This window comes from Solanum lycopersicum, chromosome 8, assembly GCF_036512215.1.
Source record: "Solanum lycopersicum chromosome 8, SLM_r2.1".
NCBI classification, from domain to species: domain Eukaryota; kingdom Viridiplantae; phylum Streptophyta; class Magnoliopsida; order Solanales; family Solanaceae; genus Solanum; species Solanum lycopersicum.
Genome location: NC_090807.1, coordinates 58,250,895 through 58,381,005, shown reverse-complemented (window position 1 = coordinate 58,381,005; position 130,111 = coordinate 58,250,895). Strand labels below are relative to the sequence as shown.

At 34.7% G+C, this 130,111-nt stretch overlaps 9 protein-coding genes and 1 pseudogene across 19 annotated transcripts; 7 read left to right on the top strand and 3 right to left on the bottom strand.

Annotated features, from left to right (window-relative positions):
• Positions 1-8,566: 8,566 nt before the first annotated feature.
• On the top strand, positions 8,567-17,277 carry LOC101250531 (syntaxin-32). Its single transcript, XM_004245186.4, has 5 exons — positions 8,567-9,268; positions 12,130-12,374; positions 12,580-12,752; positions 15,538-15,738; positions 16,818-17,277. The coding sequence occupies exons 1-5, from the start codon at positions 9,022-9,024 to the stop codon at positions 16,975-16,977; spliced, it is 1,026 nt and encodes a 341-aa protein (XP_004245234.1). The 5' UTR covers positions 8,567-9,021; the 3' UTR covers positions 16,978-17,277.
• Positions 17,278-19,052: 1,775 nt separating this feature from the next.
• LOC101250239 (uncharacterized) lies at positions 19,053-31,791 on the top strand. The gene is made up of 3 exons (XM_004245185.5): positions 19,053-19,489; positions 30,548-30,791; positions 31,054-31,791. Exons 1-3 carry the CDS (start codon positions 19,211-19,213, stop codon positions 31,437-31,439), a joined length of 909 nt encoding a protein of 302 aa, XP_004245233.1. The 5' UTR covers positions 19,053-19,210; the 3' UTR covers positions 31,440-31,791.
• A 940-nt stretch (positions 31,792-32,731) lies between these two features.
• On the top strand, positions 32,732-36,198 carry LOC101251016 (uncharacterized). The gene is made up of 3 exons (XM_004245188.5): positions 32,732-33,731; positions 35,006-35,249; positions 35,482-36,198. The coding sequence occupies exons 1-3, from the start codon at positions 33,444-33,446 to the stop codon at positions 35,865-35,867; spliced, it is 918 nt and encodes a 305-aa protein (XP_004245236.1). The 5' UTR covers positions 32,732-33,443; the 3' UTR covers positions 35,868-36,198.
• A 3,493-nt stretch (positions 36,199-39,691) lies between these two features.
• LOC101257991 (protein TIC236, chloroplastic) lies at positions 39,692-84,573 on the top strand. Of its 2 annotated transcripts, none has more exons than XR_011211229.1 (25): positions 39,692-39,897; positions 40,152-40,232; positions 40,817-43,012; positions 43,415-43,613; positions 43,750-43,809; positions 44,529-44,633; positions 44,972-45,112; positions 45,817-45,879; positions 47,371-47,601; positions 47,678-47,761; positions 50,821-50,978; positions 52,215-52,743; positions 55,899-56,066; positions 56,148-56,207; positions 58,427-58,549; positions 67,127-67,402; positions 67,553-67,618; positions 67,745-67,876; positions 68,476-69,300; positions 69,582-69,862; positions 73,695-73,951; positions 76,405-76,643; positions 76,815-77,022; positions 78,142-78,414; positions 84,165-84,573. XR_011211229.1 is itself a non-coding variant. In XM_010326851.4 (25 exons), the coding sequence occupies exons 3-25, from the start codon at positions 40,920-40,922 to the stop codon at positions 84,309-84,311; spliced, it is 6,702 nt and encodes a 2,233-aa protein (XP_010325153.1). In that variant the 5' UTR covers positions 39,692-39,897; positions 40,152-40,232; positions 40,817-40,919; the 3' UTR covers positions 84,312-84,573. The 2 variants fall into 2 exon arrangements, 1 of the variants encoding a protein (XP_010325153.1); XM_010326851.4 differs by having other exon boundaries at positions 76,815-77,006.
• Positions 84,574-85,594: 1,021 nt separating this feature from the next.
• Positions 85,595-93,868, bottom strand: LOC101249944 (psbP domain-containing protein 5, chloroplastic). The gene is made up of 11 exons (XM_004245184.5): positions 93,680-93,868; positions 93,438-93,595; positions 92,476-92,584; positions 91,831-91,880; positions 91,483-91,550; positions 91,296-91,394; positions 90,547-90,606; positions 90,359-90,421; positions 90,224-90,278; positions 86,987-87,036; positions 85,595-86,115 (listed from the first exon to the last, which is right to left on the bottom strand). The coding sequence occupies exons 1-11, from the start codon at positions 93,754-93,756 to the stop codon at positions 86,017-86,019; spliced, it is 888 nt and encodes a 295-aa protein (XP_004245232.1). The 5' UTR covers positions 93,757-93,868; the 3' UTR covers positions 85,595-86,016.
• A 4,632-nt stretch (positions 93,869-98,500) lies between these two features.
• Positions 98,501-102,755, top strand: LOC101253109 (uncharacterized). Its single transcript, XM_004245195.5, has 4 exons — positions 98,501-98,754; positions 100,614-100,719; positions 101,977-102,125; positions 102,217-102,755. Exons 1-4 carry the CDS (start codon positions 98,614-98,616, stop codon positions 102,310-102,312), a joined length of 492 nt encoding a protein of 163 aa, XP_004245243.1. The 5' UTR covers positions 98,501-98,613; the 3' UTR covers positions 102,313-102,755.
• Positions 102,756-103,810: 1,055 nt separating this feature from the next.
• LOC101251605 (uncharacterized) lies at positions 103,811-108,237 on the bottom strand. Of its 6 annotated transcripts, none has more exons than XR_003247673.2 (8): positions 108,105-108,217; positions 107,925-108,032; positions 106,626-106,706; positions 106,194-106,333; positions 105,974-106,088; positions 105,823-105,894; positions 104,407-104,506; positions 103,811-104,318 (listed from the first exon to the last, which is right to left on the bottom strand). XR_003247673.2 is itself a non-coding variant. In XM_069288170.1 (8 exons), the coding sequence occupies exons 1-7, from the start codon at positions 108,164-108,166 to the stop codon at positions 104,432-104,434; spliced, it is 633 nt and encodes a 210-aa protein (XP_069144271.1). In that variant the 5' UTR covers positions 108,167-108,237; the 3' UTR covers positions 103,811-104,318; positions 104,407-104,431. The 6 variants fall into 6 exon arrangements, 4 of the variants coding, with proteins under 4 accessions (XP_069144271.1, XP_004245239.1, XP_025888122.1 ...); XR_003247672.2 differs by having other exon boundaries at positions 104,407-104,469; positions 108,105-108,216; XM_069288170.1 differs by having other exon boundaries at positions 105,823-105,898; positions 107,925-108,008; positions 108,105-108,237.
• A 3,308-nt stretch (positions 108,238-111,545) lies between these two features.
• On the top strand, positions 111,546-119,527 carry LOC101252511 (polyadenylate-binding protein-interacting protein 6). 2 transcript variants are annotated; one of them, XM_004245193.5, is made up of 3 exons: positions 111,546-111,715; positions 117,117-117,541; positions 118,988-119,527. In XM_004245193.5, the coding sequence occupies exons 2-3, from the start codon at positions 117,140-117,142 to the stop codon at positions 119,156-119,158; spliced, it is 573 nt and encodes a 190-aa protein (XP_004245241.1). In that variant the 5' UTR covers positions 111,546-111,715; positions 117,117-117,139; the 3' UTR covers positions 119,159-119,527. The 2 variants fall into 2 exon arrangements, with proteins under 2 accessions (XP_004245241.1, XP_010325150.1); XM_010326848.4 differs by having other exon boundaries at positions 111,588-112,165.
• A 736-nt stretch (positions 119,528-120,263) lies between these two features.
• On the top strand, positions 120,264-127,223 carry LOC101253708 (acetyltransferase At1g77540). 4 transcript variants are annotated; one of them, XM_026032335.2, is made up of 3 exons: positions 120,264-120,411; positions 120,907-121,270; positions 127,025-127,223. In XM_026032335.2, the coding sequence occupies exon 2, from the start codon at positions 120,926-120,928 to the stop codon at positions 121,238-121,240; it is 315 nt and encodes a 104-aa protein (XP_025888120.1). In that variant the 5' UTR covers positions 120,264-120,411; positions 120,907-120,925; the 3' UTR covers positions 121,241-121,270; positions 127,025-127,223. The 4 variants fall into 4 exon arrangements, with proteins under 4 accessions (XP_025888120.1, XP_069144269.1, XP_004245245.1 ...); XM_069288168.1 differs by having other exon boundaries at positions 120,267-120,411; positions 120,907-121,275; XM_004245197.5 differs by having other exon boundaries at positions 120,271-120,411; positions 120,902-121,270.
• Positions 123,621-125,911, bottom strand: LOC138337792 (receptor-like protein 9DC3; annotated as a pseudogene).
• Positions 127,224-130,111: the final 2,888 nt, after the last annotated feature.

The following is a 130,111-nucleotide window of genomic DNA, read 5'->3' as shown; positions in this document are numbered from 1 at the left end:
AAAGTGATATTAATGCAAGTACTATAACTCTTTGCATTGCTAGTATGTCAAATTAATCGTACATAGCATATTACGTGCATAATTAATATTTGTATTAGTTATATATACATAACTCAAAGAAGTGTATATGTCCAATAAAAGGTAATTATATTCCTGCATTATTTTTTCTATTGTGTCCTGCCATACAATTTAATATATTTCTCATGATATCTAACACATTAGAGATTTTTAATTAAGAAACTACTAGTTATAGTATCATTGACTAGTTGTTGCATAACAAAAGATGGTGGAGCAGCATTATTCTAACTTATATTAAATAGCCATAGATTATAATCAATTGTTGAGTTCCTTGGAGAAGAATCATAATTAATTTATGTAAATCAATAGGATAATAGCGTTAAATTGATTTCTTATAATCTAAGGTAGGTCAAAAAAATATCTTAAATAGATAAAGAAAAATAGCTCAGATAAGATTTTAATATTCCTTAATTCTTTGTTTAAATATAAAGTATGAGACGATTACTTATTTTGGGATTAATAATTATGTTAGGGATAAATTATTTCTACTTGTGAATGGAAAACTTATCTCTGTATAAAAATGTAAAATAACAAAAGTATCTTGTTAAACCCTTTTTGTAAACCAACAACTTATTCTTAGAGAGTATTTTTGTATACAAATAACTTATTCTTAGAAATTATGCCTTACATACTTGACTGAAATACAGACAAAACAACTAATAAAAAATTTTCAACATAGTTAATTTCATCATAACTTATCCCGATATAAATTATTATTATATTAATTATCCCAACATAACTTGTCTTCAAATCGAGCAATACCTTACAAAACTAGTAGGGTGGGTGGGGTGGGGTAGGGGAGATAGGGTTGGAGGTTAGACACTTACGTTTCTAGAATTGGCACTCTTCTGATTTACCATACTAGTATAAGTATTTAAGCTTAACACTTCAACATCTTGCATAATTGTTACTCGATATATTGTGTTGTTAATTTGAATATAATATTTGTAATTATTATTTAAATTTATATTTTATTGTCAAATATCATTATCATTGTCGGATGGCGAATGATGTTACGATATGAAAGGAGCTGAGATGAATTTACCTCTATCCCATGTTATGTACTAAAAAAAATATCATTTTTTATGTAACAATTGGTTTGGTGTACTTATATCGTTACATTGTTATTATTAATTCATTTGATTTCAACTTTATTTATCATCTACAAAAAAAATAACGTGATAATAAAAAAAGCAATAATAACACAATTATAAGGGCTCGGCTAGTCCTATGTCATGCCCTAAACCTTCACAAAACAAGTCAACAATTTACCCCTACTAGCCTTTTACTCTACTACGTGACCTCCACTACTTTCCATTTAAAGTCATGCACTTGGTAATATGAAGTTGCTTCATGTCCTCAATAATATGTATGTTGTGTCATGTCCTGTATAATCATCTCTTATCAGTACTTTTTTGGTCTACCCCTATCCTCTGCGTACCCCTTACCTCCACTGGTCATCGACTCACCTCCTTGCTAGGGCATAAACTCACCTCATTTACATATGTCGAAATCATCTCTTTCTCGCTTCTCTTATCTTGTCAGCTACAGAGGCCACTATCGCTTTCTCCTAAATAATGTCATTCTCAATTTTGTTACTTTTAGTATGCTCACATATTCATCTCAACATCCTTAACTCCATAACATATATCTACTGACTGACCGACACGTGCCTCATACAAGAAGGAGGGTTCAATCACCACTCTATAGAACTGAACTTTTAGTTTATGTGATTTTTTTTTTATCACAAATACTCTAAAGACAATCCTCCACCATTTCATGCATGTTGTTCCAATGTGACGTGTGACGTCATCAAATGTCCCCATTATTTGGATGTCAAATCAAGATTGTAATACTTTCTCTTTTGGGAATAGTTTGTGTGACAAACCTCACTTTCATGTCGGCTTCATCAAATACAATAATTAATTTACACTCCAAATATTTTATTTTTGTCCTACTCAATTTGAACCTTAGATCTCCAAACCTCAAACCTATAATTAACTATACCTCACATCTCACCAATTAGTATCATTATCCGCAAAAATCATGCACCATGGAACATCTTTCTGAATAGACCGTGTTCACTTCTTCATCACCAAGACAAATAGAAAAGGGCTCAACTCTGGTCTCTAATATAGCCCATATCTCATTAGGAAGGTGCTCTGAATTTCCTCTCATTATTCTAACCTAAATCTTGGCTTCATTATCCATGTTCTTTATTGGCCTAATATAAACCAACATGAGAACTCTAGCCTCTAAACACCTCCAAAGCATATTTCTATGAACTTTGTCATATACCTTCTGAAAATCAATGAACATTATATGTAAAAAAAAATAAAATCCTTTCCCTATATTTCTTCAACGATTTCCGCATAAGATAAATATAATACAATATAACATTATATAATACGATATATTATGAAATAATTAGTAATAACTATCAAAACAAGGTGTAAAGTAATCGTCTTTTGTCCACAAAATTGTTTTAATGAATTATAAATAAAATTATTACATATTAGTTAAACTGTCTAATTCAATATTTAGTGTGAAATATCCGCTTGATCAGTCGTATAAATAATCATTCAATACCTAATAATTTTAAATTAAATAAGGACATACATATATATATATATATATCAAATTTATTCCAAGATATAATAAGGATGGAAGTAAAATAAATGTGAACATAAAATAAGATAAGAAACTCTAGATAAAATAAAATCTTAGACATGTTCTAAAAATGAAATATACATCGATTCATTTCAAATCGAATTTAAAATAAAAATATTACTTATAACATATTTGGCGAAATTTGTATAGAAGAAAAAGTGTGGGGGTGGGGGTGGGGGAAGGTTAAACTCTTTTCATTTTTCATAGTTGATTGTTAAAGTATGTAGCTAGGTAAAAAAGAAAAAACTCAATTAATGCAAAAATTACGTTATTTTCAAAAAGTAAAATGACATCAGATATTTGTATATAGATTGAGATCTAATCTGAATTTTAGTTCACTCTCTTTAAGTTTGGAAATAGGTTTGTGTATCGATCGGTTTGGTTCGATTTTATGTATTATCGATTTAATTTATATTGGTTTTTGATTTTTAAATATGTTAAATTGATAATCAAATTAATAAGATGTTTGTTATCGATTTTCGATTTAATCAATAAAAAATACTTTCAAAATAAATATATGACTTGTCTAACAATTAAACGCGAAACAAAAAAAATAAAATTTAATTACTAACTAAATACGCAAAATTAGTAAAAGTATAGTTAATGCTCACAATTCACAACCCTAGTCATTGTCTAACCTAACCCTTGCCATCGTCGTTGCAAACTCTTGACGTCATCATTCTTTGCTTTTTAGGTTTTTAACGTTGTGAACCTAAAGATTAAAGTAATATTAAAACCTCAAGGGTAAATACAGAGAGCAAGTTAAATAAGTAATGTTAATTTTGTAGGGTTCTTGTAGTGATAGTCTAATATAGTGATTATATTAATATTTTTTGTTTGACATTTATGTATGACTAAAGATTAATTTAGTAAATTATTATATTCTTAATGGGTAATCGGTTAACCCAATAACTCAATATCAAACCAATAACCCAATTATATATTTTATAAAATTATTGAATAACCATTAACTCAATAACAATAAACCAATACACTTTTTTCAATTCAATTTATCGATTAATTTGATTTTTGTAAGCCCCTATTTGCAAAAAGGTGCCCTTTGTAAGATCGTTATAATTTATTTTTGTACAGTAATAATGGAGAATAACTATTTGTCTATATTTATATAATTTCTCACCAATAAATTGATCTTCTTTTCTCTCTTTGAATAGTAACAATGATTAAATATTAAGGGTGTGTTTGGTACGAAGGAAAATAAAAAATGTTTTTTAATTTTCTCATGTTTGGTTGGAACAAAAGTTTTGGAAAATGTTTTTCAAATTAACTCATTTTCCTCAAAATTAAGGAAAATGACTTCCCTTCAAAAATTAAGGAAAATATTTTTCAAAACTCTCATCCATCTTCAAATTGTATTTTTTTTGGGAAAAACATCAATTTTTAAAAAATAATTTCGATTTCAAAATTTTATTTTTTCATCCTATCCCCCCCCCCACACACCATCGGCCACCCCAACTGTCACGACCCAAAATCACGAATCGTGATAGCACCTGTGTTCCCAACCGATAGGTAAGCCAACCCAATAAATTCCACCAATTCAACTTAATGTGAAAATGTAAGTATCAAACTGATATCTAACATACTAAGTGAAACAGAGTATTATTAACAATACAACGAATAGGCATGGGAAGATTTAGATAAAAGTATATCTTGTTTTCTTTCTTCAACAGATTTTAAATAGGCTCATGAAATTTTTGTTGATATTCTTAAATATATCACATAAATTCAGGCAGAAGAATGTTTTAGTTTTGGTATTACTTTTTTTTGATAGTGTTGTACAATACTTCCTCGTAATTATTTGACTAATTTTTTTAACTTGTTCATATTGACAAATTAAGAAAAAATAAGTTTTTTTTAAATTTATTATACCCTACATTAATTACTTTAAAAAAGGTAAAACTTTTTGAAAATCTTAAAAATTTAAAAGTGAATTTAATAATATTTACCTATAAAACAATTGGGATGATTTTTACTTTGATTTGCTAGTATTTGTTGTTTCGACTCTTCTTAATTGTTGTTCTAACATCTTAATAATCTTCAATTAATATGATTATTTTGCTTGCATGTGAATCCTTAATTAGTCTTTCTCTCTTTTCTTACCTTAATGATGCTTATTGATTGTTTGTCTAAAACGAGTATTATAAGATATCCATTTATTTTCTTCTCCTTGAGTTTCTCATTTTTTTTGTATCAAATATTTATATTATTTTTCTCATCATTTTACTAGAACCCTAGAATTTAAAAATGTTTTCTTTTAAAAAAAATCATATAGTAACTCATTATATTTATAAACAATATATCTCTAAACATATTGCGCTATCTTGAATTATTGTTGGCATTATTCGATGAAAATAATTGAACTAACAATAGAAATATGATAAATTCTAAAGGCTACACAATATTGAATGTTTTTGGGATAATGCACAAGTATTAGGAGATGGAGCTACTATGGTAATAGTGGTTCAACAACGGTAATGGAGATTTATAGGAAGGGTGGGTGTTGATGAGACACAAAGGAAAATGATAAAGGAAACAGAAAAGAAAAAAAAGTAAAGAAAATAGTATTAAAGGCAAAAGTTGAAAAATGATACATTCTTCGTTTTCACAAAGAATTGTCTAATTTAACTTGACATGGAAGTTATGTCAAATGTACAAAATTGTCCTTTAATCTTGTGGTTTTAAACATGTCACGTGGAATGTTATTATAAAAAAAAAAGTCATTCTTTTTTAAACAGATCAAAAAGGAAAGGAGGTCCCTTTTTTTAAACGGAAGAAGTATTTAACAAACCGTTTAAAATACTTTTAAATACTTTGTAATTAGTTCTTTGTCTCTCACATGCCTTTGAGAGTGTGAGTACACTCTCTTGTCAGCACTTAAAGGTACATTTATTTTGCTTTAAAAAGTTTGAGGGGATAATAAGACACTCATAAAATATAAGAATATAAGGGAGCGTTTGGTAGGCTGTATTAAAAAAAATAATCCATGTATTAGATGTGGTATAATTTAATACTGTATTTGGTAGGCATGTGAGCCTATGTATAATTAATCCATGGATTAGTTAATACATCATACATGGTATTATGTGATGTATTACTAATACCTTCAATTTGGAGGTATTAGTAATACATATAATATAATACCATGGGATAAGCACATAAAGACAAAAATATCCCTAAAATCTTTTTAATTTTTATTTTAATTTCTTGATTTTATGTTTTATATTTGTACTAGTAAAATTATTTAAATAAATTAGTTTACAAATTATTTAGAGAGACTTATTTGTAACTAAATATATCTAATTCAAATCAATACAAATTTAAAATGTGAGTTATTTAACATTTACTAATTAAAAGACAAATATATCACTATTATTCGTATTTTGAACAATTTAAAAAAATTACATACACATTAAAATTATAACTTGCAATTTTTATGTGTGAATGTACATGGTTTATTCAATTTTCCAATTGTTGACCGTCTTTTATAATTTTAAAAGTAGTTGGTTTATCTTTTTAAATTTAAATTTGACATTTTATTAGTGATCAATTTATTAAGATGAAAATTATTTATCCTCAAATAATTCAAGTGGAAAATTGAAAACATGAGAACAAAATTATTCTTCTCATAGCTAGTTAGAATGTCATAAAAGAAATATTTTTCGATAATTATCTACCTTGACCCAATTACATAATAATATAAGAGTATAATTGTAAAAGGGATTTTTAAAGAATTTGATTTCAAATACAATCTGGAATTGGAAACAATGAACCAAACACTAGATAAAAATAAACCATGCACTACTAATTCCTGCATTACTAATTCCTGCATTACTAATCCATGTGTTATTCGTTTTTGTACCAAACGACCCCTAAGTGTATAGTTGACCATTTTCTCCAAAAGAAATCATAAATAGTTATGGTATTATAAATCATTTTATTAAAGAATTTTTTAAAAAGTTAAAATTGACAGAGCAATAAATATGAAAGGTGTTGATTTACAACTAGAAGAAAAATTTAAAAGGTCAGATTTGATCCTGATTGTATAGTTATTATATTTGAGCTGGTATTGTATTTTAAAATGCCACAGAATTTAGAAAGGCAGTTGCATAGTGTGCTGTGAAATATAAAGTCAAATTAAAATTGAAGCCTAATGAAAAACATAGAGTCAAAGTTAAATGTCAGCATAAGAAATGCAAATGATTGTTGTATGCTAGTCTAGACAAAGACTCTGGTGACTTTATTGTTAAGAATTACTGTCCTACCACAACTAAGAACAAGTTGTGTATACCTAACATTATTACAAGTATGTTAATGGACAAAATAGTTTCTCAACCTTATATAAACTTGTGGGAAATTCAAGAGTTGGCGAGGAAGAATCATGATTGTATGTTGGAAGAACCTTTGTTACAGGGCAAAATTGATGATCTACTTAAATTGATGATTCTCAAGTAGTTTATGAGTGATTGGAAGATGGAGTTTGCAAGGTTGTGTGATTATCCAGACATGAGATTACAAACTAATTCATGTTAGGTGAGTACAGACAGGAAATCTATTTCATAGAAAAATATTTTTGTTTACTTTTATGTTTATTTTGATGCACTAAAGAGAGGTAGGTTGGAAGGATATAAAAAAATCATTGGTTTTGATGGATACTTTCTGAAGGGTGCTTGAAAGGGCGAATTATAGTTACAATTGATAGGGAAATCAACAAGTTGTTTAACTAGATTAGAAAAATGATAAAAAGCTTGCTTTGTGTTTTTGTAGCAAATAAGTCATCCTGTATTAAGTTGTGTACATGAGGTTTTTAATTCAATAGTAACCCCACAACGACATAACATATTTGCATCTGAAGAAGTTGCAATCGACAAATTGGACATTTCTTTTGTTGTGAAGAAGACAAATGAATAATTTTTTTTTGATCTCCATTATAGCAACAACAATAGTGAAACGTGGAGAAGAAAGAGATGAAAAATAAAAAAAGGGAAAGAATCTAGGGTTGGATAAATAAAAAGGGAAGACTTAGAATGTTAAGTATGTTAAAGTGTGCCAATCACACACATTAATTTTTTTTTCTCACTTCACGCGCTTAAAAGGAGTGCCTCAAACGATAAGTGACAAGTCAGCCAGATGTGTTTGATAAATACACTTTTTGAGTGGTTTAAGTGTTCAATAGAAAGGAGTCCTTGTTAAGGTCTACATACGAAAAATCCTTACAAGTTCAAGATGCCGGTTATGCGTTCTGGCTAAATTATACCATACGAAATTATAGAGAATAAAATAAAACAATTGTATAGGATATTCTAATCCATAGAATATCTCTGTATTTTACTTCCACAATCAAATAATATCATTATCTAAGAAATTAATATAAATTCATTTTTCGGAAAATTGTATGAAATAACAAATTATTAATAATAAATTAAATGATATAGCCATAATTTATTTTAATAGTAATTCGCAGCAAATTACATTCCCTTTTTTTGCAATGTGATTCGGTATTCAATTAGATTTTGGTATACAATTAGCCGTTTTATATAGTTCGGTATAAAATGTATAAAATACGTTTGTGTTGTATAAAACAAGAGAAAAATGTATATATAAATACAAAATATATATTTTCGTCCTATAACTTATAATTATACATATATAGATCTTATTACATAAATTATAATGTATAAATGAATTTATGAAAAAATGAACAATTTATATACAATTGAATGTTTGTGGCGAATTTTTATGCATAAATAATTTTTTATATTTTCTTCATTTTTAACATAAATAATCAGAATGTGGTGCAATTAATGAGACTAATCTTTTCTTCATAAGCGATTTCGAATACGTGAGAAAAAAAAATTAAAAATCCAAAGTAGTCATTTCGAGTCTTTTTACATCACGTGGTATTGGATTAAACAATTTGGGTTCACAGCACCGTCAGCTTCTGAATCGTTTTTCGGATCAAATGGGCTCCTTCCTCCCCTCAACGTTCCTCATCTGATCTGCAAATCCTTCAATCCCCTACAGATCGAACAATTACTTAATCTCTCTACGCAAGATCTAGGGTTTTCATCATTCTCACCTTCGTCGGAGAAGATTTCTGGATCTCGCAGTTCTAGGGTTCTTCAGATCCAATCGGTTTTTTGAATGCGGATGTGAAATTCTCTATGTTTATGATAATCGTGGAGCATAGATCGACTTGATATCGGATCGATTTGTTAGTGTATTGAAAATTATAATTTGCGGAGATTATTATTGAAAATGCCTGTGAAAGTAGCAAGTGCGTCATTACGGGATCGGACTCAGGAGTTTCAGAGTATAGCGGAGAGGTTAAAGAAGTCATTTTCGTCGGTTCAGAATGGGTCGATTAGCACCAGCACCAGCAGTGGTTCTAGATCGGAGGAACAGAGGACCACTATTGCTATGCAATCGGAGTTCAATCGGCGAGCCTCCAAAATTGGTTTTGGAATACATCAAACTTCTCAGAAGCTTGCAAAGCTAGCAAAGTGTAAGCCAATATCAGGACATTTCTTAGTCTATCAGATACTTTATATTGTATTAAGAGTCCATTCTGTATCCTATTTGTTTGTGAGATTGTTCATATAGCGGGCACCAAGCCCGGGTAAAAAGAGGAAGGGTAGCTGTATGTCGGCAACCAAACTAAAACTAGCCAAATATATCATTAGCCCACTCCAACTAGCTTCATGTTGAGACATAGTTTTGGAGTTTCTAATTGTTCTATGTCCCATTAAGTTCTTGGCTATCTTAAATAGTAACAAACAATTTGGAATGGGGGAGTATTTTGTACTCCGTTTGTCCCATTATACAACTCTTTGGATAACCTTACAATTTCTTGAACATTTTATATTTTTCATTGTAGTTAGTATAGTAATTATGCTTAAATTCTGAATGTGTCAAATTGTATTTTAATAAACCTGAAATTACTTGTATTTGGGATCATTCCATAGATTAGAGATTTCACATGTGGTACTTCAACACCGTAGTTGGGACATTGAGATTTTTTTGACAAGTTAAATAGTATTATTAATAGCGGGAGGAAAAGTTCCAGATTACAAGAGGTATATCAGAAGTAGAGAACCTACGTCAAAACACGATTCTCTATAACAGCCTCTCAATCATCTATACAAGTAGGAATACCGTGCTTAGTGACTTTTTCATTCTAGCAATCATGTGAGTCATCCCACTATTGGGAGGAAATATGAAGTCACTAAACCACACTGCTGAGAAATGTATAATTAAGGAGGTTGTGGTTGCATTTGTCACTCTTGAAAGTTTCTCACGTTTTGAATTGTGATTTGAAGGAAATTTACAATTTTGTTGCTAAGCTTAATTTAGCTGATGTGAGCTGAGCTTTTAGCCTTTGTGTGTTAGTGTCATAATGTGCATCCAATGAACTTGATGACTTTTAGTTTTTTTTTGATAAGGTTGATGGCTTTTAGTTGTAGAACATATAAATACTTCTCCATTACAGAGCGCTTGATGCTCTTTAGAAAAGAGATTCTTAAACACTCACTTGGCGGGATATTCTAAGTGGGGTGGTTTTCTTTGAAAAGGTTTCATTATAATATAAGCTTAATTTAGCTGACGTGAGCTGGGCTTTAGCCTTTGACTGTATAGTGTCATAATGTGCATCCAATGAACTTGATGGCTTTTAGTTGTAGCACATATAAGTCTTCTCCATTACAGAGTGCTTGATGTTCTTTAGAGAAGAGATTCTGAAACACTCACTTGGTGGGATATTCTTGTGGGGTGATTTTCTTGAAAATGATTCATTCTTATAGCTTCAGTCCCAGGGTTTGAAGGTTCTTGAAGTTCTCAGTTCGGAGTTTCTTCATTGAAGTTTGGGTCTGATTTCTCTGATCAGAATTCTTCTGCTAAAATTGAGGTTTCTTCTCATTTTTCTGCAAAATTTGGATCAACAATGAACTTTAGCTGAACTATTGGAGTTCGGATCAAATTTTTCTGGTCTCTGTTCAAAGTTCTTTTTACATTGCAGTAACCCATGTATATGCCTGGTAAATTATTTTGCCATTTCAGAGGACCTATATCAGTCACAGTCTAGCTAATTTACTTCTTGTCTGGTTAGTTTTGGTAGATAGGTTATCTGGTACAATGATCCGTATGATGGTTGAAGGTAGCAGAACCCGTGGGGCGTGGAGTAATCGAGGTGCACATAAGCTTTCTAAGTTGTCCCGACGCCACCAGTATTATCAAAACAACATGTGTAAAGTAATAAGCTGTTAAATGACAGTGATCCACTTGGAATCTTCCATTTTTGTTGATTGCTAAGCATTAGAGTTGTGGAAAAAGCAGCAAAGAGCTTTCACAGAGGAAAAGTTCTCTTCCAAGTTCAGTTCTGTTACTTTCCGGATTGTGCAGTTTGTTGTTTCTTCTACTATGACCTTTTATTTTTCTTATCCAAATCCTATTAAATTGTATTCTGTAAAGAATGGAATACTTTATTCTATGGTGCTTTGAAGCTAATCTTTTTTCTTCTGTTTCTGGGGTTAACTTTACCTTAATGGTTCTCTCTTTACTATCTTTCTTTTACTCCTTGGGTTTTCTTTTCAGCCATTTCAATATGTTTTCATTATTTGGTGAAATCCCTCTTATTCAGAAACAACATTCACGCCTAGTTTTATTTGGAAAATCTATGCTTTAGGACATACCTTTTGCCTATTGAAGTGAAAAAGTCATCAATTTTGGGTTACTAGATTTCGAAGTTCCCTTACATGCCCTAGTTATGACCTCCCTTTATGTTTTCTCATCATGGGTTTCGTGGGGAAGCTCAGTTGGTTGTGTATAATGATTTAACCACGGTGTTACAAATTCATGTAAAAGGAAATATAGGTGCAAACTTGGGCACTGATCTTTCTTTTGGATGCTAAGGAGATTTGGGGAATGAGTTGCTAAATCTTATGTTGCTTGGACCCTTCAAAAAGGTCAATGGGTGTGTGTTGGCTTCTCCAAAAGTAATGTATTTTGGAATCTGACACAGGTGCGGAATCGTAAGTGAAATGTCCCCGCAACTTAGGATAGAATTTAACCTTCTTCTCAAGTCCTAGAAAGACCATGATGGATTTTCTTGTTCAAGTTTATCTTTAATACTGCTGTCCTTCCCTAGATTTCATGTGCCTACTAACTTGATCTTTATGCTTTGGTTTCTTCTCAAACTGTAAAAGAGAAGATGCAAAGTGTAGATGCTAGATGTTCACACTTCTTTTATTTTTTAAACATATTATTGGTTTATACCAGGCACCTTGGCTCTTTGACACTTATTTATGTTGTGATTATAATCAGGGTCAAGGTTTGTGATCTTTATCTAATAGTGGTTTATGTTCATTCCAGTGGCAAAAAGGACTTCCGTTTTTGATGATCCGACTACGGAAATCCAAGAGTTGACTGCAGTCATCAAGCAAGATATTACAGCACTTAACTCTGCTGTAGTAGATCTCCAGCTTCACTCTAATGCTCGTAATGAAAGTGGTAATAGTGATACCACTAGTCACTCGACGACTGTTGTAGATGACTTGAAGAACAGGCTGATGACTGCCACAAAGGAGTTCAAAGAAGTACTCACCATGCGGACAGAGGTGAGACTAGCCAGATGCTGGTTATATCTTCTTTGTTAGCCTGTTTTCTTACTCAAATAGATCTTTGTGAGTCTCAATTTAGCAAAGGCTTCTATTTACTATTTTTCGTGGCTCCATGTTGTATCCCGCCAACTTTTTGGTCGTTAACATAGAAAAAGTACACTTCATCTTGTTTATTTAAATTTTCTTGGATTTCTGTTACCAGAATATGAAGGTTCATGAGAACAGAAGACAGATGTTTTCTTCATCGACTAGCAAAGAAGCTTCAAATCCATTTATGCGCCAACGTCCACTAGCTTCAAGGAATACTGCTAGTACATCAGCCAGCCCTCCTCCTTGGGCTAATGATTCACCTTCTTCTTCTCAGTTATTTCCAAGGTGAGGAAATGCACGGTCTTAGCAGTTCATGCCTTACAGGCCTGCTATCACTGAATATATTAGTAGCCATGAGTTTCTTTTGTAATTATGGGAATGTCTTGCTTTCTATATTTTTATTACAATGATTTTAACTAATTCAAAAGAATAGATGAAACTTTAGGAGTTTGTTCTTCTTTCCAACCTTTGCTTTTGGTAATCTTGACATGATTACTGATATACCCATGTTGATGCCAAAAAGAAATTACAAATGATTCATTTGTTATAACTCTTCCTCTTGTGGGAATAACCTTTAAAGTCTATCGCCTAACCTGTCTCCCTGAGTTAACTACTGGACAGTCCGTATAATAGCTTCTCCAAACATGGTCTACGATAGTACTAAGTACCTTTATTTTATCCTATTTGTCTAATCTGAGCTAAATACAAATTTTTCTCAGCCCCCTTCTTCAATGAAACTTATATTCTTGAATTGGTGAAATTGAATTAAAAACACACCTTGTTTGGATGAATGTTGTTTGGTAACGGTTCTAGTGGTCGGAAGTTTTGATCTCTATCTGTTAAAATGATTTGGGGGCTAATCTCCTGGATGTTTGGTTTCACGTGATCTTTTGCTTTAAAAATCATGAGAAATTTAAATGGCACACTCCTACCCCTTACCCACACTTCCCCATGCCCCTTCCCTTTAACACTCACTATTCTTGCCTTGTCTTTTTCCTCCCATAAGCCTCCATTTATCATTTCATTATTTATCTTCTATCAGTAAATACTAAAAATTGTATTGTTTACACTCTTTTGACTTAATTACCTAGTTACTCTAACTGCCTGCGTTGGAACTTTGTGCATTCTTTTCACTTGCTATATTTGTTGGTTATCTATTTGATCTCATCTTAATATATCTCTCCCTCTTTTAATTCTAGCCAAATTTGTATTATTTTAATAACTATAGGGTTTTAGTCACAATTTTTGTCAAATGGCACAAATTGATCAGAAAGTATTATATATGAATACTGGAATGACAATACTCAGTGATGGTTATTAAGTCTACAGAGTACACATAGCAATGTAGTGTAAGTTAAGTAAAATAGAGGCAGTGTGGTGGTGTTTGTGCTATGGTCAATAAAGATGGCCCCCACCACGACAGATGGTGCCCTATAAGGTCCAAACGAAGTAGCTGAGGGACATGGGAGGGTAGATATGAGTTATCATCACTGGAGGTATCTTATTGTAGGCAATTGAAGTAGATGCATGTTACTGGTGGAGGTTTTTATTGCCTTGTTCTATTCTGGTCACTGCTTAGTCAAAGGGCCTAGGGAGCCTACAAAAGCTAGTTTTGGTGGTGTTGAAGATGTTACAAAACAAGTTAGACCTAAAATCGTAGAAAGGAAGTTATTTTGAGAGATCTACAATCTCTTGAATCCATGCAGACTTAGCAAAAACTAGAGTATAATAGAAGAAAAAGATCCTCAACTAGTTAAGCTTAAGGCTAAATCTTGTTGGCCCAGTCATATTAGTCCAACGTTTACCAAGAGTTTTTCTTATTTTGTTTGGGGGTTTGTGGGCAAGTTGAGAGTGTAGTGTATTTTTTGAGAATTAGTACTGTTGTATTCTTCAGCATTGGGAATGTCCCGGCCACCATCAGAAACAAGTTATGAAACAAGTAGACTCTAGCTTTACAAAGCTCCTAGAAATTCTACTAACTCCTCTATTTCCTCTATACAATTATGTTTACACCAAAAAATTAAAGTCTCCAGGCAGTTCCATTTCATATCATGAACTGGTCTGATTTTGTCTTAAAAACACCTTCCAATTCTCTCCCTCCAGACTGACCACCATATGCAAGAGGTATAATCCTCCACCATTTTTCTGACTTTTACTTCCCCCTCTTTTCATCCAACAACTCAAGATTGGCTGTATGTTCCTGCATTGTCCACACTGTCTTTGTGAGACTGAAAAACATGTTCCACAATTGGGCAGTGAATTTACAGTGTAGGAACAAGTGATTGTTTGTCTCCCTAGTCTCATTGCACAAAAAACATCTAGTCACCACAACTCTCTCCTCTTTTGTAACATAACACTTGATGAGTAAGACATGCCTTTCTTACCACTAGCCATGTGAAACGTTTCACTTTTATAGGGGCTATCTTCTTCCATACATTTCTCCATATCTTTAGCTCTTCCTCCTGCATAATGCTGTTCTCCCTCTTGTATTCCTTATCTACAGTGAAACTTCCTTCTGAACTGTGTCTCCATCTAAGTCTATCAGGCTCCATTATTGTCCCACCAAAAGTATCCACTTCTTTTAGTAGTGTATTTTTAGGGTTAGGAAGCCTAAATTTATAGAATATTGGAATGAGTTTAGTCTAAATGGACAATGCGGATTCATATGTCTTGTCTGACCCGATCTTGATTTAGATTAGATTTAGGTGCTGTAAGTCACATGTTCATGCACTTTTTTTTTGATAACTGAGAAATCCATCCGTGATCCGCCCTTTGGACCAATCACAGCCTTCTAAACTCAGTGGATAATGGTCATTCACTTTTTTAATAAGTTAAATATTGTTAGTAATGTTTGGAAGAACTCTCATATGCTAGCAACCAATCAGTATAAGTAAAATATCTGCAGCAAAATATGATGTACAAAAATAACATCTTTTGGTACTTTTTGCTGTCGAAACTGTAATGATTATCTAGAAATATAACTAAGGTAAACCAGACCCTTTTTTAAATCTGTTTTTCGCGCTTGCTTTGGGTTATTTTTAAGTATGAATAAGTTTTTCCCCTCTTGTAGGAAGCAAGGTGATGGAGACACACAGCCATTGTTGCAGGATCAACAACAACAGCAGCAGCAGCAGATAGTTCCATTGCAAGACAGCTACATGCAGAGTAGAGCCGAAGCTCTACAAAATGTCGAGTCTACTATCCATGAGCTGGGCAGCATTTTTAATCAGCTTGCTACTTTGGTTTCTCAGCAAGGGGAGGTTGCAATCAGGTTTGTATAACAATTGTTTTTGTTCTCAGAAAATAAACAGATGTAGGAGATGATGATGATAATAATAATAATAATGGTGATGATAATAGAAGGATTTAGGAGATCTCAGTGCATTGTATTTTCGTAGTTATCTTTGTACAACCAGTTGACACCATTGTTGTCTCCTAGTGGTAAAGTTAAGTATATGAGATGGGATGCCAAGTGATGAATAGTTTGTTTGTTAATTTCTATCAACTAATCATTAGTTTTGGATGGTCAATCTGATCAATACTATGATGTCTTCTCTTGTTAATATCCTATTTTGCATGGTAAAAGTTGATTTTAACCTTAGCATGAACTTCTGGACTGAGAAACATTAATTTGCCAATATGGGATCAGATCATGCATCCACTGTCCCCTAGTTATAGGGATTAGAAGACCTAGTGTCTTTTATATTATTTTATATTTATGTTGGAAGAAACGGGCTAATTCTTCTGAGTTCTTAAAAATAATAATTGGTAAGTTCTATGTTACATTGAACTTTTGAAGTTCCTCAAGGGTCATTAACATGACATGCACATGTACTTGTGGTTAACATAAAATGTGCTGTGTGTACTCTCAGTGAACCCCACCATCTTATTTTATTTTAACACCTCTTTCTATTGTGACATGTAGTGTAATTCTTTGCCTTGGCACACTTCTTTTCATTTACAAGTAAATCTTTTGTACATTATTAATAATATTTGAAGTCAAATTTGCGTTGGATGTTGTAAATGTTCTTCAAATATGATGTTTGTGCAATCAGCAAGTAAGATTTACTGCTTTACCCCAAATTGATTAGAGAAAAATCTGAAAGTTGATGGAAGGTTCTTATATTTTGAGTTATCTGTATTTAGAATCTTGAGTGCAGTCCACTTAAAAAGATTGTTGCTTCTCCTGCTGTCATTCTATAGTGTGTAAAACCTTGTACTACCTGATTGTTGATATTAAATTGATACTCACAATATAGTCCTTAGTTACGACTTCTGACCAAGATACAGTGGGGTGGGGATGGTAACAAATTCTTTAATAGGAAAGTAATGTCTTGGTTTCTGTCACAGGATTGATGAGAACATGGACGACACACTAACAAATGTGGAAGGGGCACAAGGGGCTCTGCTCAAGTACCTCAATAGCATCTCGTCAAATCGGTGGCTAATGATTAAGATATTCTTTGTGTTGATTTTCTTCCTTATGATTTTCCTATTTTTCGTGGCATAGTGAACAATGGTGACATTCGACAAAGTGTGATGTAGAAAGACAAATAATCGTGTATTTTAGATAAGCTGCTCCGACCCCTGGTAACGCTACTGTAATGTTTCAAAAGTTCGAATTTGGTACCAACAACATTTTGAGGCATCTTTTTACCCTTGTCTTCCATCAGATGTCGCTTATTGTAGTTATTATACAACCCTGTAAGCTTGCTGGGACCCCACTAGTAAGTTGAAACTTGAAAGCTGTAACGTTTGGTTACCAGAACAAGGGAAAAATTATCCTGGTATAAATACCTGTATTATTTTATACTCTGCTTGGTAATTATTTGAATTTTGTATAGTTATTACCAGGTGTTAAAAGCTTGTATTATTTTATGCTCTGTTTGGTTAACATTGATTCTGTGTAGTTAAATACCATATTTATACAATTCATTGGAGGGTCAGCTTGACTGCATTCTAAATTTTTAAAAAAGGCTTGCCAAAAGTGTCATATGTTTATGAAAATATTTTCTCGAAATAATTCATAAACACAGCCTTAAATTAGTTGGAGACAGCGTACACTTACCTCTTCCTTTCTTGTATCTTAAGCCTATTGTTTCTCTCAAGTAATGTGAAATATCGTCGTCATATATAAATGTAGAAAAAATAGAGGTAGTTAACACTGTTTCTTTGTTCAATATTGAAAAGTTAGAATTTTCTCCCCTCACTTGAAATTCAGAGTATATTTTTGTAGCCAAATTCGATAATCATCGATATCAATCATCCTCTTCTATATGGAAATCTTCATTATTGTTAAAGGTTAATAAGATGTTGGAATTATCATATACACTGACTTTTAACTGGTCGTTTTTTATGCAAATATTGACCTAATCGTTGTTAATTTGGGGCCTTAATTTCAGAAATCAATCAATAAATGTAGTTTCTACACAAAATTTACCATGCCTTCATTGTAGTTTTATTTCTTAAAAATCATAACTGATATCTCATTGTAAACGACTCTTCTTGCCATTATTAGAATTTGTCTATTTCAATTAACTGAATTTGGAGGCTATAGTAGAGTGGTAACACAAAGACCTGCCTGCTTAGAAACTTGAAAAGTTAGGAAAATCTTTATATGATAACCCAAATCTATAAAATTTGTAAATAACTGCATAAAAGAATATTAAAAAAATAACCGGCAGAATAGTATTAAACTCAAGTTTTTATATGATAACCCAAATCTATAAAATTTGTAAATTATAAAACAAATCACTAAATAGTTCACTTATTTTGATTCTTATAATGTTGTCCTATTTAGAAAGGTTCTCATAATTTTAATTTGTTTTTTAAATGGTCCAATTCAATTTTTAATTCATCATAATACACTAAATTGACATGTTTTTCTTTTTCATGAGAAACACATTTCAATGAGTTGTGCTCTCCATAAAAAAAAGTTTTAGAATCTAAATGATGACATTGTAAAAAAACTTTTAAATTTGAAGTTTGAAAAAATGGAGTTCCTTAGAAAAAATATTTTGTAATTGTTTATTCTGAAAATTACACTCTTTGTATAATATGTGATGATTTTAACAACATTATAACATAGTAATGATATTTCTAATTTAAATATTGAAGTTTGGTACCACCTATCTTACACCATCACATATAAGACATCATTAGTCAATTAGGAAGTGCAAATGATCTTTTTGTATGATAACATAGAAATAAATAGGTGGACTTTATAAATATGAATTTTAAATTTAATTATAATTTATTTGATATTTTTTATTCGAACTTAATTATCTATATTTATTAAATAAAGTTTTTTTTACACATGTATAATTCAAGAAAATATATCTTATTCTTAAAGGATGTCATGAGTTGAGCTTTACGTTCATTTCTAAAGCCAAATAAACATTAAAAAATATAACACATTAGAGTCACATTTTTTGCATTCATTTTTTATATATATATATTTTTAACGAATCTACTAAATAGTTATAAATTTTTGATAATGAACTAGTTTAAATTCTGAATCGGTATACTACATATTTTTATTTTATTTTTTGTAATTAATAAAATAGGTTCCATAATTGCATAATTATACATAAAATTGGCGTCTCTTTGATAAAATTATAAAATATATTTATATATATATATATAAAACCTCCATTCTTCTTTCTCACTCTCTGTTATCTGCTGATCCAACAACTTCTCCAAACCCTAAATTGAAGAAGAAATATTTGGTTTACTTGGTTGAGATGATGGGGAGTAAAGAAGGGTCGGTGATGGTGAAGAATTCCAATGTGTTTGCGGCGCTTGATACTTTGAGGAAGAAGAAGAAATCTGATAAGGAGAAGAGCAAAGGGTCGTCGAAGAAGGAACAGGAGCCGGAAGTTTTGTGGGCTCCGGCGCCGTTGACGGTGAAATCTTGGGCAGATGTTGATGATGAAGATGATGATGACTACTATGCTACCACTGCTCCGCTTCAGTCTTTTGTGGGTTCCAATGAATCTGAAAAAAAATCTGAACCTGTTGAGGTATTGCACTTTTGTCTGCTTTATATGTTATGTTCTTTGGATATGAAAAATTTCTGCTTTTTATGTGTGGTAGATTGTATTTTTGCACCTTTTTTATGATCAAAGTTTTATTCCCTTGAAGAATTGAACAAACGATCCATCTGAGAAGTGGTTAGCTAACTAAACAAACAAAGACAGTGTTAATCGCTCTACTGTGTTTCAACCTTGAATTGGTTGGGGCCTTCTGTTTTAGGACTTGAAGAATTCCATTAGGAAGTAGTTTGTTTTCCAAGTTAGTGTTCAAAACCTAGCTGATTCTTCCATTCTGTTGTTGCTGGGAGTCTGTTGTTGGTGGGAGGTGGCAAATATCCAGTGGAATTAGTCGAGTTGCGTGAAAGCTGACTTGGACACCACAGTTATTATTATGGTTTTCGGTGCAATATATACGACAAAAGAAACTTCATCAAAATAAGGAAAAGAATCACATAATCATTGAATAACTTTTGAAAGAAATCAAATATCATTACCATTTATTGTGTGGTAAAATACCTGAAAAAGAAACAATGATTCCATGTAGAGAAAATATATTTTCATTAACTAGTTTTCCGCTAATTTCTCAAATCAAAATTGAAAAGTAATAATAATTCGTTGACTATGTTTCTAACTTCATTTGTCATTTATTTATGTCATCATTAAATTCGTCAACCCATCTCTTTTTGTCGTTAGTACGAAATCGTAAATATATATTTTTTTGAAACTGTAACATTGTATTTCACATAGTACTTAGGTAGTACTGAAAATCCATATTTACAAAAGCAGAAAATAAGTATAATCATTCCAAAAAACTGAACCAAATCTAAATGGATCCTAATTATTTTTATGGTACACACGATTCTTTTGGAAGTAGCCATCATTAGATATGTAATATTTCTGCAACTTGGCTTTTGTCAAAAGTTTTATCTTTTTAATCGGTTAATATTGGAGAGTAATGTGTATTTCAAACTCTTAATTCAAGCTTAAAAAAATGATCTTTCTCTTGAACTAATTTATTTTGACAAAGGCAAACCTGGAGGAATGTATGTCAAATTACTCAAAATATTTTCAGTTGGCTTCCTTTTCGAATTCATTCTATCCATAAAAGATCATCTCAGAAACATGATGGGCATATATGATTTGGAGGAATCAATCAAAAAATAATCATCACTTTGCCAATTAAGTGATATTAAGTTGATTCAAGTAATTTTTAGATTTTAAGCCTCTGAAAGTGATAATCCCTAGAACATTAGCATTCTACTTTAGCCACCCTCTTACTAAGTTACCACTGATGTATTCAAATTTTTTTTTGCCTGCCATATATTTTTATTGTGTTGTAATTCGAAGTCAGCCAACATTGATGTTGTGATATATCTCTGTAAATTTCAAAGTTCTATCCTTTTATGATTTAAGAAACTAAGATTTGAGGGTTCCCATTAATTAGTGAGAATATGGCGGAAAATGAGATTGCTTTATTGTCGCTATAGAGAGATGGGCAATTTTTGGTCCCCCCACTTTATTTTTTAAACGGTAACTTTTCATGGTACTTTTTGTTACAAATAATCTAAAACATGATGAATGTCGTCTGTTTGTGCTAACACTTCCTGCTCACACCAAAGTAATAAAGAGCTAAACAATTTATCTTGAACTTCAGTAAATTGTTCTACTGTCCTCTGAACATCTCTGCTTTCTTTCTTTCCACTGCGTCCACCATATACATTCTCGGACGATCTTCCATCTCTTTCTTTTCTATTGCATTGTCCACACTGTTCCAGTATCCTAGATACCTTCTACATTCATTGGCTTTACCCATCTGGTCATTCTTAAGCTGGTGAAGGTCCTCCAAAGCTGGTCTGTACTCTGTCCACATGCAATGTAAAAGAGATGGTTGACTCTGCTTGTTCCCCACATAAATAGCATCCAGAACAAAGCTGTAGACCTCTTTTTTTTTTCCTATCATCTCTTCCTATGTGTTCCTTAGACAACAACTCAGAAAAAACATTTCACCTTATATGGTATCTTTACCTTCCGCATCATTTTTCATGGCCATCTCTTCCCCGGATTGTTTGAAGCATTAGATCTATGGATGCAGAATAAAGATTCCCTTGGTCTTACTTCCAAACTATTGTGCCATCTGCTCCTGTTAAATTACTCAAATGGGCAGCTGTGTTGTTGGAAGCTGCTATCTTCTCCATTTTCCAATCATTCAGATGCCGTCGGCAGATTCCACCTATGTCTTGAGCACATGTTAGCCACAACAGCCTGGTGTTCAAGGCATAAGGTATGGATGTCTGGATAGAGTTATTTTAGAGGTTCCTGTCTAGTCCATTTGTCCTCCTAGAAGGACACTTCCATGTCATTTCCCACTTTGAAGTTGGTTCTAGTTAAAACTAGTGGCCAAAGGTTCCTGATGGATCTCCAAATGCTACAGTCATAGGGGGTAACCACCACCATCATTATCCATTTACCCTTGATTTCATCTATTTCATTAATAATCTCCTCCCATGGCATATTGTCAATTGTTACAAACTTCCTTAGTCATTTCATCATTAAGCTTTTGTTCTGCATTAACATATCTCTAATACCCACACCTCCTTTTTTGCTTCTTGTTAGCTCCTCCCATTTAGCCAAAATGAAACTTCTTCTTATCTTCATTTCCTGCCAGAAGAATTCCTTCGTAATGCCTCTATCCTTTTTTAGTACAATATCTGAGTCTGGTAAAACAGACATCATGCTAGAAGGTAATGCATGTAAAACACTATTAACCAAAGTAATATTTTCCCAAGGAAAGATGTTGGCTTTTCCAATTTGTTAACTTTTTCTCATGCTTTTTTACCACTCCATTCCAACTCCTTTTAGATTCACTTTTGGCATCCAAAAGCAGGCCTAAAGATATTGTTGGAAGTTCACCCACTTTGCCGCCCAAAATTGTTGCGAGTTCTCCACTTCCACTGCACATAATTGATGGGATATATCAAGCTCTTCCCTAATTGATGTGTAGCCCAGAAATTGCTTCAAATATGATGAATACTATCCTCATGATCAACATGTGTTCTCTCACTTCACAAAAAACTAAAGTATAATCTACATTTTACAGATGAGTTATCTCCACATCGTTTGCTGCCCTGTTGCCCACGTGTAATCCTCTGACCCAACCTTTTTTCCTTAGTTTTGTTTGAATAATGTTGGTCATTCCTTTTATTGCTAGGATAAAGATAAAACAGGATGGAGGGTCACCCTGTCTCAAGCTCCTCTGGCAGGAAAAGAAACCACTAGGGGTTCTGTTAATTAATTATAAGAGAATTTAACTGTACTAATGCAATATTTTACCCAATTGATCCATGTAGCTCCAAATCCCATCGTCTGTTCATGAGAATCGAATAATTTCAATTCAGGTGATCATATGCCTTCTGTTTGTCTAGCTTACGAACAATACCAGGCTATTAACTTCTTTACCTGGACTCCAGCCACACACTCATTTTCTATCAGCAGTGCATCCATGATTTATCTGCCTTTGATAAATGTCGTCTGCAATTTGTCCACTAATCAGTGTATGACTTTTTTCAATTTTTCTGCCAGTAGCTTGGCAATGAGCTTGTAAACCCCTCCTATCATATTCTAGGTCTGAAGGCTTGAACCCCATAGCTCCCATCTTCTTAGGAATTAGAGCCACAAAGGTGGCGTTTAGGCTCTTTCAAAGAATTCCTGCGTCGTGTAAGTTTTGCACCGTTGCAACTGACTCTAGACTGATAAGTCCCTATCAATGACTAAAGGATGCCAGGGATAACCCATCTGGCCCTGGTGTTTTGTCACCTGCACATACTTTTATATTCTCGAGGATCTCTTGTTGTCCAAATGGTGCCATCATCAAATTGTTTTCATCTTCTCCTATCATGGGGCAATTCCTCATATCTACCTGTGGTCTATCTTCTCCCTTATAGAGTAAAACTTCTCATAGTAGACATCCTTCTCATAGTAGGCAACAATCTCCTCTTGCACCTCTTCTGGTTTAGTCAAGTTTTTCCTTCTAACTTTTAGCTTGTCAATAGTGTTAATTCTTTTGTGAATATTTGCAGTTCTATGAAAAACCTAGTGTTTCTATTCCCTTGCTTTAACCATACTGTCATGGATTTCTTTCTCCATATAGTCTCTTCCCTTTTAGCTATGTCTCCAAGTTCCATATTAAGTGCTAGTATGGAAGCTATCTCTTCTTCCTCTAGTGCTCTGTGTTCCTGAATCTCCTCTAGTTGAGTTAGCTGTCTCAAAACATTGTGCTTCTGAATACCCAAGTTACTTTGAGAAGTCTTACTCCACTCCTTCTATTCCCTTTTAGAGCTCTTAGTTTCACCACCAGAATGTAGTCTGCCTTTCCACTAAAGTTGAAAGAGTCCCTCCACACTTCCACTTTTTCATTGAAACCTCTGTGTCCAACCACCAATTTCAAACTTGAAGTATGACTTCGAACTATCCAATTCTCCATATTGTAACATTATAGGTGATTGGTCAGAAGTCACTGTGTAGGATATTCTGTTTGATGTTCCTGAAGTCCATACCCCTTTCTTCTGAAAATAAGAATCTATTTAGTCTAGCTGTTGTGTGTCTGTCACCTTTCTTCAAAGTAAACTACTCCCCCTTATAATGCTAATCCTCTGGCTCCATATCCTTAATAAAATCAGACAAGTTAATCATTACTTTACTAAATTCTGTTGCAATTTTTCTTTTCTGGATCATGTCTGTCGGTGTTGGAAGCCTTCACAGAGTACACAATCACAAGGTCATGAAACTAGCCTCTAGCTGCGTCAATCTCCAGGAAAGCCTCGTTACTCTCCTTTCTACTATTTGGGGAATAAACCCATGTAAGGTGCCAATTGAAATCATGACACTTCCCAGAAAACTCTAAATCACTGAATACATTTCCACACTGCTGAGCACTCTTCCTGTATTCTTTTGTCCCACATAATGACTATACCTCCTCTAGTCCCGCTTGCCTCCAACTGAACATAGTTGACTCACTTATTTCTCCATACTTTTCTTCCTATATCTGTGATTTCCCCCTCCACCTTCATCTCCTGGAAGAAAACCTCATCAGCTTTCTAGGTATGTAATATATCTGTGATCATTCCCTTTCTCCTAGCACAATTCAGCTGCCTTGTGACTGTATAACTTCATTATTCTTTTATTCCTGCCCAATTCTAGTACCATAACTCATATAGTTAGTATCCAGCTCTAAACCTTTCAGTTCATTTAACACCGTCTTCCCTTTTAGTTTTTTATTTTTTGCTTGTTATTTTCTATCTTCATGAGAAGTTCTTTTGCCTTTTGGCTTCTCCTCCTACCCTTTGAAATCAACTCCAAAGTCGGTATCAACATGATGATGTCTAGTTGACTCCAACTAGGTGTGCTAAGTGTTTAAGCATTTTGTTCTGGTAATTGAATCTTCAATGGAGTTGCATCTTCTGCTATAATGTTGGTGTTCTCTCCTTGCAGCTTCAATTGTATATCTGCAGTTCCCCCCTCTCGACAACTGTTGACTCTACTACCACCAAGCGCTCCTTGCTTTGTTCAAACTGAAAAAATTGTTGTTCTTCCTTATCCTGAGTTCCCAATTTCTCAAAGCTTATTCTGTGTACTGGGTTGATGAATTTGCAATTATCTCGATGTTTACTATGTTCATCTCCTGGGCTTTAGAATTAGAATAACTTTTTGTCGTCTCTTTTGCTTCTAAGGTTCTAAGGCCCAAATAACCCCCTTTTAGGACTTGGCCCACTACAACACATAGTCGCCCTTTCCATTTTGAATTCTGCTCACGTGACTTCCAATTTGGAAACTCCTCATTGTGCCCACATTCACGCGGTTTGATTTGAGGACTGTTAGATCCTTCTTTAAAAAGGGATCTCCCTTCATTAACTTCTGAATTATAACCTGTATCTTCACTTCCCCCCTCTATTTTCATCGGCAGCAGAGCTTCACACCAGGTTGGAATATTATGCAAAAAACCTTCACTGGTCACCTCTATCGACTTTGGTACCATCTTTCTGTCGCCCTTCACCTCTATATGAACCTAGTATATGTTATTTTTGAGAGATATCTGCTCTTCTGTCTCATTAAATTCTCCACACTGATCTCCAAGCTGCTTAAAAATTATTGGTATCACATGCTCAAAGGTAGCCCTAGAAGTCTTATCCAAACCCAGTCTCTCTTCTCCTTACTTCTGCTGGCCAACACTTTTTTAGTTGGCTTTCACCAGTCGATATTAAGCTTTATCTTCTTCTAGATCCACACCGTCAACATGACGCGTTCTGCCGAAAATCTTGAAGGAAGTTTGAACAAGAACTGTCCATCGTTCATAGCGAAAACAGCAATACCTGTGGCTGACTTCTAGGTATTGCGTGCCCATCTCCTTAGATCATTCAAGATTGGAATCTCCTGTAATGGATTCTTAAATTTTCCAACAATAGATCTATTGAGCAGATCCTTCTTCAATGCCCAGCTTCCACCCAGGATTTATATCAATCACCTACAACTTGTATCTGCGCCTTCTTCGTCCTCTCCGTCGTTCATCTGTTGTTGTTGAAGGCTTCATTGAAAGAGGTTCCAAGTTGTCTGTCACTGTTATTCTGTGTTTTTTGTTCTCCTGGTGCATTGTATTTAATTTCCATTTTTGTATCTAATTTCCATTTCAGATCTCAATGGAAATAAAGCTGACATATCTACCATTCTCGTTGTGGTTATGAGTGCAACCAAATTCTGAGAAGTGGTCCTTTAATTTCCATTTCCGAACTATTTTTCCTACTTTAATGCTTCAATAGATACCAAAACTAACCACTTCAAGACTTCAATGCTTACCTTCACCCTCATTAATTTCCAACTTCGCTTGATCCATTCATACTAGGTTTCTCCGCACTGTATTTACACCTAATGGTTTCGTAAAATTTGAATCTTGAATTGTAGAATATAGTTTTCCCCAATTGAAAAAGTTTCGGTCATAAGTTGCCGGAGTAGGCCACAGATAGTAAAATAGACTTTAGGTTGTAAGTTGACTTGCCTTGATAGCCGTGCCTGAGAGTATTTTATTATTTCTATCTTTTGTCCTTTATAAACTATTGTACATATATTATGGTGCCTTCTTCCTTTTCTAAGAATGAAATAACTCAAATTGTCCATTATCTTCTTCTCAAAAAAAAAAACTCAAATTGTCCATTTCTCATATTCATTGAGCCATAACCAAGCCCACAATAATCTCTTCTAGCTTTTATTCTTACGTCCACATTGTTTGATCTACATGAATTGCCACCAATCCAGTTTCGATGTTGATAGATATTGCTCTTGGCTCTTGCCCATCCCGACATTGAGAGTACATAACTAATTTTGAAGTCTTAACTTTTTCTCTAAATTTATCATCACTATGTACACAAATATTTTGGCTTTAAATAATGGCTCTTTAATGTAGACTCGTAGAGTACTAAGTAGGTAACCACTGCTAAATGGAAGTATTCAACAGAAATATTCATTCATAAGTGATTCAATGATTTCAACTTCCATCTTATATACCCCATTAGATATATCTATGTGTTCTGGTCTTAAAAATAACTAATATGCAAGAAAATACTATAGTGCTTCCGTAAATTATGCCAAAATTGTAAGGGGTGTATTTTCTAACAATTAATGCTAAAGAAGATAAACTTTTGGTGAAGCCATTAGACCATTCCTGTTGTATTACTTGACCACATTGCTAAAGACCATTCCTTCAATATAAAAACTACCTTATGCAAAACAATTTGATTTTAAAACTCTGTCGGCCTTAAAACTAAGACTACGCGTAATCACAATAAACGGAAGTTTGATTATGACAAGACTAGAAACTGTTTTTTCAGATATGAGAGGACTCATTATGTTCCACAATCTTATATACTAACATTCAATTAAACAAATGGACAATAACAGGTTATAGCTTACTTGTGTGATGTGTCATAACATCATAGTAATAGTACAACATGATCTTATAAATTCAAAAGTGATTATGAGTCATGAGATTATCCGTAACGACCGTACTAAGCTTATTGAGGAGTATTTTAGCTAGTTCCTTATTTCATTTTCTTGCAAGAGTCGTCCTTTTCTCAGAACATATGCAAAGGACTTCTTTGTGTGTAAAATTTTCTGTCCTGTATGTAACAGAAGGAACCAAACATTAAAAGATTGAGCCGCATAACCTGTCAAACAGACAACAATCTTTGTTCAATCTCTTATCCTTGCATCCATGTACTTGTGATATACCTTGATTAGCCGCCATTCCAGCTTTCCATTTCAGTGCTAATATATATTGCTCCACTCTTACTCATCATGGCATTGAGGTTAGTGCATAATCAATTTTTAAGTCTATTGTTTCTCTCAATTCATCATAACTATGTACACATTTCGCTTCAAATAAACTACAAAAGGCTTAACACTGAGTACTGTATTTGCTTAGAGAAATTGTAAAAGTCAGTAGTGCACACTGACTTAAGAAATCTTCTAGAGAAATTAATTAAGATAAAAATGAATTTCATTACCATGTCATCTGCATGACCATTGTCCTGGTGTAGAGACACAGTGAGCACACTTAAATCAGCAGCAGCTCTAGCAGGATTACCGCTGTCATTGAGATTAAGTGCTTTGCCTTTCTTCTTGTCGAGGCCACAATAATTCCATCATTGCTGGAACAGAGTTTCAGTTATCTGACACATTTAAATGCCCTTTAAGCTACTCTATAAAGAAGGAATGACCTCCACTTTGGGACCTAGGACTCCATCGTGTGTGTATGGATATTTTTTAATTGATTATATCTTTAAGAGATATAAAAGATTTATCAGATCCCAATATATATAAAATTATTTAACAAATAAAATTTTATTTTAATTTGCCTGATAATGATGGAATGAAATCAACAATAGCTAGCATGATTCAAAAGGACTTCATCGTACATGGAGCAGTTGTTTCAACTGCATATTTATAATTTAAAATTCAATAATTAAATTTTATCTCACAACTACTTCTTTTATCACTGACCCAATTTTATTTTATTTTTTTAAATTACTTGAAATTGAAATTGAATCCATGGTCTTCATGGTTATTTTGTTGTAGATTTTTTTCTACCATCAAAACATCTGCGATTTATATTAGTCTCTAACATACAAGTTTCTAACCAAGCTAAGAGAACTCTTGGTGAAGGCTAGACTAATGTAAGTGAAACGATAATTGTTAAGCGTGACTTCCAAGTTCCAATAGTTATACGACATATAGGATGACTGTTTCCATTGTGTTGTGATACTTAAAACCATATTACGGGACAATGTTGGTCTTTTAGGACAACTTCCTTGTGTGATTTTTGGTTCTAAAAGTATTCTCCGGTTGAAATTTGAAAATTGGGGCATGTGGATGCAACTGTGGCTAGTCTTTCCCTTTCGTTTTTGGACGCTAGGAGTTTCACAACTTAATAGTTTATTCCATATTCTTTATACCTGTTCTACTATAGAGCTATCCATCTTGTGAGGAGAGACCGGTGGAGAAGTAAAGGAAGGGGAGGAAAGACCTACATATGGTTTTTGCAAAGTAGGCTCACGACAGTCACAAGAGAGGTCCTATGGGGATGGTTCATGCTAGAGGTATGCTAGAAGCTTACATTTGGATGAGGAAAGACATGTATGATGGAGCCAAGACCCAAGTAAGAGTAGTGGGAGGAGACGCGAAATACTTGTCGGTCAAGATGGGGTTGCATTAGGAATCAATACTTGACCAATTTAATTTGCCTGGGTGATGATGAAATGATGTGCTATATGTGTGTTATTTGCGGATGATGTAGTACTGATTGATAAGATGCTACACTAGAAGTTTGGAGACAAACCATGGAGTTCATAGGGTTTAGGTTGAGTAGGACCAAAACAAAATACTTGTAGTGTAAGATTAGTGATGCATTTGGTGAGGTAGATGTGGAAGTGAGGTTTGATTCATAGCCATCCCCAAGAAAGCAAGTTTCACGTATCTTTGGGTCTTTAATCCAAGGAAATTGGGAGATGATGATGATGCCACTCATCATATTGGTGCGGGATGGATGAAATGGAGGCTCGTCCCCGAGTCATGTGAACACTAAACCTTAAGGAGGTTAAGTTCTACAAAGTGACGATTAGACCAACTTTGTTTTTATGGAGTTGAATGTTAGCCAGTCAACAACTCACATGTTCAGAAGATGCAGACTGCGGACACGAGGATGTTGAGATGGATATGTAGTTGTGCTAAAAGATATAACATTAAGAATGATAATATTTTGGATAGAGTGGGAGTGATTTATGTGGTAGACAAGATGTGGGAAACGAGATAGATGGTTTGGACATGTGAAGATTATCCAATAAGGAGGTGTGGGAGGTTGGGGATATATTGAGTATGAAGAGAGGTAGTGGTAAGTCGAATGCAACTTCAACTTATTGTGGACATTATCTTAGATAGGAGGGTGTGGAGGTAACAAATTAGGATAGAAGGTTAATAGGTAGTTGAACTATGACTTGCTTTCTGGTGGGTTTAGGCTTCGTGGGAGCCTGGGAGCATTGTGTCTGTCGTAGTATTAGCCTTATGCATGTAATTTCTTTTACTATCTTATTTGTTGCTGTTATTGTTTCTTTTCCTTTGATGCTCTGTACTGCTTTTCTTGTTATTTGACATGTCGCTCTTCATTCTGGGATTTCCTTTTTTCGCGAATACTTTGATTTGTTGCACTTGTGCCCACGGACTTTTGGAAACAACATAGAGGTAAAGTCTGCGTACATTCCAACCTTCCCAGACCCCACTGTGGAATATTACTGGGTATGATGTTGTTGAATCACTCTCATGTCTGTTTCTGCTTCTATTTGTTCTTCAAATTGGAAGGATAAATCTTCTTTTATGAGGAGATATAAAGTTCGAAAAGAAGAAAATGAAGGAGAAATAACACAATCTGTATTTGGTAGCCATAAAAAATTGTACCTTTTTTTGGGTTTGTATTGTGCATATACTGAAGTGTTGTAATTGGACTTGCAGGACACTGAAAGCGAAGATGGCCTTCTTGATGAAGATGAAGATGTGGAGGACAATGACCACGAATCTGAGGTTCCAGAACATGCTGATCCAGTAGGCCCAAAGATAGAAGCGTCACCAGCTCCTAAAGAAGCTGAGAGACAGCTATCAAAGAAAGAGAGAAGGAAGAAGGAGCTTGCTGAATTGGACTCACTTTTAGCTGATTTTGGGGTTGAACCAAAGGAGAAAGGTCCAGACGACTTACCTGGTAATTCTTCGTTCTCATTTACTGATAACAGCGTTATCCTTCTATCCCCTCGGCAAATAGTGATCAAAGTTGGGTGATGAAATTGACGTCCTACCTCCTAAGGATTGATATCAAATTCCTTTGCATTTTATAGAGTCTTTAAACATGTCTACTTTCTTTTCTTTTGTTAGCACTTGTTGGTCATCATGTGGTTAAGATGGCTAGTTTCATTCTTTGGGTATCTGAAGGTGGATTTTTCCTTAATGTTTCTCTATAATTACAGATGTTGCCAATGAGAAGAAAGAGGGTCAGCCAGCAGAAGATGTGGAAAAGAAAAATGGTGGGGCTACTGAGCCTAAAAGTGCCAAGAAGAAGAAAAAGAAGGATAAAGCATCCAAGGAGGTGAAGGAATCAGATAATCAGCCAAACAGCGTAGGTGCAACTGTTCTACCAGAGGAAACTGGAGGAGCTGAGCAAGTAGAAGATGCATCTACGGTGGATATGAAGGAGAGGCTGAAAAGGGTGGCATCGGCAAAGAAAAAGAAATCCGGTAAAGAGACAGATGGTGCTGCAAGAGCTGCCGCAACAGAGGCTGCTGCAAGGAGTGCCAGGCTTGCTGCAGCAAAGAAGAAAGAGAAGAGCCATTACAACCAGCAGCCAATGCGGTAAATTCTACACCAGCTTGGAATGATTAGCATCAATGGTCCGAGTTCCAAACAGTTTGGTACACCAAATCGTTGTTTTGCTGATGTAGAAAAAGATTTGGGCTCTAAGTTATGGTCTTTAGGGCACACAGAAAAAAAAACTATGGACTAGTTCTTGGAGCTTAGATTAAAAGGTAAAGAGAAATGAGAAAAGTTTTACAAAAAAATAATGTGTCTGGCTGGACAATTTTGCTGTATGTGAATGGTATTTGGAGATCTAGAGAGTCAAGTTTATGTGTAAAAGTAGCACATTGATGCTAGTGCCTATTGAACTTTTAAGGTTTGGTGAATGAAATACAAGTAGAATTGTTTTTTTATTGCTGATGTGAGGCATGATCTCGCCTGTTAGTTCATTTTCTTATGTGTGATGGTTTCTATGAGGTGAATATGCTTATTCCTTATGTAACCTAAGGTACGTGGTCTCTTCACTTGCTACGCGGCATTTATGTTAGGTTCTCCAAAAAAAAAAATCTTTGGAGAATTCGACAATGTTTATTAATATTTTTGGAGAGTTTAAGCAAAATAGCCCACTGAATTAGTTTAGATGTGCACACAAATTGTTCCTCTACCATCTTTGCCTCCTTTCCCTCTTCTTTTGCCACCACAACCGCTAGCCTCGGTCCCACTCTCCGCTTCTTGTAAATTGACTTAGCTTTATTTTTGATGATTTGGTTGTCTCGATGGATCGTAGGTGATGATCGATGTAAATTGTATGTTATCTTGAAGAAGTCCTTTCATTTTTTGTTTGCATCTTCATTGCGAATATACTCTAGTGAGTGAATGTATACCATCTATTATGATTGTATACAACGAAATTAAGTAAATCCATATGACTTATCGTTGACTGTACCCAAAATTGTTATCGATTTGATACAACCATTAAGAGTGATTAAATTCACTGTATTTCGTTATATGAGAAACAAAATATAGTTTGTTGAGTGACCGCCTATCATATGTTTAAACTCACATAATTTATTTTGTTTGTATCCATCAAGATTGTATATAGAAATAAATATATCTGTCGGAGGAAATAAATATATGTGATACAAAATGATAACAATTGATATACATTAATACATTCATTAAAGCGAATAAATATAAGTAATTCGGGACCGTTACAATTGATATAGTAAAGAAAAAAATACAAGTCAAATAAATAAGAAAACAAAATAAATCCACTTCATTTATTATAATTGAAGGAGAAGACACGGAAAAAAAAGATGTATTTATCCCTAGAGATGCAGAAGCTTAACTTTTGGGACAAACCCTATAGATGCATGAGCAAAAGGAGAAGACACGAAAAAAAGATGTATTTATCCCTAGAGATACAAGAGCTTACCTTAGAACAACCCCTATAGATGCATGAGCTGCTTAATTATCCAAAAACTTCAACCTCATCTTACATCAACGTAAGTTTAGCTTGATCGAGAGAATTTGATAGGCATAACCAAAAGAAGAGGCAATTCTGTCTCCATCTCTGTTCGTGCATTCATTAAAGCCATGACCTAACCTAATTGAAGAATAAACCTACAAATGATAACCGCTATATATCATCTCTTTAAGAAAACTAAAAATAGTATCTTTAAATTTGTGTGATTCTCAATCATCTATCTTCTTTGTTTCGATATAATATTGTCAATATAAATATATTGAATACAAGTCATACAAAAATCCTTGTAATTATTTAAACCATAGAGGTTGATGTAATTTATGAGAATTTGTATAAAATTCTTGTATGTCTATAAAAATATAATTAGTGGAGCAAATCACAATAGGCCAGAACTATATAAATAACCCTCCATTTCTTCTTTCTCACTCGTGTTATCTCCCCATTTATCTATCAAGAACTCTCCAAACCCTAATTATTTGAACAAAAATCCCATCCAATTTCTTCTAGTTCATTCTTCTTTATTTTCTTGAGTAGAACGAACAAAAATTGAAGAAGATTTATTGGGTTTACTCGGTTGAAATGATGGGGGGTAACAGAAGGGAAGAAGGGTCTGTGATGGTGAAAAATTCCAATGTATTTGCGGCGCTGGATACTTTGAGGAAGAAGAAGAAATCTGATAAGGAGAAAAGTAAAGGGTCATCGAAAAAGGAACAGGAGCCGGAAGTTTTGTGGGCTCCGGCGCCGTTGACGGTGAAATCTTGGGCAGATGTTGATGACGAAGATGATGACGATTACTACGCCACTACTGCTCCTCTTCAGTCTTTTGTGGGTTCTAATGAATCTGGAAAAAAAACTGAACCTGTTGAGGTATTGTTCTGTTCTTTGGTTTTGATTTTTTTTGGATGTTTATGTCAGGGATATACAAGTGTGGTAGATTGTATTTTTAACCGATTGAAATAATTCAATGTTATATTTGAGAAGTATTTGAAGAATACAGTGTTTTGTCTTGTTTAGTCAGTTAAATTACTGTGTTTTCGACCCTGAACTAGTTTTGGTATGCTCTTTTAGGACCTATTGAATTCCAATAGGAAGTTACTTGATTTCAAAGCAAGTTAATGTTTCTCTAACAGTTCTAGTTCTATCCCGAGCTTGTTCCTACACTGACATAGTCCCTTAGTTCAATTTGTTTGTCTTTTTTTACTTTGACATGGAGTTTCAGAGAGTGGAGATTTTTTTGAATTTTGGAGTCTTGGACTAAACGAAATGTTCTTTAGTCCTGAGTTATGTGGAAAGTTGAAATAAAGAGTTGTCAAAAAGGGAAACATGTTATGGAATGGTGTGGGTTAGTATCTGGGGCGGCAGATTCGATGAAGTAAAATGTCATCAAGAAGATGCAGAGATTATGAAAGAGATATCTTAAGACTAAGGAGCTGGCGAATTTCAGGGGAAAGTCTAGCCCAACTATAAAAGTTAACCAAACATCTAGCTTTTAGGGAACATTTAGGAGTTGAAACATCAAAACATCTGTGGTTTCCTTCAGGCCCTGTCATACAAGTTTCTAGCCGAGCTAAGAGAGAACTCTTGGCAAAGACCCGACTTAATGTATGTGCATCAGTAACAATTAAGCTTTAATTTCATGTTCCAATAGTTGGTACTGCCTACAGGATGATTGTTTCCAATGCTTTGAGTTATTTTTTTGATCCACATTGTGGAAGAATGTTGGGATTTAAGAGACAACTCCTTATTTGGTTTTAGGTTCTAAAAATATTCTCCTTTTTTGAAATTGGAATGTCTGGTTGGAGCCTGTGGCTGTAAGCGCAGCTAGTGTTTTCCTTTCTCTTTGGACTCCTGGAATTCCACTAGTTAATAGTTTCTTCAATGCATATTTTATTCCTTATGGCTGTTCATTTTGCATGATGATTTATCGTTCTGTTGACTCTTTACTCTCATGTCTATGTTTTCTGCACTGTCTGTTCTTCAAAATTTAGGGATTAATTTTCTTTCACAAGGGAATAGAAAGTTCAAAACGAAGGAAAAGGAAGTAAATAACCAAATTATTGCAATATTTGGCAGCCATAGAAGTTTGAACGTTTATTTGAGTTAGTACTGTGCATATACTGAATTTGTAATTGGGTTTGCAGGAAACAGAAAGTGAGGACGACCTTCTTGATGAAGATGAAGATGTGGAAGATAATGACCACGAGTCTGAGGTTGCAGAACATGCTGAGCCAGTAAGACAAAAGATAGAAGCTTCACCAGCTCCCAAAGAAGCTGAGAGACAACTATCGAAGAAAGAGAGAAAGAAAAAGGAGCTTGCTGAATTGGAGGCACTTTTAGCTGATTTTGGGGTGGAACAAAAGGAGGACGGTCCGGAAGACCTACCTGGTAATTCTTTTGCCTCGTGTACTGATAATATTTTTTCCCTTAGTAAATAGTTATTGAAATTGTGATAAAATTGATGGTCCACCTCCTTAAGACTGATATCATATTCTCTTTTATTTGATGGACTACTTTTTCTTTTGGTTAGCACTTTCTGTCATTATTTGGTTAAGATGCCTAGTTTGACTCGATGGGTATCTGAAGCTGGATTTTCCTAAATGTTTTTCTATAATTACAGATGTTGCTAACGAGAAGAAAGAGGGTAAGCCAGCAGAAGATGTAGAAAAGAAAAATGGTGGGGCCACAGAGCCTAAAAGTGCAAAGAAGAAGAAAAAGAAGGACAAAGCATCCAAGGGGGTGAAGGAATCAGAGGATCAGCCCAACAATGTAGATGGCACTACTGGACCCGAGGAAACTGGAGGAGCTGGACCAGTAGAAGATGTGTCAACAGTGGATATGAAGGAGAGGCTGAAGAGGGTGGCTTCGGCAAAGAAAAAGAAATCCGGGAAAGAGACGGATGCTGCTGCAAGAGCAGCCGCAATAGAGGCTGCTGCACGGAATTCCAAGCTTGCTGCAGCAAAGAAGAAAGAGAAGAGCCATTACAACCAGCAGCCGACGCGATAAATTCTACCACAGCTTGGAATGATTAGCATCAATGGTCCGAGTTCCAAACAGTTTGGTACACAAAATCGTGTTTTGGCTGATGTAGAATAAGATTAGGGCTCTAGGTTCGGTCATTGGGACACAAAAAAACTATGGACTAGTTCTCGGAGCTTGTCTTAAAAAAAGTAAAGAGAAATGAGGAAAAAAGTGACTGGCTGGACAATTTTACTGTATGAGAATGGTATTTGGAGATGTAGAGAGTAGCTTATGTGTAAAAGTTGCATATTGGTGCTAGTACCTGTTGAACTAAGGTTTTTTGGTGAATGAGAATGTTATTTGCTACTTTATTGAATATTGGAGCTATTGTGTTCTTAGAATGCCATTTCTCTCATGTTTGGTGCACAGGTACGTACCTTGAGATGTGTGCAAATTGTTTCTTGTAATAATATATACATAGAGAGAGAGAGCTTACAAAGAGATTTGAAGGAGTTGGACAGCCAAGTACAAGGACTCCTCAATCTTACTTGGAGGATAGAAGACATATTCTCAGTTACGAAGGGTGATCTAACTATTCAACCAAAAATAGTTTTACTACTGTACAAGGAGTTAGGATTAAGGGGGGTCGAAATGTGATCATTGAATTTTATTTTATTTTTGGCTTGTCATCCTTTTTCGCTGGCTGATATTGAGTGGATCTATATAATTTTTTGCGGAAAAGGGTAGAAAAAAATATTCTAAAACTATCCGAAATAGATTATATTTACCCTTAAATTATATTTCAGTTCAAAACTATTATTTCCGTCAAACGATTGGGTAAAAAGTGTCCTCCTTATTAGCAGAAGTTGTTAAATGTCATATGAATGTCACATTGCACGACAATAGGGTTTCACCGCCACAATAAAAAAGGGTCAAAATACCCTTAAACTATCCGAAATAGCTCATATTTACCCTTAAACTATATTTCGGCTCAAAATTATCCTTCTCATCAAACTATTGGGTCAAAAGTACCCTTCTTGTTAACTAGAGTTGTTAAATGTCATTGGATACCACGAAATGAGAGAGAATGGGTGAAATCGTTTCTGGAAAATAATGAAATGAAGCGAAAAAAGAGTACTTAAATTTTAAGGATTTAATGCAGTGGAACCCTATTAGCGTGCAATGTGACATCTACATGAAATTTAACAACTTCCGTAGAGATATTGCTTTTACAAAATTCACTTCGAGAAAAATCATTCTTCTCAAAATCAATTTTTTTGGGAATGGGGCACGAAATTGTCCAGAGCAATAAGTTCTTTTAAAGGTTGCTTTAGGACGAGGGACAAAGAACCTTCCCCTAAAAAGTATAAGAAGTAGCTTTTGCTATTTTTTAAAAGAAAGAGTTTTTAGAAACACAACTTTCTGAAGACTTGATTATAAATAAATAAATAAGTTATAAGCTATTTATGAAAAACATGATTTTACTAAATATTTATAAATCTCTATTGTTAATTCCTCAGATGTCGGGGAGTGACACATATGAAATATACTAACTTTTAATTAAAAAAAGAAAAGATATATACTCGTTTTAGATGTCAACTAGACATTACAACAAAATCAAGTTTAATAAATTAATTTTTTTTATTGAATTGTATTATAGAAATTATTGAAAACGACTCATCCATTATAAAAGAGTCTGCAATTACATTTTGTTTGTTTCGGTAAACTCATATGTAATGTTATTTAGAACACTTTCAATTTTATCAAGTTAGATAGTCGATGCAATAAAAAATTAATTAACTAATAATTTCTCAATTTACTAAATAACTACGCAGAGAAGATAACTCTACATAGCTGAAGCATACATCTCTATGTCGATGTGCCTACTTTAATAAGGATATTTTTGAAAAATAAATAACTTTTTTTTAATTCTATTTAAATTTAATTAGTGTATAATTTTTTTGAAATTAACAGAGTCGCTTTAGCTATTTCTTTCAATTTAAATTCAAATCCTATAGTTATATTTTCTTGCTCTGAATATCAATAGTACTTGTGCAATTTTTGTAACTAATTTGAGTAAAAATCACGTGTCAATTAAGAAAATAGTTTAATTATGGACGTATTAGTAAGACTCTTCACATTAGATTTATCAGGTAACTTACATAAATATACTATATTAAGAAAATATTTATCATTTATAGTAATAATATTATTTTTCATTTGATCACTTATACAGTTTAAAACTACTTATTATAGAGAAGAAAAGCCCCCTAATCTATATTCAGATTTTCGACTACACACTTTAACTTTACCAGAGTCCTATCACCCACCTGAATTGTTTAAAACTAATATTATTACCTCTCTGAATGCTTAGCTGGCATAGAGAGTGTGTTTCAGAGCAAAAAAATAAATGTAAAAAAATTTAATTTTTAATATCTCTTTTATAAATATATGACTGTTTATTTATTTTTCAAATTTATTGTCTTTCTTCTCCGTAACAACAAAAATTCTTATACCGAATTTACCATTGTTGATTTCACACAAACTTGTAAACTCTCGTATAAAAATTTAGAAAAAAACAATCAATTCATTTAAAGATAAAGTGACATGTTTTTCAATCATCCAAAAATGAAATTTAGATTAGATTTGAAAGAATAAATGAAATTGGTTTACATCAAATTCAATTGAACTACTACTTTCTAGTGAGAATATTTTTTTCTTTTTATTGTATATCCTTTAATTATCAATCTCATATTTCAATTAATCAATAAAAGGATTCCATCTCAATTGACCCCCATTAGTGACATTGCTAGTGCTTTCGTTTGTTCTCCCTCTTTTGCTACTCGACCATCAGCCATCATTTTCGATACCTCCGGCGAAACCCATACCACCAATAAAACCCCGTTCTCCTCATTCCCTCTCCTTTTATTTCTGTCCCGTTTCGACACAACCACCATGAAGACCTACCCTTATTCTCACAACAAGGTCGACTACAACAAAAACAACAAAACCTTGCTGATGCACTGCTCGGACCAATGAGCTCCGGTGAAGCAAGAAAAACTCGATGTAGAAGCGATATGCATAGATCCTTTTAGATTATTTTTCAATGTTCTTCAACAAGCAAAACTCAAATATTGCTTGACATGCTCCCGCTATCAATATTCATCTTTGTTCCTCACAATTTCATAGGGGGAAGAAGTTACTTTGGAGATTTGAGAAATTGTGAGAGTATAAGAAAAAGTGGAAAGGAATTATAAATTTTTTTAAAAAAAATACTAAGTTAATTGATTTTTACCTGTAAAAACGTGAAGTTCACAGCCCAAGATAGGTCTGGCTGTGGCTTTTTAGGTGTGTAATTATTACAGTTTTAAACAATTCAAGTGGGTGTTAGGTTTCTCGTAAAGTTAAAGAGTGTAGTTGAAAAATCGAATATAGATTAGGGGGGCTTTTGAACATTTTCTCTAGAAGTTTTATTGAACGCGTGATACATTTATCATATATTTTAGTATAATGTGTCAATTTCTTACCAAACTATCATAATATATTTTGAAACAGTTATAATACGTATGTATTGCATACATAATTCTCTTTTAATACATATTACAAATTTATCATAGTAATGCTACGAATGATAATAAACAATAAATATTACTAAATCTATAAATTAAAAGAATAAAAGGTATTCATCGAAGTAATTTTCCAATTTATGAATATATATTGGGCGCGTGCACAACATCGATTTTTTCATAACTAGTATAGAGAAAAATGAGACCTGGTTGAGTAAATTGATTAGTTATAACTTATAGGATTAGATTTGCACTTTCCAAATAGTTCAAAGGACTTATAGTGCAATTTTGCAATTTCATTCCATTCAGAAATTGGAACTGAGTCCTGCCGAACAAGCTTAACCAAAATCCCCTCGAAAAAGTATACTGAAAAATGATAGCCACACGCAATCTCAAAAGATTCAACAAAATTTGAATTATAGCAAATTAAGAGTTCCCTCTTCTTGATTCAGCGCTCTTTCAATCTGTTTAGTGAAGTTTTTACGACATATTTTATGTGCTTATATACAGTAAGACTCATGAACATTTAGTTGAATTCATGTTAGTTTTGTTTATAACTGTTTTTCTTCATCTGGGTATCTCTGTTTATAGTCTTTTTCTGCTTCTCAACCTTCCTTTTTCAATTTTGAACTAGTTAAGGTTTTTGTTGGTTATGTGTAAATATCAGAGCTTGACTTATGGGAACTCTAGGATTGTTGTGAAAAATGACCTATTTCATTTTTTTTCTTTCTGAAATGTGAAGCTCTCTGTTTATTTGAACCAGGGTCTATCGGAAACAACCTCTCTACCGTAAGGTCTATGCACACCCTGCCCTCCACGGAGCGACTTGTGGGATTACATTGGGGTATGTTGTTGTTGAAATGTGAACCTCTTACTTTTTGGTAATTTTTGTTTGTTCTATAGGGAGAACTCATAAAACATGGTGGTTCAGTAAGGTTTTGTGAATAAAATTTGTAATCTCTCTCTCTCTCCCATTTTGATGGGACCTAATTCGATTTTATTTTCTGCATGATTGTAGACTATTGCAATGTAATGTAGAGAAATGTACTACAACTATGTCATTAAATTTTGATATGACCAAGCATCAACTAGCTTCCTATTTTTCAAATCTTGAATTATCGGTTGCAAGTTAAATAAAAAATACTTAGCTACAATGCTCTGCAGATATAAGAAACATTGCATATTTAAGAAACAATAGAAGATGAAATCAATGCAAGCATCTTAGTCTTAAGATCTTTGGAAATCCACTCAGGTCAATCAGAGGGTGATGAATTTAGGCACTTTAAAAATCTTGTTGTAATTCCTTATCATGTTTTTTGAGCTTGTGAAGGTCGTCTCCTACTCTCCCCATGATATGTTAAGTACTGATACTTCTGCATTCTTATGAGAGAAGAATGTTAATGGTTCATTAATGCTTAACCGTACCAGGCCTTGAATGTTTGGGAACTGCTTTGTAACTTGAAGCTTTTAGGGGACTAAGAGTAGGCTCTTGGTCCCCTGCAATTATGTTCAATATCAAGTGAAGACTCATATGGAGGTTATGCCTGCTAAGCTTTATAGCCCCTTTCTGGGGCTTCCACTTCAATGCAACCTGAACGGAAGGAGAAGGGGAAATTATATTAGTGGAGTAAGATCATTAAGAAGAAATGTTTGCCAATGCAAATATTCAAAGAAAGGTGACTGGATAACTCAAGGGGTCAAATTTACCCATTTTTGTGGAAGAAATGTGGAGCTGTTATGGAAGAGTTTTGCATTGAGAAGTGGCACATTAATATGCTCTGTGAGAGAGCCACTAGCTCGAAGTAAGGGCTTGGTGAAATCACTAGTTCCAGTTTGGGAAGAAGGGTTATTCTTTTTCCGTTGTTCAGTCTTTTGTGCTGTTATATCTGGGGTGTGTTTACTTCTATGGTATGGCCAGTTGAAAGCAAAGAGTTATATTGAAGCAAAGCTTTTGCCTTCCGTATGTGCATTATTGAGTGATTATGTTCAACGTGAACTTGATTTTGGTAGGGTTCGAGGAATATCACCTTTAAGTATTACATTAGAGTCATGCTCTATTGGTCCTCATAGCGAAGAGTTCTCCTGTGGGGAATTACCAACTGTTAAGCTGCGAATTCTTCCTTTTTCGAGTCTGAGTAGGGGAAAGATTGTGATTGATGCGGTCCTGTCAAATCCAAGTATTCTAGTAGCGCAAAAGCAAAACTATACATGGCTTGGGCTTCCCTTTTCTGAAGAAAATCCGCCGAGCCGCTTATCAGCTGAAGAAGGCATTGATTTACGTACAAAAATAAGGAGGATTGCCAGAGAGGATGCCGCTACTCACTGGGCCAGGGAGAGAGATGCTGCAGCAAGGGAAGCAGCAGAGAGGGGTTATGTTCTTCCTGAAGGAAATTCTTTTCTGTTAGATGATGACTTCTCAAAGAATGCTGCAAGTTCTCTTGCAAGGATAGTTACTTCAGAGTCCTTCTTTTGTATGGATGAGAAACTGCACTGGAGAGATCAGCATCACATGGATTCAGGAGGGGAGTATGCTTTGAAGCATGCAGATTTAGAGAAAACATTTGGTGCAAAAGTTTCTTCTTCGGGGACTAAGTTTTGGTCTAAAATCATACCAGGCTCGTTAAGACAAAGATTCAAGAATGCTAATGACAGAGATTTATCTGCAGCTGGTATTGCATCTAGAAGAAGAATTCTTGACCGTAGTGCATCAGCAGTTTGTTTGTATTTCAAGGGAAATGCAAATCTCAGTGTCTGTTGTCCGACATCTGAGGTTTATGATATTGCAAATCCTGCTATTTTTCCAGTCGAAAGCGAGGTTGATACCTTACCCTCTGTTTCTTCACCAACAATATCTGAAGAAGTTGTAAACTCTGTAGATAATTCTGAGGGGAACTTATTTACCAGCAATGCAAAATCTAAGGTGTCTGATTGTGGTTCTTCTACTGAAGGAATCTCAGACCCTGTAGAAAGATGCCAGCTTGATCTTATGTGTAAGAAAATGTTGGGTACATATCCCTTGCCTGTAGATAAATGTGATAATGTTTGCATCAGAAGTTTAAATGTTTTACGTGATCCATTTCTGTTTACTTTGGTTAGACTTCGTAAAGCTTTAAGTCTCAATGAAAAACTATCCTCCACTAATGTTCTGGGGGTTAAAACAACTGATGGGCCTGGAGTAAGTAGTGAAGAAAATGCCGCTGATATCATGAGTACAGGTTCCAATAGCAGAGATGATTCACATAGATTTGAGCAGCAGGATCAACAGTCTCATTGGGGGATTTCAGATATTAGACAAGGCCATACCTCTTTTGGTTCTGGAGTTACAGTGCTTGAGCCATTGCCTTTGCACCATCCATCAAAAACTCTGCAGTCCTGGAGCCCCAAGTCAGCTTTATGTTCTTTTGTGAAGAATCTAGGTCAGCTCGGGGCTGATTCAATTGCAAAGCTGAAAAGGTTGAAGCTCGAGATGAGTCCAACAGTGGAGGATATTGTTGCTGAACTTGTTGATGGGGATGAAGGGAACCATGTATCCAGTATTGAAAAGATGGTTCCGGTAATCCTGGATTCTGTACATTTCAGTGGAGGCTCATTGATGCTGCTTGCATATGGTGATTCAGAGCCAAGGTAAATTTCGAACCAGCAAAAAAGTTTTCGAACCTGTCCAAACAATAATTTTCTTGAAAACTCCTTCTAATTTTAAAATTTGTCCTTTTAATAATTTCTTCTTACTCTCTCTCTTACTCATGCTCCATTAAGTATAGTTAGTTGATATGGATTTTTAACCTCATCTGTCTTGATTTGCTTGCACAGCATTTTTTTTTGGTAATGGGAAATATTAGATAGCTTTTGGTCACCTTTTTCTTAAATTTCCAAATGGCCTCGTTGAAATGCTGTGTGATGGGAGATACATTCTTGATGTGTGCATGTTCTGCTACTGGAGTTATCTTAATCCCAATCTTTTCCTCGTTCTTAGGTTTATTTCATGCTGGTCTATGCATTCAGTATTATCTTTGTCTGTCTTTATAGAGAGATGGAAAATGTCACGGGGCATGTTAAGTTTCAAAACCACTATGGACGCGTGCATGTACAGCTAGATGGTAATTGTAAGATGTGGCGATCGGACATCAGATCTGACAATGGTGGTTGGTTATCAACAGATGTTTATGTTGATATTACTGAGCAGAAATGGCATGCGAATCTGAAGATTGTGAACCTCTTTGTTCCGGTAAGGTGCATTGCCATGTTACTTGATTTGTGAAATTTGAAAGATCCAAAAGAGTTATTCCACAACGAGACTGCAAAAAGGCTTGATACCTTTTACTGTTTTATGTGTCATGTATGGTTTTATTTCTTGGATGCAGCTTTTTGAGAGGATATTGGAAATTCCAATCATATGGTCCAAAGGAAGAGCTACTGGCGAGGTGCTGCCCTAACTCTGCATGTGTTCTGTAAACCTTTTCAGTTCTTTAACAGTTCATGTTATCTCACTTGTTGAATGAGTTGATTATGTTAGGTCTGTGGTTAGATTGGAACTAGCCTTACTAGCGACATGTGTATGCATCACTGCATCGTTCGAAGAATAAATTGTGTATACTATTAGAAGTATCTATAAATTAACATAGATGTAAAACACTTGTTTTGATGCTTTTCTCTATCTCTTCTCTCATTTCTCACAATAAATGTAATTAAAAAAAATCCAATAATGAAGGTTCTTAATAGTGCATGCCAGTCACTTAAAGATAAATTAACACTATTGTAAAGCATTTGACCATTGATATAGGATTGGAACTTTTCTTCACTAAACTAAAACTGGATGCATATTTCACGTATCCCATAAAACTCAAGCCGGCCACATACTTCACATATCCCAAAATACTAAAGCTAAACGCATACTGTTGTCCTGACATTCATCGTGTTATTATAATGGTAAATTTTGACTCTGTATATAGGGGTTGTTTTTGTTGATTCTTCCATCAGATCCAAATATTTGCATGTGCAATTATTTGTAAATTCTGTATATTTCCTTTTGCATGTTAAATTGGATATGGTTGACATTTATCCTTGGCAGAAGATCATATGTTCTACTAATTTTATGTCTGAACAACTACTTAGTACTGACTTTGCAAACACATGTTTAAAGGTGCACATGTGCATGGAAAAGGGGGAAAGTTTTCCAAATCTTCATGGACAGCTTGATGTAACAGGGTTGGCATTTCAAATATATGATGCTCCTTCTGGATTTTGGGTAAGCTGTCTTTCGGCATTGGAGTCATTGAACCAAGCAATCTTTTATGATCTCCCTCACAGTTCATACTCTTATCCGGCTATTATTTGTGCTGAGTTGTCTGCTACTACACTTACAAGTAGCACAAGTAATTTTAGGTATTTTCTTCTCGTAACTTGTGAATCGTGTGGATCTTTTGTTCTTGAGTAGCTTTATAGAAGCGTCGAGTTTTCATAGCCCTACATGCTCTAAGACAAACACATGTGTTTGGTGAGGTGTGCTGAACTGTTGATGACCCATTTAAAGTTCTGATGGTTGATGCCCTTGAGTATTTTTATCACTTTCCTTCTCTTTTGTAGGACATGTCTGCCAGTTTATGTTTTCGTGCTCAACGTATATTCTTGCACAATACCAGTGGTTGGTTTGGTGATGTTCCATTAGAAGCTTCTGGAGATTTTGGCATCAATCCAGAGGAAGGAGAATTCCATCTTATGTGTCAGGTATACTATCTGGGCTTCGTTAGGGCTTCGTTTGTAAATAGCTACTAGGAACCATGTCTAGTTTAAATTTAAACAATATGAGGTTTTTAAGTAGATAAATCCAAGGGTGGTGTTTGAATTATCTTCTGTTGCCAAGTTTAAATGTTTAGATATATTTATATGAGATACTATGAGAATCTTTGACATCCACCCGTTTTAGCAGGGAAGGAATTTTGGTCTTATTTGTTTCCAAGTGGGCTTAATAATATGGGTGGACCCATGTTGAGCAACAGGTTTAGCTGAATCGTTGTTTCAAAAGAAGAGAATAAAAGAATTTTAGGAATGTTCAGCTTGATTATTCCTTCTAACTATTCAGGTTTAAATAGTATTTAGACATGTAGGAAAGGATGTATAGTTGCTGGAATGAATCTCCATACTTATCCTAATTGATACAAATAATATCTTCCTATAGATGCCATGATAGATTTTTTGGGCTCTTTACACTTACAGCAGTGATGATCTGCTCCCTTTGTATGTAAGATTTTCTTTTCCAAGCAGTCATGTAATGTTCACAAATGTTTGTCTTAGCTTTAGAAGTGTTACCAATAAGTATTTATACCAGTTGGATGGGAATATGAAATGTGGGTAATGGCTTGTCTGGTGGTCTTTCTGTTCTCTTCATCAACTTTCATATAGTTCTGATTTTGTATTGTCACTTTTTTCAGGTTCCATCTGTTGAAGTGAATGCCTTAATGAAAACATTCAAGATGAAGCCCTTATTGTTTCCGGTTTGTTTTTATTCACCTTTCCACGGTTGCATATTTGCATCTATATTGAGCCCTTGAAGCCTAAATATTTTTGGGCCGCAATTCTTTCTATAAAATTACATTTTATATCTCTACGCTAGTAACCCTGGTATTTGGGTTGCCTAGGTATTAATTATGAACCCCTTCCTATTCCAAACTTCATTGTCTGAAGTGGAGATTGATCTTTGTTTGCCTTCATCCAATTAATATCTACGCTAGTAACTGGCAGCAGTAAATATCACTCATTGCCCACCTCAAGTTAAATTTCACAGTACTTTTCTCTACTGTCATGACTACTCCAAAAATGAAAGAAACTGTGATCTGACTAGCCATTATATTCTTTGCAAAATAAAGAGCAATATGGAGCTCCACAGTTATATATATTGTACTTTACATAAACTGTAGTTTTTAGCCATGTCTAATTCCTATATTTATAGAACTTATTCTCTTAAAACCCCCAAAATTATCCCTTCTTTACAAGTATCTCTAGTGTTTGATTAAGGTAGTAATAATCTCTCATCTGGGGCTTTTGCATTGTAAAATGCAATGTGATTCAAAGATGGTTCTGTCTTTGTAGACTTGGTGTATTTGGATTGGAACCTAAAACAACTATTATCAGGGATGTGCTTTTAGTGTTTCAGGCTGAACTGAGAAATGTACTAGAGAGTAACTTAATGCTTAATGTGCCATGGTAGAGTGAAGCTATTAATAGACCTTTGTTTATCAGAATGTTTCTCCTAATCCGAGGAATTTTAATAGGGTATGAAATTGTATCGAGGGAAAGAAAATCCTTTGAAGTTACTGGTGGGATTTATAGTATGCACTCTCTTTTAGATGGTGCAACACTTGATCATGTTTTAGTTAATGACATGTTTACTCATTTATCAAAACACTATTTTGACTGAAGCTCTGCTCAACTAAATACAGAGCTTCATATTTGTCTGGTGAAACCCCTAACCGATTTCATCATTTAGCTTCATTATTTGCGACATTGGTTAGGGTTTTCACCTTTAGTATGATTAATATGTGGCTGTGTTCACGTTTTCTGTTGCCAAATAATGTGCTTCATTACTCTATTAAGAGGACTACAAACATTCTTACAGCTCCTTTCCTTCTTAAATGAAGTGGTCAACCATTTGTGATCAAATTATGAACTGTGTTATTGTTTTCTGTACCTGTTGCTTCATTTGCTCGGAGAATCTTTCTATTGTCTGCCGTTTTTTCCCTTCCAATCCTTCTTTGATTACACTTCTTTTGAGCTGAGTGTCTATTGAAAACAACCTCTCTGCCCAACAAAGGTAGGGGTAAGGTCTGCGTACATGCTACCCTCCCCAGACCCCACTTATGAAGTTACACTGGTATGTTGTTATTATCGTTCTCTGTGATTTGTTGTTCGTTAAAGATGGCACAATGATTCTGGCTACCCTTTGGCCTCTCTCTCCTAATTGATCTCATGCTGATGATTTATTTCAGTTGGCTGGCTCGGTAACAGCTGTATTCAATTGTCAAGGTCCCTTGGATATGCCCATATTTGTGGGGAGTGCATTGGTGTCAAGGAAGATAGCCAATTTGGCCAATGAGTTCCCTAAATCTGCGGCATATGAAGCTGTGATTAATAACAAGGAGGCTGGTGCTGTGGCAGCAATAGATCGTGTTCCATTCTCCTACATTTCAGCCAACTTTACTTTCAATACGGATAACTGTGTATGTTAAATCAGCTATAAATATTTCCAGTTTTTGAAATGTTTCTGTACTATGAAATTTATCATGTTTACGGCAGGTGGCTGACTTGTACGGCATTAGAGCTAGCCTTATTGATGGCGGTGAAATTCGCGGTGCAGGAAATGCATGGATTTGCCCTGAGGTATGTGTATATATCTGAGATTATTCTTTGGCTTGAAGATCACGTAAATATGATTATGTTCTGGACCAAATATTCACAAAAATTCTCAAGTCACTAGATAAGAGATACACCATAATGAGTGTCTAAAGGAGAGAATTACTTGTCTCCAGAATATCTCAATTTTAGGCTGCAAATATTAAACCAAAAAATTAGCCTGAACTTGCCACATGTAACTTTGGCCAGCTGCAGATGAATTTCTCAGGGATATCTTCATTCAAAGTCAAGTCTACAACTTTTAATCCAATAAGGTACCTAGTTATGCAGGTGTTGTGTTGATAGAATTGTCAGATGACTTTATTGTCAAGGTGGTGCTACATGATTCTTTTGTACGGTCTTGGGCAATCCTTTTTTGGGTCCTGTAACTGTCTTTGTGAAAGATACTTGGTATCAGGTGGGATGATAATTCCTAACGGGTTTCAGAAAGGGATCCTTTACTCATTCATGTTATAGTCGGAGCTTGGAGTCCCAGCCCAGTAGATAATCAGTGGTTTTCAGATCACTTTACCTTTTTTCGTCTTGAGAACATGGAAGAGTTACTTAGCACTCTAGGTTTGAAGTATATGCCGAGACCTTTAGGGTTCGTTTGGTGTGAAGGATAATACCAAATAGTCCTGGGATTAAATTATAGTACCACTTAATTTGTTGTTTGGTTGGCAAGTCCGGGATAACTTATCCCGGGATTAATAATTAGTATCGGGATAAGTTATCCCTCCCTTTGGTTGGTATAGTAATTCCAGGATAACTTATCCCGGGATAAAATAAGTAAATTACAAAAATGTCTCTTTCAACCCTTTTGTTACATCACTTTTTACATTCATAAAGGGTATTTTTGTAAATCAATAAATTGTTCTTAAAATTTATTATTTTGAATACAACAAACCAAACACTCAATTAAAAATAATCCCATCATGATTACCCATCATAATTAATCCCATCATAACTTGAATTCAAACCAAACGACCACTTAGAGTAAAACAAGTACTTGAGAGAAGTTTTATGACAGACTATGAACATACTCATGATAGGTTCACACTTGCAATGATGGTGGGCAAATCACACTGTCGGTGGGTAGTTTGGGTGAGAAGAAAGAAGTGGGAAAATGCTAGGATGTCTGGATCAGAGAATTTAGGGTTGATTACCTAAGGCAGTTTTTCTTTTTGAAATTGGTAACATGTTTCATATATGTATGAACAACAGCACAGATATTATGCTGGTCACCAGTGTAATCCTTCGGAATAGCAAAATAAGTTCCCCCTAGACAAAAACTTACTGGGATTTTATGGACCACTAACAGAATTTTCTTTCTACCATAAAGAAAAAGCAACATACGATTCATCTTTATTTTCTGTATGGACTATGGAGTTACCTGTACTCTCGAAACGTCTGGAATTTCTTTCCTTTCGGCTTACAAACTGTCCATCAAATGAATGCTGGGATTTTTCTCCACCATTTCTTCTGCTAACAGGCTGACACCACCTAAAACAGCCCTTCTTGATAAAGTAATAGTTTCATTCATAAGAAGGGGGCAACCCTGTATACAATGTCTACAATCATAGAGGATTTTGGATCAAAATATAAGCTAGTCATCTATACTTGATAGGGGGCGCTCCAACGATGTTCAGGAAAAAACAAGGTCTCACCAAGGTAGCTTCCTCATAGTTAGGATAGGAAGTGTGAAACTGAGAACTCCTGTCGAATTGATCGAATAGCTAATCTATGAAAGATCTAAGAAGGAGACTGTTGGTTTTGTGATAGCATAAAACAATAGGAACTTTCTGAATAGGTCAAGAAGAAGTTCCAACAAATCCCTAACCAAACTAGCTTTCAAAGCAGATCGAAGGGTAGATAGTCATGCTAGAACAGGAATAGGAGTTAGAACATGAATAGGATTGTACATGGTATTTCTACATGGAAAAGGATTGTAATGTAGTGTCCATAAATAGAATTCAATGTAATAATGTATCTTAATTGTATTTTTCCATGCTTTCTCACATTCCATGATAAAGAAATGCACATTGGGCAATTCAACCCCAAAAACTAGCTCACTAAGGAAAGATTTCCCAAGACCATAAGGAGACTTAAGTTCCCATTATGCCACTGATGTGGGACTCGAACATCTTCTGCACGCCCAGGATTGGACATCTGGAGGTGGACAATATAAATAGGGGGCTCAACATCGGGAACAATGAATTGGGATTGGCCTGGCTCTCATACCGTGATAAAGAACTGAACCTTCGGCCTAACTCAACCCCAAAAGCTAGCCATGAGGGGAGGACATAGCATATGATGAGACGAAATTCCCATTATCCCACTGATGTGGGATACAAACAAGTTAGATAAAGTAAAAATGAGAATTGGTATATGATATATCTTCTTAATAAATAGATTATCCGTGAAAGACATTAATCAATCTCCATTTATCAATTTTCTGAGAGTGTGTGAATATGTGTACGTAGGAATCTGTCTTTCTTGGATGATGATTAATTAGCGAACATATATGTTGATAAATAATAAATAGTTAAGTTGAGGGGATGCTATTGAGAATTGCAGTAAATTGCCTACTCTTTCCGAGTCAATATTTATTGATAAATCTTTTCGATATCCTCAACTGAAGTTAACTAGTTACATTTTGTGTTATTTATTATCAAGGTTGTATTCGAGAAGTATCTTTAATTGCTTTCTGATCAGTTTGCCCAGAAAAAGATCTCTTATCTGTTCACTCCATTTTCTTTTTTATGTTTAGTGTTTACACAGACCAAAGCTTTTGCTTTTTGAGATTAATGTTGAAAAATATAAGATCAACTAATTTAATAACCGAACTTGTAGTTTCCTGACAAATGCACAGAAGACAAGTATGAAGAAGGGCCCTTTTCTTATCTTTTAAATAATACAACACAAAACATGCTTTGGACCTTTGTGACACCATATTAAATCTTAGAGAGCAGTAATTACCTTGGATGTCCAAATTGTCAAATTCTATCATGCCCGTAGCTTTGGTGTTAACATTTTCAATTTTGCAGGGAGAGGCTGATGACACCGCAATGGATGTGAACTTCTCTGGTAATTTAAGCTTTGACAAGATCATGGATCGCTATCTACCTGGTTTGCTTCAGCTGATGCCTCTTAAATTGGGTCATTTAAATGGAGATACGAAGATTTCTGGGTCATTATTGAAACCGTAAGATTTCTAGACACATCTTTTCATGTGAAGATAGAAGTAGCTAATACAAAGGATCAAGAGTGGTATTTTGTTTTTGCATTTTTGGTGTAAAGAAAATTATGTAGATGAATATACAGTCACCTTTCTGAAAATAGGGGATTTCTAGACACATCTTTCTTAATGGTGGTGTCTTAAGTCTTTAGATAGACAGTTCTGTCTTTACTTTCTGAATGGTTATAGTTTTTATTCTTAGCACATCCAGTATCTAGATTCTGCTGAGACCTTCAGATAGGAATCTCTCTCGCATCCAAGGGTGTGTCCTAGTGGTCATTGAAGTGGGTTGAGCACCATGATGTCTCAGGCTCAATTCCCAACAGAGACAAAAACACTAGATGATTTCTTCCCTTCTATTCTAGTCTTGGTGGACAAAGTTACATGATACCTGTTGCTAATGGAGGTGGCGGGCATTTTGTGGAATTAGTCATGGTGCGCGAGTTGGTCCGGACACCACGGTTAAAAAAAACTCACTTGTTGTGCACCGCAACCTTCAAGGAGTCCTCCTCTGGCCTCTTTCATTTTCCTGTCAGTGAACCAAGGTTAGTCTTTGCTCCATGAAGAAAATGATCAGCACCCATGACATTTTACAGTTGAGAACAATCTGGAGAACCACAAGTGAAGTTTGGTGCATTATGTGCAAGAACAATTATGTCTATTCTCCATTGCTCGTTTGCAAAAGAATTGTGAGGAAGATGATTTGGTCTGTTTGATGCCTCTTTTTGTAATTTCAACGTTCAGTCTGTGAATTTTTAAATGTTAATTGGGTCTATTGCAGAGGGGAAAGTGTGTCTAGCAAGGCGTTTGACTGCCTATTATGTGGTTGGGTAGCTAGCTTTTTTGATTGGTTTCTCAGACTATATCATGGTTACCGAAGATTGGTTTCCGGGATAATAGCTTCTCTGTGGTGGGATTTTAGTGTCCCAAATATGCAATGTCGTTTTCATGTTTTATCCCCTGCATTCTTCACACGTTAACTGAGGATCCCGCCTTTGTTTATCTGATGTTAACATTTTTCAGAGATGAGGATATCTAGTTTCCAGTACAATCTCTCTAGTTAATAAACTTTATTTTCTTGGGAAAGAGTTGGTAATTTTCCCCTATCTGATGCTTTTTATGTTTTTTTAAGGAGGTTTCATTCCCAGTAGTTCGACAAAATTTTATCTGATATTGGCTGATAGACCAATTTTCTGTTTGCAGACGGTTTGATATCAAATGGACTGCGCCCAAAGCTGAAGGATCACTCACAGATGCTCGTGGAGATATCATAATTTCGCATGATCAGATAACTGTTAATTCTTCATCAGTTGCTTTTGATTTGTATTCAAAAGTTTTGACCTCCTATCGTGATGATTACTTGTTAAACCTGAGAGATTATCACATGAACGCTCCCCTACCCTTTACTGTGGAAGGAGTTGAACTGGATCTGAGAATGCGCAGTTTTGAGTTTTTCAGTTCAGTCTCTTCATATGCTTTGGATTCTCCAAGACCTGTGCACCTGAAAGCTACTGGAAAGATAAAGTTTCAAGGGAAGGTTGTTAAAGCTTCTGGCATCACTGACCAGCATTTTGTGGATTCTGAAAAAACATCAGAAGATGCTCCAGTTGAATGTAATGAACCTACAAATACTCTTTCTGGTGATGTTTCAATCTCAGGCCTCAAACTCAATCAACTGATGTTGGCACCTCAGCTGGCTGGAGCATTGAGCATCACACCGGAGGGTCTTAAGGTATGCCCCACAAGTTTTCTCCTTATTATTTTTACCCCAAGTTTATAATTGAAACAACATTTGAATATTCCTTGCTAACTTAGGCCTTAGCTCTTGTCTATTTTTTTTACCTACCTATAGTATTGAAGACAAGGTTGTCTTAATCTAAAGAATCCATGGGATCTTTTAAATACCCGAGTTCATGGTTGACAAGAGAATGCATCCATTCAAAGAGGATGCAACTCTTTTGGTTCCAAGGTTTTGTGTCTGGGGATTTTGTTAAAAGAATCCTTCGCCTTGCTTAGTCGAATTTTGGCTTGTCGTCTTGGCGTGCTTTAGTCTAGTTGTTTATTTGCTCATAATATTGTTCTCTTTTCTAACTTAATTGTCATCTCTACGAAAGGATAATATGGCATACATGCCGAATGACTGGTGTGAACCTTTTGTGACCACATGAATTCTTTGCATGCCACAAAATTTTCTATTGGATTCTTATTCCATCATCGCAGTGAAAGCAATAGAGCTTTCTGTCCTATTAACTAGAGTCAAAAGTCCTTAACAACTCTGTTGAATGGTCTCACTCCTGTTTTGTCCTTCTGTGAGCTACTTGTTAGTCTGTCAACTTTCCTCTTTCAAATGTGTTGAGAATATAATTAAATAATAAAAGTGTGCTCTCTCTAATAACTTATGCTTTTAGATGAGATGGTCACACACTTCAATATGGTAGACAAAAGGCCCTGAGATCGAATCCCACTGCCACCCATATCAAAAAGAATTTCCACGTGCTTGACTAATGAAGAAAAAGAAAATCAGTTCTGCACGTGATGTGGCATATTGAGAGTATAATTAACTAACAGAAGTGTGCTCTCTCTAACAACTTAAGCTTTTAGATGAGATGGTCACACACTTCAACAAAAAGATTGTCTGATTTCACAGTTATTCATCCATATAATAGTATATTTTCTGATTTCTATTCATCTATATAAGGGTGATCTCTGGTGTTCACAGAAAAACTTCCTATTTTATTGTTGAAAGGGATGGACACAAAAGTGCATCCTATGCAAGTACCTCAAAAAACTAGTTTCTAGGTCATGGCCCCCAAGGGTGTGGCCTAGTGGTTTGGGGACCTGGCAGGACAAATTGCAGTGGTTGGGGAACTGTAAAGGGACGTTTTAATTAAGTCCAACATATAAGAAGTTGAACTCCTTGAACCACCCAATTATGCAGGCACCTAAATGGCCCTGGAAGCACATTTGGAAGGCCAAGATCTCACACAAAGTGACTTGTTTTGTGTGGTTACTGGCTAAGGAAGCTGTGTTGACACAGGATAATTTGATGAAGAGGGGGATTACACATGTTTTTCTTGTGGGGAAACTGCAGAAACAGTCAATCTCTAGTTTATCCAGTGCAAGGTCACTAGCCAATTGCGGAGTCTATTCCTAAGGTTCAAAAACATCTCATGTGCCATGCCTGGTAGAATTGCAGAAGCCTTATACAGCTGGAAGAAGCAGGATCACAAGCAAAGAACAGAAGCAACTGGAGAATCATTCCTGCTACTATTTGGTGGACTATCAGGAAAGAGAGAATTGTTAGAGGTCATTTGGTGTGAAGGATAACACCAAATAGTCTTGGGATCAAATTATAGTGCTACTTAATTTGTTGTTTGGTTGGCAAGGTCGGAATAACTTATACAAGTATAGCAATCCTGGGATAAAATAAGTAAATGCCAAAGATATCCCTTTTAACCCTTTTATACATCATCTTCACATTCATGAAGGATATTTTTGTAAACAAACAACTTGTTCTTAATATTTATGTCATGCATGTTATTTTGAATACAACAAACCAAACATTCTATAAAAATAATCTCAGCATAGCTTATCCTATCATAACTAATCCTAACAAATTTATCCCATCATAACTAATCCTAACAAATTTATCCCATCGTAACTAATCCTAACAAATTTATCCCATCGTAACTAATCCCATCTTAACTTGTATTCAAACCAAACGACTCCTTAGAGTTTTTGAGGATAGGGAGAGTAATATGCAGCAAGTAAAACTGAATTGCATTCTAACTTTGTGTTTTTTGTGTGATTAGATCTACTCTAATGACAGTGTCTCTATCATTGATTCTTTTAGGCTCATTATAGGGATAGGATAGTGCCTTTAGAGTTCATTATGTAAACTTGGTACAACCCATGTACTGGTTTAAAGAAATAGAAATAGTTACCAATCTTCAATAAAAAAGGTGTGGTCTAGTGGTCTATAAAATGGATTGAGATTCATGAGGTTTTTGGTTCAATTCCAAGTTGAGGCAAAAATGTTTGGTGATTTTATCCTTTTTTTTCCAATCCTTCGTGGACAGAGTTACCCGGTACTTGGGTTGGTGGGGTAGCAGGTGTTCCGTGGAATAAGTGAGGTGCACACAAGCTAGCCCGGGCACTACAGTTATAAAAAGAATTCTTGGCTGTGGTAGGTTGATATCAATGTCCCAGAAAAAAACCGTCTCGTGATCCAATTTGATAATTAATTCGCGGACTCAATGTATGGGCTATCATTTTTTGATCACAAATGACCAGTTGATAAGCTTATTTTCAGATGTCTTATTGGCCTTATTATCCCTCTTGTTTGATCAGGCAAATATTATGGGGTTGTCAAGTTCTTTAGCATGGATGTTACTAATGCATAAAACCTATTACAAAATGTAAGTTACTCCATGGACCATGATAATGCTGTAGGAACTTTGACAAATGCTAGTCAATTATGATATTCTCTAAATATATAGATATATTGTTACCGTGCTCATAACCGCAAGATATTGGTGGCTAGTCATGAGTGATTGCCTGAACAAAGTATGTAGACTTTAAATGCATGGGCTAGTTAGAATGGGCTATTCTCTAGTCATAGACTTTTGTTTTGTGGGTTTGTTGGGGGTGGGGGTGGGGTGGGTGGTATTTGGATCCTCATAGGTTGCTTTAGTTTTGTTAGTATCCCACATTGGTTGGGGGAATGGACCATTGTCTCCCTTTATGGTCTTGGACAATCCTCACCTCACGTGTTACCTTTTGAGGTTGTGTTAGTCCAAGGTCTGTTTTCTTTACAAATTCTAATATCTTGTACTCAATGAGATGAATTTTGTAGTGTATAAATTTTGATTCTATTTTTCTATTCAGTTGGATGCCATGGGTAGACCAGATGAAAGTCTTAATCTGGAGGTCAGAGGACCATTTCATCCTCTATCTGAAGAGAATATGATTGGCAAAATGTTCTCGTTCTCCTTCCAGAAGGGACACTTAAAAGCTAATGTCTGCTATCAGCCGCTGCACTCAGCTAATTTAGAGGTACTTCCATTTATTCCATGTCTTGAGTGATCATATAGATGCTTGATTAAATGACTTATACTGCATTTACTTTCTTACCAGGTGAGACATTTGCCTTTGGATGAATTGGAGCTGGCTTCACTTCGTGGAACGATTCAAAGGGTAATCTGATTAAGAGGAAATAATTGTTCTTTGATTTACTCCTTGATCAGGAATTTTTGGTTTTCATACATGCATATTAAGGAATATCAATTATTGCTTTTAATACGCCTAGAAAAGGAGAAGAAAAAGAGTATAGAATTTGTTTTTTTCCTTTTGATAACAGTTAAAAAAGGAACTGTAGAAACTAAGCTGCTGAACTTTTGGGTGGAAATTGTTTATGTTATGCCATAGGTGTTGAGGGATCAAATAGTGTTTGTCTAACTTTTCTGCTCAATGTTCTTCATCTCCTGGATCAGGTATTCGTACAGATTATACTAAGTGATTCAGGAAGTCCCTCAATTAAAATTTGAAAAGATTCTTTATCTGAACCCAATTATTCAAATATTTTTCCATCCAATGTTTTCTATAATTATTCCATAGTATATAACATTGACTTACACTATTAGGCATTGAGAAATGATTATTTAGCATATTTTTGGTATCCAAAGATTTGTATACAAGGAGCTCATCTGGTATAGTATTTGAACAATAAGTTTGCTCTTCTATTTTCACACGGTACTAGAACCTTAATGATCTTTGTTAAGTCTCAAGTAGCTTTGGCCTACCAGTGGTCGGCCTTACGCCACCTGACAAACCAATTTTTTTCTTCTTTTTTCTTCCTTTTTATGGTACCGACACAACTCCTTGCTAGGTGACCTAAGCCTACACCATATCCTTCCTCTATATGGTGACCATTAGGTCCTCTAGACCTTGAAATTTTTGTCGTTGTCTTGCCTGTTAGAGTAGGAATAAGAAAAAGAATATTATATAGAATCCTACTTGGAAAAAGACTGTAATATATTGTCTATAAATAGATACACAATTAATTCAGATACACATTTAATAATAGTTCTCCTTTATTTCTCACATGGTATCAGATGCTTTGGTGAGAAAAATTGGGTAAAGAAAACAAAGTCACAGTCACCGCACCTCAATTTTCCGGTGACTGTTTCCTTTAGTGTTGTGTGAAAACCAACACCACCACAGGCTCCCCTAACGTCCACCAACTAAACCCCTAGTCAACTGCTCCAACAGTCGGGCTTGCATCCGCCTCCCAGAAGCTTGTCACGTCCGGTGAGATCTGACCACGCGCCGGCGCATGCGCCTGTTCCAGACAGTTTTCTGGCAACTTTTGTGTTCAAGATCTGCTCTTCTTTTGATTCCGAGATGGCCCATACAAGCTTATACCAGATTTTTAGCACTTTCCAGCAAAGAAATCACTGTTGTAGCCACTTCAGCATTGTTTCCAGCAATTCCAGGCTGTTTCCAGCCACTTTTCTTGGCAGATTTATTTTCCAGTAGGGTCTCTCCATCATTCCGACCCTACCCATATAATTTGTTTCCTGGTTTGACAACTTTCCAGCGCTCAGAACTGATTTTCCGGCGACAAAAACAACCTTTTTTTTCAGATTCCGTCAATGGTTTATGTTTTTTTTTCCGAGATTTGAGGCTTCAAAATTCTGATTTCACAAGATGTCTTTTCGAATTGATAATTTTTGGTTACCAAAAATTACGGGAATTTGGATGTTCAAGCCATATGATCACTTCAGAACCATCAACAGGAAGCTCAAACTATTTAGCTTGGGCTTCCTCGGTTGAGTTGTGGTGCAAGGGTCATGGTGTCCAAGACCGCTTAACGAACAATTCTTGTGTGGTAAATGAAAAGGCAAAGGCTAGTAAGATGCAAAATCCAAAGCACAATGGGAGAAGGTTGGCGCTCAATTATGTAATATCCTATGGTGATTTATTGATTCCAAGTTGATGACCTTGTTTCTCCCATTCCAGACATGTTATTCGATTTGAGAAAAGGCCTGTGCTTTCTACACTATTGACATCTCGTTTATGTGATGTGATATCCTGGATAACCAACTCAAAGAAATAAGAATTCGATATGTCTACTTACTTGGGACAATACAAGCCGTCATGGAGGAATTTGAAACGTTGATGGCAGTCACTACGAACGTGGAAAACAAGAGCATAGACAAGTTACATTATTTAAAAAAATAAGGACCAAAAGTGATAGCTTATCCAATATTAATCACCTCCCCCATGTCTTGGCTTCCACTCTTCTTCTCTTCCTTCTGCCTAAGTGAATGTTGCTGATTTGGTAATTTTTCTTTTATTGTTTATAGAAGCTTCTCCTTTTGAGTAATTACATTGTGAAGTTTTAATACTCTCAGGCAGAAATTCAACTCAACTTTCAGAAAAGAAGAGGTCATGGGGTGTTGTCAGTACTCCGGCCAAAATTCAGCGGCTTGTTGGGTGAAGCTCTTGATGTTGCTGCCAGATGGAGTGGAGATGTTGTAAGTACCTCCTTTCTCTCTCTCTTTTTTTTTTGGATACGTGGGGATGTTGCATGTGTATATGTTTTCACCTGTATCTTTGTTGGTGTTATTTGGTCTTTTCTTGTGCTCACATTTTTGCAGCAGTAGCACTACAATCAACTTTGAACTACTTTGAATTTTAAAAACTGCTGTTCTTATAACCGACAAACAAAAAGGTATTTGCAAGAATAGAAAAGTTGTACTTATCGTCCATTTAGATAATAGATCAGTTTGCAAAGCTGCTGGCTCTGTGATCCATATCACCCATCACGGACTGAAAACTTTCCGTCGAAAAGCCCTCAGGTTTTTGATCTAGTGGTAAGAGCGCAACACATGATGAGTTATAGAAGGCCAGAAGGTATGAAATCTACAAAAAGACATGTTTTTTTTAATTGAAGACATCCTATCTTTTGTATAGCAAGGAACTTCATGGGTGCACCAAAAGAAAATAAGGTATAGAAGGCCACTCCTCAACTTAACAAAATTCATCTTTTAAGATTGATTCTATCATTCTATGCAAGGGATAGGAAGCAATTATGGATAGATAGAAAGAGAGATTGACAGTAATAATAAACATTGATCATATTTTAACCTGTGGGGGGTGGGGGTATGTGGAACCTGACAAGTCAATAGAAAGTTTGTCTATGGAGGCTGAATTTTGATTTAGTAGTTTGCCTAGTACTATGAGAGAAGTTTCATGATTGATAGATTTTGCTGATTTCATTAAAGGAAAAAAAATATATGGAAAAAGAAGTCATCCAACTCCATCAAGTTATTTTCTTCATAACTGTGAGAAAATTCAACTTTATTGTTGTGGAGTTCATAAGAAGGAGGACCTTGTTAAAAATCTGCATAAGAACTGCATCAGTCCAAGTTCTCCGTATTGTAGGGTAGTTAAGGATTTATGTACTGTACTTTAACAGTTAATTAGTTTCTAACTTATCCTTATCCTTATCCTTAGTTTTTAAATCTTATCCGTAGGAGTTGGTTTACTTGTAAACTCTATAGATATCGTGTTATAATAAAGTAAGTAGTTTTGCTTTCATAAATTTTTTCTTAACTAATGTTCCTACTTGTTCAATAACAAAAGAAGATAATATTGTTATGTTTTTCCTTCTCTGAAAATCAGAGCATTTATTTCTTGAGAAATCCGTGGGTGTTTCATCAAAGTTAGGATTGTAATCAACAAGACAAGTTAACTATCAGATTTGGGCTGTAAGGATGGAAACTTATCTAGATGACATGGATGTGGGAGGCAGTCGAAGAGGATTATGAAGTTCCTCCATTGCGTAACAATCCTACTATGGCCCAAATCAAAAACCATAAAGACAGGAAAACCAGAAAAAGAAGGCAAAGGCCTGTTTATTTTGAGCAGTATCTTCTTCAATCTTCACTCGAATTATGTCAGCAAAAGTCATCTGGGATTATCTTAAGGCAGAATATGAAAGGGATAAAAGGATCAGAGGTATGCAAGTGTTAAATCTTATAAGAGATTTCGAGATGCAGAAGATGAAAGAAACTGAAACCATCAAAGATTACTTTGAAAGGCTCTTGAACATAGCAAACAGGGTATTTAGTTCCGTGTTTAATGATTCACGTATTGTTGAAAAGATTCTGGTAACTGTGCCGGAAAGATTTGAAGCAACCATAATTACCTTGGAAAACACGAAGGATCTGTCCAAGATCACCTTCGCCGAGTTATTGAATGCTTTGCAGGCACAAGAACAACGAAGATTCATGAGAGAAGAAGGAAATACAGAGGAATCATTGTTTGCCAAGCCTCAAGATGGAGGCAAAGACAAAAAAAAGAAGAACAAGAAGAATGGTGAAGGCATTTCAACAAGTACTACCAAAGGAAAAATTGGACACTGAAAAAAAAGTTATCCTCCTTGTAAGCATTGTAACACGAAAGGTCATCCACCATATAAATGTTGGAGTAGGCCTGATGCTAAATGTAGTAAATGCAATCAACTTGGGCATGAAGCTGTCATTTGCAAGAACAATGGTCAGCAGCAAGAAGCAGAGGCTCAAATTGTTGAGGGTGAGGAGGAAGATCAACTCTTTGTTGCTACATGTTTTTCAAGCAGATCATCTAGTGAGTGTTGGCTGATTGATAGTGGATGCACTAATCATGTGAAAAATGACATGTCTCTCTTCAAGGAATTGAAGCCCACGACCATTTCTATAGTCAGAATAGGTAATGGCGACCATCTTCCTGTAAGAGGGAAAGGAACCATTGCTTTCTAAGTAATTTAGATGCTAAAACAATTTTTGATGTGCTTTATGTACCTGACATAGATCAAAACTTGCTTAGTGTTGGTCAATTGATGGAAAAAGGCTACAACTTAAATTTTGAAGATAATCATTGCTTGATCAAGGATGCTTGAGATCAAGAAATGTTTAAATTAAGAATGAGAGGCAAAAGTTTCTCATTAGATCCATTTTAGGAAGAGCATGTTGTTTTTTCAGCAAAGGAAAGTGTTGCAGAAGTATGCCACAAGAGACTCGGACGCTATCACTATGAATGGTTGGTTAAAATGCAAAAAATGAAAATAGTTAAGGACTTGCCTGTTTTTGAAGTACATTCTTTAAATTGTCTTGCGTGTCAATATGGAAAACAAAAGACTTCCATTTTCAAAGACAAGTTGGAGAGCCTCGAACAAATTTCAACTAATTCATACTGATATAGCAGGACCTCAAAGGACTCCTTCACTAAAAGGTAGTCTTTACTATATCATTTTTGTAGATGACCTAACCCGCATGTGCTGAATTTATTTTCTCAAGCATAAATTAGAGGCTTCTAATGTTTTTCGGAAGCCAAAGCAAAAGTAGAAAATGAAGCCAACTGTAAAATTCAGTCCGTAAGAACAAATAATGGAAAGGAATACACTTCTTACTAGTTCAACATGTTAAGCTTACTACTTCCTATACTCCACAACAAAATGGAGTAAGCGAGAGAAGAAACAGATACATTATGGAGATGACCAGATGCATGTTGCACGAGAAGAATTTGCCAAAGAAATTTTGGGCAGAGGCAGCAAATACATAAGTTTTTCTTCAAAATAGGCTTCCCACAAAGGCATTGAAAGACCAAACTCCATTTGAAGCTTGGTAATGGATTTAAACCATCGTTAAATTTTCTTTAAGTGTTTGGTTGTCTCTGTTTTTCCTACATTCCTCGGGTTAAACGAGATAAACTAGATAAAAAATTTGTCCCACATATTTTTATTGGATATAGTTTAGTTTCAAAGGCATATAAAGTCTTCCAACCACAAACTGAAAATGTAATCTTTAGTAGAGATGTGAATTTTATAGAGAATGAAGAGCGGTGTTGGGATGACTCGAAGACATCTTACCTTAACACGTCTGACAAAGCAAAAAAGTCTCCTACCAAGTTTGTTGAGAAGAAAATATCACTTTCACGACAGGATGAAATGGTGGATCATTTACCAGTCAAAGGTACTCGACAACTCAGTGATATATATTAGAGATGCACTGTAGCAGTATGTGAACTTGCTTAGTACAATGAAGCCAAGAATGATGAAAAATGGGTGGCTGCAATGAAAGAAGAGTTGTTTTTGATTGAGAAAAACATGACTCGGGAGCTTGTTGATCAACCTGAAGGCAGAAAGATAATTGGGTTGAAATGGGTCTTTAGAACCAAGCTAAATGTAGATGGTTCAGTGAATAAGCATAAAGCAAGACTTGTAGTTAAGGGGTATGCTCAAATTTTTGGTGTGGATTATTTTGATACATTTGCACCAGTAGCTAGGCTTGACTGGATTAGGTTACTTCTTGCTCTTGCTGCATAATTGGGTTGGGAAGTGTATCAGATAGATGTCAAATCAGCATTCCTTAATGGCTTTCTTCAAGAAGAAATTTATGTTGAGCAACCTGAAGGCTTTGTGAAGAAAGGAAATGAGGACAAAGTTTATAGGTTAAGAAAGACACTTTATGGACTTAAATTGGCACCAAGGGCCTGGTATGGTCGAATAGATGCCCATTTACTTGGCTTAGGCTTTGAAAAGAGTCTATCAGAATCTACTCTTTATGTTAAACATCATGACATTGATATTTTTGTTGTGTCTATATATGTGGATGATGTACTAATTACAAGAAACAATACAAGGCATATCGAGGATTTCAAGCAAGAAATGATGCAAGCCTTTGAGATGATTGATATTGGTCTAATGTCTTATTTTCTTGGTATGGAAATCAAGCAGAGACGGGATGAAGTTTTCATTTGCCAGAAGAAACATGCTAAGGAAATTCTCAAGAAGTTCAACATGGAAGATTGCAAGTAGATGAGTACTCCTATGAACCAAAAAAAGAAACTAAGCAAGAATGACGGAGCAAAGAAAGTGGAGGAAACGTACTTCAGATGCTTAAGCAAGAATGACGGAGCAAAGAAAGTGGAGGAAACGTACTTCAAATGCTTAGTCGGTTGTTTGATGTATCTCAAAGCTACAAGACATGATATTTTGTATGTTGTAAGCATTCTATCGAGGTTCATACATTGTGCTAGTGAGGTGCATCTAAAAGCAACAAAACGAGTTGTCATATACATCAAAGGAACCATCAATTATAGGAACAATTAATTATGGTGTCAAGTTTCAGAAAAAAATAGATCTGAAACTACTTGGGTATTCTGATAGTGATTGGGCTGAATGCGCAGATGACATGAATAGCACATCTGGATATTGTTTCAGTCTTGGCTCAGGAATGTTTTTGTGGTGCTCAAAGAAGCAGGACATTGTGGCTCAATTCACTGCAGAGGCGAAATTTGTGGTTGCAACAGTAGTAGTGAATCAAGCATTGTGGTTGAGGAAAATTTTTGGTGATCTACACATGAATCAGACAAAGGGAACTGAAGTATTCGTGGACAATCAATCTGCAATAGCAATTTCTCATAATCCTGTATTTCATTTCATGGGAAGAAAAACACTTCAACATGAAGCTTTTCTTCTTGAGGGAAGTGCAAAATAATGGTGACGTGATTCTGCTCTATTGCAAATCTGAAGAGTAGCTGACTGATATCTTCACCAAACCATTATCAGGCAATAAATTTCAACTTCTCAGGCAAAAACTTGGAGTTTGCAGCTCTTAATGCAAGGAGGAGTGATAGAAATATGCATAAGAACTGCATCAGTCCAAGTTCTCTATATTGTAGGGTAGTTAGAGTGGTTATTTATCGTTTAGCAGTTAATTAGTTTCTAACTTATCCTTATCCTTATCCTTAGTTTTTTAATCTTATCCTTAGGAGTTGGTTTACTTGTAAACTCTATAAATATGTGTTATAATGAAGTAAGTAGTTGTGATTTCATAAATTTTTTTCTTAACTAATGTTCCTACTTGTTCAATAACAAAAGAAGATCATATTGTTATGTTTTTCCTTCTCTGAAAATTAACAGACCTATAATAAAAGATTCTTAGAATCATTTAAGATAAACCCAACACTATCACTTCTAAGATTCTCTAGATGTAGGTATATGTAACTGGGTATTAGATAGCCTTAAAAGCTAATCAAATTGGTTTATAAGCATTTTTTAACTTATCTATGCGTTTGTCAGTACCAAAATTACTTAAAAGCTAAAATCAACCAAAAGTCATAAGTTGGTTAGCCCTAACTAATGGCTTTTCACCTTCTAAGCTCTTTTGATCTAACCAAGATTTTATTGCTTTATCCCTAATATCTTTTTTAATTTTTAAAATACTCTTCCTAAAAGCTCCTAACTCCCCCCCTCATTCCTTTTTTATCGCTTAATTTTCTTCTTGGGAATATACTTTTAATTTATAATTTATATAAATAACTTTAGTGACATTTTTTGACATAAATTGCTTATTGACATTTTATAACAAAACACATCAGTTGCTTATTATCAATTTTTACACTTCTATTCAAAGATGTAACGACCTAGTTATAAACCAGTTTTAACAATTAATGTTTATCAACTGCTTTTAATCAGCTAATCGAAACAGGCTCCTACTATTCTTCCTCCTCCTGATTGTGGGTATACACGTAATTTTTATAGTATCAAAATTCAATCATGCATATTTGCTGCTTTAAATTTGTGTAACCAGTCGTTTTGACTATTTCTAGTATACTTATGCATAAGTATACTTCATTTGCCTGGTAAATAGAACTAAATGTTAACTCAATGGCTCATGGTCACTTCAGTTTTTTTCTTTAAGAAAGCTATTTCTGTATCAATTAGTAGTTGTATAACATGAAACAACTTTGTTCTAAGAAAGTTGTAAAGCTACTGAATTTCTTGTTAATACTCCACCTTTCATCCACACCATCAAACAGTTTGAATTGTTCCACGCACAAAAGAATACTTCTCATATGCAGACGTGTTTTGATGACATCCGTTAAATTCTGACAAGCTTACTAGCTGAAACCACTCAATTGATAAGTCACAGGTGCTAAAGACTTTGAAGTAATCGTTTCATGTGATGTACAAAGCTTGAAGCATAGGAAATGCCTTAAATCATGGGAGGCATACGTGAGAAATATATGAGAACAATATTATTGAATTGTTGTTGTCTACATTGTTACATTGAAACCCTATTTATAGACACTAGAATACGATCCTTTACCAAGTAGGATACTATTTGTATTCCTATTCCTATTCTAAATAGGATTGTATAAACCTATTCCTACTCTAATAGGATTGTGTAACCTTATTTCTATTCTTATAGGATTGTCTACACCTATTCATATTCTAACACCACCACTCAAGCTAGTGCATACAATTTATGTACCTAGCGTGTTACACATGTAATTAATTCGAGGACCAATGAGGTGCTTGGTGAGATATCTGCAAGTTGATCAGTCAACTTCACAAAATTGGCAGTCAATCTCAATGTGCCTGTCTTCTCTTTAAATATTGATTTTGATGCATATTGTCAGTCAATTTCAATATGCTTAATCATCTCATGAAATGCTGAATTTAATGCATCACGTCAGTAAAAGACAGAGTGATAAAATTACAATGTTTGACTTCCCAAACCAAACCTGCAAAGACTGCTTCAAAGTTCAAACCATATAGTGATTCACATAATCAACATACAAGACTACTTATCTCTCCCACGCAACAAAGTGCTCAAAACCTAGTATAAAGTATATGGATCATGTTGGAATCAATAGATGAGTTGATATCAAACAAGTCACCGAAAAACTGGGTGGAACATGCTCATATGCTGGAGTATTAGATTTGATGGCTAAAAGTGGTGAGAATCTAACAAATGATATTGGTATTGTTGGAATGATGTCACGATCCAACTAGAAAATATTTACTATATAGGATAGTTTGAATTGATGGACTGACCCCATTGAAAAAAAGAAATAATATGGTAGGGTCGGAATGATGGCACAACCCTAGTAGAAAAGAAAATTTATACGGGTAAGGTTGGAATAATGGCACAATAACCCTACGCAAATCAGATTTGCAAAAAAAGGTAGTCACTAGGAGGATGGCAACAGTGCTACACAAATGATATATGAAAAAACAATCACTGGAATGATGGCACAGTGCTACACAAATTAAATATGAAAAAAAAGTCACCGAAAAGATGGCACGGTGCTACAAGTTAGATATAAGAAAGTAGTCACTGGAATGATGGCACTGTGCTTACATAAATCAAATATGAGGAAATAGTCACAAGAATGATACGCGGTGACCCAACTTTTGCTAACATAATCAATGACCAGACGGGCAACATATATGGGTTCCACCCTCCGACAATGGAAGCTCTTTGATTTTCTTCCAGGATCGTAGAGGTTGTGATACCATGTGAGAAATATATGAGAAAAATATTATTGAATTGTTGTTGTCTACATTATTACATTGAGACCCTATTTATAGAGACTAGAATACAATCCTTTACCAAGTAGGATACTATTTGCTATTCCTATTCCTATTTGTATTCCTATTCCTATTCTAAATAGGATTGTATAAACCTTTCCCTATTCTAATAGAATTGTGTAAACCTATTCCTAATCTAATAGGATTGTATAAACCTATTCATATTCTAACAACATATATTTAAGTGTTAGTTCATTGGGACACTAACATATCACTCCATTTATCTCACTTTCCTTTTTATTCAGTCACAAAAGAAAGTGACCTTTTATATTTAGATACAATTCAACTTTACAATCCCTTAATGAGATGGTGTGTAGCGCACAAAATGTCTAAGACTTGTTTTACACCACAAAATTAAAAATTCTTGCTTAAACTCCGTGCCCAGTCAAATTGTGTGACATAAATTTGGATGAAGGGAGTACATTTTTTTGTTTTACTGCTCAAAATGACGTTCAGCGACAACAGTAAATTGTCTGCTTTCTTTTGTTTAATTAATAAAAGGATAAATCTATCAGCAGTGTAAAGTGGTGCTTTGTGGAATGTGTATTCCTATCTGCGTTCATATACGGAGGGAAAATGATGAATCCTCTATCTATTTCAGTGCCACGATTTAGGTTTTCACAGTACCAAATTTTAATAATGTGATTAACATCCTAGACTATTTTCTCATTGTTACCTTTTTTCTTAGATCACCATTGAGAAGTCCATTTTGGAGCAAAGCAATAGTAAGTATGAGCTTCAAGGTGAATATGTACTGCCTGGCACACGAGATCGGATGCCATCTGGCCAGGAGGGAGGTAGTTTGTTTCACCGGGCAATGACTGGACGTCTCGGCAGTGTTATATCTTCCATGGGTAGATGGAGAATGAGGCTTGAGGTTCCAAGAGCTGAGATTGCTGAGATGCTTCCACTTGCAAGGCTTCTGTCTCGAAGTTCTGACCCTGTTGTTTTATCAAGGTCAAAGGTAGAATAAATAATGAAATAATAGAAGTATCTGTTTCTCATAAAGAAATAATAAAGAAGACAGGAATGGAGGGTGTGGGAATTGATTGAATTGGTTGCCCCAATGATTTCCACTAAATACAAATTTTAACCCTCTTTTACTTGCTTGCAGGACCTTTTCATGCAAAGTTTGCAGTTAATCGGATTGTATACTGAAAGCCTCCAGAAGCTGCTTGAGGTACTTATTAATAAATTACCAAGATAAATTCTGGAAACCTCTGTTAGTTCTGCTATTCTTGGATTTCCAATTAATAAAGATTATACTAAGATAAGCTCTACCACTTCTTGATGGCAACAAACACAGGAAATTCGGGGTCATTCTACTCTATCAGATGAAGTTATTCTTGAAGAGTTCAATCTTCCTGGTTTAGCTGAACTTAAGGGTCGCTGGAGTGGCTCTTTAGACGCAAGTGGTGGTGGAAATGGAGACACAATGGTAAAATAAGTCTACATTTCGGTCATGGTACTCCGATATGGAATACTCCTCCTTGTCTTTGCATTTCTATGTATTATTGCTCACCTTAATTAACGCGACAAACCTCGTGGTAATAGGTGCAAATTCAGTCTCTTTCCAGAGTAATGTCTGCTAAAAGTTATTATGCTTTAGCATTTGATTTTGTTTTAAATTTTATGTTTGAGCTGGCTGTCTTTGTTGAATATTTTCTGGTCCATCCCTAATTTGGATGCAATTCATGCTTCTTTATTTTTATTCTGTACTTGTGATCACGCCTCCCTGTTTGCTGATTGGATTTCATGGTAAGATTCCAACCTAATTTCCTCCCAACTGATCTATTATTTACTAGGGTGGCTATGGACTCGATTCTTTGATGTGTCAATTTTTGAACTCATTCCTCTAGATACAATGCAGGGCGGCCTCAGATATTTTCTTTAAAGTAGGATTGCAAAATGCAGGACATGTAGTTGATATGTAGCTTTAGTTTTTTCAAATAATTTTAATGCCTCAGATGTTTGAATTATAATCTTTCAGGTTGCTTCTTATTGCCTACTTTTTGTCCTGGTTTCTGTAATTTCTAGGCTGAGTTCGACTTTCATGGGGAGGAATGGGAATGGGGTACTTATAAGACTCAGCGTGTTCTGGCTGCTGGTGCATACAGCAATGATGATGGTTTGCGTCTTGAGAGAATCTTTATCCAAAAGGATAATGCCACAATACATGCAGATGGAACTCTGGTTGAGGCAAAGCCTAATCTACATTTTGCTGTTCTAAACTTTCCTGTTAGTTTGGTTCCTACATTGGTTCAGGTTATTGAATCAACTGCCACCGAAGCAGTTCATTCTTTGCGGCAATTTATGTCTCCAATTAGAGGCATATTGCATATGGAAGGGGATCTTCGAGGAAATCTTGCTAAACCAGAATGTGATGTACAAGTAAGGCTCCTAGATGGTGCCATTGGGGGTATTGAACTTGGTCGAGCTGAAATTGTTGCTTCACTAACTCCAACCAGCCGTTTCCTGTTCAATGCAAAATTTGAACCAATCATCCGAAATGGTCATGTACACATTCAAGGAAGTGTTCCTCTGACCTTTGTCCAAAATAATGTTTTGGAGGAAGATAATTCAGAAAGGGACAAAAGTGAATCATCCTGGATTCGTAGTTGGGGCACAGAGAAGAACAAGGCACCTGTAGATGAAGCTAGTGATAAAAGAAGCTCCAGAGAGAGAAGTGAGGAGGGTTGGGACACTCAGCTGGCTGAAAACCTCAAAGGGTTGAACTGGAACCTACTTGATGCCGGGGAAGTCAGGATCGATGCTGATATTAAAGACGCCGGCATGATGTTGTTGACAGCTTTGTCTCCATATGCAAACTGGCTCCAGGGAAATGCTGAAGTTGTGCTTCAGGTAAGTTCACTTAATTGTAAGATTACATGCAGAAATGTTAAAGAAATGTGAAGCGTCTAGAGACTATTTCAAGTTTCCCTCCTCATCAATTCCTTGATGAGCTCTTTTGTGTGAATACAAAGTTACATATTTCAAAAAAAAAAAGACTATTTCAAGTTGGGAAAAATTGATTACAAAAACAGGGGGAAAGAAAGAGGGAGAAAACAGGGAGTTGTTTTTTGCTTATGTATCTGTTTTCCTTTCTCTTAGTGCTGATGTACATCACTTCTTCAAACATACAGGTTAGAGGTACCGTTGAACAACCGGTACTCGATGGGTCTGCATCGTTCCATAGGGCAACTGTATCTTCACCTGTATTTCGTAAACCTCTGACCAACTTTGGTGGCTCAGTTCTAGTGAACTCAAACAGACTAAGTATTAGTTCCTTGGAAGGTAGAGTTAGCAGAAAAGGGAAACTTTCTGTGAAGGGAAATTTGCCACTCAGAACAGTGGAGGCATCTGATGGTGATAAAATCGATTTGAAATGTGAAGTACTGGAAGTACGAGCAAAGAATATCTTCAGGTATATTATATATGCGTTTATCTATAGAAAATATTTACATGTGCAACTGTAAAAGATTCTGTGTAATCATCTTTCTCAGTATAATAACAAACATATTAGCAAGAGGGAGTTGCTCGGATGGTAAGCACCCCTCACTCCCAACCCTAAGGTTGTGAGTTCGAGTCACCAAGGGAGCAAAAAGGTGGAAACTCCTAGGGAGGGGTGAACATATGGTTAAAGCTGGTTGAGGCGCTGATTCCTTCTCTGATTTCTAAGATACATGAAGTTCTTTTTCTTTTCTTGTTTCACCTTGTTAAAGAATACATTTGTCCTATCATGCCGCAAGCCTTGGAGGGGTGGATCGACACCTGATGCTTTAACTTTGATCAAGCGTGAACCATCCTTGACATAATTTAGTAAACATAGTGCATGCGTGAATTAGAAAACATAAAGCTTTTCATAGAACACTTTATTTTCATTAACCTTAAAACTACAACAACATACCAAGTATAATCTAACAAGTTGGAGTCTGGGGAGGGTAGGTTGTATGCAGACCTTACCTCTACCTTTGTGGGGTAGAGAGGTTGTTTGGGATAGACCCTCGGCTACCTATTAACCTTCAAAAGTGCGACAACACCTCGGCTACGTATTAACCTTCCACCGTAATCCTCGTCCTTCAAACCTTCCTATCTAGGGTTATGTCCTCAGTAAGTTGTAGTTGTGTCATGTCCGGTATCTCCCTCTAATTCTTTTTCAGCCTAACTCTACCTCTTCTAACTCTTGCTACAACCAATCTCTCTTTATTGTCCCATCGACACACTTTCTCTTCACATGCCTGAACCATCTTCTTGTCCACCGCAGAGGTCACTCCCACCTTACCTCGTACACCTTCGTCCTTAGTCATATCTCCTAGTATGATCCATCTGACCATCCTCATCTCTGCTACCTTCATCTTTTGAACATGAGCGTTCTTGATTGGCCAGCACTTTGCCCCTTACAACAATGTTGGTCTTACTAACAGTGTGTACTTTAAGCCTTGGCAACACGTTCTTATTGCACAACACTCTATAGACAAGCCTCCATTTCACCCACCCTGCTCCAATATGATATGCAACATCATCTCAATCTCTCCGTCCTTTGGGATTATTGACTCAAGATACTTGAAACTTCTTTTCTTGGGCATGGCTTGTGCATCCATCTTCACTTCCACCTCCACCTCATGTGTTACGTCACTTAACTTGCACTCTAGGTAACTTGTAAAACTCTAGATACAAATAGTTATCCATACATGCCATATGAAACCTCACTAGAATGACAAAAGATCAACATTATGTGTCTATGGAGCCTCTAGGATAATATGAATAAAAGAAATGCCAATGAGAAGGCCCACTACACCCAAAAGAATTCAAATATTTGTATTATCAATAATATTCTCTGAGCATAGAATGAGGCTCACCAAAAGACTGTAGAATGAGGTAGGTGCCTAGCGAAGGTCCATGTCATAGTCATACCGAGTATCAATACCTGAATCCACGAAAAGATGAAGTGCCTCCGTGATAAGACGCGAGTAAATTTCAAACAAGTACTGAGTCCCTCACATTAAGTGGGACAAGACATTAAGAATTTTTTGAGGTCTCTACATGTCTTCTATTTGTTTTCTACGATTTACAAGGGTTTTATAATGGTCATGGGCTACTCTACTTTTTACCTTAAGGATTTAGATTGGACACTTGGATTCTTTTTGTGGGTTCCAGAGTCAAGTAGAGATCATGTTCCAATCCCGCTGTCACCCCTAGTTGAAAATTAGGTGTGCTTGATCCGTGAAAAGTATTAATCTTCACATGAGAAGCTGCATTGAAGAAATATCTTAAAGTAATCATTTTAAGAAATACATTGCATACCTAACTCAACCCCAAAAGTTAGCTCGCGAAGGGGGGATTGCCCAAGATCATATAAAGAGCCGACAACCGATTCCTTCGACTTATGTGGGACACTTACACCTCCCCCTTTGGCACACTGAGACTGGATATCTGGTGGGTGGACAATGAAACATGGGGGTGCAACATTTGGGTAAATCAAGAATAGGGATGGGTTGTCTCTAATAACGTGTTTAGAAATGGATCATGGGCATGACTCGGCTCCAAACGTTAGTTCATGAGGTGGGGATTGCCCGAAATCATATAAGAAGACAACAATTCATTCCTTCAACCAACGTGGGCACTTACTAAATCTATTGCACTGGGCTTCTCATTTTCAACTCAAGTCCATCAAAATTCAAATCACTCTGAACTTCTTTCTCTCTCTCTCTCTCAATCTAGCATGTTGAGCCACTGGCTTTGCTTTAGCTCACTCTTTAACCTGTTGAGCCAACTCTTTACTCTAGGCCCACTGTTGAGCCTTTTGAGCCTGCTTTCTCTATGCTTCGAGGAACACTTCAATCTTTTCAAGTCTTTTGTTTTATTGTTTTTGAGAAGGTAACATCTTCCGGTGTATATATCAACATCGCACCAAAACAATGTGCTGGTAAGTGGTCACCAAAATATGATGCTTACAAAAGGATTAAAAAAAGAAAAGGGCAGATAGAGTTATTCGGAAGCACAACAAGGATGGCAAATTCACAGTAAACAGTGCTTACAAGAAAGGCATACAAGTTGGGGTTAGAGGCTACCATCATCACTGGAAGAGTATTGGAGAGGACTGATCCCCACCAAAGTGAAATGCTTCACTTGGTTAGTCATTAAAAGGGCCTGCTTAACTCAAGAAGTGCTGCAGAAGATAGGAAAGCAGCTAATCCCTAGGTGTTTTCTATGCAATTTGACTGGGGAAACAAACAAACACCTATTTTTACATTGCATATTCACTACAGAGATCTGGGTGTTGTTACTCAACATCACATGCTGTAGCTGGACTGGGCCTTGTTTCCATCCCTTTTGTTTTTGGTGTAAATCTGAAATACAGAGATCTGACTTTATCTTTATTTTTGCACTCAGCATTTTAAATTTCTGCATATTCTAGATGCCATTAATGATATATGTCCTTCTTCAACAAAAATAGTCAGGGAAAAGCACCTTCAAGCATCCACTGCCCAACTAGTCATCCTCCCAGAACATGATTTTCTGACCATCCTTCACATTAAATCTCAATCCTCCTTTGAGACAACCACAAGTTTCTGATAGTTCTCCACAGACTGATTCCATAAGGGGTGGGCACCTTTTTAGTCATCCAAAATCCTTCTTTTTCCATACTTTGCTTTTATAACTGTGCCCCATAATACATGCTCTTCTTTTGTGAACCTCCATAGAGACTTCATTAGAAGCCCTTCTTTTGTTTCTTCAGGTTTTAATTCCCAGGCGCCCCATCTTTTTTGATGATGATCAAATTTTTCCATTTAAATAGGTGTGATCTAAGTTCTTTCTCAGATCATACATCTTCTTTTCCATACTTACTGGAATAGAAAATAAAAACATCATATATGTAGGGAGTGCATCCAAGACAGTTAATCAAGGTCAATCTGCCTCCCAGAAAAAGATACTGAATTTCCATCTTGCCAATCTTTTCTCGCATCTTTCTAAACGACCTGACCAAGATCTTTGGATTTACTTTTAGCATCTAAAGGCAAACAACATAGTTTTTTCTTTCATTCACTTTAAACTGGATTTTTTAAAAAAAAAGCATTGTATTTTGCTTTCCTGATGAATCTATGTAGACATACACTACTTGTACTGCATTCCACACTCTGCTTTTCTTATTTTCTTCAATTATTTCCTTTTTATGTTTTTCTAGCTCTAGAAAAAAATATGAATCTTCTCATCTCATCTTTCCTTCTGAAACTTGATGATGACTGGAACAACAGTGGGCAAGTTGATACTCAATTGCAAGTAAGTGGGTCCATATTGCAACCAAACATTTCTGGGAAGATGAAGCTGAGTCACGGGGAAGCATACCTGCCACATGACAAAGGTAGTGGAACTGCTCCTTTCAGTAGAGAGGCATCTGATCAATCAAGACTTCCAGCTGGTGGTTACAATCGTATAGTTGCATCAAAGTATGTTTCACGCTTCCTCAGTTTAAAGCCTGCTGCTTCAGACATTCAGTTCAATCAATCATCAGGTAACTTGAGTATGATCTCAGTCTATATAGTTGGGTTTCTTTATCAATTGCCAGGTTGAGTTCAGGCCATCTGGTCGAACCATAGATTTTCTGTTTATGTCGGTTACTATTTCTTTAAGGCTCTGTTTTCTATGTGATAGAACTACTGTTCCTCATTACGGATAACAGGGATTCTACTAGAGTCCAAAATTAACTATCTGGTTCTTTGCAGAAGGGAGTCAGGGACTATTAAATGCACATACATTGAACTTACATACATTGAACTTAACAGTTGTAGTGCTTCTTAAATACTTGATCTTTGGGTAATGTTATTTTCCACCATTATTTAGCACTTTTGTGAAGTCCAAATTCTTCTCTTTCTCATGGAGAGCATGTGAATATTCACTTTCTACTATAAAACACACATTAAACCTCTTAGAGACTCTAGTTTTGGAAGAATTATTCTCTAATGAGGTGTCTAACATAAGAGTGTTAGCAAATATCCTGGGGGGGAGGGGGGGGGGGGGGGCGATATAGGGAGCTCCCCACAGTGCATCTTGGAATGCCTTTGGGGGATAAGAGCAAGTCAAAAGGCATCGGGAACAATGTTTTAGGAAGTGTGAAAAGAAGTTAGCAAATTGGAAAAGCAAATATTTATCTCTGGGTGGAAGAGTCACACTCATAAATAGCGTGTTGGATACCATGCCACATATATGATGTCAGGTTTCCCTATGCCTGCAAATGTGTCGACAAAATGGATGCCGTCAGGAGGAATTTTTTGTGACAAGGAAACTATGATTCTAATGATCAAAAAATTCATCTTGTAAAGTGGGATGAAGTTATCCTCAACAAAAACTGAAGATGAACTGTCTGGTCCTTGCCTTTTTTTGGTGTAAACATGAATATCCTCAAGAAGAAGAGGATATTCCTAGTATTCTAGATTATTTGTGATGTAGTGTAGTTTTCTCTTCCCTATATTTTGGCTGTAAGTATTAATGGAATACTTCCCGAGTATTCCTTTGTTCATAATACAACCTACCTTTCTCAAAAACAAAAAATGTTGTGTTTGTATTTTTTTGATTAACTTTTAAAAGAATATCACTAAATCCTTAAAATATCAGAGACACTTCGTATTTGAAAAGTAATGAGAATACCAAACTTATACTGAATAGCTGAAAAGGAAAAAGGATGCATGTTCAGCTATAAAAGAAATTTTAGTTCAGAAATCTGGGGGCCTAAACGTAAAACAGAAAAGAGTGCCCGAATTCTAAATTTTTGAAATAGATAATACAAGGGGATATGGCAATCTATGTTCTAACAAGGAATTGATTGACAAATGGCCATGGAAGCTTATAGGGAAAACCAATCTAGCCCTTGGAAGCTGGTTTATCTGGACTACCTTGTTGAAGCATGTCTTACTCGAGGCAATCTCCGCAAAAGAAAATTCAGACTGTAAATAGATGCTATGTGTGCCGGATGGAGTTGGAGAGTGTTAGGCATCTATTTTTGCACCCTGCAGTAGCAGCTGATATATGAAGTATGTTCCTATCAGTTTTTGGACTTGCCTGGGTTATGCCAAATACAATTAAAGAAGCCTGTGAGAGCTGGTAATGCCATCATGGAGGGATCAGTGTGTAGATGAAACCCATTGAAAAAAACATGATGTATGGTGCTGCTGCCATCTTTTGGTGCATCTGGAATGAAAGGAATCGTAAATTTTATCATGGATTCAACTCCATAGTGTTTGTCCATGAAATATTTTCTACTTTTTTCCGGAGTTGAGCTGCAGAAAACACGTTTGGCCATAAAATTCTGCAGTTCAACTTGAAGTTGAATTCCGGAATTTCGAAAAACACCAAAAAGCTGTTTTCATTTTTTTTCACTCCAATTAACTCACAATTCGAACACAACTCCAATTTATATTCATGCCAAACACAACTGAATTTCAAATATTATTTGTCACTTTGAAAACAAAAACTACAGTCACAAATTTCATGGACAGACGCTTTAAATCCAACTGTTTGGTCAACTTACATAGCTGGTTCAACTTGACTTTGAACTTTTTTTGGATATGTCTGTTCTTTAGTTATTCAGTAAGTTCTTGTATAGGATCCGACAGCTTCTTTGGGTGTAATTTTTTTCCATGCATCTTCTTGATGTCTTCTAATGAAATTATCTTTAGTCCATCAAAAAAAAAGTCTCAGTGATCAACTTGGGTATCCAAGTTGGATTTGAAGTCAAGCACCTGTATTTGGTTTTGAAAAATATACCTGTATCTTGATTTCCCAAGGTTTTGAGTTTGGTGTTGAAACAGACATGGGGATATTTTGAACATGTTGTGGCTTTAGAACTTGATACCAAATGGTTCAGCAGCTGCCTGAGGCGTTCGCTTTCTTTTGTTTTGCTTAAAGATGAAGTGACATTGCTGGGTTCAGCATTACGAATGTCAAACCTAAATTTTTTGTTATATTCAGGTAAAGATGCTGAAGATATTAAAGAAAGTGTCCAAGTAGAGAGCAAACCTAAACTGGACGTCCGCCTCACTGACTTGAAACTTGTTCTGGGACCAGAACTGAGGATAGTTTATCCTCTGATCCTCAATTTTGCTGTCAGTGGAGAACTTGAGTTAAATGGCGTTGCTCATCCCAAGTCGATAAAGCCTAAAGGCATATTAATGTTTGAGAATGGAGATGTCAATCTTGTTGCAACACAGGTTAAGCTTTTGACTTCTTTTTGAATTCTTTTCTCTCCCTGGAAGGTTCTGAAATTATTTTGTTTTTTCTTTTAATTTGCTTTTTGTTCTTGGTTGGGTTCTTGGCTCCTTGTGGGAACTCTGAGATATTATTTTCCCTTCACCTGATATCCTTATTGTCTTCAAGTTCAGGTGAGACTGAAGCGAGATCATCTAAACATAGCCAAATTTGAGCCTGATAATGGACTTGATCCAATGCTAGACTTGGCTTTGGTTGGATCTGAGTGGCAATTCAGGATACAAAGCCGTGCTAGCAAATGGCAGGATAAGTTAGTGGTAACATCAACACGTTCCGTGGAGCAAGATGTCTTGTCACCTACTGAGGTTCAATAATTAAGCAGTTAAATCTAGCAGACTTTTTACGTAAATTATTTAGAAATATATCTTGTTGGATGCTGACAATCTTAAACTCTCAAGGTTAAAATACACAAGAGCATGCTTCCACAAGAATGAGTTGAAAAAAGGGTAGTGGGAGGGAAACAACAAAAATTTTCTAGTGGTATATTTTAATATTACTTTGGCATGCTTCGCCGGTAGACTTTAAGGGGTCGTTTGGTAAAGTGTATAAAAATAGTACTAAATAGAGTGTATAAGTATTGCTTGCATAAGTAATGCTTGTATTAGTTATGCTTGCATTTGTTATACATTGAATATTTTTTATGCATTACAAAAGTATCCTCCATAATTATGGTTGAAACAATGTAAAAGTGTTGTTGAGGGGTAACTGAGTCTTTAACCATGCTAATGCATGTATTAAATTCCTTTGCACTACTAATATCTAGAAATTCATGGTATTAGTAATGCACTCCTCAATACACAATAGAGTGTATATGATAGGAACCGAGGTTTTTACTGATTAAAAGCAACAGCAAGTACAAAGAGAGACACAAGTATCTCGTAGAACAGTAAAAAATACAAAGAGAAACAAGTATCTCGTATCTCCTAGAACAACCTTTTCTGCATTTAAAAATATATTACCATCTGTCTACTAATTTACTAGATCTCCTATTATATAATAGATAACTGACAACTACTTTATTAACTATTTAGGATAAGGATAGATAACTTCTGATAACCACAAGAAACTGCCAAGTAACAGTAAGAAACTGCCAACTCCTAATAACAGTAAGAAACTGCTCATTGCTCCATGGGTGAAAGCTCCAGTAACTTGAGAAGATGCAAATCAGTATAACTAATGCAAGCATTATTTTTGTTAATACACTCTACCAACGACCCCTAAATTAATGAACATGTCAATATCCTTCCATTGAGCCATGTTTTCTTTTTCCTGCATTGGAAATACTTTAGACTCTGACATCCTTCCTATCAATGATTTTGCGAAGGATAAACTGCGTGAATACGAATATCTATATGTACAATTACAAATTTCAGTTTAAATGGCTCAAAAAATGTATTGATATATGGCTTAACCAACTTTGAAATGGTTCTGGCTGAACAGGCTGCTAGAGTGTTTGAGAGTCAGTTAGCTGAATCCATTTTAGAAGGTGATGGCCAGCTTGCCTTTAAGAAGCTTGCCACTGCAACGCTTGAAACTTTGATGCCAAGAATAGAGGGGAAAGGGGAGTTTGGACAGGCCAGATGGAGGCTAGTTTATGCACCACAGATACCCAACTTGCTTTCTGTTGATCCCAGTGTTGATCCTCTTAAGTCACTGGCCAGCAATATTTCATTCGGTACAGAAGTTGAAGTCCAACTAGGGAAGCGCCTCCAGGTTTGAATGATTCTATTTTCTTTCCTTTTCTTTGAGTTTGCTGGTCCTTAGATTCTTTGCTAGAACTTTTCATTAATGATTTTTAAAATCTAGATGTCTGTTCTGGACATCATTAAAATACTGATTCCTTTGGTTCATTCCTTTTGGGCACAAAACAGAACCTTCAGTAGAACAAATGTCACCCCTAATTGATGAGCTTATTACAGGACAGAGTAATCATTCACTGTTCATTAAATCGAGTCAAATTGGGTGTGGAAGATGAATTACTCTATATTTTTGGATTTTATTTGGTAAAAAGGTTATAAAATGACTCGTGACCACAATGAAACTTTGGAATATATACCATCACATGTTTCTAGCTGTTCACATGGCAAAAGCAGCACACCCAATAGTTGTAGGACTATCTATGAAAGATGTCATACTCCTAGAACTTAAGCTGAAAGACAATGGGAATCTGAATAGCTAATTCATCTTTCAGTTCTAGTATTTCCTTGTTGAATCACTTGAACTTATTGTTGAGATGATGGGGGCATATTTATAGAGTAATGTTTGTAATATCTTCGTCACTCTTACCTATCAAATATATATATATATATATATATATACGCACTAGGTAATATGCCCGCGCTTAGCGCAGTTATAAATAATAATTGCATCGAATTTGCAATTCATTTTTTATTAATATCCATTCATTAAAAAATAATAATGGAAAAATAGGTTCTTAAAGAAATATTAGCAATATTCCAGCATGAATTTGATTATTTGTCATTATTACATAACCCAAGAACCTATGAATGAATTATTCATGAAATAATAAATCTTTGGTTCTTTAATCAACATTTAAAAAAATGAAGATGAAAATTAGAATATATATACAAAGACATTTCGTAATATAAAGAAACATTTAAGTTGCATATATATAATTGTGATGTCTTAGGAGAAATTCAAAAATTTGTTAACATATTTCAAAAAGAAATTACGCTTGAACATGAAAGAAATTATAACTTTTAAACTTGCATAATGAATTTCTTCAATTGATAAGTGCGAAATTTCATGTCTATGTAAATATTGACAATATATAAGCTTATATATAGTAATTTTATATTAAAAATGTTATATAGATTATCAAAACATAAATTCTTGGAACCGAGTACAATAATTATTTTCTGCACAATGAATATATGTAATATATGCATATATGTTCAATATAATCGGAGACAATAGCTTTAAAGAAAGATAAAAGCAGAGTTTAAAACATGTATTGGAAAAAAAACAATTAATAGCATACACATAAATTAATGAGAGTAATAAAACATACCAGGATATGTAAAAATAGAATGAAATAGAAAGGAAAAAATCGAGTCCACTAAATGCATAATGTCTCCTTAAGAAAACTATCCCCCTCCAATACCAGAGGTTTAAAGAATTACATCCTCGCATGATGGAACAATTTTATTCACCAACTTATTGATACAAAAACTATTTTGTTAGTAAGTTGAAACATGAGCAAATTACACAAATATTTAATTTTGCAGAAGAAGAAGAAGATCAGAATTTTTGTTGTTTGCAAATGAGAGGAAATCCCACTATTTATAGACAACAAAGGGTAGTTTAAACAACTATTTATTGTGCCTTATCAGAAAGATTACAACTATTTGGAAAAGTTGCAATCCTTCTGAAAGTTCACAACCTTTCATAAAAGTCACAACTTTTCATATAGTCACTCTTCATTAAAGTCGCTACTTTTTATTTAAGTCACAACTTTTCATAACAGTCGCAACTCTTCATTATAGTGACAACTTTTCATAAAAGACACAACTTTTAATGAAAATCGCAACACTTTATTTAAGTCACAACTTTTCATAAAAGTCACATCTTTTCATGAAAGAGGAAGGCTAGTTTTGGAAATAAATAAATTTAAAAGGAAATTCTTGCTTGTGGTGGCGCCACATAGGCGGGCCTAGGGTTCTCCTTTATATGAATATATGATATATGATATGATATGATATATATATATATATATATATATATGTACATATATATGGATTTTGCTACCCTACTACATGAAGGTGGTAGGCTAGCATTGTACCTATTTCTTAATTTCCTAAAAATTAGTTAAAAATTAATGGAACAGGGACCTTTAGTCTTTCACCTGAAATTCTCAATTTCCCAAGAATGCTAGCAAAGGTCTGAATGTTAGAACACTTCTTTGACAGGATACATATTGTTCTTCCTCCCGTTCACTCTTAACCCAGATACAACTTTAAACACTACTAGCAAGACTCTATGTAGCTTGTTCCACTCTAGATTCACAAAATAAAATAGCATCATCTGCATATAGCAAGTGCAAATCTCCAGATCCCCTCACCCACCTCCCCTTATCTGAGTGAAAAAAAACCAGGAGGATGGCAATAGTCCAGAATGGAGAACCTAACAGTTTTGATACAAAGTCTATCCATTTCAACCATTTGTCCCTAAAACCCATATGTATGAGAGTGTTTAGAAGATAGCCTCTAATCCCAATTAATATGACCATAGGCTTTTCCAGGTCCAATTTGCACATCAGGCCAGCCACCTCCCCTCTAGATCTTGAGTATACTTGCAATTAAAATTGCATCTATAGTCCTTTTGTGAAAGCCATTTGGTGTTTGTTTACCAGACTGTCCATTTCTCTCTTCATTCTTTCTGTTAGAACTTTGGCAATTATCTGTTACACCCCAGAGATTAGGCTAATAGGCCTAAAGTCTCTTAACTCTACTGCTCCAGCCTTCTTTGGATTAAGGGCCACAAAGGTGGCATCAAGACTCAATATTGCAATGTTCCCACGATGTCCTCCTTGACCTGATTCCAAAATGTCTGAAAGAAGTTTAGTATGAAGCCATTTGGGCCTGGAGCCTTATCAACTGCACAAGACTTGATGCTCCTCCACACTTCCTCTTCCTCAAAACTCCTTTGTAACCACTCCTGATCTTTGTAGAGATTAAGACTGGTCAACGGACCGGAACCGGTTCACCGGACCGGAACAGAACCTGTTGACCGGTATGTTGACGGGTACCGGGATGAACCGGACCGGATTTACCAGGATGAATAATCGGTTCCGTCCCGTTCCACTATATACCGGGATGGAACCGGAATGGACCGGGATGGAACGGGACGATATTTTTTGGGATTACGAAAATATTATTATTTTTTTTATTTTTTTAAGTATAAATTAATAGTTTTTAAATTTATACTATAATTTTTTACTTAAGTTTATTTTAAGGATATTTTATTAATTTTTTTTTTGTTGTTAATCAAAATTTAAATCTTTTGAAGTTTATACTTTATAAGTTAGTACTTATATTCATTAATATTTATTTTATAAGTTAAATTTATAACTTGTGTCTTGTGAATATTAAATAAATAAAATTTGTAATTTTAAAAAAATTAAATTGAAATAAGGATAAAACAATTACAAAAATTAAAAAATATAAATATAAAATATATAGAAATTACATAAAATATAAAATATAATTTATAGAAAATATAAATATAAATTATATAAAATATAAAAAAATTAATATATATTAAGTAAATCGGATCGGAATCGGACCGGACCGGACCGTAACCGGGATGAACCGGTACGAAACCACGGTTCCGTCCCGTTCCGTGTACCGGTTCAGACTATCTCGTCCTGTCCCCTAGGCAACCGAACCGGAACGGTATCGGTACGCCGTTGACCAGTCTTAGTAGAGATCACTCTTATTCCTTGGAGATTGAGATCACAGGTCTCCATCCTTTTGTTTCTTTGTCTGGTAGAAACTTTGAATTGCATTTTTAATTGAAGGCATTTTAGTGATGGATCCTTCGACTTCCAATGCATCTATGGAGTTGTACCTTTTATGAGCATTTGCAAACTTGTGGGAAGACCCTGGTGTTCTTGTCCCCATCCTTCAACCATTGAACTTTTGATCTTTGTCTCCAGGCAATTTCCTCCTTTATTGCTATTTCTTCAAATTCCACAGCGAAGTGAGTTTTCTGGACTAACTCATCAGGCTCTTGTTCTCCTGTATTGCTTCCCAAGATTTCAACTGTTGTAGGGTCACTTCTTTTTTCTGTTTCCAGTCTCCCCTGTTACTTCTTAAGGAGTTTTAATTGCTTGCTAGAATGAAGGCTTGTCTGCCCCTGTTAGGGAAGGCCAACCACCATGCCAAATCTTCTTTTGAATCCTTCTACCTCTAGCTACTAATTTTCAAATTTGAAGTAGGTCTTCTTGTAATTCCAGTCTCCACATGTTAGAAGCAGGATTATGATTTGATCAATTCTAGGTAACAAAGACTGCTTGATCAGTAGGAAACAGTTCCCCTAGTCAGCTGAGTACTATAATCTGTCAATCCTAGAGGCACTTTTATGATCACCCCCCCCCCCCTTTTCAAGTGTATGGTCCTCCAAATAAAGGAGGATCATCTAGCTCCAGGTCATTAATAGTCTCAGAGAATTCAGACACTGCTCCTGAGAATCTATGGCAGTTTGCCCTTGCTGCCGCAAATCTAGTGACATTGAAGGGGCCCTCCCCATTGTTTCTGCTAGCCACCAGTTCACTCCACAACTGTCTTCTGATCATCCTATTACAACTGTCCACCAGAGTCCATCATGAGTGTAATTGCTTTTCGTCAATGACCAAAACTGTGTAATGACACCCAATTCCACATTATTCTTCGAAACGGGCCCCAAGTGAAGTAATGCAGTCCATATCTCTCTCCTTTATCCTTCCTTACCTAGGAAAAAACATAGTTCAAAGAATCATCTTCCATTCAGAGCAAATGCTATTGTTGGACTGTGAAGTAGATACAACAGGGAGAAACGTTCTACAGTCACAACCCATTTCAGTGTTTGCTTAATGCTTACCGCTCTCATTTTAGTGGGCGACATTCAACCCTTAATTCTCAGTTTATAAAATTTAATTAATAACAGAAAAAAGATTACTATTGAATATTAAATCCATGATATTATGCCAGAGTTGACTAGCACTTGTCATGGGAGATTGTGAATATGCTCAATTTTGTCAGAAAATATGAAGATTTGGAAGAGAATTTTGGTGTGATTTGTTTTCTGTGAAGTGCAGTTGTGTCAGCCCTAGCATAACCTGTCTTGGAAAAACTACAAATTCTTTTTTCCATTGAGTAAGCAATGGATACAGAGAATACTCAACCTTCAAAACGATGCAATTGAGAAAACCCTGTCCATGTCCATGTCCTTGTCTTTGTTTCTTAGAAATATTTTACGGTAGCCAAAATTGTTCCATGTCTTGTACTGTATTTTTATACATAGTACTACATCATCTATATTAAAATAAAAAAACAAGCCTATTATACTTCATAGAGAGAAAAAACGTGTCAAAGTGGTTAGATTCCATGCCATTAGATAGGTCAAATAGGTGTTTGTAGCCCTGCCCCTTTTAACCTGCTTGCATAATTTGGTGAGTTATGTTCTTGTACACTTATCAAGAAAAATGCACTGTGTATTCAGTAAACCTCCACGGATGATGTATCAGAAAATTGTTGGGCCAATGTCATTTCCAGTTGAATTATACCACCTAGTAAATGTTAGTGTTTATTTTACAGAGTAGCGACAAAGGAACAGAGAACAGTATAGCTCAGTGCTAGACACCATTTATCTGCAACTTTCCATCTAGTCATACTGCAGTTTTATGTTTGATTATTTCTTGCCCATTTATCAGAAACCAAAGGCTTTTCATCTCTGTTTTTCAGGCCTCTGTCGTAAGGCAGATGAAGGATTCTGAGATGGCAATGCAATGGACCTTGATATATCAGCTGACAAGCCGGCTCCGGGTGCTTTTACAGTCTACTCCATCCAAACGTCTTCTATTCGAATATTCAACAACATCGCAAGACTAAGATAAGGTTTTCGACAGTGTATATATATTTATTCTTTCTATAGTAGCCTAGGTGTCTAGAACAACCCCCCCATAACCATCCTCTACCTGTAACCACCAGAGAACTAGGAAAGAAGACCTCATTGCTGCACCTGGATGGCGTTAATTAGTTGTAAATTCCATTATTCTTTGCTCAAAAGAAGGAATAAATGAGCATGTTTATAGGTGTTATTATTACACTCTTGGTTCAAATATATGCAAGTTTACTGTTATATGTTTGTTCATCTCTAGGTATTTTTAGTTGAAGGATGTAAACAGCTGCATCTCTTTACTGATCCCTTATTTTCTGGTGAGCGCAGAACTTTGGGTTCAAGAAAAGTAGTTGCACCCAAGACAATAGCCCCCCTCTTCTGTTTTTGCTGTCACTATGAATGAGAATAATTCCTCTGTTTGAATTTAACAGTCACTGTAACCGACAAGAATGCTTCATGTAAACTTTATTATATACATTTTAAAGCATCCATAAAATTAGAATATCAACTTCAAATTAAGCTTGTATGTATGCTGATATAATTTGGGCTTGCTAACTATTTTAATACACAAAGGTAAAAGTGATTGAAATTTGAAATCTAAACTAAATTCACATATAATTATATCACTAGTATCCATGAAATCAAATAATTTTCAGACATAATTGAAATACTTGCTGGCATGATTTGCATACAAAAGTAGGAGCACGTCTGACTTTATTAATTGAAAGCTGCTTATGAAAGAGCATTTTAAGCATAAAAATTAATTTTATAAACTAAAAAGCTGAAACTAATAATGATGCAAAATTTATTTTAAAAGTGCTCTTTGAGATATTTATTAGAAAGTATCCTTACAAGAAGACTACCAAACAATTGAAGTTGAATTGAGGGGTAATGAAATGTATTTTCAAGATAAATTAGTGAACTTTTTAGACAATTTTGGTTATAAGCACTTCTGGTGTCTCCGTTAGCGCATAAATTACGTGCTTACAATGTGTTCCATGATATGCATACATAGTAAACTCACAAGTAATTTAGATTAGTGAACTATATCAACCACCATCCCAAACTACTGGCTATCGGCTCAATAGCAAGAGCAACTTCTAATTTATTATGAGCCCAAGCGATGGATTCAATAAGTTCTTGTTAGTTACTACGTCTGTTAAATAGAAACATTAACCCCTTCCCTTAAAAAGTTTTTAGAGATGTGCTTCATTTGTTTTGCTGAAACTAATAGCAGGAGTGGCTTTGCCAAAGCAGACTGAAGAAAATTGCATTCAAGCACACAAGAGTTCATTTTTTTCAAAAAATACTGTTCATATAAGAGAAACATAACGATTACATAGAACAGGTTTTCCCATCCAAACTGCTGCTGCATTCTGCAGAAAATTCAAGCCTGGAGATGATCTATTGTCAAGCAAAGAGACCCTAAAAGAACTTGTAGTAATCACTGGACCAAAAATTACAATGTTGTCTCACAAACGTATAGCAGCTGCATTGGCATTTGACACAAAGATCATGTCAATATTGCTTAGCACACGTCTGGTTGCAAGTTCGAACTCAGCTTGATACTAATTTTTCCTTATCAAATAAAAAAGAATTGCAATGTTGTTGCTCATTTGCTAACCATACTTGGATCTCTGACTCCTTGCTATCTGGAGACAAAATGTTAATCCTAAACCACACCTTGAAATGCAATCACCAAAACCTCCACGGATCCTTGTACGGAGGGACATAGCTTTCTGTAGGAGGAAGAAGTCGGAAAGATGCCACGGTCTTTTCCAAGGAGGGTCCCATCTGCAGAATAAGAACTATGTAATGAATTTCACAGCATAGCATAAATATTGGAGGGGGTCAGAGGGGCGGAAAAGAAAAAGGTGAGAGGAATTTTCTAAGATGGGATTTTAATTGTTGCATATAGCAAAACCTTGTCATGCCAAAAGTGTGCAGTGAAAAAGATATGTAGAATTTTAATTCAGAGGTCAGAATCTATTGCCTTCTCTTTGCGTGTGTGTTAACAAATAAACTTTGAGCCTATACATCCCCAAATGTTAGCTCACGAGGAAAGAAATGTCCAAGACTATATATAAGGAGATCACAACTCATTCATTCAACCAATGGGAGATCGGACAAGTCGAGCATGAATAATATAGCACAGAGGTCCAACGTTGAGAAACACCAACAAGGATAATAGACTCAATGTGGTTTGGCCCTTGCCCAGAGCATATTGGGAGTTTACTGCACTGAAGTGCTGTCTTTATGATAGAATCTTATGCCTCCATGTAAAAAAAAAAAAAAGAAACTTATGCATCAATGTTGTTTAAAGAAACAATAAACTGATCCTGTAAAACAAGAAGGCTTCAGTGATATAGATCATCACAACTAGAAAAATGTCTTTCATTGGATCTTGTAAGGGAACGTACAAACAATATCTATAGATTGCACTGTGCCCTTGATGACTCAAACATTGTGGTCTAATCACCAGCTGAACTTCTTATATTTCTTCAGCATTTTCAATGATATACAGAAAGGAGCAAATATTTGTAATGCTATCAAGTATGTAAAGGTAGATGTTGGAGTAATGTACAATTAAGTAATATAACCATTATGTGATATTATAAGTTCTTGATAAATTTCTAAAGGAAAATCACAAGATAGAACCACTTACTTTTTCCCATTGCTTGCCAAGAGTGGAAGCACTAAGAGTATACAAATAACCTGAAATGACAAGCATTCTCCAATAAGCTAACCAGCAAACCTACTGAAATGTATTTCAATATAAGCTTGTCAGTTGTCAGGTTACTATGTCAATATATGAATATGCTGATGCACCCCAAGAACATGGTTCAAGAGGCAAAGGTTGAGAGACTTGTAACATAGGTCTAGGTTCGATACCTGCATCACCCGAACTAAGCCCAGTATTTAACTGGAGAAGGGTAGAGGAGCGGACCCATTATTGCAAATTTTGAAGGCTTCAATTGGTTCTAAGGGTTGGGCCCAGACCGATTTCTCAGTCATCAAGAAAAAATGATGATGCAATTACTAAGACGCATCTTCTAATTACTACGTCAATATCTTATGTAGGAATATGCTGATGCAATTACTAAAGCACATCACTTTGGTTAAAGGTGCAACATACCTTGAATTTATTACATACATTTATATTTCTGAACTATTGAAAAAGACTCTATTAGCTTTATCAATTGTTTATTAGACAAAGTAAATATAGAAAACAGTTTTAAGACCAGAATGACAACATATTCTTAATATTTTTAATTCAAGATATAAGATATGCACCTCATAAATTCATGTGTGTTAGCAGAAATATGTACACCCAAAAGATTGGTCATTGTCGTCAATATGTTTTTACATTCTTTTATTCTTGGCCAAAGACCAAAAATCTGTAAACATTAAAGCAAGAATAGTATGTATAATGCAATGAAGTCATAATTACCCTCGTACCAACCCAACAATATATGCTTGAGGAATAATGAACAGTCATGTCCAAGAAGCCAGATCAAACCAGAAAATAAACACCTTTTGTATGCCACCTTTTAAAACCCTTCTTGACTATCAACTGAAAATCTTAAAGGGTTGTTTGGTTACAAAGATAAGTGATTACATCCCAGGATAAAATCTGAAATTAATTTATCCCGCATTTGGTAGAACTTCTTGACTATCAACTGAAAATCTTAAAGGGTTGTTTGGTTACAAAGATAAGTGATTACAATCCCCGGATAAAATCTAGAATTAATTTATCCCGCATTTGGTAGAACTTCTAATTCTGCGATTGTTTATACCACAATTGTGGTATTATTTATATCCCACTCTATGTGGGATAACATCCCCAAATCAGTAACAACCCCGGGATAAAATAACAAAAGGACACATTTGCCCATCTCCAAACTGTTCTTCCAAAGTCTGTTAAGAAAACCAAGATTAAAATTGGAAATAAAAGTTTATCCAAGTAGATATTGCTCATACCAAACAATAACAACAACATACTAGTGAAAAAACACAAAGTGAGGTTTGGAGAGGTTAGAGTGTACGCAGACCTTACCCCTACCTCGTGGAGGAAGAGAAGTTGTTTTCGGAATACCCTCAGCTCAAGTGAAGCAAAACAAAGTAGTATGAAAAGGAAAAGTGGCAGTGAAGAAAAAATGGCAACTAATAAAACTCAAGACACTGAAAATGTAGAATGAAAGAGAGGCATTAACAGTAAGCTAGATACAGTTGAATGAATAATTCCAATTCCTCTATTCACCAAAGAACAGCCCCCAAATAACCGAGCATTCAAAAATAGAGTGTATTTGCAAGATGCCAGCAGCCACACAACAGAAAATGAAAAATAAAAACCTTATATAGCATTGTTTTAGAATTGCAACTACTCAAGCTAATCATCAAGGGTATCGCAATCATCTGCATCTGAAGATTGAGACAAGCATCCTTTTGCTCCATGTATCCTGTTTTCCCCTGTATCGTCATCTGATATGGAACCAAGCAGTTGATCTTGGTTGTCCAGCCGATTCTTTAGCCTACACAAAACCTGGGCAGCTTCGGCCTTAGCTGACAGAGCTTCCTTGACCCTAATGTCGGCATTAAACCTGGCCATAACGGCGGTATTGCGGATAGACTCAGAAGCACTGGTAGCAGCGGCGACCAACTGTTTAGACAAATGGGGCTTGGTTTCAACGGTGTTATTAGCATGATTGGGAGTAACATAGAAGAAAGTGAAATTAGGGTCAGAACAATGAGGGCACACATAACCAGGGAAGGAGGAAGCAACATCAGGGACGCACGAGAGGTGTGAGATAGAGGGGCATTTTAAGCATAGAAAACGGAGGTGAGGCGGAGGAGGATTGTGGAGGAAGACATCGAAACAGATGGGACAGAAGGAACCGGGGTGGGTGTCAGTACACCGGTGCAAAGATAGCGGGGAAGACCTCTGTAGGGGAGAAGATGGAGGTAAAGGGACAAGTGGCGGAACAAACCGCACATTTGCGGAAGGAAACACCATCAGATGGCTGCTTCTCCTCCTGGTGCAGCATCAGAACATCTATCCCTATGGCCTATAGGGATCTCACATTTATTTATACTGATAGATTTAGTTAACTTGTTGAGATTCTAAGTATCCGGCCCCCTCCTTTGCTCTCTTATGTTCTCTGCATGCATTCATGACTGATCAAAATAGATACATATTTCCTTTTTTACTTGGAAATTCTGAAATATCGCACAAATTTGTTCCTATTATCTGCACCAACCACTTCTCGTCTCGCTACCTACCTTGTTCCCTATTGTAGATTCTATCAATAAAAGTATATTCACTAGGAATCCCGTCATTATTCAATCCTCATATTATAGTCCCAGTATAACTTGCTTACAAACCAAACCAAAAGGAATAGATTTTTAGTACCCATTGTTCCCTTTTATGTGACACTCTTTTTTACATTCTCCTTTTAGTATGTTTCTAGAAGAATGGCACTTTTATATATTTAGAAACAATTTAATTTTCGAGTTCTTAGTTTACCCTTAATAACATGATTTATGCCATGGAATGTATAAGACCACAAGTCAGATGTATGTCTTTCGTTCTTTCATGAACTCCGCCAAGTCAAATAGGTTTACATGAAATAAACGGAGGGAGCACTCTAAATCATGACTAATAAGTTAACACATAAGATGAACTTTTCCACCTGAAGAATGCTAAGCTAATGAAACAGTTATTTCATAAAAATTGCATTAACTAGCTAAAGGAGAAACTAGCAAGTTTATGATTTTAAATACCATAGTTACATCCCAAAAGGAAAAAGTACCTCCTATTAACAAAATACACTTCTATTTTCACCAAAAAATTATGCGTGCAAAAAGTAAAATAAGATAATCACTAACTAAAAGTCAATTTTACCATCTCGTTCAGCTGTTGAAGCAACATAGTGGCGGAAAAGATTCGGTTCTAGAGCCTGCATATTACAACGTGAAATATGAGAATTGTAGAAAATCATTTAGGATTAGATTTTTTAAAATTAAAGAGGAAACTTACTGCTGCTTTCGTTGGTGATTTCCGAACAAGGTATTCATAGTACCAATAGGACTCACCATCAATCTAATTTGTTATAAAAGAGAACAGTTGACTGAGTGCATGTCGAACACAAAGTAGGCCCAAGAACTCATAAATGATAATTCATGAAAATGTATAACACAGTTACACATAAGTGAAAAGATACTCACTTCAGAAGCATGTGCATCAAGAAGTGAACTTTCTGCCAATCGCTGTGTTGAGGTTACACGCTGTAGAAACATATGAAAATGTTACCTCACACAGATATCATGATGGATTTATCTTGAAAGTCATGCAAAAGAAAAGGATAAAGAATGGGCTCTGCACTTCAGGAAGTTCTATAAGGCAGTCGGTGGAAGAATATATGCAATGAATAATGATCCAACCAATGTGCCATCTGCATAAGAGTTTATGTAACCAAATCTCTCACGAGAAATTTTGTGATTCATGAACAACTAATTTGGTTTCGCTAGGTTATCAGTTCAAAATTGCTACTCCCTCCCATCCCAATTTGTATGAATTAGTTTGACTTGGCACCGAATTGAAGAAAGAAAGAAATACTTTTGAAACATGTGGTCTTAAATAAGTGATAGATGTTTGTGTGGCTATAAATCATTTCATTAAGGGTAAAATGGATATTTTGAAGTTAAATTGTTACTAACCGTAGAAATGTGTATAAATTGTGACAGAGGGAGTATCATTTATTCTCAAACCGAACAATCTGTACGTTACATATTGTATTGGCAAAGAAGAAGAAGAAGCTGAAAATCTGATAAACTAGTAAAGCATATTCTAACAAACAGCTGGGGGTTGATATGCAAACCAAAAACCACATCATATACGTGCTAGACTCAATTATGTATTTGCTGCCTCTAGAGACATAGAGTCAATTTTGGAGAAGGAATATAGAGTAAATTACCAAAGCAGATTTATCAGACAAAACAGAATCAGCAACATCCTTTGCACTCCATGTACTTTTCTCCTTTGATTTCAAGAACTGTGAGTTGGGAGGACCTATCTGAACAAACATATTGCATCAAGTCTCAAAGAAAGAACGGAAACAAGGTCTAAATTAACAAGAATCAATTCAGGAGAAGACCAATTACCGAAACAGAAATGATGAGATTATCAATGATGTCAACTCGTTCAGACACAATGCGAAGGCGTGCATCAGCTGCATGATATGTCAACACATGAAAAAAAAACATTAAATCAAAGATAAAAAACATATTTTTAAAGGTTGTGACTCGGGTGTTCTTTTTCCTTTTTTGGGATAACTGAAGTATGTCTAAGTAGACTATAATAGGGCAGTGGTGCTCACAGACACTTGCCGCATGGTTAGGACTTTTACCTAGTTCAGTGACTTCCCTAACATCCAACCAGAATACCAAATAATTATAGTATATTTTTAGTATCTCCTTTTTGGAAACGGGAGACAAGCTACACCGACTTACGTGATAGTGGCGCAGCCGATGAATACCGCTCCGATTTTCTGGTTTCCACCCTTCAAATAGATAAAAGAGTGAGGTTCCTACAATTAAGGATGCAGTGCATGAAAATAGAGGTTTTCTTTCAAATGGTGAAAATTATGTGGACAGCTCATTTGCATAGTATTAAATAAAACCACAAGAACAAACAAATCCAAATGGTTGTTAAGTGAACTGCAGATACTGTGTCCATGGAAAACGTACTATACAGAACAGAAGCGGATTTGGACATCAAATGGATACAGATTTTTTTGGCAAGTGAAAAGAACTGGAAGTAGTCACTTGTGTGATGAGATCTTTAAAGCTGAATTCAGGGATAGGATTTCAGTAGAGTGTATCCCCAAAGTCCTCTGGGACTGTTCAAATGTACAGAAGGATTTGAATGTTTACTTAGCATCTTGTTTTTTCTTCCAAAGTTTGATGACAAATACATTAGAATTTCAAAGGTCTAGGCTTCTTTGGTCTAAAATTATCACGCCCATTGTTTCTGAGTATAAAATTACATAACAAACCAGAAACGCCGGCTAAATGGTTTTCTTTTCTTTTTTCAATTTCAAAGAAACATGACAAATGGAAAGCAGACAAGGACCTAGTAACAAAGCTATTGCTTACCATTTGAAGGCGAACTTCTTAGATGGTATTTCAATAGGATACAAGTAGGAATAGGCATTTATGTCATCAACAGACGAACCCATTTTCAACTCTTCTTCAGCAGTAAAACCTGCATATAGACAAGAAAGTCTCTCTTCACTGAACCTAAAAACGATTAGAAAGCTGCAATACAATATAACAATATTTTCCCTTGAAACAGGGGTCTCTACGTTAAGCTAAGTATATGAATAACAATTCAACTATACTCATACATAAAATCATATACTAGACACTTTGACATGTCACTAATCTTTATCATTTGTCTGACACTCACTATATTGGGAGTCAACTAGTCGTTCCATCCGCTTTTAGTCTTTTACTCGTCCACTATACTAGAAACAGATATCCACTTTTACTTGTCCAATTTGGAAAACTGCGAGATAATTTATCGCTTATTATAACTATTAGTCAAAGGGTGATACAGTAAGATTGACATTCCATTTGTTGTTCCTTGAGGGTTATGTGAAGTAACTCAAGTCAATAGTGGACAAGTAAAAATGGACAGAAAGAGAGTATATATTTTGTATGACCTAATCCATTTTACTAGTAAATCTAGCTACCTCCGAAAGGGTTTAACTTATTGGGACAGGGAGAGAGTTCAATAATGTAAATAACTAACAAGTCACTTCAAATGACAATGCTGATATTCATCTTATCACTAACATTACAAAACTGAAACAGCAGCAGAGATAAGGTAAAATAGGCAATGCTGATATTCATCTTATCACTAACATTACAACACTGAAACAGCAGCAGAGATAAAGTAAAAATAGACAATGATGATATTCATCTTATCACCAGCATTAAAATACTGAAACAGCAGCAGAGATAAGGTAAAAATAAATTCACAGAAACAAAACCCCACCCTCAAATTGAAATTATACTCAAAGACACCCAAAAATGCAAATTTTACAGTTTTTTACCTGAAAATGGGAAAATTAGAGACAGTGAAGAGGAAAGAGCAATGAAGGTCAAGTCTCTTCTGGAAACCCCATATTGGGAAGTGGGTTCTTTGCAAAACTCTGAACATACCCTGAATTTCCCACATTTTTTTTGGTTCCACAGAATCTTGCTCTGCTTTCTAAAAGAAACAAAACAAAAATGAAATCTTTTTGTTAGAGTAAAGAAGAGATAAAGAAAATAGTATGAAAAGAAAGAGGAATACTTTAAGGGAGTTGAAAGGATAGAATGATTAGATGAAGAAGGCAATGGAGGAGATGAGAGAAGAGCTGTTGCTGCCATGGTTAGACTCTTTTTTGGATTTAGCTCATATCCTCAAATCCCAAAAAAATCTAAGTGATCTTTTCCTACTGAATTTGAGTTTAATAATAGAATATAAATTTGATCTTTTGTTTAGTTGATGATATTCCACTTTTTCTATTATTTAATATTTTCTTAAATCGAAAAAGAAAAAAATGGGTTTATTTTTTGTATATTTGATATAAGTAGAAAATAGACATTATCTTAAAAGAATTTGAGCATAATCTAAAGTCTAAACATACTATTTCCTACGTCTCAAAAAAAATATCCTATTTTCTTTTCAATTTGTTTTAAGAAGAATGATCTTTCCTTTTTTATCACACTCTAATTTTATCTTATGTTTAAAATCACAAGATTAAAGGGCATTTTAATATATTTGACATAACTTTAATTTAAAAATACAAGATTAAAAAGTTTTCTTTCTTTTCTTTAATTTCGTTTCAAGTCAAACTAGATCTTTTTTTTTAAAGGAAGGGAGTATGGTATAAATGTGAAGAATAATGAGTGAGAGAGAGTGTAAGTATAAGGACGAAATAAATGTAAAATGTTAGTTAAATTTATTTTCTCTAGTTCTATTAGAAAAATTATTTATGTCATTATTAACATAATTATTCAAATAAAATAAAATATTTCTGCTGGTACAAATCTATAAAATTACCTTTTACTACCGTATGTATTTTTATAAATATTATTTTTTTAAATAAGTATGTGCATAATATTTGTTTAGATTATATTTTTGAATGTGTATTTTTTTTATCTTTTGTATATTTTACGTAAATGCCTTTGATATTTTTCTTTCACAAAATCGCAACTTAAAAGACATCTCATTAATTAAGCATAGAAGAATCTAAAAGTGACACCGAAATACTTGATATTAAATATTAAAGTTTGATTTGTTTCTTTTTGAAATGTTGATTATTCATAATTAGAATTCAAATATGCATGATTTAAAATGATAATTTAGTGTAGTCTACGTCAAGATTGTGATGGATTTATAATAATTATGATCAATTTAATTACCTTGAGTAAAGGGGGAAAAAATATCAAGGTAAAGACATATGATCAAACACGAGAAAAAGATATTTATTTATGTTGCTATAACACAGAAAAATTGTAATTTAAATGTAAGATGATTAGTTTGTTTCTATTAGAATTGATATTTAATTTGAGATAATTATTTTAATCGAGTAAATTTTAATAAATTTATTGTTTTACTTGTAAGTTAAGAACTTTGAAAATGAATAGAGTTTTAGATATCTATTCTTGCAATTATGCGACTCCATTTATACCGCTAGAAATCTTGCATTGTTATTATTATTATTGTTTTGGAGAATTTCTTTTGATAATAATTTTTTAAAGAAAGAAGAACAAGATAGCAATATGTCAATATTTAAGCTTGTTTTTAAGATTAAAAGCTAAAAGGACTCTTTTTTTATGAACCTCAATCAATCTCTTTTTTATTATTGTATGTCATGTCAAATATGTGCTCAAAATGACATAAAATTGTTATTATCATAAATATTTTTTTAAAATAGTCACTACTATTTTTAAGATTTTATATCGCCGGCCCAACTTATTTGGATTAAAGCATAGTTTTGGTTATGGTTATAGTATATAATTACAAAAAATTAATGCAATTATCAACCAAGATGTAGGTAACATCTGAATGTTCACAAGAGATATAGCAAATCAAATTTTTGACACATAACATATTAAAATCTCACAACATAATTTTGTGAGCACTTGAACACACAAATATCAAAAATTATTATAAAAAGACCTTATTTTCCTAACAATCAAGAAGAAAAGGGCATGTTTTTAATATAGTTTTCAAAAATATAATCTTTTGGAGTTGTATCAAAGTTTACAGTTCGCAATTTAATTGAATTGAAAGAATAAAAAAGAAAGAGTTATTTCTTCTTTATCAAAATTTAAAAACTTAATTAAAAAAATGAGTTATCACTACAAAAAAAATGATCTTTCATGATAATTAATAGCTTAATTATCGTTAAATATGTATTTTCAGAGGCATTTAATACTCTGTATAAATGTCCCTAAAGTCTATAGAAACATTGAATTAAATAGCAATTAATTAATGTCGGTAAATGTTGTAGCACTCTTTGTGAATGTACATATTTATTGCGGATAAAAAATATTTTTGTTATAGTGTATTTTAGACATTTGTTAGTTTCAGCAAAATTTAATATCTTATTCGGCTCAAAAATAAGAGAAAAAGAAATATGAATAATTAGTTAACTTGCAATAAAAAATGTGGCTATACAAATATTCTAGAAATAGTGCAATGACATACAAAATGTTTGTACGTTAAAAAATAATCAATATAATATACTAACTGTGGCAAGCAAGAAAGCAACAATTTTGATTCTTTTTAACAAGCTTTATCATTGAATTCGTATTAGTTATCAAATATTTGTTGTTGCTGCTATCAAATATAGCACAACCCACAAGCAATTTTCTCAAAAAGTATATGAAGAGAACATGTTGAAAGCAACAAAGATAAATTTTCAATCTTCCTTACTTGAATTTTGAACATAATTAAAAAAAAAAAAGTCACCAAGACAGCAAAAAGAAGTCGCAATAGAGACATGCATCACTATGATTTAAAGTAAAAAATTAAACTTCATGAAATAGGAGGAAGAAAACTTTGAGAAAGCTTAATTAATGTATTTGAATTCCAAAAAAAATACAAATAATTACAATAAAAATAAAAGATTTGTTAACTAAAGAACCAAATATAATGAATTCAATCATTAACAATTTAGCAGTGTATGCGTTGTGCACTAAGAAGTCCAAGAGTAGTAATGTAGCATTCCAATTGAAATCAATTTCCTTTGTTTATATGAATAAGCCTGTAGAAAGGGACAAAAGAGAAATCAATTTTCAGTCATCCTTGCTGAAATTTTAACATAGTTAAAAAAAAGATTATCACATTAGAAAAAAGAAATTATCATAGTTAGATTAATCACTGTGACTTATAGTAAAGTTTAAGCTACATAAAAACATTCAAGAATGAAACAAACTTCATAAAAAACTCAATTAATGTATTTGAATTTGACTATCATGTAATGGGGAAAAAACCTACAAATTATAGTGACAATAAATTCCTTTATTTATAGAAAACATACGGTAGTGTGAACAATTATTTATTGTGTCTTATTGTAAAGGTTACAACTATTTGAAAAAGTTACAATCCTTTAGAATGGTCACAACTTTTCATAAAAGTACGAGTTTTTCACAAAAATCACAACTCTTCTTAAAAGTTACAATTTTTCAAAAAAGTTATAACTTTTCATAATTGTAACAACTTTTCATGAAAATGGAAGGGTAATTTTAAAAATAAATAAATTAAAAAGAAAATCTGATTTCTGATGACGCCACGTAGTCTGGCCTATGATTTTTTTTATATATATAAATATATGATTTTTAAAAATATTAATTTATACTTAATATTGACAAACTTCAAATAAAACATTGTCTCCTCTCCTTCTTGGCTTTTGAAAATAGGGTTTTGGATTTATTTTTTTTTCAAATTTCAAAAACAATTTGAAGTTGTATTTGAAATTTTTCGTAATTAAGCATTAATTCTCAAATAAAATGCGGAAAAATATGAAAAAGTGAATAATTTCCATGACAATGAGCTAGAAAATTTGAAAATTTCATTAATTGGACTAAAAGTGTAGTACTTTTTTTATAACTAAGAATGAAAGATTATATATACAAACGAATCCTACAAAATTGTTTGAATTAAGAAAACTCAATATCTCAACCTTTAAGGGGTCCTTTGGTTTTAACAAGAATATTAGAGGATTACAATTTGGAATTAAAATCAGAAATATAACCTAAATAATTTATTTCATATTTTATATATAAAAAAAAAAGTTTAAAATATTAATATAAAAATAATATCGTTATAACTACTATCTCTAATTTAACATAGAATAAATTTAATTCAAAATTTAAATAGGGACAACTTACCTAGTCCCTTAAAACAAACTATTACAAAGATGAAATCAATAACAGTATGTAAAGTTAACCCTACCTTTATATGGAGAAACTATTCTAAGTGAGTTTGTTTAAAATGAATAATTCGAATCGAAATAATGTTATTGATTTATTAGTATTTGATTGTTGATTTAACGATTATAATAATGGTTTTGATTTTTTTATCGGGTTATCAGTTCTTAACAGTTTGAGATTTTTTTCTTGACGAGTTAACCGATAATCCGATAATAAATTAAATAATTATATTTATATCATATAAAGTCCTTGACTTAAAGTTTGATTTCCTACTTTTATTTTGTGTTGTCTCAAACACTTGGTTATTCTAAAATACAAAAATATTTATTTTTGAGCAAGATGTAACTTGTGAACTCATGTGCATGATTCATTTGGTTTATCACCTTGTTTCTAAGTGATTTTCAATATTTTTTTTTTGTGTTAAATCGATAACCAAATCGATAACGGTAAAAAATCCAATAAATCAATATCTGATAAGCCAATATCTTAATGGTTTTGCATCTCTACAAATCGATAACCAATAAACCAAACTGATAAACTTCAAAATCAAATCAAACCGAACCGACCGATACACAACCCTAGTTCTAAGGGGTAATAAAGTATAATAAAATAAGATATGGGGTCAATTTAACACTTCCAAAATTGGAGGGGGTGATTTAGCAATAAAAGAGAAAGCTCCACACAATTGTAAAAGGAAGTGTAGAATACTGTTAAGCAGCAGAGCTAGTGTCAAGATTTGCGGAAGATAGAGAGGCGTCACTTTCTTGATCTTAAAGCAGTAAAGAATTTTGTGAGGCGAAAATGGAGGAATTAAGCAGTGCTTTGAATTCCCATATGGACCAAATGGCAGATCTTGTTGAGAAATTCTCTGCAGAGATGAGGTCGAGTCTTAGACCAGCATATGACAACTTCATAGGATTCTTCCACGCCATTGACTGGACGGTATTGTCAATTCTATCTTCTTTTCCCCCCTTTCTCCCAGCTTCTACAAAAGCTAGGAACTTGGTAAAAATCAGATTTTGTTAGGACCCTGTTATTATTTTTGTGAAATTTTTTAACTTTAACTTATCTTGTTGTGCCTTGTACTCTGTTTCTACAATTTTTTGTGTTGTCCGGTATTGATATTTATAGCAATGTCTGTTGTATGTCATTGTGGTGTTGTTCTTTTCTTTGTTTGTTTGTTTGTTTGTTTGTGTTGTGTTGAGCTTAAATGGTTAGTGAGGATTCATATCCCATGTTTGGGATTGAGGCTTAGTAGTTGTTGTTATGTTTGGGGCAGCTGGAGAAGGAAGGTGTGTGTGTGTGTTGAGTTAACCATTGAAGCACGGTTAGTGAGGATTCATATCCCATCTTTTTTGGGATTGATGCTTCATAGTAGTTCTTTTGTTTTGGGAGAAGTAGGCGTGGGCGGATGGCCTTTTAATAGGTAAAACGGAAGGTCAGGGCAATTATCTAATTGCAGAACGTATGGTAACATTGAAATGTTGTACATTCTAATATTCATGTCTTGTAGAATTACATAAACTTTGGTAGATAACCATATTTTCTAAGAACTAAATGATGTAGTCTTATATGTGGGAAATTTTCTGCTGGCTTATCCTGCTCTGCTTTGGACTTGGTTCATGTACTGTTTTGCATTTTTTCTGTAAAGTTTCTGCTGTTACCGTACATGATTTCTCTTGGGTCAAGGGAGGGATAGCCTAGTGGAATTGGAAATTTCCATCTACTTCCAACCATGAGAGTTACCAAAAGAATTAAATGGGGAAGCCACTCTAGCCAGAGGTTTTGGGGGTGGAGTTTATTGTATCACAGTTCACGTAAAAACATTAAGGCGATTTCTTCCTTCTCTTAAAGCCTAGTGTCGTTTTTTACTTTTAAGTAGTACGTTTCAGCAGAACATTTAGCTCACGACTTATAAATACATTAGTACCGATTCAATCAAATTGGATCAGTGTTAGAAGGACACCAACTAAGGAGCCTTATCAGTTGAAGAGAGGTAGAACTCTTCCATCCTCGTAAAATTATGTATTGAAATAAAAAATCTTTCTAAATTCCACTTTTCTTTCTTTAATTATGAGAGGATGATCTATAGTTGGTGTAGAATATTTAAAATCCCATCATATGTGATTCCCGTAGTTTAAAGATTTTTCTTGGATAAAGGCCAGGCTATGCAAATTGTTGGCAAGGTGTGCTGTGTTAATGCTAGGGGCAAACCTTCTAAAAAAAATTCTTTGGCTGTTGGTTCAATTGTAATTTGCTTAAGTAGTATTTTGCTACCTCGGTACTACAGTCACTCAGAGTTGGTTATATGTTCCTTTCTCTCTGTCACAATCCTGTTATCTCTTCCTCTGATATATGATCCTTAGTTCCAATCATGTTATGCCTCTTTGTTTTTTTTAATTTTACGCACTTTTTGAATTTGCTTTTGGTCCTCCACTTTTGAAACTAAAGATGAGAAAGAGGGTCTAAGATCTCTACTTGATCCTTAAGGGGAATGATATCATATGACACGTGGTTGATGCTGCCAGCTGTCTAATGCAATACTAGGAGAATTTTAGAAAGAAGTTAGAGCTCTATGTTAACATTTGCTTGCTTATTGAAATTGTAATGTTTAAAGGAGATAACGTATTCTCATTCCCTTACCAAAATATATTTGTTATTATTAAAAATTTTGATTAAGAGGTATCAGTGGCTAACAAAAGATGTGATTTCAGCTTGTCAAACATGGGAGTTTTGCATTTTGACTAGGACAAATTTATTTGCCTGGTTTGCTTATTAATGACTTTCCTTTCTTTATGCAGGAACCTTGGTTGGTAGGTCTTCTTTCATTTCACGCCGTGTTTCTTCTAGTATGTATCGTGTCTCGGAAGAACATCAATTTCCAGATGTTTTTGTTCCTTTTTGCATGTAAGTTCACCGCTATTTACAGTTACCCAGTTTCTGATATTTCTTGATTTTTCATGAAGTGAAGTGTTGTATTAAATTGGCATCAGGAGATGCAAAGTAAGTACATAATAAATCATGTTCAAACTCCTAATATAACAACTTCCTCTACTAGACCAGGGAGTTTAACCAGAAAGCAAAAGTATGGTTTTTAAACCACAGATAGAGAGCTCATGAAATAAAGGGGAATAACATCATTTACAGGGTGTAAGATTGCTCCAAGTGAAGAGGTTCAATAGGCAAAAGGATTCTAGTCTACTGTTAGGAGTTGAGATGCCATAAGAAAATCTAAAATTCCGCTCTTTCCAAAGACGCCAATTAATTCCAAAAACTGAAAGGAACATGTTCCAAAGATCTGTGACCACTAAAGAATTAGGATTTAGGAACAAGTGGTTACTGATTCTAGGCTGTTCTGACTCGTGTAGCATGCTGGATATAATTTTCTAGAATTGCAGAAGAGTTCAGGTGATAAACGGCCTAAATAGTTATGCCTGCTCCTGTAACAATTTCTTCCTATAAGTGCTTGCCGCCAAATTGCAAGAAGTAGGATAATTTTGTCTCCATGAAGTGAGAAGTGAAAAGGGATAAATATACCCTTCAACTTTGCAATTTAGAGCAAATATACCCCCTTGTTAAACATGTGGTGCATATATATATACCCCTGCCGTCTAACAAATGATGCATTATTTACCCTTTTCATTAACAAACCTATATTTACTGAATTAAAAAAATTCTAAAGTTGGTTTTCTGATTCCAAAAATGTCACGTACCTTTAAAAAGTTACTTTGTCCATTTTTTGCCCCTTTTCCGTAAGAATAATCCTCAGTAGAAAACTTCAAAAGCTCAATTACATAATACAGTTACAGAATAACTTGTCTAAACTTTCTACATGAATTGCTAGCTTCACCTTTCACAGTAACACATATAACTTATGTTAGGTAGAAAGCTTAACTTTCGACACTACTCTATTTTGTCTTCATGGTTTTCTATGTTTTTGGTTTAGCAGACTACATATGTCTTAGTTTTTAGATTGAAAAATTAAAGCATAAATTTTTAGGCTGTTGAGTAGCAAATAATTATGTTCCGTATGCTAGTAGCTTTGTGTTGTGAAACTGAAGGGATGACATCGTTCTAGCTTGCATGTTAGAAGTTTGATCGTTTCCGTTGCAGTGTATTAGAATGTCCCTCTTTCCTCACTTTTTTAGTTACCTTATGATGCAGTGGGAGGAGTGTATGGTGCTGAGAGGCTTAATCGCATATTAGCTGTGAACTGGAAAAGTTTTGCGCGCCAGAATTACTTTGATTCACATGGCATTTTTCTTTCCACACTCTGGTCTGGGCCTCTGTTGGTTATTTCGATAATAATCTTGGTGAGTGTCTTTGGTCATTCTGCACTCTTTGTTTTCTTCATTTCTATTGTTTTTCACTCACTTATTAGCTTTACACCTTTCTTCTTTGCAGGTTAATACCCTCTTTTCACTATGTTACTTGATTGTCAGGTGGAAAAAAGCAGAACTTAGACACCGGGCAAGACTAGCTAGCAACAAGGAGGATTAACAAACATATTTTCTGCTCTGCTACGACTAAAGCATGGGGGGACGGGGAATGTGTCTTATGCGAAGAGAATTCCTCAACACTCGGTTGCATAAGGATTTCTTTCGCATTAACCTTTTCACTGTTTACATGTGTTTTCATAGGTTGGTTGAAATTTATCTTTGAAGAGGTGAAATCAGCATAGCCTTTCTTGCTTTTATACCCCCACCTGAGAAACGTTGCCCAGCTTTCATTTAATCTTGCAATGTTAGATCTTTGAATTTCTTATATCAAGATTAAATTGAGTCTCCAAAAGAAGTCTTGTGTGACGTAATTGGTCTCTTGTTACATTGCCTAAATTATACAGTTGTAACTCATCGTGGTTGTTCACTCTATGTTACAAACTAGACATGTTTCTTCCCATTTTCTCATCATCAGTTCAATTCTGTTACTATTGGAATATATAAGGATGGTGTGTATATGTAACTGCACATTTAACGATCAAAGAGTAAACTATTCCAAAGTTGTAGTTTTCGTTGGACGTAGGAACATTGTTTGTGATTGTCACCATCGCGATGTTAGCAGTGGCAGATAGGAAGTAGGAACACATACTATGTAAATAGCGTAAAACATTTTCTTTTATACATACATAAAACTTTGAATTCCAGATGACATTTTTTTTTAACTTCTTTGAGTCTCCTTGTTAACTAAGCTCATTCACTAGCAGCATCAGGAATTGGTACAACAACAGCATTTAACATTTCAGGATGAAAAACACAGACCTTCGAGCTTAGCATGTGATGGGCTCTATGCATCTGTCAAAACTAATGCATAGGACATTCCTTTCTCATCAAAGTACCCTTTATCTGCACTACGGATTGTTGAATTGCCTTGTGTGCACCCATATTTTCCCTAATTGTCCAGGAGGAAGAGGTTTCAGTTTATCAACTCTCGACAATTTGAGCTTCCATTCCCTGGAACTATGAGTCCTTGATGATCCTATGTCTGCAGCCTACATATTGATTCTCACCGATGAGACAATCTCACAGGTTTCTGTTATACCATATCCGTAAACAACAACACTGCAAGGATGCATTCATCCATCAAATTCCTTCCTTAAAGGTGCAGCACCAGATCCAACATGCTTCAATGAAGTTAAATTATGATTCACCATAGGATTCTTTGTGAATGCTAAAACATCTGAGAAACAATCCATAAATACGTCACCCTGTACCCTCTCAATATAATCATTTCCAAGTCGAACTTATCCATAGACACAACAGCATTACCCTTCTGCAACTGTGAATACAAAAAAATAACAGGACCAAACACATGAAACACATGAATGATGCAATGTCACTTTGCTCTATCCCACAGTTATCGCAATTCATGTACCCTGCTTTATCAACTAGATCATTAAATGTTGAACATTCTAATCAGAATTTTCTGGTGACAGAAAAGCAAACTAGGCAATTTAAACCCATTGACCTTATCAAGCAGTTCAGGAATAGTGATAATAAGCTTGGGTTTCAATCTTTAACTTGCTTGGAAAATTCTGAAAACTGTATACATAGGATTTATCAATTATAGTGATGAAATAACATCGAAGAAACAACGAAGAAATTGGATAGACTTGGGGGCTAAAATAAGAAAGACGTCATTTTTGTTGATACCTAGAGGCCAGTTGGTGAAGAAGTCAGAAGAGATTCTGGACACCATGGACTAGAACCCATAAAAAGTATTGGTTTACAGATTCAGCATCAAGGGATGATTTTCCAGGAAGAGGTAATGTTACTGAATGGAAAAAAAACTATAAACAGATTTTCATATATTCTGGGGGAACACTAATCCATAGCCATATACTCTTGTCAAAACCTGCATAGGGTTTATACCCGTCTCCTATTGTCGACTCATTTTCGCTTGGATGGTTCTTCTAAATGTCCGCACTGGATTGTAATTTATATCCGTCTCCTATTGTCAACTCGTTTTCGCTTGGATGGTTCTTCTAAATGGTCCGTACTGGATTGTATCTAAAGAAGAACAGAATAAATCGTCAAATAAAATAAATAAGCACATCTAAAATCCAAGATTGCAAGTCAAAAGACCAACAATTGTTACCTTATTTAGTTTATCTCTGACCAGCTTAACAGTTTGATTCATAGACTGTGAAGGAAAGTATTCCTGAGATCATTACCAATGAGGAGAAGAAACAGTCATTCTACAGAAAATCAAAACCAAATGTCGTGAACTTGCATGCAGTAACCAAAACTCACGCACATAAATTTCATACAAGAGTTGCAAAGAAAAGTTGAAACCAGGTAAAAAAGTGGTTCTACAACTATAACTTTAAAATGTGGTAGCCGGACTGAACTTAAGAACGGAATAATCATTTTTAAGAGAATTTCTTATCTCTAGGTTCATTCCCCTCTGTTCTCTAAGGGCTCTTGTTGTTCCTCCTCATGTCTATAAATAGAATGAGAAAGGAGCAAATACTAAACAGAAAATGTATTATCTCTTAGGTAAATTACCAATTGAGCCTTTCTGCCGATAATTTGTTGCAGAAGAACTGGAAGGGGAGAATAGAAGAAAAGAAGGTGAGGCGGAACCAGATTAGTTGGCACCATTCATGACCCTCACTAGCTAAAAAAACATTAAATTTACCCCAAAATGATGGCATCCAAGCTCCAGCCAGCTAGGCAGGCTTACCCATACTTTTTTGATAACCATGGTGTCAGCCTAGCTTGCGCACACTACCAACTCGACGGGATACGTGCTATCTCCCACCAGGTACCAGGTAATTGTGTCTACTAAAGGCTAAGACAGATGGGAGAAATCACCTAGTGTTTTTGTCTACGCTGAGATTTGAACCTGAGATATGGTTCTCCTCTCACTTCATTGACCATTGGGCTTACCCATATAATGCGCAACCACATAATCCAATCTAGATAATCCTGAGTCCTCTCCATGATACCAACCAACTCTGTGAGCCCCACGGCTTAACTCACGGGCGTGAGTTCAGATCAACCAATGAAAGCTCCTAATTTTTTGCAATCCCAGCACTCATTACTGATCTCATTTAGAGGTAATCTCCATCTAGCATTAAAAAAAATATACACAGAAATCTTTTATGTTTATTTGAAGTCATTGCAATCCTTGCCAGAAAATTCTACCCCTTGAAATCTGTCTACAGCTTCCAATTTGCCAAGAACACAGCACAAAATTGATTTTTCTCCCTTTCAGCATTCTTCTTGCCTTTGCTAATCCACCAATGACAAGCGAACAAAGGGATGCCAAGTCTCCTAGTTTACCAAAAAATAATGTATCCTAGTTTCACAACCTAAGGAGATCTGCCAAAAATTTATAGATAACATTTATAACCGTCAGGCACTCAACATTGCAGATAAATGATTATCTGGCAACCAACCCCCTGCTTCATAATATGACTGTGGAATCTGATGATAATGCTAATATCAGTTGCCAAAAGTCAAAATCATATGAGGCATAAATGCAATACTTTTGTTACCTATGACTAACCTTGTCTGAAGAACCCATTGTCATGGGAGAACACTGCATCTCATGAACAGAATTACCCGGAGAACTCGAGATCTGCCTACAGTGAAAATGTTTTTACTTTATTTTGATAAATAAAATTCAAAAGTCAATTCAGAGCATCTTATTTAACTACCTATGATTAGAGCCAATTGATTGTGCGGTAGAATTCAACTGGGCTGGAGAGGAAGTTATCGAGGGCTCACCAATCATATCTGGCCGATATGTGGCAGATCCTTTAGACCTTCCAGCTGAAAAGGCATCAACTCCGAAATAAGAACAAGGGGTCTACAAGATAAAGGCAGAATTTTTCTCGTTGGACAAGGTAATTTCTAACTTTGCAACAAGGTACTTACGGTTTAATCGTGCTAGAACTTCCTTTCTCCTTGCTTCTAACTTCTCCTTCGTCTCGTGCAGACTCTCAAATTGAGGTGCATAAGAGACCTGTAGCTTTTTTCCTAGGAAAACAGACTCGTCCAGCTTCCTTTTCGCAAATCTGGATATCGAATATGTAAGCAATAAGTATAACTCATGATGCAATATAAAAACAAATGTGCATATATATGGAGAATTGCATGGAAACCATCGTCCAGAAAATAATGCTATGCTGGACCAGTTCCTTCACAAAAATTCTATTGTGTTATAAGGGTATTGGAGTCCTTTTGCAATACACAATCTTGCCCTATCCCATAGCAGTTTAATGAGATCTTTCACTGCACTAAGAAGAAAATACCAATATTCATTAACATCTCTAGATATAACGGTTATGATCTGAACATTGTAATCACCTGGCATTGTCAACCCGGCAAAACCTGATCCAGAAGACATCTGTAAATGGCTCACAATCTTCATCATCCATTGGTTTACATCTAAAAAACCAGAAGAACGGTAATAATGAAGGCAACACACTAGAAGACAATCAAGACATTATTGACACTATCAACTTCATCTTTAAGTTGTGCAGCGCTAAGTACAATCACCATCCTGAGTTTATTTGTAAAGAAAAAGACTAACAATTACAAGATGCAAGGAGCATATAAGTTCAGCGAGCAGATAAAAAAGGTATCCCTCTGCCATCCCCCCTCAGCCCAAGTGAAACAACAAAATAGAGAACAAAGAACAAAATGCAGTATTAGTCCCACTATTATCTTTGTGTGTACTTCTTTTTCAACTCTTTCATTTTGAAAAGGATTTCTCATTTTTGTTCTTAGACCCTCCATTTATAACCTTCAATTCTCCATTATAGAAAAATTGATCTAAGTTTTAGATGGAATCAGCTGAGCTAACATCTTTGTAAAATTTTACATGACATGCTCTTTAGAAACAAAAAAGGCACAATCAACTTGAGTTATGTACATAAAGATAAAAACAAGCCAAAAGGTTTTAAAATAGGAGTACATCTCCAATTAGTTGCATAAGGTCTAGGGAAGACAAATCTGCAAACATGGAATACTCTAACCTTCAGCAATATGGTGGACCATTTCAAAGGAAAGGAATGCCAGGATTTTTATAAGCAAATCAAAATCTAGAGTTTTGTTTTTAGGTTTCTCACCTAGTGACCAGTATCCGTTTTGGAGCCTAACTAATTCAGATTCACATCGAGAAGTCCCACATAGAGGGTAAATCGCTCCCTACCAAAGGCAACTCACAATACATTGGACTCGAACTCAAGACCCTAGTTCAACCTTTGGTGGTCAGAATTTGTAGTTAGTACTTAGTAAAGATGTATATCCTAACTGTTTTTTGGTGTAACATGACAATTGCAAGTGATACTGAGGTCATGGTAGAAATTTTGAGCTCATTACACTTATATGTAATGAAGCTACCCCTAGTAAATTCCCCTCAGCACCAGAAGGTGCTGCACATTTAATACAAAAAAAAAAAAAAACTTTTTAAAATCAAAAAAGAAATACTTAGCTTCATCCATATTTAATTATTCAATATTAACTTGGCACACGAGAAAACAAAGCGAATGATGATTTTACAATATAACAAATTCGAAATAACTACAAGGATAAATTAGCAACTAAGTAATACATTATTTCATAATTTTTTGAAGAAACTCATAATTAGGAGAAAAATCATACTCTTCAATTTCTCCGTAAGTGGAGAATAGTTGAGAGAGCTGATCACCACAACCCAACGCCGGAACATTCCTCACAATCAAATATCTGCAAAAACGTTCGTAAAAAAACCTAAATCATCAAATAAATTTGAATTCGTAATTTAGAAGACGGAGATAAAACTAGGGTTTGATGAAAACGAACTTGGATTCATCGCAAACAGTGTAAACACGGACTGCAGGAGGCTCGTCTTTGTATCGAGGCATTGCACAATTTCACATGAAACTCAACCTTTGTCATTATGTGTCACATATTTGAATCATCCATTTTAAAAAAATATATATATTTTAAATTTATAATATTGTGTAATTTTTAAATAATATTATTACTCTTTTGACTCAATTTATTTGACATTTATAGAATTTTTAGAGTCAATATAAGTAGTTAATTATTATAATTGATAGTTTTTCATGTAAGTATGAGCATGTAAATTGTATAGGTTTGAGTCTTATGCAAGACATAATATTGTAAATGAATTAGTATCTTCAACAAGAGAGTTCGAATTGAATTGATATATGAAATGTTGATTTTAGAATAATCATATTTAAAGTTTAGATCTATACTATAAATCAGTTTGATTATTGTCATTACAAACATAAGGCAGACATATAATTTTTAGGAGCGAACATTCAGTATTCTCAAAATTCAATTTTGATAATTAAAAGTAGATATTAAATACCAAACATTTAAAATTCGATCTGATATAGTAAATTAAAACTTCAATACAATAAATTTAAAATATAATTCATTTTTTAGTGATTTATATCCACCCCTATTAAGTACATGAAAAGGGAAAAAGGAGAAAATAACTAATAGTATATGTTATTCCTCATTTACTAAGTGATCTTTTGATCTATTTTATTTTACTCCAAAATAAATATTTTTTAAAAAACATAATTAAGAAGGAATTAACTTTATTTTTCTAAATTTATCCTTAATCACTTGGTTTTTGTGTTATAAAAGTGAAAACATCCTTTTTCGTTGAGAAGATCTCATTTTATTGTGCATTAAATCTTGAGTGAGCAACAACAGCTAAATATATATACTAATTAGTTAATGAGATTGATATTAATTTAGGTGATCTTTTAAAAAAATTTAAAATAAAAAAATCATCAAAATAAATATTTAATAAAAATAGCAATCTTTTGAGATAATGGGAACAATGTAAAAGCATTTGTGAACCAAATATATATTACTATATGAAATCAAAGCCTTTAAAACATTATTGATTGTTGAAATCTACCACAATGAAATAAAATTAAAGATTAAGCAATTATTGTAATAATTTCAATAGAAAACTAAACTTTTAATTTTCACCTCTTTGATTATAGAATCAAGAATATGATGAAGATAAAGAAACGTAAAGTTTATCAAAAAATTTCTTATGCTAATAAGCCTAATTATTGTTTTGTGAGCGTTAAATACAAATATGTTCTCAATTTCTTTAGGATATAAGGTGTGTATCATTATTTAACACTTCACATCAGTCGCAAGTAATAAAAGGTAATTATAAAAAATACTTTACCTACATATATAAGATTGTTTCATTCAAGAAAATGATACCATTACTCAATTTTCGATATTTATTTGGCTAAAAGGTTATGTAATTTAATTAACTATTGATATTTTTCGTAATCATATATTATTAGCTATCTCAAAATAAATATAAATAAATAAGAACGAACAGAAGGAATAATATTTTAAGACACATGAAATAGCCACTACTTTTAATATTTTAATGGCTGCATTTAACATTTGTAATAACTAATAACCATATAATTTATTTTTTGAGTTTAAATGGTTCAATCGCTTGGGCATTTAGATTATTTTGTGCATTTATTTTCATAAAGATTTGAAGCATTTAATTGGTCTAAATAAGTTTTAATCGTTAATTAAGATTTAGAATATAATCTTAATAACATTAAAAGGTATTCTTATGTGAATAATATTCACCATATATTAGTCTATCCACAATAACTAGTTACCACCACAAACCAACACTTCAATCTCAATACTACCATACATCACCACTATTATACCGTCAATCACCTATGTTATCATAATTACCATCGTTGCTAATCACTGCTATCAGCTACTATCACACTTATCTCTTTTATCATTATAATTATATCAATTACCATCATCACTCTTAATTCTGTAGCCACTATCACCTCCACAAACTACCAAACTACAGTCAATTTCCCACTACCAACAAACTATCTGCCATCATAACTTGCATCGCCGCTAATTAACTACCACCATACATTCTTCATTCATCACCATGACTGCCCCCACCTCCACCATTACTATTAGTCATTATGATCAATTTCTACCACCAACAACTTATATTATCATAGTTAAAAACATTGATAAATACGGCAAAACGCATTATCAATCACCGCACATTCTTGCGTCATCAATAACACCAGCATCAACTACCAAATTGAAAAAAACGAAGGTGATTTTGGTTAGATAATAGAAGGAGAAAAAAAAACAAATGACATGAAGAAAAAAAAAGACTTGAAGCTGGAACGATCGTCTATGGAAAACTAGTTGATGCTTTTTTTATTTAAAAAAAAGTTGAATCTTCTACACGTTTTTTAAAATTTTACTTTTAATTGTTATGACCTATCAATTTTTAGGGCGGAAATAAATTCACTTTTAAGTAATATATGAATATGTAACCAATTTGAGAGAGCATTCGACTTTTCGAGAAAATTTGGGTTGATTCTAAGCCATTTCCATTAATTTACGATAGATTAATTTTTGGGAAAAGGGTCAAAAATACCCTCCAACTTTGATTTATTGTTTAAATTTACCCTCGCCGTTAAAATAAAGTTAATTTTACCCATCGCCGTTAAATTAAAATTAATTTTACCCCCTCCCGTTACTAATTTCACCAAATTTATCCCTCATTAACCCAAATTAACCCAAATTTTAAAAATAAAATTATATTCCTTATTTTAACCCAATAATCCAACACCGCCTCATTCTCCCAAATCTCCTTTTCCCATATAATTGTTGTTCTTGTTTAGATTTCAAAAATCTCTAATGTATAAAAGAAGAAAATGTGTAACATTAGAGATGTCAAAAATCTCCAATGTTAAAATTGACCTCTGCATTGTTTTGATAAAGTTGAATGGACAGTAATGATGACTACACGAAGGATGGGACCCTGAACATCTATAAAAGACATGCTAACAAGAAGTAAATCGGAACCTAGAAGGCTCGCCCCTACATCCTTGGTATGATGTTTCACTTAATCCACAGTGTTAAAATGATGTCTTTTATATGTTTAATGGAGATTCCGGAGAATGAGTAAATGGGTATAGGAGATTTGCAAGAATGGATTGATTATTTTAAATAGAATCAGGTTATTTGGTTAAAAAATAAAATTTTTAATAAAAAAAATTGGATTAATTTGAGTCAATCCGTTTAATGAGAGATAAATTTGATGAAATTAGTAAGAGGGATAAAATTTGATAAGGGTAACTTTTCCGTTTATTTTTTAAGGGCCAAAGTACTATTTCTCAAAACTTGAGGGACCGACTATTAAGTGACCAAATAACCGGCCTCTTCCCTCTCGCTCACACATATATATATTGAACGACAGTAGACCTATTTTTCATTCTCTCTCTATTTTCTCAATTTTTCTCAGAGAGAAGGAGATTCCCTTGTAATCTTTCATCGATCTTTCTTCGTTTTCTCGGCGAAATTTAGGGTTTGAATCTCGCTGTTCGATCGCTATTCCGAAGGTCAATCCCTTTCTCTTTCTCTTTTATCTTTTCTCTATACGATCACTGATCCATTGACTGATCGCTAGCATCTTTGCCTGCCTACAGTCGCCTTTGTTGTTTTTTCGTATCTTTTATTTGCGTTTATCTGTTTTTTCTTGAATGATTTGATTAGATTTTGGTGATGTGTATCTGTTCGTCGGTTGTTGCGGATGATCATCTTGTGTTGTTGTGTTCGCAGTTGTTTCTTGTATATGTATTTTGTATGTCTAGGGTTGGAATTTTTGGCTTGGTTTAATTTTTGTTTGGTTGTTTGAAGGTTTGGTAAATTTAGGTCGTGAAAATTTTCTAGCAGTAATTTTTTTTACCCTTCCTAGGAGCTCCCACCTTTTTTGGCTTGGTGACTCAGACTACAACGTTAGGGTTCGAGGTGCTCCTTTGGTGACTCGTACTACAGCGTTAGGGTTGGAGGTGAATGGTGTTTATCATTTAAGCTCCGCTTTTATTGAATATTTTCCTGTTGGTTGTCACCACGTGAGGTTTTCTCTACAAAATGTTGTTTTATTGCTGATTTGGCTCTGTTGAATGTGTTGTGCGGATGGTACATGGGATCTATTCCTTATGTTGGTTTGAATATATGTCTATGATACAAAGTTCTTTGAGCAATTTTGTTATTTCAAAAGTCACGACATCCTCTTGGTTCAAGTCTTTGCTTACTAATCCAAATTAGAGCATCTTTGTCGGTCCATTGTTGGCTAGGAGAATTTTGTAGTATTTTTGGGAAAACTCGAGAAAGTTGTGTATTGGTGATGTTCAAGGTTGAACTTGTAAGATCTTCAAGCTTTTGCCTTGTATGAAATACTAATTGAGGTTGAACCTCTTCTCTAGGTTTTTCCGTAGAAGGGTGCATAAATTATTTTTTTTGGTAAACTTTGAGGAAGTTATGTGTTGGTAACGTTTAAGAAACAATAGACAGTGGTTGATGCCAACTTCGGTCTTCGTCAAGGAACCTATATCTGTGACCTTATCAGTTGTGATAGTTTCTTGTATTTTGTGGTTAACATGCAAAAATATTCAAAATATGTCCATTAGAGACTGACATCTAGCTTTTCTAACATTTAATGTAGAATTTATGTTTTCTTTTCAATGGTTTTCTTAGTCTACAAAGTGGTGGTTAGACCAACTATGTTGCATGAGGTGGAGTGTTGTCCAGTCAAGAATTCTTATATTTAAAATGTAAGTTGCAGAAATGACGATGTTGTGGTGTATGTGTGTGAGCATACTAGGAGAGATAGGATTAGAAATTAAAATATCCAAGGCAAGGTTGGAGTGACCTTGGTGGAGGACAAGATGTAGGAAGCGAGACTGAGATGGTTTGGGCATGTGAAGAGGAGATGTATGGATGCACGCTCCAGTGCGGAGTGTTGTGAGTGGTTGGGTATTGATGGTTTCAGGAGAGGTAGATGTAGGCCAAAGAAGTATTGGGAAGAGGTGATTAGGACATGATGTAGTTGCACCTTACCGAGGACACAACTTTAGATAAGAGGTTTTGGAAGACACAAATTAGGGTAGAAGGTTAGTTGGTTGCTTAGCATTGTCCCCCTTATCCTTCCATACTAGTAGTTGTAGTACTTTGTCTATAGTTTCTTGTTCTTTGATTTTTGTGGCATTCTATTGTCTCTTGTGCTTCAATTATCACACTCTTTTATTATAGTTTTTTTCCCCTTTTCATCATGCTTTGCTTGTCATGTTTTCTATAATATTTGCTTTGATATGTTTTTTCTTGAGCCGAGGATGTATCGGAAACAACCTCTCTACCTCCCAAAGTAGGGTTAGGTCTATGCACTCCACCCTCCCAATATTCTACTTGTGGGATTACACTGGGTATCTTCTTGTTGTTTTCTCAGTCTAGAAGAAATATAAGTTTCGCTACAGTTTGTTGGTTTATCACATGGAAAACTAATATTATCTCTCTTGGCCCAATATCTATCTCTTGAAGCTGTTTGAGGTGGACTTGCTGCTTACACGTGTGTTTACCAACATATAGTGTCTTTTTTGGGGGGTTGGGGGATAAAGAACAAAATTTTGACCAAAATTCTGTCTGTGAATTTTAGGTCGTGTGCAAACTTCTGAACATAACAAAGTTTCTGCGTGCAGGGACTAATTCTGTGTTGTATTTTTATTATTTGATCCTAAGTGTTCTTCTCTGTATTAGATGCATTATTTATCGGCGAAGCTTTTCAGTGAGAATGTATAGGTTCTTTTTCTGAATTGGATGCACTGGTCATTAAGTCATTATTGCTCAAGTTTCCCAATGTGGAATTATGGGGTTACTGCTTTTTTCAGATTTTAGCTGGGTTGCACATTCATTGCTTCTCATCGAGATAGTTGGTGTAATTTAGCCTTTTTTATTTAGGTGCATCATAATTTAAGAAGCTAATAATTCACAACTTTTTACCCCAACAGAAGAACCCATCCCCTGAAACAAAAAAAGAGAGACCAAAAAGAAACCAAAACAAATGTCACCCTAAAAGAGGATCCTATGTTTCTCCTACTCCAAGTGTTTTTTTATCATCTGAATTAGCCTGATTTTCTTTCTTTGGTGAGTAAAACCCAAAGAAATACTTGTAACTGTGCTTACCTTATAAAAAATATGGTAACAATCTTTCTACCTTCGCAAGTTAGCGGTAAGGGCTGCGTACACACTACCCTCCCCGAACCACTCTTGTGCGATTGCATTAGGTATGTTGTTATTATCTAAGAAATAAATAATCGTAAGTGCTTTTGTCTAGAGAAAGTACAGTTAAGTTTGTAGAGCAAACTCCACAAAAGCATCTGAAAAACTTGGATAGGCTTCAAATTTCCCAAAATAAACAGATAAATAAGTTTTATTTGCCTTTTTTCTTTTTTGAGTTCTGCCAATAAATGATTGAGCAAATTGAGCATGGTTGCGTGATGACCATCATCAGTTTTAGTAACTGTGCAGGTAAAATCTCTTCGAAGTATCCACTTCCTAACCTGGACTGTGTCTATTAAGGCATAAGATTGCAGTTTTCTTCTTTTGTGTTTCTTAACTCTGCTCTCATTTTAATTCTGTCACCTTTAAAGTGTACATGATGAGACATGATTTTTCAAACTTAAATAATGATTGAGAAGGTGAACGAATCTATGTATCTTCCTATATAGTTCCTATATCTTTCTGAAGTATCAATTGTTATTATGGCTCTACAACTGTAATTCCCATTACAAAGGATTCAGCAATAACACTGATTTTCTTGGAAACAATCAAACAAGTAGTACCCACCCCACTCCACCACCTTGGAGGACTGATGCCCCTTATCATAGCCTCTAGTTCCTTATCAGAAAAGTGTCCTCCCCCAGGATAATTGAATGAAAATGAAATTATTATTTACCTCCTATTTAATTTGACTTTCACCTAGTTGATTCAACTTGCTGTGTCCAGGCCAGCCCTTGTATAACTAGTCAACTCTTTGCAGATTTTTTTGATAAGATAAGTAATAAATAGTCAACAATTGCACATTGGAGAGTAAATGACCAAAAACATCCCTTAATTATAACCAAACTTAAACTACATCCTTATATTATAACAATGAATAAATAACATTTTGATCTATCTTAGAAGTTACAAGTTATATCCCTCTCTTAGTTTTCTGGCAAACATTAACAGCTTCAAACAGAAAATATGCCATGCACGTGACTTATCCCTACAAATCTACCATTTTCGCCCCCCCTCCCTAGTTTCTTCAGCAAGGAGTGAAAACATAAGTTGACTAGCTATTGACGTTTCTTTCATTTTCATCATTGGAAAAATATAGACAGGAAAAAGTGGAAGATAAATACTACACCCATAGGCCACACCTGCCTTACCAATAGCAGTAATATATATGGCTACAAGGAATAGTTATTTAGTGAAAAATATTCCTTTTCTCCTTAAAATAGGAAGATCTTTATATAGCTTTTCTCATCTATGTTATTCCAACATTTTTTTGGTATATTATTCCAACTTTAGTGTTTAGTTAAAGTAAATATAATATCGTGTGTAAATGAGATACATTATTTGTTTTTTAATAACAATACCAACATATTCGGTGTAATTCTATAAGTGGATATGAGAAGGTAGTGTGTATGTAGTCTTACTCTTTTATTGTGAAGATTTTTATAGTTAATAGTTTACTTTGTGTATAAATGAGATACATAGTTTGTCTTTTTCCTTTATAACTTGAAGACCTTTATATATAATTAATTGTTACTCACTTGGAATTCATAAAACAGTTTAAAAGTTTACTAATAAATCAATTATTTACACATTGAAAATAACAAACATATAGATACACTTATCATTTTTTGGTAAGAATATAATTGTATTAATGTTTTGTTTCTACAACTGAACAACAATGTATTGATTTGATATTAAGATTTGGTGAATCTTTTTGCATTAAGAGTCCAAATGGCATACTGTATGAGAAGGTGACGCAAGTGTTGGTTTGTGGGATAGTCATGTGCTTCTGGTTAAAAGCTTGACATAAAACTAACGGAGGGACGTAACTTATAAGTTTTTGGATAGTTTAGGATGTTTTTTGTTTATTATGATAGAGCAAGGATGTAGCTTAAGAGTTGAGTATAATTGAGGGATGTTTTTGGCCATTTACTCCACATTGGACCCTGCTGTCTTAAATTTTTGGTATTCTTATCTGCTTGAGTTTTTTCCCTCTGTATTTGGGTCTGAAAGGTGGATAGGGTATACTGGGTGAAGATCTTGGACTTGTTTGAAGATTTTGCGTTTATAACTTTGGCTGGAACTAGGAATAAGGATTAATGTTGATGGCCACCAGTTCTTCTGATTATTAAAGGCCCGTATATTATTTTTTACAGAAAGTATATTCAAATTCATAGAAATAAAACTACAAAAGATTTCTGAAGTATTCTGTTGAAGAGATCCTCCGTGAAGTAGAGTGTTGCAGATATTTCCAAGTGAAGTGTAACCATACACTATGAGTTTGTAACATTTTCAGTGACCAACAGACATATTTTTGTTGTGCCGTTAAAACGGTGAAGAGGCAGAGATGATGTTTTTCTTTTAATTGCATGTGCATGTCTCTCGGATCTTGTCTAGTTTTTATCTGGATATCGTGTTAAGGTTCAGAGGAAGGGTGAAGGGAGTTTTGCTTCTTTTAATTGCATGTCTCTTGGATCTTGTTTAGTTTTTATCTGGATATTGTGTTAAGGTTTGGAGGAAGGGTGAAGGGAGTTTTGCTTTGCTAATAGAGTAAAAAAAGTGAAAAATTATGAATGTCTGAGTTAATTTTGATGTCTAATAAAAAGTTAAATATTTAATCTGCACAATATGTTTGGGACATCTGTAACTCTTACCATTGTTGACTGTTCTTACTTTTTGCAACAGTGAACTCTATATGCACGGCACCAATGAAGACAGGAACATCAACTTTGAACCCCTATGCAGAAGCATATGTGCCTATTTCGAAAAGAGGGGCACCTGACGGAAACAAAGAAGCTAGATCTCCAAATGAGTTCAAGAGTGGAAGTGAGGCTGTTTGGTTGGCACCTGGTGTGACAGCTGTGCGAAATCAACTGCAGACTCCCCAAATTGCTGATCAGTATAAACTGAAAGACTTCTCAACTTATGGCTCGCCATCACATAGTCCAGTAGGATCTATGGGTAAAGAAGTTCTGGGTGAGGAATCTTTCATGGATTTGGCTTATCTTCAGATGAATTTTCCTGGAATGTCAGATGAGTCACTTTCTGAGGTCTATTTAGCAAACAGTTGTGACATTGATGCTGCGGTTGACATGCTGAATCAGCTTGAGGTGAATTTTCTGTTTTGAAGTTTATTCTCATCCGAAATTAGTTTCACTATGAATGCATACCTTGATCCATCTACCACACTCCGAGTTCGGCATGTCTTCATCATGACTGCTGCATCCTGCCAATAAATTATTAAACAATATTCAGCATCAAAATTGCACAGCCTTTAAAAAGTGGAACATAATTTGAGAGACTTGGAGAAGCTGTGTTGTTGAAAATAACTAATGTTGTTGTAAATAATCTTCATCCAATTCTCCTCCCTTAACAGGCTGATTTGCTTTCATAACATAGTAGGCCCCATGATTTATAATGGATGGAAATTGCTGCTAATATTACTGAAGTTGTTTTTATCACGACATCCCATTGTGGAAAAGAGGGAAAATAGCTCCTTTGTTTTCTCCTTATGGGGTTTTTGATAGGTCTAATATTATGAGCTAGCTTTTGGAGTTGAGTTTGCTCAAGATCCATTTGCATAGCATGATATTAGAGCTAGACTTATCCTCATTCTGGATTTACCCAATGTTGGTCCCCCGATTATGTTGTCCACGATTTAGCTGTCCAATCTGGGGAAGGAGAGGATGTTCAAGTATCCGTTATTGGTTCAGATAATGGGTTTGTCTCCTTGTTCAGTCTTTGGGCAATCTTATCTCATGAGCTAGCTTTTGGGTTGAGTTAGGCCCAAGGTCTAATTTCTTAATAGGAACTATTACTGGCCAATGGAAGTATGGGATTGTATAAATTGTTTTATCTTATAGTTTAAGCATATGTGGCAAGTTTATTGTCTTAAATACTAGTGGGGAATCCCTACCTGTTGCAAAGTCGGTGCCTATGAGGTGCACCCTTTACCAGATAACCAGTCCCCCACAAAAAAAAATTAAGAAAAAAGACAGTAGCAAGGATTTACCTCATTGCAAAGTCGGTGCCCAATAAGTGCACCCTTTACCATATCACCCTACCCCCTGGCACTCTTTCTATTGTTTGGTTTTCCTTTTTTCCCTACTTGGTGCAAAAGAGTGAAGCATGTAAAATGTGGACATACCAATGACACGAGTAAGTTTGTATTTTGTTTTATTGAGAGAAGATAATTTAACTTTGTGGTTTTCATTGCCTGATATCTAGTATGTGCTCTTTTAGCTGTATCTTTGACACATCTATTAAACTGTGGGGTGTTAACGCAAGAAGGACCATATTTTTCCTGTTCTCTTAGTGCTGCTCTAAAGGAATACAAGGCTAGATTAGTGGCAAGCCATGGTCTTATTTCTTTAAAGCAATCCTGAATTTGTGGTTTATTTATTATGTAAGGCAGTGTAGGTGGAAAAGGTGCCATTTTCAAGGTTTCGCCCCCTTAATTTCCACATATTGAATACTCTATCATGCCAAAATATAATTGATTTTTGCTGCTTTAACTCTCTGGATCTGATGGAGATGCTTCTCTTTTCTTTTTGAAGCTCTACTCTGGTGATGATTTTGAAAAGCTTCCAGACAGCCTTGACATTGGTGATGTGTCAGACTCAGGGTTCTCAGGCGATAATTCATCTCAGAAATTGAAGACAGTGATAGGCGAAACTGCTACAGTTGCTTCATCATCTGGTTTATCAGACTCGCGTTCAGGCAGTTAAAGATGGTTGTGCTGAAGGTGTTTGTTATGGTCGTGTAGATATGGAAGGTGTGGATACTAAAGGATGTTTTTTTTTGGTTGAAATTCTCCGTAGATACAATACATACATCTTTCCCTATCATTGTATAGGTTGGCTCCTTATACTTGTGTCTTTCAGCAGTGAATTCAAGCTCGCTCTTCACTAGATAAACTAGTGAACAATTTTTTTCACTTGACAGACTTGAATATCTGCAATACAGGAGAAGAATGGTTTCCTGTCATAGAGATGTTTATTTCTTGTGCAAATGAAATCTCTATCGACATACATAGATATGTTCAAACTGTTGATACCAGATTTTTCATGAGAAAAGGGTTCCTTGTTTTTTTATTATCTTCTTTGGAATATGTGATGAGTTAATGGTGCAATCCTTCAACAATGTCTGATTGCAGGTATATGTTGCCAGCGTAAACAACTGACAAGAGATTGTAGTTGCCAACTGCAAATCTATAAGATTGCCTGCCCCTACATGTTCGTTAGTATGTATGTGGTGGCAATTTGAATCTTTTAATCATGCAAGTAGAGTGAATTTGATTGGAGAATACTATAATAATTTCAGGATAAAATGATAAATCTTTTTATCTCGAGATGATTAATTATTGAATATCTTGTTTCGGATTCATCTGTGTTGCCCATAGCAACTTAGCGAAACACATAACTGAGGCCATTCTAAAAAGACAGAGACTGGTTGACATTTATTTGGGATGAGCTTTGTTTTATAAATTGGATTGGATTTAATTGTGATCGGACCTTTTAGGAAAGAATAAGCGAACAAACAATTTAAGAGTAAATAATGATTTTAAAGTTGAATAAAAGGATATACACATTAAAACAGTAGAATAATATTATTTTATGAATGGTAAAAATTATTATCTTATTTGCTTGATAATTTTTTTAAGTTTTAAATATTGTTTAATAGAAGGCCATTAGAAAAGAAAAACGATTTCCTCAATCATAATATGTCATATGTGTAAAAGATGATCCAAATAATTTTTTAAATATTTATTAAAATATGTAAATTTTATTTTTTAAAAATTTATTACTGAAAATTAGTATGAAAATTGAAGTAGTAGAAGCAACCCATTGACAAAGCTAAGACGCTTGAGGATCGGGCATAGTGGTTTTATATTGGTGTTTTTCCATTCTCATAACAAGATAAAGCTTCGCCTCCCAATTCGAAGGGGCAGCTCAGCTTGCAGTGTTTTTGCTGATTTTAGGTATAACTATTCTATTTTTTCACCTATATTCTCAAATTTTAATCTTTCTTTCTGTTGAAGATTATGGGTTTTCAATACCAGTTTTATGGGAATTGGGTTTTTTGTTTTTCAGATTTTCTCATCTGGGGACTGGGGTAGGTAGGTCAAGGGTGAATTAAGTTTTACAAGTTTGAACATACTGACAATAACTCAAATTTTAAAGATAAATACTGGAATTAAACTAAATATGCACTTGCTTGTTTGATCATTGATTGTAAATTTTGAAAACTTGTCTTCAGATATTTGTTTTGGGGGTAAGATTTTGTATTCCAAAACTAGAAAAATTTCACTTTTTACTCACACAACTTCAATTTTTTTTAAAAAAAATAAAATGCATGTCCAAAAGTTTCAACTTCGTAATCTGTGGTCAAACGGGAATGATTGAGATTTTTGTCCCATAATTGTATTTTTGAGTTAGTACTAAGAACTAGAAGGGTCATCTCATTTGTAGATTAGACAACAGGGGCTAAGTGAGATGATGGCTACTGAGGCGCCAAAGATAGTGTGGAGCGAGAGAGTAGGGAGGTTCGAAACAGAGGACAAGGAAGCCTATTTGGAGTATGAGCTGAGAGATGGAGGCAGAGTGATGGACATTCTCCACACCTATGTCCCTCGTACCAAGCGTGGATTAGGCCTGGCTTCTCATCTCTGTATTGCTGCCTTTTCACACGCTCAATCACATTCCCTTTCTGTCATTCCCTCATGCTCTTACGTCTCAGACACATTCCTTCCGCGCAATCCATCTTGGAATTCCATTGTGCACAAACAAGACCTCAAATCTCACATTTGAAGCAGCATGTGCCAATCTACTCCTTGGAAGGTTAGGCAAGCAAATTCACTCTGGATTCTGTTTTTTTTCCTCGTATGTGTAGTGTATTGCTATTTGTAATATGTAACATCATTCCTAGATATTAGATCTGTTCTTTTCCCATGAAAAAAGAATCCAAAATATTTAACTAGGAACTGATTGCTATGTAGTTCTATCCACTTTCCACTGATACCAGTTCACTACTAAGCTGCATCTCTGGAATTACTTGGTAGTATCATTGTGATCTAAATATGTTCAAGAACATACACCATAGTACATATATAGTTGCCCCGGACGGTTAGCCTACACATGTGAAGTGTGAATTAGGTGTATTTAAAATGCCACGAACACTACATCATAAAAATAAAAAACAAAGTGCAGCGAAGTACAATTGATGCAACATAAAGGCTTTCCCACAGTTTCATACAAAATTTATTGCGCTGGACTCATACTTATGAGCTTCCATCGATCATTTTTCTTTCTTATGATATTTTAGTAAGCCAAATTAGGAATTCTCATTATCACAAGTGGTAAGAGCACGACACATTTGAAGTTTGAAACTGAAGAGTGAGTCTCTATTCATTGATCCTAATACATAAGATTACGTGTGTATTTATACACAAGAGAATAAGATATGAAAGGAAGTAAATCATTCTACACTTGATGTAAATCCTACAAAATATATTATTCATAATATTCTACAACTAATGCCACACTAAATGTAGAATATTTCTAATTATATTTTATATATCTAGAATATCTCTCAGGGAAGTGATCTCTTATGGCCACTTAAAAATCAAATATAAGAACATAACCTTTTTTAGATTTTTTTTCTTATATGTCGATATTTTGTGAAAAGGACAAACTAAAAGCAAGTTTGTAAAGAGCTACAAAATCAAATCTGTTATGTCTTTTACATATTTACAACATCGAGAATATCTTAATGCAAATTCTACTAGATATTTTACGGCTAGTGCATCATGGACATCAGTTACTAACTCAATTTTAAGCATCCTCCTTCAACTCTCCAAGGGCTGCATTCTCCTTTAATTTTTCAATCAACAGCTCTTGATTTGAGTTGAATCGTAGGCAATCAACAATTTTCACTTGAGCCTCAATAGCATTTGTGAGTCTTGGAAATCAGTTGTTGAGTCCCACGTTGGTCTTGTTATATGGTTTTACACAATCCTTCCTTCATGAGCTAACTCTAAAGGTTGAGCTAGGCCCAAAATTCATTTAATTATCATGGTAGCAAAGCCAAGCCCAACCTAATTCATTGTTTCATCCGATGTTGGGCCCCCTTCTTATATTGTCACACTTCAGATGTCCAGTCTGAGCTTAAGGCCCACATCAATGGGCATAGGGAAATTTGGTTCCTTGTATGATCTTTGGACAATCCGCCTCTCATGAGCTTACTTTTGATGTTGAATTAGACATCTATTTTTTTAATGGTTGATAATCCATAACTTAGTTTTCAATACTTCAGTGTGCCGCAATCCAAATATCGGGCATCCGACACCGGGGAACTAAAATCTGGAGATAGATGATTTCCATCTAATATTCTTTTTTACAGCATCTCCTTTTGATTTGTTTTAAGATGACTCACAGAATAAACATATCCAAATAAGGGTATTTCTGAGAGCGAAACAAATCGCTATTGTGTTCCTTTTAGTATAATGTAATTAGACATTCAAAGTTGAAAAGATGAACTTGAAATTTTTTATCAAGCTACTAAAAAGCTCAAGTATATTAATACAAACTTGTTTTTTCTGAGAATGATAACAATTATTTTAATACAAAATCTTGACAAGTCGCATAAAGAAGAAAAACAAATGTGTAAACACAAATGAGATACATGATACAAAATTAAAGCTTAAAAGTGAACATACGGATAACCGAATCCATGGTGCCAATGTCTTCCCATCCTTGACATCTGAACTTTGAAAAATATTATAGTCAAACACTTGGAAATAATTTATCAAAATACAAAGAATTGTATAGGTGGACCATGCTAAAATCAAAGTATACATTGGTGTCACTTGAAAGTGGCACATGCTAAACAATCCATTAACTAAATCATTTGATCATTGATATACTACTAGTCCCAGTAATGATTAGTTCCAACTAATTATGGTATAGATTTTAAAATTTTATTTACATGAATCCCTCAATCGCATGTTATAGTTGAACTTTTACTAGTTCAAAACATAAACAAGCTAATCCTTTTCAATATCTTGTAGTATTTACTAAAATTGTTGGAAAGAAAAATATGTGTAGCAGAGCATCAGTTAGTTGTTATAACAAGTATGAAAACTAATATATTAGTAGTTCAATAAACTAAGAAGATTAGTGTAGAGCTTAGCTTGAATACCTGAAATTATATAATCAACTCCTCGATTAGTAACTATAAGCGATTATTTCTTCTTCTGTAATTCCTTTGGCTTCGCTGCTTCTTGCTCCTTCTCATAATGATCTTTCGTTCCAAATCTGCAATGATTCTTACAAGCCATTTCAGATTTCCAGTTGAAATCATGAAATATACTATGGATAATCCAATACATAGTCCACTCCCATAGCCCATAAGAGCAGCTTTCCAAAAGTCTTTGAGAAATTCAGAATTGCTTTCTTGATCCTCTAGTGCAGATACGGTATAATTTGTCTCTAATACCCAATCATAGCCACAATCTCTCGAAACTGGGAATCCACGTAATCTGGCATTACCTTGATATGAATTGTTCTGAAATGTAGCAAATTGAGGTCCTCTTGGAATGCATCCTTCAAGATAATTGTGGGAGAGATTTAAGAATTCAAGAGACGTCAAAGAAGCAAGTTGTTGTGGTATCTCTCCCGAAAGATGGATAAATGAAAGGTCTAATGATTCGACTACTGATAAATTTCCAAGTGATGGTGGTATATGGCCTTGCAATCTGTCATGAGATAAATTTAGCACTCTAAGTGCAATGAGATCTCGCAAAATACTTGGGATATGTCCTTCAAATTTGTTACTTGAAAGATCGATAGCAGTGTAAGCAGTCAAAATTTTAACAAGTTCAAGCTCCAATCCCTTGGTTGTAATTGGTATGTAATCATGGTAATATCCATTTACAAAATAAATAGAAACATATGTTGGTGACATCATTGTTTGATCCATTGTCCTCATAGCTTTCAAATGTTGAAACAAACTTGTTGGCAAGTTTCCTGTCAAGGCATTGTAAGATAGATCTATAATTCAAAGCTCAGGAAATATGTTTTCGATCCTTGAAGTTCTAATTGATCCATGTAATTTATTTGATCTTAGGCTTAAAACTTGTAACTTTGGAAGAGTTCCTAACCACATCGGGAATGTGTCAATGAGGTGATTGTCTCCTAAATCCAAGAACTTGCAACCTTTTGCAATTAGCCAAAGATACAGAGATGTTGCCCTCTAGTTCATTGTCATGTAAGTTGAAGCTTTTGAGTACACTTCCAATGCTAAAAGTTGTTGGAAGAGTCCCTGAAACATTGCGGAATTTCTCCCTTAAGGTTGTTTCTTCCCAAATTTAGATTTCGCAGTGATATTAAATTGCAAATAGACAAAGGAATGGAGCCAGAAAGTTGATTTCCATAAAGATACAAAAGGGACAAGTTGTTCAAATTCCCCAATGAAGCAGGAATAGAACCATTAAGAAAGTTAGTACTCAAAACTAGCTTGGTAAGAGACCTTAGGAAACCTATTTCTTCAGAAATGGAGCCAGAAAGCTGATTTTCATATAGATATAGAGTAGACAAGTTGGTCAAATTCCCAAATGAAGCCGGAATAGAACCACTGAGAGAGTTATTCCTCAAACTTAGCTCAGTAAGAGACCTTAGGTGACCTATTTCTTTTGGAATAGAGCCAGAAAGCTGATTCTTATAAAGATACAAAAAAGACAAATTGGTCAAGTTCCGCAATGAAATAGGAATAGAACTAATAAGAAAGTTAGAACCCAAAGATAGCTTAGTAAGAGACCTAGGCAACCTATTTCTCCTGGGATGGTGCCATTTAAATGGTTGTCAAATATGCGGAGAGTCTGAAGCTTTACTAGTGAGCTAATCTGTGGTGGGATTGTGCCTGAAATCTTATTGTTGGACAAATTGGAGATGGACAAGATTAGTGAGATTACCAATCTCAGGTAAGATGGTGCCAGAGAAATTGTTCATGCTAAGGGGAACCCAATTTCGAATTCCTTGAGCAATATGTAATCTTATATTAAACTTGATGATTTCATTTTTCAGATTTGGGGTACCCTAGATTGATCCCATCACTCTCATAATATTTCCTTTCTTTTCCTCTTCTCTTTTTTGTTTAAGACAAGGAGATTGTGGGATTAATCCCTCAAGATACTTAAGAAAATGGAGAGATGAAAATGGAAAATAATAGAGTCTACCAATGACACTAGCGTTTGTAATATTCAACGTGTTTACCCTACCCTTAAAGCATTTAACCCCGTACCAGTCCCTACATGCATTAGAACTTAGTGTCCATGAAGCCAATAAGGAATTGTTCTGGTTTTGTAAAGTTGCTTTCAATTTTAAGAGAGCATTTGCTTCCTCAGTAGAAGCAAAAGTAACGGTAAAGAGGTATAAGAGAGTGAAAGACTGTAGTATAGAGAGTATTTTGGGAACCATCATCATATATTGCCAAATGATTTTGAGTTGTATAGTTTGAGTTTTATTTGATGAAATTGTTGCGGTGTACACTTTTATATCATAGTATATCATTAGAAGTCTTGCGTGTAAAATGCGGCATAGAATCAGAATAACTTTGAAGTCAATGAGTCTGTCTCCCTACCATGTAAAATCATCTTAAAAACTTGTGGGCAAAAGTTTGGTCATTTATGGGATATAAAAGTAATTGGGATGAAATTAAAGAGCAGAGGAAGTTAAATTAAAGTCAAGAAAGACGGTGAATGATGAAAGGAAGACTAGTTGTTTCTCAAGTTCTTGTGGGAGTCTTGCTGTGCAAATTTCTAATGAATGCTACAACACATTCAAGTCTTCGTCTACTATTACTACTCATTCAAGTGTTCTTCTACTATTTGAGCTATTAAAACAATACCCCTTTTGTGACTCTCCCAAAGGAAAGCAGAAAGCTAAACAGATATTTCAATTTAATCTATTGGAACACAAATTCTTTACAGATTACTGAGTCTACTCTGACTTACGGGTCCTGAGAAGTGAGTGGTTTAACGGTGAATAAGTGGCCTTATTGTCAAAGAAATGGGTGAAAACCACAGGAGCATAAGGCTTAAATCTCACCCAAGACAACTGTACATTGATAATATATTATGTATGTTAGAGTCTCGTATTGATTGGGACAGAAGCCATAGATAGTGGAAAGGTACAAGGGCTGCTAGTCCAACAAGATGGTACAATAACACAGTTTCAACTCATTGAAATAAACTTTCATTTTGTCAACGCTTATAATTTTATCCCACAATGTAATTATTTCCAAGTTTTGACCAATTGTAAATTTGAATGGAAATAGGGAAACTAATGTTTGTTATTCTCAAGTCAATGCATAAGTTAATTTCAAAAGAAGCATATACTAACCAAAAAAGTAGAGAAATGTCATCCTCAAAAATTAGCCATGATTAAGTTGAAGAACAAAGTGTCATGGATCTTTCTTTTTTTGTGTATAATTATAAGATATTAAGTTATCGATGGACCTAATTGGACATGGTATTTAGAATGAGATGTGACTTTTTCTTTTTTAGTTTCTTATTTAGTTTTCGATATTCATATTAGGGACCTGATTAATCTGGATTCTTGCTGCGTCAGACTTATCAAAGGGGAAAGCATCAAGTTTGTGCACAAAATGTCAGTCCTTGTGGTTGGCCTTCATATGTTGTCCATGTTTATTTACTTTTTTGGAAATTTGAAGTTCGTTTTTTATTGTAAAAACTGTATAACTGTTGATTATTTATGCGTAAATCTTTTGTTCAAATACTCATTTATTGATTTGCTTGAAGAATCTCAGAACTCCATTATGATGGTTGTGTTTGAATCACACAACTTAAGTACATGTTAGTGTGCATTTGTACAATCAAAAGAATAGAGGAATGGGGAAATGTAGAGGGAAAAGTCAGCAAGAACTGCTGCATTTATATGAAATAATAATTGATCAATTCAAAGTTAGGGAAATGTGGTTGTCTTCAAGTCTATACCCAAGCTTAAGTCTTGTCCATGGAAATGTTGAATGATTGTGTTCTTTTGTCAGGAGAATATAATCTTTTCAATTTTTCTTTTCCATAATCAAATTGATGCACTCAAAAAAGAATCTTGCACACCAACTACCAAAGTTCATAATTAAGTAGTTTGTGCGGTTTAACAGTCAAATGAAGTGGTTAAAAACCACGTGAAGTCTAGATGAAAAATACTAGTGATTTTTGAGACGTTTGAAATTGGGTTTTTGGTAGTACAGTATTGGCAACATGGTCATGAGTGCTAGGGTAACGAATAATCAAGTTCACTTTTTTCAACATTCTTTGGCATGCCAAATATAAATCTCACATTTCGCCTGTCAAACGTAAAAGGATTATGGATTCTTGAATTAAGAGGTAAAGTCAGAATTTAAAGATTGCTAATCTGATTTATAAAAATTGAGATATTTAAATCGTGTTAACTTTTCAATCTTGTATGACATTGTTTTCCATGTTCAAGAAAGATAGTGGAAAGGTACAAGGCCTGCTAGTCATTAAAATAAACTTTAATTTGTCAATTCTAACAATTTTATTCCACTCTGTAATTATTTCTAATATCCACCTTGACCAATTGTAAATTTAAAACGAAAGAGGGAAATTGAAGTTAGTTATTCTCAAGTCAAATGAACAAGTCTTGATATGGAACTTCAAAGAAATCAATCATTGTTTGAGGGGATTGACAATTTTTTTTAAAAAAAATGTAAGTACAGGGTATTAATTAGGACTAGGTATAAGTTCATAAGGAATTTCAATAATGGAAAAATTATGCGGTTAAACATACTTATACTATTTAATTACTTATCATAGCTATAATTTGTTATAATTATCACTCGCGGCGAACATTATACATTAATTAAGTGGCCTGACTTCGAGTTTATATAATAGTCGCGTTTGTATATGTATAATTCGTCAGAATATACAAATACATATGTATAATATACAATTTATCTAACTAATATATATATATATATATATATATATATATATATATATATAATTCACCTTTCTCACACTCTTTGCCCTCTCTCGCTCGCCTCTCTCCTTTCCTCTCCCAGTCTCGCTTGTCTTTCTCCTCTCTCTCTCTCTCTCTCTCAATCTCGCTTGCCTCTCTACTCCCTCTCTCAATCTCTCTTGTCATATATACAAATACATATGTATAATACACATTATCTAACCAATATACATATACAATTCACCTCTCTCCCACTCTTTGCCATCTCTCGCTCGCCTTTTTCCTTTCTATAACATGTAGCTACGAATTATAATTATCAAACCATAACTATAAAATTATTAGGCTATTTTGGAGTGGTTATATGTGAAAGTTCCCCTTGAATGAATATAGTTTTAGTTACTAATCATAGCTATAGTTTGTTATAATTACCACTCCCGACTAACATTATACATTAATTACATGGGCTGACTTCGAGTTTGTATAAGAGAAACTTACCTAAATATACTATAATAATAAAATATTTACCGTTTATAGCAACAATATTTTTTTTACTTGATCACTTTTAATTCATTTATAATACAAGTTTAATACATATTACAAAGACCAATTCATTATTCACATATAACACAAATTTTATTGATGAATAATACATTTATCACACATTTTAATACACTTATAATACAATGTGACAATTTTTTACCAAACAAACATGATATATTTCAAAAAACAATTATAGTTCATATATATTGCATATATAATTAACTTTTAATACATATTACAGATTTAACAAAACATTGCTATATAAACAAAAAGTATCGCTAAAATTAGTAATTATTTTTTAAATTGTATTAATTTATGTAGTTTTTCCTTTGTATAATTAGTCATGTTTGTATATGTATAATTCGCTAGGATATACAAATAAATATGTATAATATACAATTTTTTAACCTATATACATATACAATTCACCTCTCTCCCACTCCGTGCCCTCTCTTGCTTGTCTCTCTTCTCCCTCTATCAATCTCGCTCGCCTCTCTCCTCCCGCTCTCCCAATCGCACTTGCCATTTATACAAATGTATATGTATAATATACAGTTATATACAATTATATACATGTACAATTCACCTCTCTTCCACTCTCTTCCCTCTCTCGCTCTCCTCTATCCTCCCTCTCTTGATATTGCTCTCCTCTCTCCTCCCTCTCCTAGTCTCGCTCGCCTCTCTCCTCCTTCTCCCAATCTCTCTTGCCATATATACAAATACGTATGTATAATATACAATTATATAACCAATATACATATACAATTCACCTTTCTCCCACTCTTTTCCCCTCTCTCGCCTCTCTCCTCTCTCTCCCTATCTCGCTCGCCTCTCTCCTCCATATAACATGTCGCTACAAATTGTTATCAAACTATAGCTATGACAAACTACATAAATCTCATTAGTTTAGGTTCTAATTACTTAGATTCCCAATAGTTTTACATATTACTTCCTCTACCATATTTCATACTTAGGATACATGAGTTTGAATTCGTGAGATACGTGTATCTGTCGAATTTTAAAATTGAGATACGTATTTTATTTGTTTAAATTAATTGGTTGTAACCAATTTCCTCAATATAAGGTGGAAATCAAAGAGTGTATCTATTTTTAATTAATTTTATTTTTATTATTTGAAAT

Excerpts from the sequence above, each read along its gene's own strand:
- LOC101250531 (XM_004245186.4), top strand. The coding sequence starts at position 9,022 with ATGCCTGTGAAAGTAGCAAGTGCGTCATTACGGGATCGGACTCAGGAG. Across the intron at positions 12,375-12,579 it reads TACTCACCATGCGGACAGAG|AATATGAAGGTTCATGAGAA; the intron begins GTGAGACTAGCC and ends TTCTGTTACCAG. Across the intron at positions 12,753-15,537 it reads TCTTCTCAGTTATTTCCAAG|GAAGCAAGGTGATGGAGACA; the intron begins GTGAGGAAATGC and ends CCCCTCTTGTAG.
- LOC101250239 (XM_004245185.5), top strand. The coding sequence starts at position 19,211 with ATGATGGGGAGTAAAGAAGGGTCGGTGATGGTGAAGAATTCCAATGTG. Across the intron at positions 19,490-30,547 it reads AAAAATCTGAACCTGTTGAG|GACACTGAAAGCGAAGATGG; the intron begins GTATTGCACTTT and ends TTGGACTTGCAG. Across the intron at positions 30,792-31,053 it reads AGGTCCAGACGACTTACCTG|ATGTTGCCAATGAGAAGAAA; the intron begins GTAATTCTTCGT and ends CTATAATTACAG.
- LOC101251016 (XM_004245188.5), top strand. The coding sequence starts at position 33,444 with ATGATGGGGGGTAACAGAAGGGAAGAAGGGTCTGTGATGGTGAAAAAT. Across the intron at positions 33,732-35,005 it reads AAAAAACTGAACCTGTTGAG|GAAACAGAAAGTGAGGACGA; the intron begins GTATTGTTCTGT and ends TTGGGTTTGCAG. Across the intron at positions 35,250-35,481 it reads CGGTCCGGAAGACCTACCTG|ATGTTGCTAACGAGAAGAAA; the intron begins GTAATTCTTTTG and ends CTATAATTACAG.
- LOC101257991 (XM_010326851.4), top strand. The coding sequence starts at position 40,920 with ATGGAGGTTATGCCTGCTAAGCTTTATAGCCCCTTTCTGGGGCTTCCA. Across the intron at positions 56,067-56,147 it reads TGCACTCAGCTAATTTAGAG|GTGAGACATTTGCCTTTGGA; the intron begins GTACTTCCATTT and ends CTTTCTTACCAG. Across the intron at positions 58,550-67,126 it reads CCAGATGGAGTGGAGATGTT|ATCACCATTGAGAAGTCCAT; the intron begins GTAAGTACCTCC and ends CTTTTTTCTTAG.
- LOC101249944 (XM_004245184.5), bottom strand. The coding sequence starts at position 93,756 with ATGGCAGCAACAGCTCTTCTCTCATCTCCTCCATTGCCTTCTTCATCT. Across the intron at positions 91,395-91,482 it reads ATCTCATCATTTCTGTTTCG|ATAGGTCCTCCCAACTCACA; the intron begins GTAATTGGTCTT and ends ATGTTTGTTCAG. Across the intron at positions 90,607-91,295 it reads TGTCTGATAAATCTGCTTTG|CGTGTAACCTCAACACAGCG; the intron begins GTAATTTACTCT and ends ATGTTTCTACAG.
- LOC101253109 (XM_004245195.5), top strand. The coding sequence starts at position 98,614 with ATGGAGGAATTAAGCAGTGCTTTGAATTCCCATATGGACCAAATGGCA. Across the intron at positions 98,755-100,613 it reads TCCACGCCATTGACTGGACG|GAACCTTGGTTGGTAGGTCT; the intron begins GTATTGTCAATT and ends TTCTTTATGCAG. Across the intron at positions 102,126-102,216 it reads TTATTTCGATAATAATCTTG|GTTAATACCCTCTTTTCACT; the intron begins GTGAGTGTCTTT and ends TCTTCTTTGCAG.
- LOC101251605 (XM_026032336.2), bottom strand. The coding sequence starts at position 108,166 with ATGCCTCGATACAAAGACGAGCCTCCTGCAGTCCGTGTTTACACTGTT. Across the intron at positions 106,707-107,924 it reads ACTTACGGAGAAATTGAAGA|ATGTAAACCAATGGATGATG; the intron begins GTATGATTTTTC and ends CTGGTTTTTTAG. Across the intron at positions 106,089-106,193 it reads AGTTCTAGCACGATTAAACC|CTGGAAGGTCTAAAGGATCT; the intron begins GTAAGTACCTTG and ends ATGCCTTTTCAG.
- LOC101252511 (XM_004245193.5), top strand. The coding sequence starts at position 117,140 with ATGAAGACAGGAACATCAACTTTGAACCCCTATGCAGAAGCATATGTG. Across the intron at positions 117,542-118,987 it reads ACATGCTGAATCAGCTTGAG|CTCTACTCTGGTGATGATTT; the intron begins GTGAATTTTCTG and ends TTCTTTTTGAAG.
- LOC101253708 (XM_026032335.2), top strand. The coding sequence starts at position 120,926 with ATGATGGCTACTGAGGCGCCAAAGATAGTGTGGAGCGAGAGAGTAGGG.